General features: G+C 57.6%; 1 long non-coding RNA gene across 2 annotated transcripts; it reads right to left on the bottom strand.

The window, feature by feature from the left end:
- Positions 1 to 25358: 25358 nt before the first annotated feature.
- On the bottom strand, positions 25359 to 100911 carry LOC140392869 (uncharacterized). Of its 2 annotated transcripts, XR_011935442.1 has the most exons (5): positions 100264 to 100911; positions 96498 to 96683; positions 86445 to 86587; positions 85535 to 85641; positions 25359 to 27453 (listed from the first exon to the last, which is right to left on the bottom strand). It is a non-coding gene; the product is annotated as an uncharacterized lncRNA (long non-coding RNA). The 2 variants fall into 2 exon arrangements; XR_011935443.1 differs by lacking the exon at positions 96498 to 96683.
- Between the last annotated feature and the right edge of the window lie 40303 nt (positions 100912 to 141214).

Below are 141214 nucleotides of genomic sequence, written 5' to 3'. Positions count from 1 at the left end.
CTTTGAGTGCCTCTCTGTCTTTCTGTGCCTCTCTGTGTGTCTCTCTGTCCCTCTCTCTGTCCCTCTCTCTGTCTCTGTCTCTCTCTCTCTCTCTCTCTCTCTCTGTCTCTCTGTGTTTCTCTCTCTGTTTCTGTGTATCTCTGTCTGTCTCTGTCTGTCTCTGTCTCTCTCTCTCTCTGTCTCTCTCTCTCTCTGTCTCTCTCTCCTGTGTCTCTCTCTGTCTCTCTCCCTCTCTCTCTCTCTGTCTCTCTCTGTCTCTGTGTCTCTCTCTGTCTCTGTGTCTCTCTCTCTCTCTGTCTCTCTGTCTGTCCCTGTCTCTCTGTCGCTCTATGTGTGTGTCTCTCTCTAACTATCTCTCCCTCCCTGTCTCTCTGACTCTGTATCTCTTTGTCTCTCTCTTTCTATGTCTCTGTCTCTTGCTCTCCCTCTCACTGTCTCTCGCTCTCTGCCTCTCTTTCTCACTTTCTCTCTCTGTGTCTCTCTTTCCCTCTGTGTGGCTCTCACTTTCTGTCTCGCACTCTCTCTCTCTGTTTCTCCCGCACTCTCTTGCTGTCTCTCTCTCTCTGTCTCTGCCCTGCCCCTCCTTCTCAGGGACTGCTGAGCGAGTAAGGGCAAGGGTGGAGGCGGATCGAGCCATCACCCTCCGGCGGAACCAGAGCGTTCTCACGAAGGCCGAGAGCCTTTCCCTCTCCCGGCTGCTCAACCAACTGGGAAAGCACAGCCTGTTGAGGGTGAGGGCACGCTCGCTGAGGCCTGACACCAAAGAGCGCCAGCGATCGCGTTACTCCGGTGACGAGGGCATGCTGACTGGCTGGGATGTGGCACAGTCAGACACAGGGCACGACCAGGCGGAGGACAACCTACAAAACCGCACTGGACACCAGAATGTTGCCGTCAGAGGAACAGGTAAGAGACCGGCACCCGAGGAGGACATATGGATGCTCTGGCATGCTGGGGGCTTGAAGTAGGGGCCTGCACCCTGAGACATCATGGGACCCACATGGTACGTAGGGTCAGAGGACACCGTGCACTAGCAAGCAGAACTCTGCTATTCGATTGCAAAAGCATCACCAATTCTTTTCTGCTTTTTCCAAGGGCCTGAGGATGGAAGGGGAGGGTACGAACTACACAGAACACCGCTGGTTGATAACGCAGGGTTTCAGTAATGAGGGAGTGGCACACTGTCGGAGGGTCAATGCTGAGGGAGCGCGGCACTGTCAAAGGGTCAGCACCGAGGGGGTGGCACACTGTCAGGATCAAAACTGAGGGAGTGCTGTACTGTTGGAGGGTCAGTACCGAGGGAGTGCCACATTTTCAGAGGATCGACACTGAGGGAGTGCCATTCTGTCGAAGGGTCACCACTGAGGGAAGGCCGCCCTGTTAGAGGGTCAGCACGAAGAGGATGCTGCACTATCGGAGGGTCAGCACTGAGGAGCGCCACACTGTCGGAGGGTCAGTACTGAGGGAGTGCCGCCCTGTTAGAGGTTCAGTACTGAGGGAGTGCTGCACTATCGGAGGGTCAGCACTGAGGAGTGCCACACTGTCGGAGGGTCAGTACTGAGGGAGCATGGATGGCACTGTCAATACTGAGGAATGATGTGGAGATGCCGGCGTTGGACTGGGGTGAGCACAGTACGATGTCTTACAACACCAGGTTAAAGTCCAACAGGTTTGTTTCGATGTCACTAGCTTTCGGAGCGCTGCTCCTTCCTCAGGTGAATGAAGAGGTATGTTCCAGACTGTGCGCGGCCTCAACCGGGACCTGGGATTCATGTCGCATTACATTCATCCCCCACCATCTGGCCTGCAAGATCCTACCAACTGTCCTGGCTTGGTACAATTCACACCTCTTTAACCTGGGGTTACCCCATCTCTGGATCTGTAAAGATTTAATCACCTGCTAATGCTCGCATTCCAAGCATTGTTTGGCATCTTTGAATTTGTCTATATATGTGTTTCTGGAACATACCTCTTCATTCACCTGAGTGATCTCCGTGGGGCCTCGATGCTATTTTTGCGGCCAACAAAGACACCCCCGCCAATGCAGCCCGGCTCGCGCTGCCCTTTCTAAGGCCTGCGGGAAGAAGGGCCACTACGCAGCGGTGTGCCAGGCCCGCTCAATGGCAACGGTCGCCCCCCCCCGGTCACGGACAATGGGCGCCGCTATCCTCCCCAGGCCATGTGCGAGCAATGGGCGCCGCCATCTTCTCCCCCGCACAACACGTGCGTTTCATGGGTGCTGGCATTTTGCTCCACCCCCACAACATGCGTTCCATGGGTGCCGCCATTTTGTGACCCCTAGGACCTCCGGGCGCCGCCATCTTGTCCACCCCGCAGCACATGGAGACCAACGGCGTTTCAGGACCCCGACGCGGCGGCCGCCTCACTACCCGACGATGAACCACGACTCGCATCCATGGTAATCGACCAGTCCAGACCACACACTCTGATCAACGCATCCACCAGCGTGAAAGTCAATGGCCACGTGACCTCCTGCCTACTGGACTCCGGGAGTACCGAGAGCTTTGTACATCCAAATAAGGTAAGGCGCTGCTCCATTAAGGTACACCCTACCAGTTAAAGTATCTCCCTGGCCTCCGGATTCCATCACGTAGTGATCCGGCGGTACTGCACAGTCACATTCACAGTCACAGTCCAAGGCGTAGAGTTCTGCGGTTTTCACCTCTCCGTCCTCCCTAACCTCTGCGCTGCACTTATCCTTGGCCTGGATTTTCAGTGCAACCTCCGGAGCCTGACCCTTAAATTCGGTGGACCCTTACCACCCCTCACTGTGTGCGGCCTCGTGACCCTAAAGGTCGATCCTCCTTCCCTCTTTACCAATCTAACTCCAGACTGCAAACCCGTCGCCACCAGAAGCAGACGGTACAGCACCCAGGATAAGGCCTTCATCAGGTCCGAGGTCCAGCGGTTGCTTCAGGAGGGAGTCATCGAGGCCAGCAACAGCCCCTGGAGAGCTCAAGTGGTAGTGGTTAAGTCTGGGGAGAAAAATCGAATGGTCGTGGACGACAGCCAGACCATCAACAGGTACACACAGCTCAACGCGTACCCCCTCCCACGCATATCTGACATGGTTAACCAGATTGCACAGGACCGGGTCTTCTCAACGGTGGACCTGAAATCAGCTTACCACCAGCTCCCCATCCGTAAATCGGACCAGCCATACACCGCCTTCGAGGCAGACGGCCGGCTATATCACTTCCTTAGGGTCCCCTTCGGTGTCACCAATGGGGTTTCGGTCTTCCAAAGGGAGATGGACCGAATGGTCGACCGGTACGGGTTGCGGGCCACGTTTCTGTACCTAGACAATGTGACCATCTGCGGCCATGATCAGCAGGACGACGACGCCAACCTTGCTAAATTTCTCCGCACCGCCACTCTCCTCAACCTCACGTATAACAAGAAGTGTGTGTTCCGTACAAACCGCTTAGCCATCCTCGGCTACGTGGTCCAGAACGGAGTTTTGGGGCCTGATCCCGACTGCATGCGCCCCCTCATGGAGCTCCCCCTCCCCCACTGCCCCAAGGCCCTCAAACGCTGCCTGGGGTTCTTCTCGTATTACGCTCAGTGGGTCTCAAACTATGCGGACAAAGCCCGCCCACTCATACAGTCCACTCATTTCCACCTGACGGCAGAGGCCCAACAGGCCTTCGCCCGGATCAGAACTGATATTGCCAAGGCCACAATGCACGCTGTAGACGAAACACTTCCTTTCCAAGTAGAAAGCGACGCATCGGACGTCGCCTTTGCCGCCACCCTCAACCAGACAGGCAGGCCCGTGGCATTCTTTTCCCACACCCTCCATGCCTCCGAAATCCGGCACTCATCCGTCGAAAAGGAGGCCCAGGCTATCGTTGAGACTGTGCGACATTGGAGGCATTACCTGGCCGGCAGGAGATTCACTCTCCTCACTGACCAACGGTTCAACAACACGCAGCGGGGCAAGATCAAAAATGACAAAATCTTGTGGTGGAGAATCGAGCTCTCCACCTGTAATTACGAGATTAAGTATCGCCCTGGCAAACTCAACGAGTCCCCAGATGACCTATCCCGAGGTACATGTGTCAGCGCACAGGTAGACCGACTCCAGACCCTGCACAACAGCCTTTGTCACCCAGGGTCACTCGGTTGTACCACTTCATTAAGGCACAAAATTTGCCCTGCTCCGTCGAGGAAGGAAGGACGATCACCAAGGACTGCCAGGTCTGTGCGGAGTGCAAACCGCACTTCTACCGGCCGGACCGCGCGCACCTGGTGAAGACCTCCCGCCCCTTTGAACGCCTCAGCGTAGATTTCAAAGGCCCCCTCCCCATCTCTGACCGACACATGTATTTCCTCAGTGTGATCGATGAATACTCCCGTTTTCCCTTCGCCATCCTATGCCCCAACATGACGTCCGCCACCGTCATTAAAGCCCTTAATTCTATCTTCACTCTGTTCGGCTTCCCGCCTATATCCACAGTGACAGGGGATCCTCATTCATGAGTGATGAGCTACGCCAGTTCCTGCTCAGCAGGGGTATCGCCTCCAGCAGAACGACGAGCTACAACCCCCGGGGAAATGGACAGGTAGAAAGGGATAATGGGACGGTATGGAGGGCCGTCCAGCTGGCCCTATGGTCCAGAAATCTCCTGGCCTCCCGCTGGCAAGAGGTCCTCCCTGATGCACTACATTCCATTCGCTCATTACTTTGCACTGCTACTAACAGTACACCACATGAACGTCTTTTTGCCTTCCCCTGAAAGTCCACACCCGGGTTTTCACTCCCAACTTGGCTCACAGCTCCAGGAACCATGCTTCTCCGTAAACATGTGCGGCTCCACAAGGCGGACCCGTTGGGGGAAAGGGTGCACCTGCTCCATGCAAACCCACAGTACGCCTACGTGGCGTTCCCCGACGGCCGCCAGGATACCGTCTCCCTCAGGGACCTGGCACCAGCAGGTTCCTCCCCCGGCGCCACCCTCCCCTCCCCCATTAATCCCCCTAGGACTGTCCGTCCTCCCCCTGCCCACCCCCGTTGATGAAGAGGATTTCGACACGCTCCCGTAGTCAACTTCGACCACGACAGCACCAACATCGCCGGCTCCACTTCGTCGATCCCAGAGGAAGATCAAGGCGCCGGACCGGCTGAACCTCTGACCGGCCCACCGGATGACCAGAGATTTTTTTTTTCACTGTTCTGTAAATATTAAAGATTGCAAATTGTATATAGTTATCCACCACCCCCGCCGGACTCAATTTTAACAGGGGGTGAATGTGGTAAACCACTGTGTTCCTATATTAAGTGTTGTCCGGTAGAACCTGCACTACAGCTTCACCTGGGCCCCTGCGTGCTAGCTCCGCCCAGGAGCCGGGTTATAAATATGCGTGGCCATCACCTCGCAGCCATTTTGTCAGCTGCTGTAGGAGGCCACACTTCAGACACTAATACAGCCTCAGTTTGAATTCAACTTCGTCTCCAGCCAAATTGATCGTGCCTCACTGAGGGAGTGCTGCACTGTCAGAGGGTCAGTACTGAGGGAGTGCCGCACTGTCAGAGGGTCAGTGCTGAAGGAGGGCCGCACTGTCAGAGCTCAGTACTGAGGGAGGGTCGCACTGTCAGAGGGTCAGTACTGAGGGAGTGCTGCACGGTCAGAGGGTCAGTACTGAGGGAGTGCTGCACTGTCAGAGCTCAGTACTGAGGGAGTGCAGCACTGTCAGAGCTCAGTACCGAGGGAGTACTGCACTGTCAGAGCTCAGTACTGAAGGAGGGCTGGACTGTCAGAGGTCAGTACTGAGGGAGTGCTGCACTGTCAGAGGGTCAGTACTGAATGAGGCCGTCACTGTCAGAGGTCAGTACTGAGGGATGGTCGCACTGTGAGAGGATCAGTCCTGAGGGAGTGCAGCACTGTCAGAGGGCCAATAGTTCGGGAGTGCTGCACTGTCGCAGGGTCAGTACTGCGGGGGAGTGCTGCACTGTCAGAGGTGTTTCCAGGGCCTGAATATTGAGCCAGCTTTTACCTGGGGTTCCTCCCTCATTATCATGTCTTAAGCTTAATGATGAACAGTGCAGACATACAACTTGGTTAAGACAGCTTTATTAACCCAAGCTTGGTTTCATGTACACGAGAAATGGATCTGGATACTTGCCAAGTTCAATCTGCCAAACACTGATAAAAACACATCAGTTATACGATTTTCCAAAAATCAATAGCCCACCCCAGTTGGACTTGATCCAATCCTTGAAGCTGTCATTTCCAAACTATCCAGTAAAACTGTGATCAGCTCATGATTTAACCCCATCCTGTCAGGATCCTGTGCCCATTTGAACATTGTTTTTCGGACATTCCCATTCTGATATCGCAGTCAGTTCCTGTCCACTCATTGTCTATATCGAGGCAGGATACCAGAACTGGCTTCCTCTTTACTCCATGGATTGTTTCAGACAGGATTTTAGGAGCCACTGATAAAACTTGTTTGCTTTGTAGTCCACATAGTAAAGTCCACAAGTCCACGATGTAATCTGCTGACCACACAATCTCGTGTGTCTCAAAAACATGGGCAAGTTAGCTAGCCTAAATCCCATCATGCATTGTGGCCTCTGCTTGTAGCTGGAGTTTACATGATTATCACTGCTATGTCATAAAATACAGTTTTAATGGTCAATCATGATTACTGGGTATACTTTCTATGATTAATATTAATCTTTAATAAACTAACTTATGTAGAACTACTCCAGTGGCATCCTAGCCATTCAGTATTAAGAGGTCTCATTGCTGGACACTCCCTTCAAGAGGGTCAGTCTGAGGGAGTGCTGTACTGTCAGAGCTCAGTACACAGGGAGTGTTGCACTGTCAGAGCTCAGTACCCAGGGAGTGCTGCACTGTCAGAGGGTCAGTACTGATGGAGTGCTGCACTGTCAGAGGGTCAGTACTGATGGAGTGCCGCACTGTCAGAGGGTCAGTACTGAGGGAGTGCCGCACTGTCAGAGGGTCAGTACTGGGGCAGTGCTGCACTGTCAGAGAGTCAGTATTGGGGCAGTGCTGCACTGTCAGAGGGACAGTATGGGGGGAGCACCACACTGTCAGAGGGTCAGTACTGAGGAAGCGCCGCATTGTCAGAGGGTCAGTACTGAGGGAGTGCTGCACTGTCAGACGGACAGTATGAGGGGAGCACCACACAGTCGGAGGGTCAGTACTGAGGGAGTGCTGCACTGTCAGAGGGTCAGTACTGAGGGAGAGCCGCACTGTCAGAGGGTCAGTACTGAGGGAGTGCCGTACTGTCAGAGGGTCAGTACTGAGGGAGTGCTGCACTGTCAGAGGGTCAGTACTGAGGGAGTGCTACAGTGTCGGAGTGTTGATACTGAGGGAATTTTGAGGGTGGGTCAGAGTGGGAATTTTGCAACTGAATACTGTCTTCACATTGCTGTTTCCAGGTTCCCGAATTTTTGACGTTTTAAAGATCCTTGGCCTCAACCTGGTGATACTTTTGATGTTGGTTCTCATCGCGCTGTTCTACTGCCATCGAACTCAATTATTTCGCCGAAATATTTGATCAGGTCCTACCTCAATGACTCCTCCTGAGCCACACCCAGGCTTCCTTACTTCCTTCAGAAACTCAGTAACCCGTCTCAGTTTGTGCCATCGGATTGGGGGGGCTGCCCCCATACTATTTCCTCGGTGGAGGGAGATTCGGACATTTCAAAGGGAAGCATCATCAGAGTCACTCACGGACAATGCTCGTTGATCATTATTTTCGAACTGGCGCTTTCCCACAGAAAAAGACCAGTCGAGCGCCGGTTAATCAGTATCTCTGTGTAATATTACTTTTTGGAATATATTTTGATTTACGTTTAACCGGAGGCTGATTGATTCAGATGGTTTGCAGGAGACACAAGCAATTTATAAGGCTCCTCAAGCACTGTCCTGTGCATCATAATAATAATCTTTAATAGTGCCACAAGTAGGCTTACATTCATACTGCAATTAACATTACTGTGAAAAGCCTCTAGTCGCCACACTGCGGTGCCTGTTCGGTGACATGGAGGGAAAATTCAGAATGTCCAAATCACCTAACAGCATGTCTTTTGGGACTGTGGGAGGAAACCCACGCAGACACAGGGAGAATGTGCAGCCTCCACACAGCCAGTGACCCAAGCCGGGAATCGAACCTGGGACCCTGTGCTAATTATTGTCCCACCATGCCGTCCAATGATTGTGCCAGTCACATTTTCTCCAAACTGTTATTGGTTACATAATGGGCGCGACCCAATCATATAAGAGGCGTCTGGAATCTGAGGAACCAACACTTAACTGGCAAATTCAGTATGGGCTATGAAGGCTGATGTTGCCTAATCCGAGTTAGAAACCATTAACCAGGCAGCAAAATCCAAGACACAGGCAATGAGGCGACTATAATGAGATGGGCTGGAATGAACCTCCTCTTGTTCCTGTCTAACAGGCTGTAGAGGGGCTGAATGGGCCACATCCTGTTACCCTGTAACCGGCTCAACAGGGGCTTAATGGGCATCCTCATGTTCCCCTGTAACAGGCTCTAGAGGGGCTGAATTGGTCTCCACCTTTTCCTGTGTAACAGGCTCAAGAGGGGCCAAATTGGCATCCTCCTGTTCCCCTGTAACAAGCTCTAGAGAGGCTGAATTGGTCTCTACCTGTTCCTATGTAATAAGGTCAAGAATGGTTGAATTGGCCTCCTCCTGATCCACTGGAACAGGCTCAAGAGGGGCCAAATTTGCCTCCTGTTCCCCTGTAACAAACTCTAGAGGGGCTGAATTGGTCTCCACCTGTTCCTGTGTAATAAGGTCAAGAGGGGCTGAATTGGTCTCCTCCTGTTCCCCTGTAACAGGCTCTGGAGGGGCTGAATTGCCCTCCGCCTGTTCGTGCGTAACAGGCTCAAGATGGATCTGGATAGTTAAGCGAAAGGTCTAAAAATGGGGACGTCTTGCATAAGCTATACAAGGCACAAATTAGGCAACACGTGGAATAATTGGAATAGTTTTCATCCCCTTATCTAAGGAAAGATATATTGGCACTGGAGGCAGCCCAGAGAAGGTTCACTTGGTTGATCTCAGGTATGGAGAGATTTTCTTATGAAGAGAGTTTGAGTAGGTTGGGCTGTACTCATTGGAGTTTAGAAAAATGAGAGACAACCTTATTGAGACAGGAGGATTCTCAGGGGGCTTTAACAGGGTAGATGCTGAGAGGATGTTTCCCCTTGTGTGAGAGAGTCCAGGACCAGATGGCAAAATCTCAGGGTAAGTGATCACCCATATAAGTCAGAGAGGAGGAGGAATTTCTTCTGTCACAGAGAGGTGCAGAGCTAGGTCGTTAATTATGTTAAAGGCTAAGAGAGAAATTTTTAAGCAATGAGGGAATCAAAGCCAATGGGGATAAGGCAGGAAAGTGGTGTTGAGGGTTATCAATTCAGATCAGTCATGATCTCATTGAATGGGGGACAGACTCGATAGTCCGAATGGCCGACTTCCTGTATCTTATTGTTCAATGTTTCAATCCATCACTCATTGAAATTCCAGTGGGTACAAACCTAAATTCTCTGATGTGGTTTTTGATTGTGTTTTTCAATGTTGAGGATGTTGTTGAATTTGTTGGTGTTTTTCAACGCTGCGAGAAGTCCCGCTGCTAGAATGCCTGTCCTGCTGGCGTGGATTAAACCTCTCTTACCGGCGGGACAAGGCGGCGCGGGCAGGCTCCGGGGTCCTGGGGGGGGGGCGCGGGGCAATCTGGCCCCGGGGGGTGCCCCCGTGGTGGCCTGGCCCGCGATCGGGGCCCACCGATCCGCGGGCGGGTCTGTGCCGTGGGGGCACTCTTTTCCTTCCGCCTTGGCCACGGTCTCCACCATGGCGGAGGCGGAAGAGACTCCCTCCAATGCGCATGCGCGGGGATGCCGTGAGCGGCCGCTGATGCTCCCGCGCATGCGCCTCCCGGAGATGTCATTTCCGCGCCAGTTGGCGGGGCAGCAAAGGCCTTTTCCGCCAGCTGGCGGGGCGGAAATCAGTCCGGCGCGGGCCTAGCCCCTCAAGGTTAGGGCTCGGCCCCCCACGATGCGGAGGATTCCGCACCTTTGGGGCGGCGCGATGCCGGACTGATTAGCGCCGTTTTTGGCGCCGGTCGGCGGACATCGCGCCGATACTGGAGAATTTCGCCCCTGTTCTCTAAATCTAGTCTCTGTGATGGTGACTGTGAACACCCATCTGGTTCACTAATGCTCTTTAGGGAAGGAAATCTGCCATCCTTAGCCAGTCTGTCCAACATGTGACTCCAGATCCACAGCAATGTGCTTGGTTCCTAACTGCCAACCCAGTTCCAGAGTCCAAGGGCACTTTGGGATGGGCAACAAATTCTGTTCCAGATGTGCCAATGACAATCATACCCCAGAAAGGAATAAAAATAAACATCAAACCAAAACGTTACCCTCAAAATAACCCACAAGAGAGACTGTTCTAAAAGGCCAGAAATACCTGTTAGTGCAGCCATCTTGGAAGGTCAGTCCAATCACGTGTGTAAACAAATTATAATAAACTAGATTTTAAAGCATTACACTCAGTAATAAAGAAAAACACACAGTTCTTCTGCTGATTCACTAGAAGACCCTCCAAAGCAGAAAACATTACAATCCCACCCAGTAGCCAGAGAGTGATATCTTAAAGGACAGAAACACTGGGGTGCACATACACACAGGGACCTCACACACCCAACAGCCCTGGTTTATTCTGGTTTGCATATATACATACATGCAGAGACAAATGGGCTCCGCTGTCGGGAACAAGAGTGGGGTAAAGGTAGATTGGGGGGAGGACACAGGAGCGGTGGGAAATGGGACTGGGAGTGATGTTGTGGGATGAGGTGGAAAGGAGAGAGTTGGGGTTGGGAGCAGGGAAGGGGGAGAGGGGAGTACGTGGAGGATGGGAGAAGGGAAGGGGAACATAGGGGATCGTGTCAGGAATGGTGGAGCAGAGGCTGATGGCTCCTCTGTGACACTTAACTGTTGTAGTCTGTTTGAAGTGTCGCAACTTCCAGGAGGTGGGTTTGGGCTGACTTGTAGCTGGTGACCCCCCCCTCAGGCTCTGCATGTTACTGAAACCAATCACCCAGGACAGTAAATTCCCAGTTTGGGAGATCCCATAACAAATGGTGAACTGGACATGGACGAAAAGTTTGAAGAGTCAACCGGGTGGTTGAGGGGGGGGGAGAGAGATTTGACGGACAGAGACAGAGAGACCTCTCGAACAGCTACAGGAACTGTGCAAATGCAGACATTTATTCACAAAAAACACAAACTCACAAGGCCGAAAACTCAGGAGGCAGAGAGGGATTGGAACATTTACAAATTAAACATCTGGCTCTTCAACTGGGGAACTAAACAAGAAAATAAAACTGATAAAACTGTACAGAGAGAGAGATCACACTGTGGAACAGAGGGACATAGAGAGAGGACACACTGGGAACAGAGTGATATAGAGAGAGGACACTCTGGGGAACAGAGGGAGAGAGAGATGGCGGTGGGGAACAGAAGGATAGAGAGAGATAACACAAGGGAACAGAAGAATATAGAAAGAGGACACACTGGGGAACAGAGGACTATAGGGAGAGAACACACGGGAACAGAGGACTATAGAGAGAGGACACACTGGGAACAGAGTGATATAGAGAGAGGACACACTGGGGAACAGAGGGATATAGAGAGATGGCGGTGGGGAACAGAAGGATAGAGAGAGATAACACAAGGGAACAGAGGAATATAGAAAGAGGACGCACTGGGGAACAGAGGACTATAGGGAGAGAACACACGGGAACAGAGGACTATAGAGAGAAGACACACTGTGGAACAGAGCTATATAGAGAGACAACACAATGGGAAATAGGTATAGAGTAAGAACACACTAAGCAACAGAGGGATAGGGAGAGTGGACACAGTGGGGAACACAGGGATAGAGATGGAGGACACGGGGGAACAGAGGGATAGGGAGAGTGGACACAGTGGGGAACAGTGATACAGAGAGAGGACACAATGGGGAACAGCGGGATGTAGAGAGAGGACATACTGGCAAACAGGAGGATACAGAGAGAGGACACTGGGGAACAGAGGGAATAAGAGAGTGGTCAAATTGGGGAACAAAGTGATTCAGATAAAGATCTCACTGGGGTACAGAGGTAGATAGAGAGAGGACACACTGGGGACCAGAGGAATATAACAAGGAGACACACCGGGGACCAGAAGAATATAACAAGGAGACACACTGGGGATCAGAGGAATATAGAGAGAGGTTACATTGGAGAACAGGGGGATATAGTGAGAGGACATACTGGGAAACAAAGAGACATAGAGAGAGGACACACTGGAGGATAGAAGGATATAGGGAGAGGTTACAGTGGGGAACAGAGATTGTGAGAGAGGCCACACTAGGTTACAGAGGGATGTGGAGAGAGGACATAGACATAGAATTTACAGTGCAGAAGGAGGCCATTCGGCCCATCATGACTGCACCGGCTCTTGGAAAGAGCACCCTACCCAAGGTCAACACCTCCATCCGATCCCCATAACCCAGTAACCCCACCCAAAACTAAGGACAATTTTGGACACTAAGGACAATTTATCATGGCCAATCCACCTAACCTGCACATCTTTGGACTGTGGGAGGAAACCGGAGCACCCGGAGGAAACCCACGCACACACTGGGAGGATGTGCAGACTCCACACAGACAGTGACCCAAGCAGGAACCGAACTTTGGACCCTGGAGCTGTGAAGCAATTGTGCTATCCATAATGCTACCATGCTGCCCACAAACATTGGGGAACAGGGAGACAAGGGGGAGAGGACAGATCTGGGATAAGAGGGAAAGATGGAAAATATCCTGTAGAACAGAAGGTTAGAGAGAGAAGTTACACTGGGAACAGAAGGATAAAGAGAGCGGACACACTAGGGAACATAGGAGTACAGAGAGAAGACATGCCAGGGCTAAGAGGGATATACAGGGAGAACACACTGTAAAACAGAGGGATAAAGGGAGAGGTTACACTGGGGTACAGAGGGATACAGAGAGAGGACACACTGGGGACAGGAGGATATAGAGGGAGGGCACACAGGGAACTGAGGCATGTAATGAGAGTTGACTCGGGCAACAGAGGGATATATAGAGAGAGAACATACTAGGGTTCAATGGAATATAGAGAGATGACGCACTAGGGAACAGAGGGATAGAGTGAGAAGTTACACTGGGGAACAGAGGGATGTAGAGTGAGGACACACTGCGGAAGAGGGGTTTGTAGGGAGAGGATACACGGGGAACAATGGGATATAGAGAGAGGACAGAGAGATATCCAGAGAGAGATCACACTGAATGATAGAGAGAGAGGTCACAGTAGGTAACTAAGGGATAGAGAGAACATACTTGGTACAGAGGGATATAGAGAGAGTTCATACAGGAGAACAGAGGGATTCAGAGAGAGGACACACCGGGGAACAGAGGGATTCAGAGAGAGGACACACTGGGGAACAGAGGGATATAGAGAGAGGACACACCGTGGAACAGAGGGATAGAGAGAGAGGACACACCGGGGAACAAAGGGATATACAGGGAGGACACACTGTCGTACAGAGGATGCACTGGGGCACAGAGGGATTGTAAGGAACCCTTTTGTGAATCTTCATTGGATTCTTGTTACTGTTTTAATTCCTATTGTGTTATGTACTCTGGGATAACACAAGCTGCAACTGGATGCAGCTTGAACCAAAAGATACTCCAGACCTTGAAGTTAGTTCAATCTGATTTATTGAACCAGTAGCACAGTTCTCTATGGGTTCGACTCTCTGCTAACCTAAGTGTGGTTACTCTGTCTGACTGAACCAGACTAGCTCTTAGCCACGTGCTGGAGGTGTGATTCTGTACATACACCCCGACTCACTCTGCAGATGTTCATCAGTGGAAAGAGGCGGAGTGTGAGTGCCTCATGCCTTTTCTCGTGAGATGCCACCCCTGAGTGTCCTGCCTGCTCATTGGTCATGTCCTGTTCTCGGTGTTCATTAGCTGCCTGTCTGTGCACATTATCTGCATGTCTGCATATCATGACATCTATTCTTGTAGCTGTTATTATATTCCTGCTCCAGGGCATTGCTGGGGCCTACACCTTTCAGTTAAAACAAGCAGTAGCAGGTTCCTGCCCTCTTCCACCTCATCTGGGAGCAGCAACATCTCCAGCGTACACTGCGGTCATTGGGGAACATCGGTAACTCCTTATGTGCAAAACCCGCACCTGCCAATACCTAAACTCACTACCCCTCGCTAACTCAAACCTTTCCCCAGCTCCTCCAATCCAGCAAATTTCCCCTCCAAGGACATATCCTGACCCGCTTCAACCCCTCCTCCTTCAACCGCCTGTACATCCCATTCCCTCCTCTACACCCCTGGCGTAAACCTGCAGTTCCCATACAGTGGTATCAGCACCACATGTGGGCCGGCTTAAAGTGCCTCCTCAACTGATTCCGGATCTTAATAGTCAACTCCACCACCGGACTCCCCAATGTACTTCCTCGGAGCCAGCGGCAACGGGACAGTCACCAGAGCCCTCAAACCCGAGCCACTATAGGACTCCTCCTCCAACCTGCTCCACTCCGCAATCCCACCGCCCCCTCCCCTACCCCCATCCCCAAATCTCACATTCTCGCATTCGCTGCCAATAATAATGCATCAGGAAAATCGCGAGGGACTGGAACACAAACGGGATCCTTGGCAGCAAAGACATCTTTACCACCTGACCCCTCCCTGCCAACGGGGGTACTCACAGACATCTTCAACCTCTCTTTACAACAATCTGAGGTCCCTATCTGCTTCAAGAAGACGACCATCATCCCTGTACCAAATAAAGTCAAGCAGCCTGCCTTAATGACTATCGTCCAGTGGCTCTGACATCCATCATCATGAAGTGCTTCGAAAGGTTAGTCATGGCACGAATCAACTCCAGCCTCCCAGATTGCCTTGAACCACTACAGTTCGCCTACCGCTGCAACAGGTCCACAGCAGACGCTATCTCCATGGCACTCCACTCTCCCCTGGAACACCTAGATAACAAAGACAACTATGTCAGACTCCTATTTATTGACTACTGTCACGTGAGAGTGTCTTTAAGAAATGGTTGCTTAAGCAATGTACCTTTAAGAAATGCAGTGATGTCAGAGTGTGGGTGGAGCTTGGTTTTAGTTCAGCCATTTTGCAGTTTTTAGTTTGAGGAGAGCAGCTGAAAAGTGCCTGGCTGGTTTGCTGAGAGCGGTTTGAAAAGGAGAAAGCCAGTTTTGAGGAGAAAGCTGGGAGGTGTTTTGCACAAAGCTGCAAAAATTAAGAAAACACAGAACTGGTCTGTTGAGACTAGAAGTATATTGAATGTAACCTCATGTCTGTTGTTAAAGGTGAAGTCTTTTGGAAGTTTGAAGGAACATTTTAATGGATTATTTACTGTTGTATTATTTTCGGGGTTATCTTTGAAGTAAGGGGTGTTAAGAGATCCAATGTTTGTTTAAAAGGTTAAGTTGAGTTCAGGGAATACACATTGTTTTGTGTTTAAAAACCCACGTGTCCATAATTACAATACCACACCGTGTGCTTCAAAAGCAACAATGCATTAAAGGGGGAGGTTGGTTGAACTCCAGGATACATTTTGGGGTTCTGAAAACGCCTCTCCCATAACAATTGGGGGCTCGAGGGGGATAAAAGTCTGTCTATCGGATTGGCTTTTATGAACTTAAAGACAGTGAAGGATTGTTGCTTTTCCGGTGTGGTATTTTAGTTTAAGTGTGTTGTGGACAATGGCTCTTTCAGAGGCTCAGAAGTTTTGGGGGTGGAGAATGTTACACGTAGTACTTTACAGACAGAGACAAAAAGCAGACTTCTGTTTGGCAAAAACATTGCAGTTAACATTACCTGACAAAATGCGAAAAGGTGAGGTAATTGTGGCGGTGGTTAAGCATTTGAAGTTGCCTGAGGTAGAGTCTGACTCATTGGAAATGGCAAAAAGTCAGTTGCAAATTAAACAAATGGAACATGAGAAAGAATTAAAGCGGCTTGAATATGAAAGAGAGAGAGGAAAAAGAGAGAGAGAGGGAGAAAAGAAAAGGAGAGAGAAGAAAGGAGAAAAGAAACAATAGCCCTAGCAGAAAAAAAAGAAAAAGAAAAGGAAATACAGATCAGGGAAAAAGATAAAGAGAGGGAGTTTGAACTTCAGAAAATGGCCATGAAACATGACAGTCAATTAAAATTGGCAGGCGTAAAGGGAAACGTACAGTTGGATGATAGTGATGAGGATAGTGAGAAAGAGCGTCATAGTCGAAGGCTTGGTGGGAATCTATTTAAATATGTCCAAGCATTGCCAGGGTTTGACGGAGAAGGAAGTGGAAGCCTTTTTCATTTCATTTGAGAAGGTAGCTAAACAAATGAAATGGCCACAGGACATGTGGGTATGACTGATTCAAACAAAGCTGGTAAGTCGAGCTAGTGAAGTGTTTGCATCACTACCGGAGGAGGTATCTGAAACGTAAGAGGTGTAGAAATCCATCTTACGTGCATATGAGATAGTGCCTGAAGCTTACAGACAAAGGTTTAGAAATTTAAGGAAAGAATTTGGTCAAACATACATGGAGTTTGAAAGGCTCAAATAGAGTAATTTTGATAGGTGGATAAGGGCTTTGAAAATAGACCAAACGTATGAAGCTCTCAGAGAAATTATACTTTTGGAGGAGTTTAAAATTCAATTCCTGATGTAGTGAGAACTCATGTGGAAGAACAGAGGGTTAAAACTGCGAGATTAACAGCGGAAATGGCAGATGATTATGAATTAGTTCATAAATCAAAGATTGGTTTCCGACATCAGTTTCAGCTGGTGAGGGATAGAAACTGGGGACATGAGAAATATTCAAGTGGTAAAGGTAAAGGTGATCTGATGGGAGACAATAAAGAGAGTGTACCTCAGATTAAAAAAGAAATCCAGGAGGGTGGAAAAGAGATGAAAAGTTTCAGATGTTTTCACTGTAATAAACTAGGCCATGTAAAGTCACAGTGTTGGTGGTTGAAGAAAAGCACTGGGAAGACTGATGTTGTAAAACAGGATAAGACAGTGGGGTTTGCTGGAATGGTAAATGAAAGCCCAAGGGAAACAAAGGAGGTGCAAACGATTGTACAGCCTGTTCAAGAAGTGATTGTTAAGAAGGTGCCAGATGTCTTTAAAGAATTTACTTGTGTGGGTAAAGTTTACTCATGTGTATCAGGAGGAGCAGGTAAAGAAGTCACAATTTGAAGAGATACAGGGGCTAGTCAATCTTTAATGGTAAGAGATGAGGAATTATGTAGTTTGGGAAGAATGATGGCAGAAAAGGTGGTGATATGTGGAATTCAGGGTGAGAGGAGTAGCATTCCATTATATAAGGTAAGGTTGGAAAGTCCAGTGAAGAGTGGTGAAGTGGAAGTTGGAGTAATAGAGAAACTATCTTGTCCAGGAATGCAGTTTATCTTGGGTAATGATATAGCTGGATCGCAGACGGGAGTGATGCTTACTGTGGTTGATAAGCCAGTGGAAAATCAGACAACTGAAGGGTTGAAGGACGAATATCCTATGATTTTTCCAGATTGTGTAGTAACTCGGTCGCAAAGTCACAGGTTAAGACAAAAGGAGAAATCAAAGAGTGAAGATGAAGTTGAAGTGCAATTATCAGAAATGATTTTTGATCAGATGGTTGAAAAAGAACAAGAACAGGTGGAGGATCAGAAGGATAATTTTAGTTCAGGAAAATTGGCGGAGTTACAACAGAAAGATGTAGAAATAAAGCAAATATATCAGAAAGCATATACGGAAGAGGAATCTGAGAGTATACCAGAGTGTAATTACCATAAAAGCGATGTCTTGATGAGAAAATGGAGACCTGTACATATGCAGGCGGATGAAAAGTGGGCAGAAGTTCATCAAGTAGTATTGCCGGTCGGGTATAGAAAGGGGGTGTTGCGAGTAGCACATGAGGTACCAGTGGGAGGTCATTTGGGAATAAGGAAAACTCAAGCTAAAATCCAGAAACATTTTTATTGGCCTGGACTACATAAAGATGTAGTTAAATTTTGTCAATCATGTCAAGTGATAGGGAAACCTCAAGCAGTGATAAAACCAGCGCCCTTCATACCCATTCCAGCATTTGAGGAACCTTTTACAAGGGTCCTAATCGATTGTGTAGGACCGCTTCCTAAAACAAAAAGTGGGAATCAATATCTTTTGACTATAATGGATTGTCTACTAGGTTTCCAGAGGCTATTCCAGTACGTAATATTACAGCTAAAAGGATTGTGGTGGAGTTACTTCAATTCTTTACTAGATATGGACTACCAACAGAAATTCATTTGGATCAAGGATCGAATTTTACTACAAAGTTATTCAAAGAAATCATGGATAGCTTCGGAATAAAACAATTTAAATCAACTGCGCACCATCCAGAATCGCAGGGAGCATTAGCATTAAAGACAATGTTGAGGGCATATTGTCAAGATTATCCAGAGGATTGGGATAAAGGAATTCCATTCATATTGTTTGCAATTAGGGATGCACCTAATGAGTCTACCAAATTTAGTCCTATTTAACTAATTTTTGGTCATGAGGTAAGAGGACCACTTAAATTGATTAAGGAAAAATTGGTGAGTGAGAAATCGGAAATGACACTATTGGATTACGTGTCAAATTTTAGGTAACGATTAAATAGAGCAGGTGAATTGGTGAGACAACATTTGAAAGTTGCACAAAATGTGATGAAACGGGTAGCGTACAAGAAATCCAAAGTTTGTAGTTTTGTCAGTGGGGATATAGTTTTAGTGTTGATACCAGTGGTAGGTGAGCCTTTAAAAGCTAGGTTTTGTGGACCGTATCAGATTGAAAGGAAATTAAGTGAGATGAATTATGTGGTAAAAACACCAGATAGAAGGAAGACTCACCGAGCATGTCATGTGAATATGCTTAAAAGGTACTTTGAAAGGGAAGGAGAGAAAAAGGAGGTTTTAATGTTTCTAACTCAGTGACTGTCACGGAAAAAACTAGCCAAAACTTTGAGGTTGTGCAAAGGTCTTTTATTATAACGCGAAGTTCATGGAGGAAGTTAGAGTAACCACCATCCTTCTAATTGTCCCCACCTTACAAGAGTATAGCAGTACTTTATATGGTTTAATAAGCAATATTATGGAAAAACGCGGCATTCCTTTGTTAAGCCCAGACACAGACAAGCGAGCAGCGTTAGACAACAGGCCTTGAATTCCCAGCCTAAGGACAATAATAATCGTCTACTCTCAGCAAAATGTGCAGCTGTGCACTTGTTTACATAGTCTGACCTTCTGCCTATTACATGCAGAACTTCTTGACTGAAATAAAGCTAATATATCCATAATGCTTTGCCAAATGCCTATTGCCATGAAATATAGTCAAGCAGCCAGGTTAGAAGGAATACATGGTATTAAGGCAACTAATCCGCCAACTAAAGTTCCTTCTACAATTCCCTCCTTGTTGATCATATGATCAACACATTGTTAGTACATCACAGTGTCCTCAGCAGCAAAGGGTGGGCTATAATGTAAGGGGAATGGATGTATGATAGACACCTGTTTGTTAAGTGGCTGGGACCATGGAGGCAAAGCTGACATCCGCGCCCCCATGCCCTGAGAACATCCCGAGCAACATTTAAACAGTAACCATATGAAGGAATCTTTAATTTATAGGAATAACTTGTAATCAGAAGATTCTAGGTTCGACTCCTGGCTGGCTCGCCAATTAAAGGAATCTTTAATTTATGGGAATCTTAACCTGTCGAACCACGCCAAGTTTGGGGGAAGCTTAGTTGATGAATCAAGTCCTGGTGCAATACGACAAGTTATAAGATTTGTAATATTTGTAGACTGTGTTAAGTAGTTCGATTCCTTGTATTATTCGACTGTGTATAGTTGAAGGAATTTATATCATCTCTGCTATTCGGTTATCAGTAGCACTTTGCGAATACTGGAACTCAGCAGAAATTTGCAGTATAAACTCCTCAGGTGCCAAAAAGAATTGTTTTATTTGTAGTCGCTTGATTACAATTTGAAAGTCATTTAAAAGGCAATTCGTAGACAATTCGAAGCTTTCAGAGAATTACAGACATTATCTTTCTTTGCTTAGGCAGACAGCTCGAAAGTAACTTTTAAAAGGTCAAAGTCTGGCAATGAAACATGAAGAGAGAGAGAAAGCTAATCTTCAGCTAAACTCAAACTCAAAGTCAAAAGTGGACTAACATCACTGACACAGACTGTTAGACTGACATAACCCCCAAAAGACATAAACTAAAATGGAGACTAGAATCAAAGGCAAAAAACACTAAACTAACAGAAAGACAACACAGCACAACACACCCCCAAAGACAATACACCACAGACAACACACTAAAAACTAAACACTAAAACCAAACCCACAAAGACAATACTCACACAGACAACAAAACCCCAACCTAACCTAACCTAACCTAACCCAACCTAACCTAACCTAAAATGGCCGGGAGAAACTTTTTAGTTATACACTTTCATATCTGTCTTAAGTCGTCTAATTACACCCCAATATAATCCTAATTGGTTTGGATTAGACTCAAACACATTTGATTTGATGGCAAGCCGTCCATCTTCAATGTGCAACATCAGCTTTTCTGACCCAGCTGTTATCTGCATTGTGAACAATGTTGCTGTGTATTCAGTCCCTGTCCTTGACAATTAGCACAAGCAGTGTCAAATTATCTTGCTGTTTTAATGTCACACTGTCTTTGAAAATATGCATTTGCCAGAACAACGGACTTCAGTAAAAGTGAATTATGCTGTATAAATGGGTATTAAAAACTGGGGCTCAACATTTATGCTTAAACAGTATTCTTTTACCTCTACAAGTTGTATTTGAAATACTTGGCTTCTACAGTCGGCCCTTTGATAAATCGAAAAATTGAGATATATCAGAAAAGATTAAAATACATCATTAATGCGATAGGATAGGTAAAAGCGCAAAGAATCATTGCAGTTTTAAACAATAAAATGGAATTAACATTGCAACAGGCATTTCAAAATAATTATTAAAATTATTATCCAATAAAAGTTGAACATATGATCTAGTAATAAATGGTAAAATGATTATCAAAATTGATGTCAAGTCTTTGACATCTTCTGGATAATACACAAAAGCTTGTTGAAAGGGTTACAATTCTTACAGAGACAAAAAGAGGCGTATAGCTTGGAATGATGCCATTCGCATCTTTAAACTTTTTTTTGTCACTCAAATGGACTGGGAGTAAAAGTTGGATTGCTGCCAAATTCCCGTTATCAAATTTCTTTGAACGATATGTTCTTTTGACTTTTAATCAAAGATTGTTGGTTTTTTTTTAAACCAGCTTCCACATTGTTTGAAGTTTTAATTTCCAGGCTAATTCCAAACATTTATTTTAAAATATCAAATACAATAACTTATTAAATATATAACTGAACCAATCTTGTGCTGTATCTTGATTTTCTGTAGATGAATTTGCCGATTCTGTTAAAGGAAACACAGCTAACAAGATATGTTAATTTCTTTAAATTAATAAAGTAACGTTCAGAATAATGACAGTTTTCTTAAGTTGACAGTTCTTGGCAACTTTTTAGCGATACATTGAGGGTTCTTTAGCTGCTTTGATGGCAGCCGTTCTCTTCTGAGTAAGTTCCCTTTTTCGTTTGGAAATTTTCTGTCCCAAGTAAACATCTTTCTGGGCAATTTGTGCTTTGTGAAAGCTAGCTTTACGACTGTTAGTTCTGAGGTGGTTCAACACCATCCGTAAATCTTTGTCATGATCATCTTTATTGATAGAGGTTATCAGAACATCATCTTCATATTGGATAATGGTGGAAGGCCAAACAGGCAGTTGCCTGAGATGATTCTGTAAAGCCATGTGGTAAACAGTTGGGCTATTATGATACTGTTGTTGATTAACTGTAAAAGCAAACCATGGTTGTAGTTGCTTAGCCAGTGTTGCTGACCAGAAGCCATACTGGGTGTGTCTTGTTGGTACGTGTTACATGGTTGACCACGAGGTGGAGATGTATTGTAGTGAACATTGTCTACTTCATTATCATCTCTTGAATCCATCCGTTGTTTTTGATAGCATTTTGCCATCCAGTGTCCTACTCTACCACAGGAAAGACATTGTGGTATTTTCTTACGTGATTTTAATGGAGCAAGGGTACATGTTTGCCCTGGCGCCGGTGGTGAAATTGTAGTTACTGCTGATATTCCTGCAGGTGCTGCAACAGCCGCCGCTGGAGCAGCAGGTAACATGGGCTGGATTTGAGCAATAGGCTGCATTTGAGCAGCTGCAGTGTTAAAAGTTGCCTGATTGTGCAAACCACGATCTATCTGAATGCATCGGTCAACTATGTCTCGGTATGTGCCAGCTGTGGCCCAAGCTGGTAAAACCAAATTCAAGGCAGCAGAAACTCCAGGTTTAACACCGGCTATAAAAGCCGTTTTTAATGGACTTAAAGTGCTTGCATCCCATGTGTCATTTTCCTGGTCGAGTGTCATCCCTGAATATTCCATCCAAGTACGTAAAAATCTTTCCTCAAAATCCTGAATATCTTCATTCTTTTTTTGAAAGCAAGCTGTGATCTTAGACCAATTGGTCCTCGGGGGGCGAAATTGTAATAGCCAATTCTTGATTGTTAGCCAACCAGCTTCTAAATTTTGCAAATCGTCTCCAAGGGCAACTTCTACTTCATTTCTAAGGGTTGAACTTATACGAGTACCTAGCATGATAGTCAGAATTTGTACTCCATCAAATGGGTGGAGACTGTAAATGCTTGTAATCTGTGAATTCCATCCCATGTGGTCATACCACCCTTTTTAGGGTGTGGAAGACCCTTGGACCATTCGTCAATTTTAGAAGGATCAATTTGTTCATGAACCCATTGGTGGTCAAATATGTTTCTAGTGATCGTTTCACCATCTTCTTCTATTTTTTTGCTTCCAACTCTAACCCGTTTGTGTTTTAAAGGGGCTAGTCGAATTGCTTTAGTATTTTGTATTGTAGGAACACTATCTTCGTCTGATTCATCCGACAGAGAAAATGATTTATGTTTAACAACTGATCTTGGCTGTGCAATTGCCGATTGTGCCACTAGGTGGGTGGCTTGGACTGCTTTCTGAGTTTGTTCAATCTTTTGTACAGAAAGCATGTTTGTCAAAGATTTACAATGTTCAGTCACGCTGGTTATATTTCTTTCTAAAACACATCTTTCTTTCACTAACTTGCAATTTTCAAGTTCAATTCGCTCAGTTTTTAATTGCAATTGTCGGTATTTTGACTCCACTTCAAAGACTTGATTTTGGAATTCTGTTATTTGAAAAGATAACTGCTGGAGTTCAGAGGTTTTGTTTTGCAAATCTGTTTTAATTTCATCATGATGCTCAAGTTTGGATTTTGCAACTCGTAAATCTGTTTTAATTTCATCATAATGCTCAAGTTTGGATTTTGCAACTTGCAAACCTGTTTTAATTTCATCAGAATGCTCAAGTTTGGATTTTGCATCTTGCAGTTCTGTTTCAAGTTTGGATTTTGCATCTTGCAATTCTGTTTTAATTTCATCATAATGCTCAAGTTTGGATTTTGCAACTTGCAAATCTGTTTCAAGTTTGGATTTTGCATCTTGCAAATCTGTTTTAATTTCATCATAATGCTCAAGTTTGGATTTTGCAACTTGCAATTCTGTTTCAAGTTTGGATTTTGCATCTTGCAATTCTGTTTTAATTTCATCATAATGCTCAAGTTTGGATTTTGCAACTTGCAAATCTGTTTTAATTTCATCATAATGCTCAAGTTTGGATTTTGCATCTTGCAATTCTGTTTTAATTTCATCAGAATGCTCAAGTTTGGATTTTGCATCTTGCAAATCTGTTTCAAGTTTGGATTTTGCATCTTGCAATTCTGTTTCAAGTTTGGATTTTGCATCTTGCAATTCTGTTTTAATTTCATCAGAATGCTCAAGTTTGGATTTTGCATCTTGCAAATCTGTTTCAAGTTTGGATTTTGCATCTTGCAATTCTGTTTTAATTTCATCAGAATGCTCAAGTTTGGATTTTGCATCTTGCAAATCTGTTTCAAGTTTGGATTTTGCATCTTGCAATTCTTCAACAACTGTAATTAATTGTTTTTTAGTGGACCTATACTCATCATCGCTTCGCTCAGTAGTTAATTGCAACTGTTGGTATTTTGACTCCACTTTAAAAACTTGGATTTGAAATTGCTGGAGTTCAGAGGTTTTGTTTTGCAAATCTGTTCTAATTTCATCATAATGCTCAAGTTTGGATTTTGCAACTTGCAAATCTGTTTTAATTTCATCATAATGCTCAAGTTTGGATTTTGCATCTTGCAAATCTTCAAGAACTGCACTTAGTTGGTCTTTAGTGGACTGAAGCTGATGATCACTTTTATTTTTAACAATGACCTCTTGCTGACTGTGTATCTGTCCCGTAATTACCAGGGACCATTTTACACGTTCTGCACCGTGTAATCGTGTGCATTTTCCCCATGCTCTCTTGATATTATTGAAGGACCACTGTCCTCTGGGGATATCATACTTTGATTCAATTTTTTTTGAGGTTTCACATAGGTTAAATTGTCTACGAGTGAAAGATCAACAATCCCCCAACATTTCTTCAACAGAAACATCTGGTATTCCAGCACCCCCCTTGGATGTAGTGGGGAGTAATTTTCTGTCTGCTAAAGGCTCTGAATCTACACTTTGATTAGGATCAGCCATAACTTTTCTTGATCGCTGACTGACGTTTTATTTTAGTTACTGCAGTGACTCATCTTCCAGTCACGTCTGATAGTCTGACCGACCGACTGGCACTTGATTTATTTAACACAGTCTATAAAAAATGTTCTTTTCAAGGGTCGAAGTACTGATTGATGCGGCTTTAAGACTTTTAATGGGTGAAAAAGATATTTCTTACCCCAGTCTAGCCGTGGGTTCCGGCTGTCTTCTGGGCCTCCTCCGATTATCTCCGAAGCTTCCCGAAGGTTCCCGACCTCCTCCGATTATCTTCAAAGCTTTCCGTCGTCACCTGGGCCTCCGAAGGTCGTCCTCAGTACTCCCCCCCCGACTGCCTGACTACGCCAATAAAAGGAAACTATAATTTATAAGGAATCTTAACCTGTCGAACCACGCCAAGTTTGGGGGAAGCTCAGTTGATGAATCAAGTCCTGGCGCAATACGACAAGTTGTAAGATTTGTAATATTTTGTAGACTGTGTTAAGTTGTTAATCGATTCCTTGTATTATTCGACTGTGTATAGTTGAAGGAATTTATATCATCTCTGCTATTCGGTTATCAGTAGCACTTTGCGAATACTGGAACTCAGCAGAAATTTGCAGTATAAACTCCTCAGGTGCCAAAAAGAATTGTTTTATTTGTAGTCGCTTGATTACAATTTGAAAGTCATTTAAAAGGCAATTCGTAGACAATTCGAAGCTTTCAGAGAATTACAGACATTATCTTTCTTTGCTTAGGCAGACAGCTCGAAAGTAACTTTTAAAAGGTCAAAGTCTGGCAATGAAACATGAAGAGAGAGAGAAAGCTAATCTTCAGCTAAACTCAAACTCAAAGTCAAAAGTGGACTAACATCACTGACACAGACTGTTAGACTGACATAACCCCCAAAAGACATAAACTAAAATGGAGACTAGAATCAAAGGCAAAAAACACTAAACTAACAGAAAGACAACACAGCACAACACACCCCCAAAGACAATACACCACAGACAACACACTAAAAACTAAACACTAAAACCAAACCCACAAAGACAATACTCACAAAGACAACAAAACCCCAACCTAACCTAACCTAACCTAACCTAACCTAACCCAACCTAACCTAACCTAAAATGGCCGGGAGAAACTTTTTAGTTATACACTTTCATATCTGTCTTAAGTCGTCTAATTACACCCCAATATAATCCTAATTGGTTTGGATTAGACTCAAACACATTTGATTTGATGGCAAGCCGTCCATCTTCAATGTGCAACATCAGCTTTTCTGACCCAGCTGTTATCTGCATTGTGAACAATGTTGCTGTGTATTCAGTCCCTGTCCTTGACAATTAGCACAAGCAGTGTCAAATTATCTTGCTGTTTTAATGTCACACTGTCTTTGAAAATATGCATTTGCCAGAACAACGGACTTCAGTAAAAGTGAATTATGCTGTATAAATGGGTATTAAAAACTGGGGCTCAACATTTATGCTTAAACAGCTATCTTTTACCTATACTAGTTGTATTTGAAATACTTGGCTTCTACACCATACAACAATCAGGATTACAATAATGATTATAATCCAAATCACAATCCTCTGTCCTAATGTTCCCAACCATCTAAAGCCAAAGTCCCATCCCTCATCCTCATGCAACTGTGCAACCTCTCGACGAATGTGATCCACCAGGTTATCAATTTTCTCTGAGTTATGATTCCCAGCATTTGTGCCCATGTCATAACACTGCGTGTTGTCCTGTGATGTAGATGGTCCTTTAGTTGTTGGACGTGATGTACATAAGGGACTATGTATCCCAAATAGCAGGAGCCCTCCCAATTTTCTGGTAACCACAGATAAAGTATGTGCCGTTATATGCGGTCAGGTTTCCTTTACTATCAGTCATCGTTAGTCTAATCGGATCCCGTCCCCAGGGGCCTCCATTAGTCCGATTTTCAACCGCTGACCATTCAAAGATGAATAGCCCTTTAACTGTAAGGCGGGACATAGGGGGTTGCCAATTCAAGGTCTGGTCACACTGACTTGTGCCGACTGGGTAGGTCCCATATGTTTTATGTTTCCTAAAGCATGTGCTACCTTTTGGGACTCCAGCATAATTGGGAAGGATCAAACAGGGCGGCTGGCGTGTCACATTAAATCTAGGCCCATACCATTCCTCAAACTTATTTATATCATATCCAGCTAATCTCCAATCGAACATATTCTGTGTATCTTCTCCACGTCCTGTGCTATTTTGTCTTAGAGCCCATTCTGCTATCTCTTTACTGGCGAATGGGATAGGTCGCACAGGGAAGCCCTCCTCCAAGCATCTGGGAATTTGTGTACAAACCCAACAACTGAATTTATTTACCCTCTCTGCGTATGAGTGAGACATGTATATTAAGGTGTCAGTATTCAATTTACGCTCTACATGATGTTGGATTAATATGATAATATAAAAACATCAACGCCATCATTCTCTTCGGGTTAGCGTTTCCCTAGTACTCTCAATGTTCCGTGTGATGTAGTTTACACGAGTTGCGTGGATCCCATCTGGCTTTTCTTTTACTTTAACGGCTGTTCGGGCTGTTAGCAGCACTTGGTAGGGTCCATTCCACCTAGGAAAAAAGAATCTTTGTTTAATGCTTTCACATATACTTGATCTCCAGGTTTAAAGGGTGTGTATTTCCCTCTTTTGGATGCATCTGGGCCTTTTGCACCTTTTCGTGTTTTTGTTTTTTTTCATTTTTTTTTTTTCCAGCGGTTTCACACATGGCCTGGGCATATTTTAGTGATGCCTCATCTGCCCATATTATGGCTACTGCCGCTGGAGTCATTGGGGGTTTAGTTCCAGTTGTCATGGGACAACTATTTCCAGGAATTTCCATTGGGGGTTTAGTTCCAATTATTTTCTCATACGGGGTTAAACCCGTATTACGATTTCTCTGATTTCTCAGGGCATACATTACTATGGGTATGGCATCTGGCCATAGCAGCCCATTTTGTTGACACACTTTTGTAACTGCAGTTTTAATTATTCCATCCGCCCTTTCCACCATTCCTGAGGATTCTGGCTGATATGGGATATGCAATTTCCAATCAAATCCCATGGCTTCTGTTAGGGCTTTGGTCAATTTGCTAGTGAAATGAGTTCCCCTGTCACTGTTAATACCCATCGGTATTCCAAACCTAGGTATTATTTCTTTCAATAGAATATTTACAACTGTTCTAGCATCATCTCTTTTGGTTGGAAAAGCCTCTACCCACCGTGAAAACATGTCCAGTATCACCAGCATGTATTTGAATCCTTTAGCCATTGGCATGTGTACAAAATCTACTTGCAAATTTTCAAAAGGCATTTCGGGTTGTGGGAGGTGATCAAAGACAGCGGGTGTTTTGCCCCGATTATTCCTCTGACAAATCATACATGTGCGGGCTACTTTTTCAATTGTTACCGTAATACCTGGGGCATACCATTGTTGACATATTGCATGTGTCATCCCTTCTTTGCCGTCATGAGCCTGTCCATGGGAAAGGCGGCATAGTGGCAAAAACAAACTTCTGGGGCATACTGCGAGGGTATCGGGGTGGACCCAGATCTGATGGCTGTTTCGGTAGCAACCGGCTTTGAGCCAAGAGCGATGCTCCTGTGGGAGGCTTGCTCCTGTACCTGCTTTAACTTTGGTTCTGTTATAATGGACGGAAGTTCCACTGCAGCAGCTTGCAGTCGGGGCTGTTTTTTTTGAGCTTCTTCCTTAGCTATTTTATCAGCAAATCTGTTTCCCCTTGAGATTTCATCGTCTGCGGTAGTGTGCGCTTCACACTTTAATACAGCTATTTTGCTGGGCAGCTGAACAGCATCTAATAAACTTAAAACCAATTTAGCATGTTTAATAGGTTGGCCTGAGGATGTTATGAACCCCCTGTTTTTCCACAGTTGGCCCAAATCGTGTACTACCCCAAAAGCGTATCGAGAATCAGTGTAAATGTTGACTGTCTTACTCTTTGCTAGAATACATGCCTGAGTAAGCGCGAATAATTCAGCCGCTTGGGCAGACGTTCCCAAAGGCAGAGCAAAAGTTTCCACTCTCTCGAATGGAGTTACTATTGCATAGCCAGCCAGGAGGGTTGTATCATTTGGTCGATTCGCGGACCCATCACTAAAAAAAATGAACAAAGTCATTTGTTGTGGGAAAAAAACTAGCCAACACTTCGAGGTTTCGCAAAGGTCTTTTATTATAACACGAAGTTCGTGGAGGGAGTTAGAGTGACCACCGTTCTTCTAATTGTCCCCACCTTACAAGAGTATAGCAGTACTTTATATAGCAATATTATGGAAAAACTAGGCATTCCTTTGATAAGCCCAGACACAGAAAAGCGAGCAGCGTTAGACAACAGGCCTTGAATTCCCAGCCTAAGGACAATAATAATCGTCTACTCTCAGCAAAATGTGCAGCTGTGCACTTGTTTACATAGTCTGGCCTTCTGCCTATTACATGCAGAACTTCTTGACTGAAATAAAGGTAATATATCCATAATGCTTTGCCAAATGCCTATTGCCATGAAATATAGTCAAGCAGCCAGGTTAGAAGGAATACATGGTATTAAGGCAACTAATCCGCCAACTAAAGTTCCTTCTACAATTCCCTCCTTGTTGATCATATGATCAACACATTGTTAGTACATCACAGTGTCCTCAGCAGCAAAGGGTGGGCTATAATGTAAGGGGAATGGATGTATGATAGACACCTGTTTGTTAAGTGGCTGGGACCATGGAGGCAAAGCTGACATCTGCGCCCCCATGCCCTGAGAACATCCCGAGCAACATTTAAACAGTAACCATACAACAATCAGGATTACAATAATGATTATAATCCAAATCACAATTCTCTGTCCTAATGTTCCCAACCATCTAAAGCCAAAGTCCCATCCCTCATCCTCATGCAACTGTGCCACCTCTCGACGAACGTGATCCACCAGGTTATCAATTTTCTCTGAGTTATCAGGGATGTATGTGCAGCAGTCACTGCCAATCAGGTCACAAATACCTCCCTTCTCTGCTAACAAGAAATCAAGAGCCATCCTATTCTGTAGGGCAACTGCTCTTATAGCAACCATCTCAGTCTCTATTTGGTGAACAGCTTCCGCAGAGTCATTAGCTACCTGCTCAAGGATGTCTCTTAATTCGCGTAGTTCGTATGCATTAGCGGCTATTCCTAATGGTGGCATCATGATTCCCAGCATTTGTGCCCATGTCACAACACTGCGTGTCGAATGGAGTTACTATTGCATAGCCGGCTAGGAGGGTTGAATCATTTGGTCGGTTCGCCGACCCATCAGTAAAAAAAATGAGGGACAGTAGGGAAGGTAGGAGGGGGTGGGGACAGTGGGGACGGGAGGAGGGGGTGGGGACAGTGGGGAAGGGAGGACGGGGTGGGGACAGTGGGGAAGGGAGGAGGGGGTGGGGACAGTGGGGAAGGGAGGAGGGGGTGGGGACAGTGAGGAAGGGAGGAGGGGGTGGGGACTGTGGGGATGGGAGGAGGGGGTGGGGACAGTGGGGAAGGGAGGAGGGGTTGGGGACAGTGGGGAAGGTAGGAGGGGGTGGGGACAGTGGGGACGGGAGGAGGGGGTGGGGGCAGTGGGTAAGGGAGGAGGGGGTGGGGACAGTGGGGACGGGAGGGGGTGTGGACAGTGGGGAAGGGAGGAGGAGGTGGGGACAGTGGGGAAGGGAGGAGGGGGTGGAGACAGTGGGGAAGGGAGGAGGGGGTGGGGACAGTGGGGAAGGGAGGAGGGGGTGGGGACAGTGTGGAAGGGAGGAGGGGGTGGTGACAGTGGGGAAGGGAGGAGCGGGTGGGGACTGTGGGGATGGGAGGAGGGGGTGGGGACAGTGGGGAAGGAAGGAGGGGGTGGGGACAGTGGGGAAGGTAGGAGGGGGTGGGGACAGTGGGGACGGGAGGAGGGGGTGGGGACAGTGGGGAAGGGAGGAGGGGGTGGGGACAGTGGGGAAGGGAGGAGGGGGTGGGGACAGTGGGGAAGGGAGGAGGGGGTGGGGACAGTGAGGAAGGGAGGAGGGGGTGGGGACTGTGGGGATGGGAGGAGGGGGTGGGGACAGTGGGGAAGGGAGGAGGGGTTGGGGACAGTGGGGAAGGTAGGAGGGGGTGGGGACAGTGGGGAAGGTAGGAGGGGGTGGGGACAGTGGGGACGGGAGGAGGGGGTGGGGACAGTGGGGAAGGGAGGAGGGGGTGGGGACAGTGGGGAAGGGAGGAGGGGGTGGGGACAGTGGGGAAGGGAGGAGGGGGTGGGGACAGTGAGGAAGGGAGGAGGGGGTGGGGACTGTGGGGATGGGAGGAGGGGGTGGGGACAGTGGGGAAGGGAGGAGGGGTTGGGGACAGTGGGGAAGGTAGGAGGGGGTGGGGACAGTGGGGACGGGAGGAGGGGGTGGGGGCAGTGGGTAAGGGAGGAGGGGGTGGGGACAGTGGGGACGGGTGGGGGTGTGGACAGTGGGGAAGGGAGGAGGAGGTGGGGACAGTGGGGAAGGGAGGAGGGGGTGGAGACAGTGGGGAAGGGAGGAGGGGGTGGGGACAGTGGGGAAGGGAGGAGGGGGTGGGGACAGTGTGGAAGGGAGGAGGGGGTGGTGACAGTGGGGAAGGGAGGAGCGGGTGGGGACTGTGGGGATGGGAGGAGGGGGTGGGGACAGTGGGGAAGGGAGGAGGGGGTGGGGACAGTGGGGAAGGAAGGAGGGGGTGGGGACAGTGGGGAAGGTAGGAGGGGGTGGGGTCAGTGGGGACGGGAGGAGGGGGTGGGGGCAGTGGGTAAGGGAGGAGGGGGTGGGGACAGTGGGTTAGGGAGGAGGAGGTGGGGACAGTGGGGAAGGGAGGAGGGGGTGGAGACAGTGGGGGAGGAGGGGGTGGGGGCAGTGGGGAAGGGAGGAGGGGGTGGGGATAGTGGGGAAGGGAGGAGGGTGTGGGGACTGTGGGGAAGGGAGGAGGGGGTGGGGACAGTGGGGAAGCGAGGAGGGGGTGAGGACAATGGGGAAGGGAGAAGGTGGTGGGGACAGTGGGGAAGGGAGGAGGGGGTGGGGACAGTGGGGAAGCGAGGAGGGGGTGGGGACAGTGGGGAAGGGAGGAGGGGGTGGGGACAGTGGGGAAGCGAGGAGGGGGTGGGGACAGTGGGGAAGCGAGGAGGGGGTGGGGACAGTGGGGAAGGGAGGAGTGGGTGGTGACAGTGGGGAATGGGAGGAGGGGGTGGGGACAGTGGGGAATGAGAGGAGGGGGTGGGGACAGTGGGGAAGGGAGGAGGGGGTGGGGACAGTGGGGAAGGGAGGAGGGTGTGGGGACAGTGGGAGAGGGGGTGGGGATAATGGGGAAGGGAGGAGGGGGTGGGGACTGTGGGGATGGGAGGAGGGGGTGCGGACAGTGGGGAAGGGAGGAGGGGGTGGGGACAGTGGGGAAGGGAGGAGGGGGTGGGGACAGTGGGGAAGGGAGGAGGGGGTGGGGACAGTGGGGAAGGGAGGAGGGGGTGGGGACAGTGGGGACGGGAGGGGGTGTGGACAATGGGGAAGGGAGGAGGGGGTGTGGATAGTGGGGAAGGGAGGAGGGGGTGGGGACAGTGGGGAAGGGAGGAGAGGGTGGGGACTGTGGGGAAGCGAGGAGGGGGTGGGGACAGTGGGAAAGCGAGGAGGGGTTGGGGACAGTGGGGAAGGGAGCAGTGGGTGGGGACAGTGGGGATGGGAGGAGGGGGTGGAGTCAGTGGGGATGGGAGGAGGGGGTGGGGACAGTGGGGAAGGGAGGAGGGGTTGGGGACAGTGGGGACGGGAGGAGGGGGTGGGGGCAGTGGGTTAGGGAGGAGGGGGTGGGGACAGTGGGGAAGGGATGAGGGGGTGGGGACAGTGGGGAAGGGATGAGGGGGTGGGGACAGTGGGGAAGGGATGAGGGGGTGGGGACAGTGGGGAAGGGAGGAGGGGGTGGGGAGAGTGGGGAAGGGAGGAGGGGGTGGGGACAGTGGGAAAGGGAGAAGGGGGTGGAGACTGTGGGGAAGGGAGGAGGGGTTGGGGACAGTGGGGAAGGGAGGAGGGGGTGGGGACAGTGGGGAAGGGAGGAGGGGGTGGGGACAGTGGGGAAGCGAGGAGGGGGTGGGGACAGGGGGGAAGCGAGGAGGGGGTGGGGACAGGGGGGAAGGGAGGAGTGGGTGTGGACAGTGGGGATGGGAGGAGGGGGTGGGGACAGTGGGGACGGGAGGAGGGGGTGGGGACAGTGGGGAAGGGAGGAGGGGGTGGGGCCAATGGGGACGGGAGGATGGGGTGGGGGCAGTGGGTTAGGGAGGAGAGGGTGGGGACAGTGGGGAAGGGAGGAGGGGGTGGGGACAGTGGGGAAGGGAAGAGGGGGTGGGGACAGTGGGGAAGGGAGGAGGGGGTGGGGACAGTGGGGAAGGGAGGAGGGGGTGGGGACTGTGGGGAAGGGAGGAGGGGGTGAGGACAGTGGGGAAGGGAGGAGAGGGTGGGGACTGTGGGGAAGGGAGGAGGGGGTGGGGACAGTGGGGAAGCGAGGAGGGGGTGGGGACAGTGGGGAAGGGAGGAGGGGGTGGGGCCAGTGGGGAAGGGAGAGGGGGTGGGGACAGTGGGGAAGAGAGGAGGGGGTGGGGACAGTGGGGAAGGGAGGAGGGGGTGGGGACAGTGGGGAAGGGAGGAGGGGGTGGGGACAGTGGGGAATGGTGGAGGGGTGGGGACAGTGTGCAAGGGAGGAGGGGGTGGGGACAATGGGGAAGGGAGGAGGGGGTGGGGACAGTGGGGAAGGGAGGAGGGGCTGGCGACAGTGGGGAAGGGAGGAGGGGGTGGGGACAGTGTGGAAGCGAGGAGGGTGTGGGGACAGTGTGGAAGCGAGGAGGGTGTGGGGACAGGGGAAGCGAGGAGGGGGTAGGGACAGTGGGGAAGGGAGGAGGGGGTGGGGACAGTGGAGAACGGAGGAGGGGTGGGTCAGTGGGGAAGCGAGGAGGGGGTGGGGACAATGGGGAAGGGAGGAGCTGGTGGGGTCAGTGGGGAAGGGAGGAGGGGGTGGGGACAGTGGGGAAGGGAGGAGGGGGTGGGGACAGTGGGGAAGGGAGGAGGGGGTGGGGACAGTGGGGAAGGGAGGAGGGGGTGGGGACAATGGGGAAGGGAGGAGGGGATGGGGACAGTGGGGAAGGGAGGAGAGGGTGGGGACTGTGGGGAAGCGAGGAGGGGGTGGGGACAGTGGGGAAGCGAGGAGGGGGTGGGGACAGGGGGGAAGTGAGGAGTGGGTGTGGACAGTGGGGATGGGAGGAGGGGGTGGGGACAGTGGGGATGGGAGGAGGGGGTGGGGACAGTGGGGAAGGGAGGAGGGGGTGGGGACTGTGGGGACGGGAGGATGGGGTGGGGACAGTGGGGAAGGGAGGAGGGGGTGGGGACAGTGGGGAAGGGAGGAGGGGGTGGGGACAGTGTGGACGGGAGGGGGTGTGGACAGTGGGGAAGGGAGGAGGGGGTGGGGACAGTGGGGAAGGGAGGAGGGGGTGGGGACAGTGGGGAAGGGAGGAGGGGGTGGGGACAGTGAGGAAGGGAGGAGGGGTGGTGACAGTGGGGAACGGAGGAGGGGGTGGGGACAGTGGGTTAGGGAGGAGGGGGTGGGGACAGTGGGGAAGGGAGGAGGGGGTGGGGACAGTGGGGAAGGGAGGAGGGGGTGAGGGCAATGGGGAAGGGAGGAGGTGGTGGGGACAGTGGGGAAGGGAGGAGGGGGTGGGGACAGTGGGGAAGCGAGGAGGGGGTGGGGACAGTGGGGAAGGGAGGAGGGGGTGGGGACAGTGGGGAAGGGAGGAGGGGGTGGGACAGTGGGGAAGCGAGGAGGGGGTGAGGGCAATGTGGAAGGGAGGAGGTGGTGGGGACAGTGGGGAAGGGAGGAGGGGGTGGGGACAGTGGGGAAGCGAGGAGGGGGTGGGGACAGTGGGGAAGGGAGGAGGGGGTGGGGACAGTGGGGAAGGGAGGAGGGGGTGGGGACAGTGGGGAAGCGAGGAGGTGGTGGGGACAGTGGGGAAGCGAGGAGGGGGTGGGGACAGTGGGGAAGCGAGGAGGGGGTGGGGACAGTGGGGAAGGGAGGAGTGGGTGGGGACAGTGGGGAATGGGAGGAGGGGGTGAGGACAGTGGGGAATGAGAGGAGGGGGTGGTGACAGTGGGGAAGGGAGGAGGGGGTGGGGACAGTGGGGAAGGGAGGAGGGTGTGGGGACAGCGGGAGGGGGTGGGGATAATGGGGAAGGGAGGAGGGTGTGGGGACTGTGGGGATCGAGGAGGGGGTGCGGACAGTGGGGAAGGGAGGAGGGGGTGGGGACAGTGGGGAAGGGAGGAGGGGGTGGGGACAGTGGGGAAGGGAGGAGGGGGTGGGGACAGTGGGGAAGGGAGGAGGGGGTGGGGACAGTGGGGAAGGGAGGAGGGGGTGGGGACAGTGGGGAAGGGAGGAGGGGGTGGGGACAGTGGGGAAGGGAGGAGGGGGTGGGGACAGTGGGGAAGGGAGGAGGGGGTGGGGACAGTGGGGACGGGAGGGGGTGTGGACAATGGGGAAGGGAGGAGGGGGTGGGGATAGTGGGGAAGGGAGGAGGGGGTGGGGACAGTGGGGAAGGGAGGAGAGGGTGGGGACTGTGGGGAAGCGGGGAGGGGTGGGGACAGTGGGGATGGGAGGAGGGGGTGGAGTCAGTGGGGATGGGAGGAGGGGGTGGGGACAGTGGGGAAGGGAGGAGGGGGTGGGGACAGTGGGGACGGGAGGAGGGGGTGGGGGCAGTGGGTTAGGGAGGAGGGGGTGGGGGCAGTGGGTTAGGGAGGAGGGGGTGGGGAAAGTGGGGAAGGGAGGAGGGGTTGGGGACAGTGGTTAAGGGAGGAGGGGGTGGGGACAGTGGGGAAGGGAAGAGGGGGTGGGGACAGTGGGGAAGGGAGAAGGGGTTGGGGACTGTGGGGAAGGGAGGAAGGGTTGGGGACAGTGGGGAAGGGAGGAGGGGGTGGGGACAGTGGGGAAGGGAGGAGGGGGTGGGGATAGTCGGGAAGGGAGGAAGCGGTGGGGACAGTGGGGAAGGGAGGAGAGGGTGGGGACTGTGGTGAAGTTAGGAGGGGGTGGGGACAGTGGGGAAGCGAGGAGTGGGTGGGGACAGGGGGGAAGGGAGGAGTGGGTGTGGACAGTGGGGATGGAAGGAGGGGGTGGGGACAGTGGGGACGGGAGGAGGGGGTGGGGACAGTGGGGAAGGGAGGAGGGGGTGGGGACTGTGGGGACGGGAGGAGGGGGTGGGGACAGTTAGGAAGGGAGGAGGGGGTGGGGCCAGTGGGGACGGGAGGATGGGGTGGGGGCAGTGGGTTAGGGAGCAGGGGGTGGGGACAGTGGGGAAGGGTAGAGGGGTTGGGGACAGTGGGGAAGGGTAGAGGGGTTGGGGACAGTGGGGAAGGGAGTAGGGGGTGGTGACAGTGGGGAAGGGAGGAGGGGGTTGGGACTGTGGGGCAGGGAGGAGGGGGTGGAGACAGTGGGGAAGGGAGGAGGGGGTGGGGACAGTGGGGAAGGGAGGAGGGGGTGGGGACAGTGGAGAAGGGAGGAGGGGGTGGGGACTGTGTGGAAGGATGGAGGGGGTGGGGACAGTGGGGAAGCGAGGAAGGGGTGGGGACAGTGGGGAAGGGAGGACGGGGTGGGGACAGTGGGGAAGGGAGACGGGGTGGGGACAGTGGGGAAGGCAGGAGGGGATGGGGACAGTGGGGAAAGGAGGAGGGGGTGGGGACAGTGGGGAAGGGAGGAGGGGGTGGGGACAGTGGGGAAGGGTGGAGGGGGTGGGGACAGTGGGGAAGGGAGGAGGGGGTGGGGACTGTGGGGACGGGAGGAGGGGGTGGGGACAGTGGGGAAGGGAGGAGGGGGTGGGGCCAGTGGGGACGGGAGGATGGGGTGGGGGCAGTGGGTTAGGGAGCAGGGGGTGGGGACAGTGGGGAAGGGAGGAGGGGGTGGGGACGGTGGGGAAGGGAAGAGGGGGTGGGGACAGTGGGGAAGGGAGGAGGGGGTGGGGACAGTGGGGGAGAGAGGAGGGGGTGGTGACTGTGGGGAAGGGAGGAGGGGGTGGGGACAGTGGGGAAGGGAGGAGGGGTTGGAGACAGTGGGGAAGGGAGGAGGGGGTGGGGACAGTGGGGAAGGGAGGAGGGGGTGGGGACAGTGGAGAAGGGAGGAGGGGGTGGGGACTGTGGGGAAGGGAGGAGGGGGTGGGGACAGTGGGGAAGCGAGGAGGGGGTGGGGACAGTGGGGAAGGGAGGTGGGGGTGGGGACAGTGGGGAAGGGAGACGGGGTGGGGACAGTGGGGAAGGGAGGAGGGGGTGGGGACAGTGGGGAAGGGAGGAGGGGGTGGGGACAGTGGGGAAGGTAGGAGGGGCTGGGGACAGTGGGGAAGGGAGGAGGGGCTGGGGACAGTGGGGAAGGGAGGAGGGGCTGGGGACAGTGGGGAAGCGAGGAGGGGGTGGGGACAGTGGGGAAGGGAGGAGGGGTGGGTCAGTGGGGAAGCGAGGAGGGGGTGGGGACAATGGGGAAGGGAGGAGGTGGTGGGGTCAGTGGGGAAGGGAGGAGGGGGTGGGGACAGTGGGGAAGCGAGGAGGGGGTGGGGACAGTGGGGAAGGGAGGAGGGGGTGGGGACAATGGGGAAGGGAGGAGGGGGTGGGGATAGTGGGGAAGGGAGGAGGGGGTGGGGATAGTGGGGAAGGGATTAAGGGGTGGGGACAGTGGGGAAGGGAGGAGAGGGTGGGGACTGTGGGGAAGCGAGGAGGTGGTGGGGACAGTGGGGAAGCAAGGAGGGGGTGGGGACAGGGGGGAAGGGAGGAGGGGGTGGGGACAGTGGGGATGGGAGGAGGGGGTGGGGACAGTGGGGATGGGAGGAGGGGGTGGGGACAGTGGGGAAGGGAAGAGGGGTTGGGGACTGTGGGGACGGGAGGAGGGGGTGGGGACAGTGGGGAAGGGAGGAGGGGGTGGGGCCAGTGTGGACGGGAGGAGGGGGTGGGGGCAGTGGGTTAGGGAGGAGGGGGTGGGGACAGTGGGGAAGGGAGGAGGGGGTGGGGACAGTGGGGAAGGGAGGAGGGGGTTGGGACAGTGGGGAAGGGAGGAGGGGGTGGGGACAGTGGGGAAGGGAGGAGGGGGTGGGGACAATGGGGAAGGGAGGAGGGGGTGGGGATATTGGGGAAGGGAGGAGGGGGTGGGGATAGTGGGGAAGGGATTAAGGGGTGGGGACAGTGGGGAAGGGAGGAGAGGGTGGGGACTGTGGGGAAGCGAGGAGGTGGTGGGGACAGTGGGGAAGCAAGGAGGGGGTGGGGACAGGGGGGAAGGGAGGAGGGGGTGGGGATAGTGGGGATGGGAGGAGGGGGTGGGGACAGGGGGGAAGTGAGGAGTGGGTGTGGACAGTGGGGATGGGAGGAGGGGGTGGGGACAGTGGGGATGGGAGGAGGGGGTGGGGACAGTGGGGAAGGGAGGAGGGGGTGGGGACTGTGGGGACGGGAGGATGGGGTGGGGACAGTGGGGAAGGGAGGAGGGGGTGGGGACAGTGGGGAAGAGAGGAGGGGGTGGGGACAGTGTGGACGGGAGGGGGTGTGGACAGTGGGGAAGGGAGGAGGGGGTGGGGACAGTGGGGAAGGGAGGAGGGGGTGGGGACAGTGGGGAAGGGAGGAGGGGGTGGGGACAGTGAGGAAGGGAGGAGGGGTGGTGACAGTGGGGAACGGAGGAGGGGGTGGGGACAGTGGGTTAGGGAGGAGGGGGTGGGGACAGTGGGGAAGGGAGGAGGGGGTGGGGACAGTGGGGAAGGGAGGAGGGGGTGAGGGCAATGGGGAAGGGAGGAGGTGGTGGGGACAGTGGGGAAGGGAGGAGGGGGTGGGGACAGTGGGGAAGCGAGGAGGGGGTGGGGACAGTGGGGAAGGGAGGAGGGGGTGGGGACAGTGGGGAAGGGAGGAGGGGGTGGGACAGTGGGGAAGCGAGGAGGGGGTGAGGGCAATGGGGAAGGGAGGAGGTGGTGGGGACAGTGGGGAAGGGAGGAGGGGGTGGGGACAGTGGGGAAGCGAGGAGGGGGTGGGGACAGTGGGGAAGGGAGGAGGGGGTGGGGACAGTGGGGAAGGGAGGAGGGGGTGGGGACAGTGGGGAAGGGAGACGGGGTGGGGACAGTGGGGAAGGCAGGAGGGGATGGGGACAGTGGGGAAAGGAGGAGGGGGTGGGGACAGTGGGGAAGGGAGGAGGGGGTGGGGACAGTGGGGAAGGGTGGAGGGGGTGGGGACAGTGGGGAAGGGAGGAGGGGGTGGGGACTGTGGGGACGGGAGGAGGGGGTGGGGACAGTGGGGAAGGGAGGAGGGGGTGGGGCCAGTGGGGACGGGAGGATGGGGTGGGGGCAGTGGGTTAGGGAGCAGGGGGTGGGGACAGTGGGGAAGGGAGGAGGGGGTGGGGACGGTGGGGAAGGGAAGAGGGGGTGGGGACAGTGGGGAAGGGAGGAGGGGGTGGGGACAGTGGGGGAGAGAGGAGGGGGTGGGGACTGTGGGGAAGGGAGGAGGGGGTGGGGACAGTGGGGAAGGGAGGAGGGGTTGGAGACAGTGGGGAAGGGAGGAGGGGGTGGGGACAGTGGGGAAGGGAGGAGGGGGTGGGGACAGTGGAGAAGGGAGGAGGGGGTGGGGACTGTGGGGAAGGGAGGAGGGGGTGGGGACAGTGGGGAAGCGAGGAGGGGGTGGGGACAGTGGGGAAGGGAGGTGGGGGTGGGGACAGTGGGGAAGGGAGACGGGGTGGGGACAGTGGGGAAGGGAGGAGGGGGTGGGGACAGTGGGGAAGGGAGGAGGGGGTGGGGACAGTGGGGAAGGGAGGAGGGGCTGGGGACAGTGGGGAAGGGAGGAGGGGCTGGGGACAGTGGGGAAGGGAGGAGGGGCTGGGGACAGTGGGGAAGCGAGGAGGGGGTGGGGACAGTGGGGAAGGGAGGAGGGGTGGGTCAGTGGGGAAGCGAGGAGGGGGTGGGGACAATGGGGAAGGGAGGAGGTGGTGGGGTCAGTGGGGAAGGGAGGAGGGGGTGGGGACAGTGGGGAAGCGAGGAGGGGGTGGGGACAGTGGGGAAGCGAGGAGGGGGTGGGGACAGTGGGGAAGGGAGGAGGGGGTGGGGACAATGGGGAAGGGAGGAGGGGGTGGGGATAGTGGGGAAGGGAGGAGGGGGTGGGGATAGTGGGGAAGGGATTAAGGGGTGGGGACAGTGGGGAAGGGAGGAGAGGGTGGGGACTGTGGGGAAGCGAGGAGGTGGTGGGGACAGTGGGGAAGCAAGGAGGGGGTGGGGACAGGGGGGAAGGGAGGAGGGGGTGGGGACAGGGGGGAAGGGAGGAGGGGGTGGGGACAGTGGGGATGGGAGGAGGGGGTGGGGACAGTGGGGATGGGAGGAGGGGGTGGGGACAGTGGGGAAGGGAAGAGGGGTTGGGGACTGTGGGGACGGGAGGAGGGGGTGGGGACAGTGGGGAAGGGAGGAGGGGGTGGGGCCAGTGTGGACGGGAGGAGGGGGTGGGGGCAGTGGGTTAGGGAGGAGGGGGTGGGGACAGTGGGGAAGGGAGGAGGGGGTGGGGACAGTGGGGAAGGGAGGAGGGGGTTGGGACAGTGGGGAAGGGAGGAGGGGGTGGGGACAGTGGGGAAGGGAGGAGGGGGTGGGGACAATGGGGAAGGGAGGAGGGGGTGGGGCTATTGGGGAAGGGAGGAGGGGGTGGGGATAGTGGGGAAGGGATTAAGGGGTGGGGACAGTGGGGAAGGGAGGAGAGGGTGGGGACTCTGGGGAAGCGAGGAGGTGGTGGGGACAGTGGGGAAGCAAGGAGGGGGTGGGGACAGGGGGGAAGGGAGGAGGGGGTGGGGACAGTGGGGATGGGAGGAGGGGGTGGGGTCAGGGGGGAAGTGAGGAGTGGGTGTGGACAGTGGGGATGGGAGGAGGGGGTGGGGACAGTGGGGATGGGAGGAGGGGGTGGGGACAGTGGGGAAGGGAGGAGGGGGTGGGGACTGTGGGGACGGGAGGATGGGGTGGGGACAGTGGGGAAGGGAGGAGGGGGTGGGGACAGTGGGGAAGGGAGGAGGGGGTGGGGACAGTGTGGACGGGAGGGGGTGTGGACAGTGGGGAAGGGAGGAGTGGGTGGGGACAGTGGGGAAGGGAGGAGGGGGTGGGGACAGTGGGGAAGGGAGGAGGGGGTGGGGACAGTGGGGAAGGGAGGAGGGGGTGGGGACAGTGAGGAAGGGAGGAGGGGTGGTGACAGTGGGGAACGGAGGAGGGGGTGGGGACAGTGGGTTAGGGAGGAGGGGGTGGGGACAGTGGGGAAGGGAGGAGGGGGTGGGGACAGTGGGGAAGGGAGGAGGGGGTGAGGGCAATGGGGAAGGGAGGAGGTGGTGGGGACAGTGGGGAAGGGAGGAGGGGGTGGGGACAGTGGGGAAGCGAGGAGGGGGTGGGGACAGTGGGGAAGGGAGGAGGGGGTGGGGACAGTGGGGAAGGGAGGAGGGGGTGGGACAGTGGGGAAGCGAGGAGGGGGTGAGGGCAATGGGGAAGGGAGGAGGTGGTGGGGACAGTGGGGAAGGGAGGAGGGGGTGGGGACAGTGGGGAAGCGAGGAGGGGGTGGGGACAGTGGGGAAGGGAGGAGGGGGTGGGGACAGTGGGGAAGGGAGGAGGGGGTGGGGACAGTGGGGAAGCGAGGAGGTGGTGGGGACAGTGGGGAAGCGAGGAGGGGGTGGGGACAGTGGGGAAGCGAGGAGGGGGTGGGGACAGTGGGGAAGGGAGGAGTGGGTGGGGACAGTGGGGAATGGGAGGAGGGGGTGAGGACAGTGGGGAATGAGAGGAGGGCCTGGTGACAGTGGGGAAGGGAGGAGGGGGTGGGGACAGTGGGGAAGGGAGGAGGGTGTGGGGACAGTGGGAGGGGGTGGGGATAATGGGGAAGGGAGGAGGGTGTGGGGACTGTGGGGATCGAGGAGGGGGTGCGGACAGTGGGGAAGGGAGGAGGGGGTGGGGACAGTGGGGAAGGGAGGAGGGGGTGGGGACAGTGGGGAAGGGAGGAGGGGGTGGGGACAGTGGGGAAGGGAGGAGGGGGTGGGGACAGTGGGGAAGGGAGGAGGGGGTGGGGACAGTGGGGAAGGGAGGAGGGGGTGGGGACAGTGGGGAAGGGAGGAGGGGGTGGGGACAGTGGGGACGGGAGGGGGTGTGGACAATGGGGAAGGGAGGAGGGGGTGGGGATAGTGGGGAAGGGAGGAGGGGGTGGGGACAGTGGGGAAGGGAGGAGAGGGTGGGGACTGTGGGGAAGCGGGGAGGGGTGGGGACAGTGTGGATGGGAGGAGGGGGTGGAGTCAGTGGGGATGGGAGGAGGGGGTGGGGACAGTGGGGAAGGGAGGAGGGGGTGGGGACAGTGGGGACGGGAGGAGGGGGTGGGGGCAGTGGGTTAGGGAGGAGGGGGTGGGGGCAGTGGGTTAGGGAGGAGGGGGTGGGGAAAGTGGGGAAGGGAGGAGGGGTTGGGGACAGTGGTTAAGGGAGGAGGGGGTGGGGACAGTGGGGAAGGGAAGAGGGGGTGGGGACAGTGGGGAAGGGAGAAGGGGTTGGGGACTGTGGGGAAGGGAGGAAGGGTTGGGGACAGTGGGGAAGGGAGGAGGGGGTGGGGACAGTGGGGAAGGGAGGAGGGGGTGGGGATAGTCGGGAAGGGAGGAAGCGGTGGGGACAATGGGGAAGGGAGGAGAGGGTGGGGACTGTGGTGAAGTTAGGAGGGGGTGGGGACAGTGGGGAAGCGAGGAGTGGGTGGGGACAGGGGGGAAGGGAGGAGTGGGTGTGGACAGTGGGGATGGGAGGAGGGGGTGGGGACAGTGGGGACGGGAGGAGGGGGTGGGGACAGTGGGGAAGGGAGGAGGGGGTGGGGACTGTGGGGACGGGAGGAGGGGGTGGGGTCAGTGGGGAAGGGAGGAGGGGGTGGGGCCAGTGGGGACGGGAGGATGGGGTGGGGGCAGTGGGTTAGGGAGCAGGGGGTGGGGACAGTGGGGAAGGGAAGAGGGGGTGGGGACAGTGGGGAAGGGAGTAGGGGGTGGTGACAGTGGGGAAGGGAGGAGGGGGTTGGGACTGTGGGGAAGGGAGGAGGGGGTGGAGACAGTGGGGAAGGGAGGAGGGGGTGGGGACAGTGGGGAAGGGAGGAGGGGGTGGGGACAGTGGAGAAGGGAGGAGGGGGTGGGGACTGTGGGGAAGGGAGGAGGGGGTGGGGACAGTGGGGAAGCGAGGAAGGGGTGGGGACAGTGGGGAAGGGAGGAGGGGTTGGGGACAGTGGGGAAGTGAGACGGGGTGGGGACAGTGGGGAAGGGAGGAGGGGGTGGGGACAGTAGGGAAAGGAGGAGGGGGTGGGGACAGTGGGGAAGGGAGGAGGGGGTGGGGACAGTGGGGAAGGGTGGAGGGGGTGGGGACAGTGGTGAAGGGAGGAGGGGGTGGGGACTGTGGGGACGGGAGGAGGGGGTGGGGACAGTGGGGAAGGGAGGAGGGGGTGGGGCCAGTGGGGACGGGAGGATGGGGTGGGGGCAGTGGGTTAGGGAGCAGGGGGTGGGGACAGTGGGGAAGGGAGGAGGGGGTGGGGACAGTGGGGAAGGGAAGAGGGGGTGGGGACAGTGGGGAAGGGAGGAGGGGGTGGGGACAGTGGGGGAGAGAGGAGGGGGTGGGGACTGTGGGGAAGGGAGGAGGGGGTGGGGACAGTGGGGAAGGGAGGAGGGGGTGGAGACAGTGCGGAAGGGAGGAGGGGGTGGGGACAGTGGGGAAGGGAGGAGGGGGTGGGGACAGTGGAGAAGGGAGGAGGGGGTGGGGACTGTGGGGAAGGGAGGAGGGGGTGGGGACAGTGGGGAAGCGAGGAGGGGGTGGGGACAGTGGGGAAGGGAGGTGGGGGTGGGGACAGTGGGGAAGGGAGACGGGGTGGGGACAGTGGGGAAGGGAGGAGGGGGTGGGGACAGTGGGGAGGGGAGGAGGGGGTGGGGACAGTGGGGAAGGGAGGAGGGGCTGGGGACAGTGGGGAAGGGAGGAGGGGCTGGGGACAGTGGGGAAGGGAGGAGGGGCTGGGGACAGTGGGGAAGCGAGGAGGGGGTGGGGACAGTGGGGAAGGGAGGAGGGGTGGGTCAGTGGGGAAGCGAGGAGGGGGTGGGGACAATGGGGAAGGGAGGAGGTGGTGGGGTCAGTGGGGAAGGGAGGAGGGGGTGGGGACAGTGGGGAAGCGAGGAGGGGGTGGGGACAGTGGGGAAGAGAGGAGGGGGTGGGGACAATGGGGAAGGGAGGAGGGGGTGGGGATAGTGGGGAAGGGAGGAGGGGGTGGGGATAGTGGGGAAGGGATTAAGGGGTGGGGACAGTGGGGAAGGGAGGAGAGGGTGGGGACTGTGGGGAAGCGAGGAGGTGGTGGGGACAGTGGGGAAGCAAGGAGGGGGTGGGGACAGGGGGGAAGGGAGGAGGGGGTGGGGACAGTGGGGATGGAAGGAGGGGGTGGGGACAGTGGGGATGGGAGGAGGGGGTGGGGACAGTGGGGAAGGGAAGAGGGGGTGGGGACTGTGGGGACGGGAGGAGGGGGTGGGGACAGTGGGGAAGGGAGGAGGGGGTGGGGCCAGTGTGGACGGGAGGAGGGGGTGGGGGCAGTGGGTTAGGGAGGAGGGGGTGGGGACAGTGGGGAAGGGAGGAGGGGGTGGGGACAGTGGGGAAGGGAGGAGGGGGTGGGGACAGTGGGGAAGGGAGGAGGGGGTGGGGACAGTGGGGAAGGGAGGAGGGGGTGGGGACAATGGGGAAGGGAGGAGGGGGTGGGGATAGTGGGGAAGGGAGGAGGGGGTGGGGATAGTGGGGAAGGGATTAAGGGGTGGGGACAGTGGGGAAGGGAGGAGAGGGTGGGGACTGTGGGGAAGCGAGGAGGTGGTGGGGACAGTGGGGAAGCAAGGAGGGGGTGGGGACAGGGGGGAAGGGAGGAGGGGGTGGGGAAAGTGGGGATGGGAGGAGGGGGTGGGGACAGTGGGGAAGGGAGGAGGGGGTGGGGACAGTGGGGAAGGGAGGAGGGGGTGGGGACAATGGGGAAGGGAGGAGGGGGTGGGGATAGTGGGGAAGGGAGGAGGGGGTGGGGACAGTGGGGAAGGGAAGAGGGGGTGGGGACAGTGGGGAAGGGAGTAGGGGGTGGTGACAGTGGGGAAGGGAGGAGGGGGTTGGGACTGTGGGGAAGGGAGGAGGGGGTGGGGACAGTGGGGAAGGGAGGAGGGGGTGGAGACAGTGGGGAAGGGAGGAGGGGGTGGGGACAGTGGGGAAGGGAGGAGGGGGTGGGGACAGTGGAGAAGGGAGGAGGGGGTGGGGACTGTGGGGAAGGGAGGAGGGGGTGGGGACAGCGGGGAAGCGAGGAAGGGGTGGGGACAGTGGGGAAGGGAGGAGGGGGTGGGGACAGTGGGGAAGGGAGACGGGGTGGGGACAGTGGGGAAGGGAGGAGGGGGTGGGGACAGTGGGGAAAGGAGGAGGGGGTGGGGACAGTGGGGAAGGGAGGAGGGGATGGGGACAGTGGGGAAGGGTGGATGGGGTGGGGACAGTGGGGAAGGGAGGAGGGGGTGGGGACTGTGGGGACGGGAGGAGGGGGTGGGGACAGTGGGGAAGGGAGGAGGGGGTGGAGACAGTGGGGAAGGGAGGAGGGGGTGGGGACAGTGGGGAAGGGAGGAGGGGGTGGGGACAGTGGAGTAGGGAGGAGGGGGTGGGGACTGTGGGGAAGGGAGGAGGGGGTGGGGACAGTGGGGAAGCGAGGAGGGGGTGGGGACAGTGGGGAAGGGAGGTGGGGGTGGGGACAGTGGGGAAGGGAGACGGGGTGGGGACAGTGGGGAAGGGAGGAGGGGGTGGGGACAGTGGGGAAGGGAGGAGGGGGTGGGGACAGTGGGGAAGGGAGGAGGGGCTGGGGACAGTGGGGAAGGGAGGAGGGGGTGGGGACAGTGGGGAAGCGAGGAGGGGGTGGGGACAGTGGGGAAGCGAGGAGGGGGTGGGGACAGTGGGGAAGGGAGGTGGGGGTGGGGACAGTGGGGAAGGGAGACGGGGTGGGGACAGTGGGGAAGGGAGGAGGGGGTGGGGACAGTGGGGAAGGGAGGAGGGGGTGGGGACAGTGGGGAAGGGAGGAGGGGCTGGGGACAGTGGGGAAGGGAGGAGGGGCTGGGGACAGTGGGGAAGGGAGGAGGGGCTGGGGACAGTGGGGAAGCGAGGAGGGGGTGGGGACAGTGGGGAATCGAGGAGGGGATGGGGACAGTGGGGAAGGGAGGAGGGGGTGGGGACTTTGGAGAAGGGAGGAGGGGTGGGTCAGTGGGGAAGCGAGGAGGGGGTGGGGACAATGGGGAAGGGAGGAGGTGGTGGGGTCAGTGGGGAAGGGAGGAGGGGGTGGGGACAGTGGGGAAGCGAGGAGGGGCTGGGGACAGTGGGGAAGGGAGGAGGGGGTGGGGACAATGGGGAAGGGAGGAGGGGGTGGGGATAGTGGGGAAGGGAGGAGGGGGTGGGGATAGTGGGGAAGGGATTAAGGGGTGGGGACAGTGGGGAAGGGAGGAGAGGGTGGGGACTGTGGGGAAGCGAGGAGGTGGTGGGGACAGTGGGGAAGCAAGGAGGGGGTGGGGACAGGGGGGAAGGGAGGAGGGGGTGGGGACAGTGGGGATGGGAGGAGGGGGTGGGGACAGTGGGGATGGGAGGAGGGGGTGGGGACAGTGGGGAAGGGAGGAGGGGGTGGGGACTGTGGGGACGGGAGGAGGGGGTGGGGACAGTGGGGAAGGGAGGAGGGGGTGGGGCCAGTGTGGACGGGAGGAGGGGGTGGGGGCAGTGGGTTAGGGAGGAGGGGGTGGGGACAGTGGGGAAGGGAGGAGGGGGTGGGGACAGTGGGGAAGGGAGGAGGGGGTGCGGACAGTGGGGAAGGGAGGAGGGGGTGGGGACAGTGGGGAAGCAAGGAGGGGGTGGGGACAGGGGGGAAGGGAGGAGGGGGTGGGGACAGTGGGGATGGGAGGAGGGGGTGGGGACAGTGGGGAAGGGAGACGGGGTGGGGACAGTGGGGAAGGGAGGAGGGGGTGGGGACAGTGGGGAAAGGAGGAGGGGGTGGGGACAGTGGGGAAGGGAGGAGGGGGTGGGGACAGTGGGGAAGGGTGGAGGGGGTGGGGACAGTGGGGAAGGGAGGAGGGGGTGGGGACTGTGGGGACGGGAGGAGGGGGTGGGGACAGTGGGGAAGGGAGGAGGGGGTGGAGACAGTGGGGAAGGGAGGAGGGGGTGGGGACAGTGGGGAAGGGAGGAGGGGGTGGGGACAGTGGAGAAGGGAGGAGGGGGTGGGGACTGTGGGGAAGGGAGGAGGGGGTGGGGACAGTGGGGAAGCGAGGAGGGGGTGGGGACAGTGGGGAAGGGTGGTGGGGGTGGGGACAGTGGGGAAGGGAGACGGGGTGGGGACAGTGGGGAAGGGAGGAGGGGGTGGGGACAGTGGGGAAGGGAGGAGGGGGTGGGGACAGTGGGGAAGGGAGGAGGGGCTGGGGACAGTGGGGAAGGGAGGAGGGGCTGGGGACAGTGGGGAAGGGAGGAGGGGCTGGGGACAGTGGGGAAGCGAGGAGGGGGTGGGGACAGTGGGGAATCGAGGAGGGGGTGGGGACAGTGGGGAAGGGAGGAGGGGGTGGGGACTTTGGAGAAGGGAGGAGGGGTGGGTCAGTGGGGAAGCGAGGAGGGGGTGGGGACAATGGGGAAGGGAGGAGGTGGTGGGGTCAGTGGGGAAGGGAGGAGGGGGTGGGGACAGTGGGGAAGCGAGGAGGGGGTGGGGACAGTGGGGAAGGGAGGAGGGGGTGGGGACAATGGGGAAGGGAGGAGGGGGTGGGGATAGTGGGGAAGGGAGGAGGGGGTGGGGATAGTGGGGAAGGGATTAAGGGGTGGGGACAGTGGGGAAGGGAGGAGAGGGTGGGGACTGTGGGGACTGTGGGGAAGCGAGGAGGTGGTGGGGACAGTGGGGAAGCAAGGAGGGGGTGGGGACAGGGGGGAAGGGAGGAGGGGGTGGGGACAGTGGGGATGGGAGGAGGGGGTGGGGACAGTGGGGACGGGAGGAGGGGGTGGGGACAGTGGGGAAGGGAGGAGGGGGTGGGGACTGTGGGGACGGGAGGAGGGGGTGGGGACAGTGGGGAAGGGAGGAGGGGGTGGGGCCAGTGTGGACGGGAGGAGGGGGTGGGGGCAGTGGGTTAGGGAGGAGGGGGTGGGGACAGCGGGGAAGGGAGGAGGGGGTGGGGACAGTGGGGAAGGGAGGAGGGGGTGGGGACAGTGGGGAAGGGAGGAGGGGGTGGGGACAGTGGGGAAGGGAGGAGGGGGTGGGGACAATGGGGAAGCAAGGAGGGGGTGGGGACAGGGGGGAAGGGAGGAGGGGGTGGGGACAGTGGGGATGGGAGGAGGGGGTGGGGACAGTGGGGATGGGAGGAGGGGGTGGGGACAGTGGGGAAGGGAGGAGGGGGTGGGGACTGTGGGGACGGGAGGAGGGGCTGGGGACAGTGGGGAAGGGAGGAGGGGGTGGGGCCAGTGTGGACGGGAGGAGGGGGTGGGGGCAGTGGGTTAGGGAGGAGGGGGTGGGGACAGTGGGGAAGGGAGGAGGGGGTGGGGACAGTGGGGAAGGGAGGAGGGGGTGGGGACAGTGGGGAAGGGAGGAGGGGGTGGGGACAGTGGGGAAGGGAGGAGGGGGTGGGGACAGTGGGGAAGGGTGGAGGGGGTGGGGACAGTGGGTAAGGGAGGAGGGGGTGGGGACAGTGGGGAAGGGAGAGGGGGTGGGGACAGTGGGGAAGGGAGGATGGGCTGGGGACAGTGGGGAAGGGAGGAGGGTTGGGGACTGTGGGGAAGGGAGGAAGGGTTGGGGACAGTGGGGAAGGGAGGAGGGGGTGGGGACAGTGGGGAAGGGAGGAGGGGGTGGGGATCGTCGGGAAGGGAGGAAGCGGTGGGGACAGTGGGGAAGGGAGGAGAGGGTGGGGACTGTGGTGAAGCGAGGAGGGGGTGGGGACAGTGGGGAAGCGAGGAGGGGGTGGGGACAGGGGGGAAGTGAGGAGTGGGTGTGGACAGTGGGGATGGGAGGAGGGAGTGGGGACAGTGGGGACGGGAGGAGGGGGTGAGGACAGTGGGGAAGGGAGGAGGGGGTGGGGACTGTGGGGACGGGAGGAGGGGGTGGGGACAGTGGGGAAGGGAGGAGGGGGTGGGGACCGTGGGGAAGGGAGAAGGGGGTGGGGACTGTGGGGAAGGGAGGAGGGGGTGGGGACAGTGGGTAAGGGAGGAGGGGGTGGAGACAGTGGGGAAGGGAGGAGGGGGTGGGGACAGTGGGGAAGGGAGGAGGGGGTGGGGACAGTGGAGAAGGGAGGAGGGGGTGGGGACTGTGGGGAAGGGAGGAGGGGGTGGGGACAGTGGGGAAGCGAGGAGGGGGTGGGGACAGTGGGGAAGGGAGGAGGGGGTGGGGACAGTGGGGAAGGGAGACGGGGTGGGGACAGTGGGGAAGGGAGGAGGGGGTGGGGACAGTGGGGAAGGGAGGAGGGGGTGGGGACAGTGGGGAAGGGAGGAGGGGGTGGGGACAGTGGGGAAGGGAGACGGGGTGGGGACAGTGGGGAAGGGAGGAGGGGGTGGGGACAGTGGGGAAGGGAGGAGGGGGTGGGGACAGTGGGGAAGGGAGGAGGGGGTGGGGACAGTGGGGAAGGGTGGAGGGGGTGGGGACAGTGGGGAAGGGAGGAGGGGGTGGGGACTGTGGGGACGGGAGGAGGGGGTGGGGACAGTGGGGAAGGGAGGAGGGGGTGGGGCCAGTGGGGACGGGAGGATGGGGTGGGGGCAGTGGGTTAGGGAGCAGGGGGTGGGGACAGTGGGGAAGGGAGGAGGGGGTGGGGACAGTGGGGAAGGGAAGAGGGGGTGGGGACAGTGGGGAAGGGAGGAGGGGGTGGGGACAGTGGGGAAGGGAGGAGGGGGTGGGGACTGTGGGGAAGGGAGGAGGGGGTGGGGACAGTGGGGAAGGGAGGAGGGGGTGGAGACAGTGGGGAAGGGAGGAGGGGGTGGGGACAGTGGGGAAGGGAGGAGGGGGTGGGGACAGTGGAGAAGGGAGGAGGGGGTGGGGACTGTGGGGATGGGAGGAGGGGGTGGGGACAGTGGGGAAGCGAGGAGGGGGTGGGGACAGTGGGGAAGGGAGGAGGGGGTGGGGACAGTGGGGAAGGGAGACGGGGTGGGGACAGTGGGGAAGGGAGGAGGGGGTGGGGACAGTGGGGAAGGGAGGAGGGGGTGGGGACAGTGGGGAAGGGAGGAGGGGGTGGGGACAGTGGGGAAGGGTGGAGGGGGTGGGGACAGTGGGTAAGGGAAGAGGGGGTGGGGACAGTGGGAAAGGGAAGAGGGGGTGGGGACAGTGGGGAAGGGAGGAGGGGCTGGGGACAGTGGGGACGGGAGGAGGGGGTGAGGACAGTGGGGAAGGGAGGAGGGGGTGGGGACTGTGGGGACGGGAGGAGGGGGTGGGGACAGTGGGGAAGGGAGGAGGGGGTGGGGCCAGTGGGGACGGGAGGATGGGGTGGGGGCAGTGGGTTAGGGAGCAGGGGGTGGGGACAGTGGGGAAGGGAGGAGGGGGTGGGGACAGTGGGGAAGGGAAGAGGGGGTGGGGACAGTGGGGAAGGGAGGAGGGGGTGGGGACAGTGGGGAAGGGAGGAGGGGGTGGGGACTGTGGGGAAGGGAGGAGGGGGTGGGGACAGTGGGTAAGGGAGGAGGGGTTTGAGACAGTGGGGAAGGGAGGAGGGGGTGGGGACAGTGGGGAAGGGAGGAGGGGGTGGGGACAGTGGAGAAGGGAGGAGGGGGTGGGGACTGTGGGGAAGGGAGGAGGGGGTGGGGACAGTGGGGAAGCGAGGAGGGGGTGGGGACAGTGGGGAAGGGAGGAGGGGGTGGGGACAGTGGGGAAGGGAGACGGGGTGGGGACAGTGGGGAAGGGAGGAGGGGGTGGGGACAGTGGGGAAGGGAGGAGGGGGTGGGGACAGTGGGGAAGGGAGGAGGGGGTGGGGACAGTGGGGAAGGGAGGAGGGGGTGGGGACAGTGGGGAAGGGTGGAGGGGGTGGGGACAGTGGGGAAGGGAGGAGGGGGTGGGGACTGTGGGGACGGGAGGAGGGGGTGGGGACAGTGGGGAAGGGAAGACGGGGTGGGGACAGTGGGGAAGGGAGGAGGGGGTGGGGACTGTGGGGAAGGGAGGAGGGGGTGGGGACAGTGGGTAAGGGAGGAGGGGTTTGAGACAGTGGGGAAGGGAGGAGGGGGTGGGGACAGTGGGGAAGGGAGGAGGGGGTGGGGACAGTGGAGAAGGGAGGAGGGGGTGGGGACTGTGGGGAAGGGAGGAGGGGGTGGGGACAGTGGGGAAGCGAGGAGGGGGTGGGGACAGTGAGGAAGGGAGGAGGGGGTGGGGACAGTGGGGAAGGGAGACGGGGTGGGGACAGTGGGGAAGGGAGGAGGGGGTGGGGACAGTGGGGAAGGGAGGAGGGGGTGGGGACAGTGGGGAAGGGAGGAGGGGGTGGGGACAGTGGGGAAGGGAGGAGGGGGTGGGGACAGTGGGGAAGGGTGGAGGGGGTGGGGACAGTGGGGAAGGGAGGAGGGGGTGGGGACTGTGGGGACGGGAGGAGGGGGTGGGGACAGTGGGGAAGGGAGGAGGGGGTGGGGCCAGTGGGGACGGGAGGATGGGGTGGGGGCAGTGGGTTAGGGAGCAGGGGGTGGGGACAGTGGGGAAGGGAGGAGGGGGTGGGGACAGTGGGGAAGGGAAGAGGGGGTGGGGACAGTGGGGAAGGGAGGAGGGGGTGGGGACAGTGGGGAAGGGAGGAGGGGGTGGGGACTGTGGGGAAGGGAGGAGGGGGTGGGGACAGTGGGGAAGGGAGGAGGGGGTGGAGACAGTGGGGAAGGGAGGAGGGGGTGGGGACAGTGGGGAAGGGAGGAGGGGGTGGGGACAGTGGAGAAGGGAGGAGGGGGTGGGGACTGTGGGGATGGGAGGAGGGGGTGGGGACAGTGGGGAAGCGAGGAGGGGGTGGGGACAGTGGGGAAGGGTGGAGGGGGTGGGGACAGTGGGTAAGGGAAGAGGGGGTGGGGACAGTGGGAAAGGGAAGAGGGGGTGGGGACAGTGGGGAAGGGAGGAGGGGCTGGGGACAGTGGGGACGGGAGGAGGGGGTGAGGACAGTGGGGAAGGGAGGAGGGGGTGGGGACTGTGGGGACGGGAGGAGGGGGTGGGGACAGTGGGGAAGGGAGGAGGGGGTGGGGCCAGTGGGGACGGGAGGATGGGGTGGGGGCAGTGGGTTAGGGAGCAGGGGGTGGGGACAGTGGGGAAGGGAGGAGGGGGTGGGGACAGTGGGGAAGGGAAGAGGGGGTGGGGACAGTGGGGAAGGGAGGAGGGGGTGGGGACAGTGGGGAAGGGAGGAGGGGGTGGGGACTGTGGGGAAGGGAGGAGGGGGTGGGGACAGTGGGTAAGGGAGGAGGGGTTTGAGACAGTGGGGAAGGGAGGAGGGGGTGGGGACAGTGGGGAAGGGAGGAGGGGGTGGGGACAGTGGAGAAGGGAGGAGGGGGTGGGGACTGTGGGGAAGGGAGGAGGGGGTGGGGACAGTGGGGAAGCGAGGAGGGGGTGGGGACAGTGGGGAAGGGAGGAGGGGGTGGGGACAGTGGGGAAGGGAGACGGGGTGGGGACAGTGGGGAAGGGAGGAGGGGGTGGGGACAGTGGGGAAGGGAGGAGGGGGTGGGGACAGTGGGGAAGGGAGGAGGGGGTGGGGACAGTGGGGAAGGGAGGAGGGGGTGGGGACAGTGGGGAAGGGTGGAGGGGGTGGGGACAGTGGGGAAGGGAGGAGGGGGTGGGGACTGTGGGGACGGGAGGAGGGGGTGGGGACAGTGGGGAAGGGAAGACGGGGTGGGGACAGTGGGGAAGGGAGGAGGGGGTGGGGACTGTGGGGAAGGGAGGAGGGGGTGGGGACAGTGGGTAAGGGAGGAGGGGTTTGAGACAGTGGGGAAGGGAGGAGGGGGTGGGGACAGTGGGGAAGGGAGGAGGGGGTGGGGACAGTGGAGAAGGGAGGAGGGGGTGGGGACTGTGGGGAAGGGAGGAGGGGGTGGGGACAGTGGGGAAGCGAGGAGGGGGTGGGGACAGTGAGGAAGGGAGGAGGGGGTGGGGACAGTGGGGAAGGGAGACGGGGTGGGGACAGTGGGGAAGGGAGGAGGGGGTGGGGACAGTGGGGAAGGGAGGAGGGGGTGGGGACAGTGGGGAAGGGAGGAGGGGGTGGGGACAGTGGGGAAGGGAGGAGGGGGTGGGGACAGTGGGGAAGGGTGGAGGGGGTGGGGACAGTGGGGAAGGGAGGAGGGGGTGGGGACTGTGGGGACGGGAGGAGGGGGTGGGGACAGTGGGGAAGGGAGGAGGGGGTGGGGCCAGTGGGGACGGGAGGATGGGGTGGGGGCAGTGGTTTAGGGAGCAGGGGGTGGGGACAGTGGGGAAGGGAGGAGGGGGTGGGGACAGTGGGGAAGGGAAGAGGGGGTGGGGACAGTGGGGAAGGGAGGAGGGGGTGGGGACAGTGGGGAAGGGAGGAGGGGGTGGGGACTGTGGGGAAGGGAGGAGGGGGTGGGGACAGTGGGGAAGGGAGGAGGGGGTGGAGACAGTGGGGAAGGGAGGAGGGGGTGGGGACAGTGGGGAAGGGAGGAGGGGGTGGGGACAGTGGAGAAGGGAGGAGGGGGTGGGGACTGTGGGGATGGGAGGAGGGGGTGGGGACAGTGGGGAAGCGAGGAGGGGGTGGGGACAGTGGGGAAGGGAGGAGGGGGTGGGGACAGTGGGGAAGGGAGACGGGGTGGGGACAGTGGGGAAGGGAGGAGGGGGTGGGGACAGTGGGGAAGGGAGGAGGGGGTGGGGACAGTGGGGAAGGGAGGAGGGGGTGGGGACAGTGGGGAAGGGAGACGGGGTGGGGACAGTGGGGAAGGGAGGAGGGGGTGGGGACAGTGGGGAAGGGTGGAGGGGGTGGGGACAGTGGGTAAGGGAAGAGGGGGTGGGGACAGTGGGAAAGGGAAGAGGGGGTGGGGACAGTAGGGAAGGGAGGAGGGGCTGGGGACAGTGGGGAAGGGAGGAGGGGCTGGGGACAGTGGGGAAGCGAGGAGGGGGTGGGGACAGTGGGGAAGCGAGGAGGGGGTGGCGACAGTGGGGAAGGGAGGAGGGGGTGGGGACATTGGAGAAGGGAGGAGGGGTGGGTCAGTGGGGAAGCGAGGAGGGGGTGGGGACAATGGGGAAGGGAGGACGTGGTGTGGTCAGTGGGGAAGGGAGGAGGGGGTGGGGACAGTGGGGAAGCGAGGAGGGGGTGGGGACAGTGGGGAAGGGAGGAGGGGGTGGGGACAGTGGGGAAGGGAGGAGGGGGTGGGGACAGTGGGGAAGGGAGGAGGCGGTGGGGACAGTGGGGAAGGGTGGAGGGGGTGGGGACAGTGGGGAAGGGAGGAGGGGGTGGGGACTGTGGGGACGGGAGGAGGGGGTGGGGACAGTGGGGAAGGGAGGAGGGGGTGGGGCCAGTGGGGACGGGAGGATGGGGTGGGGGCAGTGGGTTAGGGAGCAGGGGGTGGGGACAGTGGGGAAGGGAGGAGGGGGTGGGGACAGTGGGGAAGGGAAGAGGGGGTGGGGACAGTGGGGAAGGGAGGAGGGGGTGGGGACAGTGGGGAAGGGAGGGGGGGGTGGGGACTCTGGGGAATGGAGGAGGGGGTGGGGACAGTGGGGAAGGGAGGAGGGGGTGGAGACAGTGGGGAAGGGAGGAGGGGGTGGGGACAGTGGGGAAGGGAGGAGGGGGTGGGGACAGTGGAGAAGGGAGGAGGGGGTGGGGACTGTGGGGATGGGAGGAGGGGGTGGGGACAGTGGGGAAGCGAGGAGGGGGTGGGGACAGTGGGGAAGGGAGGAGGGGGTGGGGACAGTGGGGAAGGGAGACGGGGTGGGGACAGTGGGGAAGGGAGGAGGGGGTGGGGACAGTGGGGAAGGGTGGAGGGGGTGGGGACAGTAGGTAAGGGAAGAGGGGGTGGGGACAGTGGGAAAGGGAAGAGGGGGTGGGGACAGTGGGGAAGGGAGGAGGGGCTGGGGACAGTGGGGACGGGAGGAGGGGGTGAGGACAGTGGGGAAGGGAGGAGGGGGTGGGGACTGTGGGGACGGGAGGAGGGGGTGGGGACAGTGGGGAAGGGAGGAGGGGGTGGGGCCAGTGGGGACGGGAGGATGGGGTGGGGGCAGTGGGTTAGGGAGCAGGGGGTGGGGACAGTGGGGAAGGGAGGAGGGGGTGGGGACAGTGGGGAAGGGAAGAGGGGGTGGGGACAGTGGGGAAGGGAGGAGGGGGTGGGGACAGTGGGGAAGGGAGGAGGGGGTGGGGACTGTGGGGAAGGGAGGAGGGGGTGGGGACAGTGGGTAAGGGAGGAGGGGTTTGAGACAGTGGGGAAGGGAGGAGGGGGTGGGGACAGTGGGGAAGGGAGGAGGGGGTGGGGACAGTGGAGAAGGGAGGAGGGGGTGGGGACTGTGGGGAAGGGAGGAGGGGGTGGGGACAGTGGGGAAGCGAGGAGGGGGTGGGGACAGTGGGGAAGGGAGGAGGGGGTGGGGACAGTGGGGAAGGGAGACGGGGTGGGGACAGTGGGGAAGGGAGGAGGGGGTGGGGACAGTGGGGAAGGGAGGAGGGGGTGGGGACAGTGGGGAAGGGAGGAGGGGGTGGGGACAGTGGGGAAGGGAGGAGGGGGTGGGGACAGTGGGGAAGGGTGGAGGGGGTGGGGACAGTGGGGAAGGGAGGAGGGGGTGGGGACTGTGGGGACGGGAGGAGGGGGTGGGGACAGTGGGGAAGGGAAGACGGGGTGGGGACAGTGGGGAAGGGAGGAGGGGGTGGGGACTGTGGGGAAGGGAGGAGGGGGTGGGGACAGTGGGTAAGGGAGGAGGGGTTTGAGACAGTGGGGAAGGGAGGAGGGGGTGGGGACAGTGGGGAAGGGAGGAGGGGGTGGGGACAGTGGAGAAGGGAGGAGGGGGTGGGGACTGTGGGGAAGGGAGGAGGGGGTGGGGACAGTGGGGAAGCGAGGAGGGGGTGGGGACAGTGGGGAAGGGAGGAGGGGGTGGGGACAGTGGGGAAGGGAGACGGGGTGGGGACAGTGGGGAAGGGAGGAGGGGGTGGGGACAGTGGGGAAGGGAGGAGGGGGTGGGGACAGTGGGGAAGGGAGGAGGGGGTGGGGACAGTGGGGAAGGGAGGAGGGGGTGGGGACAGTGGGGAAGGGTGGAGGGGGTGGGGACAGTGGGGAAGGGAGGAGGGGGTGGGGACTGTGGGGACGGGAGGAGGGGGTGGGGACAGTGGGGAAGGGAGGAGGGGGTGGGGCCAGTGGGGACGGGAGGATGGGGTGGGGGCAGTGGGTTAGGGAGCAGGGGGTGGGGACAGTGGGGAAGGGAGGAGGGGGTGGGGACAGTGGGGAAGGGAAGAGGGGGTGGGGACAGTGGGGAAGGGAGGAGGGGGTGGGGACAGTGGGGAAGGGAGGAGGGGGTGGGGACTGTGGGGAAGGGAGGAGGGGGTGGGGACAGTGGGGAAGGGAGGAGGGGGTGGAGACAGTGGGGAAGGGAGGAGGGGGTGGGGACAGTGGGGAAGGGAGGAGGGGGTGGGGACAGTGGAGAAGGGAGGAGGGGGTGGGGACTGTGGGGATGGGAGGAGGGGGTGGGGACAGTGGGGAAGCGAGGAGGGGGTGGGGACAGTGGGGAAGGGAGGAGGGGGTGGGGACAGTGGGGAAGGGAGACGGGGTGGGGACAGTGGGGAAGGGAGGAGGGGGTGGGGACAGTGGGGAAGGGAGGAGGGGGTGGGGACAGTGGGGAAGGGAGGAGGGGGTGGGGACAGTGGGGAAGGGAGACGGGGTGGGGACAGTGGGGAAGGGAGGAGGGGGTGGGGACAGTGGGGAAGGGTGGAGGGGGTGGGGACAGTGGGTAAGGGAAGAGGGGGTGGGGACAGTGGGAAAGGGAAGAGGGGGTGGGGACAGTAGGGAAGGGAGGAGGGGCTGGGGACAGTGGGGAAGGGAGGAGGGGCTGGGGACAGTGGGGAAGCGAGGAGGGGGTGGGGACAGTGCGGAAGCGAGGAGGGGGTGGCGACAGTGGGGACGGGAGGAGGGGGTGGGGACATTGGAGAAGGGAGGAGGGGTGGGTCAGTGGGGAAGCGAGGAGGGGGTGGGGACAATGGGGAAGGGAGGAGGTGGTGGGGTCAGTGGGGAAGGGAGGAGGGGGTGGGGACAGTGGGGAAGCGAGGAGGGGGTGGGGACAGTGGGGAAGGGAGGAGGGGGTGGGGACAATGGGGAAGGGAGGAGGGGGTGGGGACAGTGGGGAAGGGAGGAGGCGGTGGGGACAGTGGGGAAGGGTGGAGGGGGTGGGGACAGTGGGGAAGGGAGGAGGGGGTGGGGACTGTGGGGACGGGAGGAGGGGGTGGGGACAGTGGGGAAGGGAGGAGGGGGTGGGGCCAGTGGGGACGGGAGGATGGGGTGGGGGCAGTGGGTTAGGGAGCAGGGGGTGGGGACAGTGGGGAAGGGAGGAGGGGGTGGGGACAGTGGGGAAGGGAAGAGGGGGTGGGGACAGTGGGGAAGGGAGGAGGGGGTGGGGACAGTGGGGAAGGGAGGAGGGGGTGGGGACTGTGGGGAATGGAGGAGGGGGTGGGGACAGTGGGGAAGGGAGGAGGGGGTGGAGACAGTGGGGAAGGGAGGAGGGGGTGGGGACAGTGGGGAAGGGAGGAGGGGGTGGGGACAGTGGAGAAGGGAGGAGGGGGTGGGGACTGTGGGGATGGGAGGAGGGGGTGGGGACAGTGGGGAAGCGAGGAGGGGGTGGGGACAGTGGGGAAGGGAGGAGGGGGTGGGGACAGTGGGGAAGGGAGACGGGGTGGGGACAGTGGGGAAGGGAGGAGGGGGTGGGGACAGTGGGGAAGGGAGGAGGGGGTGGGGACAGTGGGGAAGGGAGGAGGGGGTGGGGACAGTGGGGAAGGGTGGAGGGGGTGGGGACAGTGGGTAAGGGAAGAGGGGGTGGGGACAGTGGGAAAGGGAAGAGGGGGTGGGGACAGTGGGGAAGGGAGGAGGGGCTGGGGACAGTGGGGACGGGAGGAGGGGGTGAGGACAGTGGGGAAGGGAGGAGGGGGTGGGGACTGTGGGGACGGGAGGAGGGGGTGGGGACAGTGGGGAAGGGAGGAGGGGGTGGGGCCAGTGGGGACGGGAGGATGGGGTGGGGGCAGTGGGTTAGGGAGCAGGGGGTGGGGACAGTGGGGAAGGGAGGAGGGGGTGGGGACAGTGGGGAAGGGAAGAGGGGGTGGGGACAGTGGGGAAGGGAGGAGGGGGTGGGGACAGTGGGGAAGGGAGGAGGGGGTGGGGACTGTGGGGAAGGGAGGAGGGGGTGGGGACAGTGGGTAAGGGAGGAGGGGGTGGAGACAGTGGGGAAGGGAGGAGGGGGTGGGGACAGTGGGGAAGGCAGGAGGGGGTGGGGACAGTGGAGAAGGGAGGAGGGGGTGGGGACTGTGGGGAAGGGAGGAGGGGGTGGGGACAGTGGGGAAGCGAGGAGGGGGTGGGGACAGTGGGGAAGGGAGGAGGGGGTGGGGACAGTGGGGAAGGGAGACGGGGTGGGGACAGTGGGGAAGGGAGGAGGGGGTGGGGACAGTGGGGAAGGGAGGAGGGGGTGGGGACAGTGGGGAAGGGAGGAGGGGGTGGGGACAGTGGGGAAGGGTGGAGGGGGTGGGGACAGTGGGGAAGGGAGGAGGGGGTGGGGACTGTGGGGACGGGAGGAGGGGGTGGGGACAGTGGGGAAGGGAGGAGGGGGTGGGGCCAGTGGGGACGGGAGGATGGGGTGGGGGCAGTGGGTTAGGGAGCAGGGGGTGGGGACAGTGGGGAAGGGAGGAGGGGGTGGGGACAGTGGGGAAGGGAAGAGGGGGTGGGGACAGTGGGGAAGGGAAGAGGGGGTGGGGACAGTGGGGAAGGGAGGAGGGGGTGGGGACAGTGGGGAAGCTAGGAGGGGGTGGGGACTGTGGGGAAGGGAGGAGGGGGTGGGGACAGTGGGGAAGGGAGGAGGGGGTGGAGACAGTGGGGAAGGGAGGAGGGGGTGGGGACAGTGGGGAAGGGAGGAGGGGGTGGGGACAGTGGAGAAGGGAGGAGGGGGTGGGGACTGTGGGGATGGGAGGAGGGGGTGGGGACAGTGGGGAAGCGAGGAGGGGGTGGGGACAGTGGGGAAGGGAGGAGGGGGTGGGGACAGTGGGGAAGGGAGACGGGGTGGGGACAGTGGGGAAGGGAGGAGGGGGTGGGGACAGTGGGGAAGGGAGGAGGGGGTGGGGACAGTGGGGAAGGGAGGAGGGGGTGGGGACAGTGGGGAAGGGAGACGGGGTGGGGACAGTGGGGAAGGCAGGAGGGGGTGGGGACAGTGGGGAAGGGTGGAGGGGGGTGGGGACAGTGGGTAAGGGAAGAGGGGGTGGGGACAGTGGGAAAGGGAAGAGGGGGTGGGGACAGTAGGGAAGGGAGGAGGGGCTGGGGACAGTAGGGAAGGGAGGAGGGGCTGGGGACAGTGGGGAAGCGAGGAGGGGGTGGGGACAGTGGGGAAGCGAGGAGGGGGTGGCGACAGTGGGGAAGGGAGGAGGGGGTGGGGACATTGGAGAAGGGAGGATGGGTGGGTCAGTGGGGAAGCGAGGAGGGGGTGGGGACAATGGGGAAGGGAGGAGGTGGTGGGGTCAGTGGGGAAGGGAGGAGGGGGTGGGGACAGTGGGGAAGCGAGGAGGGGCTGGGGACAGTGGGGAAGGGAGGAGGGGCTGGGGACAGTGGGGAAGCGAGGAGGGGGTGGGGATAGTGGGGAAGGGAGGAGGGGGTGGGGATAGTGGGGAAGGGATTAAGGGGTGGGGACAGTGGGGAAGGGAGGAGAGGGTGGGGACTGTGGGGAAGCGAGGAGGGGGTGGGGACAGTGGGGAAGCAAGGAGGGGGTGGGGACAGGGGGGAAGGGAGGAGGGGGTGGGGACAGTGGGGATGGGAGGAGGGGGTGGGGACAGTGGGGAAGGGAGGAGGGGGTGGGGCCAGTGTGGACGGGAGGAGGGGGTGGGGGCAGTGGGTTAGGGAGGAGGGGGTGGGGACAGGGGGGAAGGGAGGAGGGGGTGGGGACAGTGGGGATGGGAGGAGGGGGTGGGGACAGTGGAGAAGGGAGGAGGGGGTGGGGCCAGTGTGGACGGGAGGAGGGGGTGGGGGCAGTGGGTTAGGGAGGAGGGGGTGGGGACAGTGGGGAAGGGAGGAGGGCGTGGGGACAGTGGGGAAGGGAGGAGGGGGTGGGGACAGTGGGGAAGGGAGGAGGGGGTGGGGACAGTGGGGAAGGGAGGAGGGGGTGGGGACAGTGGGGAAGGGTGGAGGGGGTGGGGACAGTGGGTAAGGGAGGAGGGGGTGGGGACAGTGGGGAAGGGAGGAGGGGGTGGGGACAGTGGGGAAGGGAGGAGGGGTTGGGGACAGTGGGAAGCGAGGAGGGGGAGGGGACAGTGGGGAAGCAAGGAGGGGGTGGGGACAGTGGGGAAGGGAGGAGGGGGTGGGGACAGTGGGGAAGGGAGGAGGGGGTGGGTCAGTGGGGAAGCGAGGAGTGGGTGGGGACAATGGGGAAGGGAGGAGGTGGTGGGGACAGTGGGGAAGGGAGGAGGGGGTGGGGACAGTGGGGAAGCGAGGAGGGGGTGAGGACAGTGAGGAAGAGTGTAGGGGGTGGGGACAGTGGGGAAGGGAGGAGGGGGTGGGGACAGTGGGGAAGGGAGGAGGGGGTGGGGACAGTGGAGAAGGGAGGAGGGGGTGGGGACTGTGGGGAAGGGAGGAGGGGGTGGGGACAGTGGGGAAGGGAGGAGGGGGTGGGGACAGTGGGGAAGGGAGGAGGGGGTGGGGACAGTGGGGAAGGGAGACGGGGTGGGGACAGTGGGGAAGGGAGGAGGGGGTGGGGACAGTGGGGAAGGGAGGAGGGGGTGGGGACAGTGGGGAAGGGAGGAGGGGGTGGGGACAGTGGGGAAGGGAGACGGGGTGGGGACAGTGGGGAAGGGAGGAGGGGGTGGGGACAGTGGGGAAGGGAGGAGGGGGTGGGGACAGTGGGGAAGGGAGGAGGGGGTGGGGACAGTGGGGAAGGGTGGAGGGGGTGGGGACAGTGGGGAAGGGAGGAGGGGGTGGGGACTGTGGGGACGGGAGGAGGGGGTGGGGACATTGGGGAAGGGAGGAGGGGGTGGGGCCAGTGGGGACGGGAGGATGGGGTGGGGGCAGTGGGTTAGGGAGCAGGGGGTGGGGACAGTGGGGAAGGGAGGAGGGGGTGGGGACAGTGGGGAAGGGAAGAGGGGGTGGGGACAGTGGGGAAGGGAGGAGGGGGTGGGGACAGTGGGGAAGGGAGGAGGGGGTGGGGACTGTGGGGAAGGGAGGAGGGGGTGGGGACAGTGGGGAAGGGAGGAGGGGGTGGAGACAGTGGGGAAGGGAGGAGGGGGTGGGGACAGTGGGGAAGGGAGGAGGGGGTGGGGACAGTGGAGAAGGGAGGAGGGGGTGGGGACTGTGGGGATGGGAGGAGGGGGTGGGGACAGTGGGGAAGCGAGGAGGGGGTGGGGACAGTGGGGAAGGGAGGAGGGGGTGGGGACAGTGGGGAAGGGAGACGGGGTGGGGACAGTGGGGAAGGGAGGAGGGGGTGGGGACAGTGGGGAAGGGAGGAGGGGGTGGGGACAGTGGGGAAGGGAGGAGGGGGTGGGGACAGTGGGGAAGGGTGGAGGGGGTGGGGACAGTGGGTAAGGGAAGAGGGAGTGGGGACAGTGGGAAAGGGAAGAGGGGGTGGGGACAGTGGGGAAGGGAGGAGGGGGTGGGGACAGTGGGGAAGGGAGGAGGGGGTGGGGACAGTGGGGAAGGGTGGAGGGAGTGGGGACAGTGGGTAAGGGAAGAGGGAGTGGGGACAGTGGGAAAGGGAAGAGGGGGTGGGGACAGTGGGGAAGGGAGGAGGGGGTGAGGACAGTGGGGAAGGGAGGAGGGGGTGGGGACTGTGGGGACGGGAGGAGGGGGTGGGGACAGTGGGGAAGGGAGGAGGGGGTGGGGCCAGTGGGGACGGGAGGATGGGGTGGGGGCAGTGGGTTAGGGAGCAGGGGGTGGGGACAGTGGGGAAGGGAGGAGGGGGTGGGGACAGTGGGGAAGGGAAGAGGGGGTGGGGACAGTGGGGAAGGGAGGAGGGGGTGGGGACAGTGGGGAAGGGAGGAGGGGGTGGGAACTGTGGGGAAGGGAGGAGGGGGTGGGGACAGTGGGTAAGGGAGGAGGGGTTTGAGACAGTGGGGAAGGGAGGAGGGGGTGGGGACAGTGGGGAAGGGAGGAGGGGGTGGGGACAGTGGAGAAGGGAGGAGGGGGTGGGGACTGTGGGGAAGGGAGGAGGGGGTGGGGACAGTGGGGAAGCGAGGAGGGGGTGGGGACAGTGGGGAAGGGAGGAGGGGGTGGGGACAGTGGGGAAGGGAGACGGGGTGGGGACAGTGGGGAAGGGAGGAGGGGGTGGGGACAGTGGGGAAGGGAGGAGGGGGTGGGGACAGTGGGGAAGGGAGGAGGGGGTGGGGACAGTGGGGAAGGGAGGAGGGGGTGGGGACAGTGGGGAAGGGTGGAGGGGGTGGGGACAGTGGGGAAGGGAGGAGGGGGTGGGGACTGTGGGGACGGGAGGAGGGGGTGGGGACAGTGGGGAAGGGAAGACGGGGTGGGGACAGTGGGGAAGGGAGGAGGGGGTGGGGACTGTGGGGAAGGGAGGAGGGGGTGGGGACAGTGGGTAAGGGAGGAGGGGTTTGAGACAGTGGGGAAGGGAGGAGGGGGTGGGGACAGTGGGGAAGGGAGGAGGGGGTGGGGACAGTGGAGAAGGGAGGAGGGGGTGGGGACTGTGGGGAAGGGAGGAGGGGGTGGGGACAGTGGGGAAGCGAGGAGGGGGTGGGGACAGTGGGGAAGGGAGGAGGGGGTGGGGACAGTGGGGAAGGGAGACGGGGTGGGGACAGTGGGGAAGGGAGGAGGGGGTGGGGACAGTGGGGAAGGGAGGAGGGGGTGGGGACAGTGGGGAAGGGAGGAGGGGGTGGGGACAGTGGGGAAGGGTGGAGGGGGTGGGGACAGTGGGGAAGGGAGGAGGGGGTGGGGACTGTGGGGACGGGAGGAGGGGGTGGGGACAGTGGGGAAGGGAGGAGGGGGTGGGGCCAGTGGGGACGGGAGGATGGGGTGGGGGCAGTGGGTTAGGGAGCAGGGGGTGGGGACAGTGGGGAAGGGAGGAGGGGGTGGGGACAGTGGGGAAGGGAAGAGGGGGTGGGGACAGTGGGGAAGGGAGGAGGGGGTGGGGACAGTGGGGAAGGGAGGAGGGGGTGGGGACTGTGGGGAAGGGAGGAGGGGGTGGGGACAGTGGGGAAGGGAGGAGGGGGTGGAGACAGTGGGGAAGGGAGGAGGGGGTGGGGACAGTGGGGAAGGGAGGAGGGGGTGGGGACAGTGGAGAAGGGAGGAGGGGGTGGGGACTGTGGGGATGGGAGGAGGGGGTGGGGACAGTGGGGAAGCGAGGAGGGGGTGGGGACAGTGGGGAAGGGAGGAGGGGGTGGGGACAGTGGGGAAGGGAGACGGGGTGGGGACAGTGGGGAAGGGAGGAGGGGGTGGGGACAGTGGGGAAGGGAGGAGGGGGTGGGGACAGTGGGGAAGGGAGGAGGGGGTGGGGACAGTGGGGAAGGGAGACGGGGTGGGGACAGTGGGGAAGGGAGGAGGGGGTGGGGACAGTGGGGAAGGGTGGAGGGGGTGGGGACAGTGGGTAAGGGAAGAGGGGGTGGGGACAGTGGGAAAGGAAAGAGGGGGTGGGGACAGTAGGGAAGGGAGGAGGGGCTGGGGACAGTGGGGAAGGGAGGAGGGGCTGGGGACAGTGGGGAAGCGAGGAGGGGGTGGGGACAGTGGGGAAGCGAGGAGGGGGTGGCGACAGTGGGGAAGGGAGGAGGGGGTGGGGACATTGGAGAAGGGAGGAAGGGTGGGTCAGTGGGGAAGCGAGGTGGGGGTGGGGACAATGGGGAAGGGAGGAGGTGGTGGGGTCAGTGGGGAAGGGAGGAGGGGGTGGGGACAGTGGGGAAGCGAGGAGGGGGTGGGGACAGTGGGGAAGGGAGGAGGGGGTGGGGACAATGGGGAAGGGAGGAGGGGGTGGGGACAGTGGGGAAGGGAGGAGGCGGTGGGGACAGTGGGGAAGGGTGGAGGGGGTGGGGACAGTGGGGAAGGGAGGAGGGGGTGGGGACTGTGGGGACGGGAGGAGGGGGTGGGGACAGTGGGGAAGGGAGGAGGGGGTGGGGCCAGTGGGGACGGGAGGATGGGGTGGGGGCAGTGGGTTAGGGAGCAGGGGGTGGGGACAGTGGGGAAGGGAGGAGGGGGTGGGGACAGTGGGGAAGGGAAGAGGGGGTGGGGACAGTGGGGAAGGGAGGAGGGGTTGGGGACAGTGGGGAAGGGAGGAGGGGGTGGGGACTGTGGGGAATGGAGGAGGGGGTGGGGACAGTGGGGAAGGGAGGAGGGGGTGGAGACAGTGGGGAAGGGAGGAGGGGGTGGGGACAGTGGGGAAGGGAGGAGGGGGTGGGGACAGTGGAGAAGGGAGGAGGGGGTGGGGACTGTGGGGATGGGAGGAGGGGGTGGGGACAGTGGGGAAGCGAGGAGGGGGTGGGGACAGTGGGGAAGGGAGGAGGGGGTGGGGACAGTGGGGAAGGGAGACGGGGTGGGGACAGTGGGGAAGGGAGGAGGGGGTGGGGACAGTGGGGAAGGGAGGAGGGGGTGGGGACAGTGGGGAAGGGAGGAGGGGGTGGGGACAGTGGGGAAGGGTGGAGGGGGTGGGGACAGTGGGTAAGGGAAGAGGGGGTGGGGACAGTGGGAAAGGGAAGAGGGGGTGGGGACAGTGGGGAAGGGAGGAGGGGCTGGGGACAGTGGGGACGGGAGGAGGGGGTGAGGACAGTGGGGAAGGGAGGAGGGGGTGGGGACTGTGGGGACGGGAGGAGGGGGTGGGGACAGTGGGGAAGGGAGGAGGGGGTGGGGCCAGTGGGGACGGGAGGATGGGGTGGGGGCAGTGGGTTAGGGAGCAGGGGGTGGGGACAGTGGGGAAGGGAGGAGGGGGTGGGGACAGTGGGGAAGGGAAGAGGGGGTGGGGACAGTGGGGAAGGGAGGAGGGGGTGGGGACAGTGGGGAAGGGAGGAGGGGGTGGGGACTGTGGGGAAGGGAGGAGGGGGTGGGGACTGTGGGGAAGGGAGGAGGGGGTGGGGACAGTGGGTAAGGGAGGAGGGGGTGGAGACAGTGGGGAAGGGAGGAGGGGGTGGGGACAGTGGGGAAGGGAGGAGGGGGTGGGGACAGTGGAGAAGGGAGGAGGGGGTGGGGACTGTGGGGAAGGGAGGAGGGGGTGGGGACAGTGGGGAAGCGAGGAGGGGGTGGGGACAGTGGGGAAGGGAGGAGGGGGTGGGGACAGTGGGGAAGGGAGACGGGGTGGGGACAGTGGGGAAGGGAGGAGGGGGTGGGGACAGTGGGGAAGGGAGGAGGGGGTGGGGACAGTGGGGAAGGGAGGAGGGGGTGGGGACAGTGGGGAAGGGTGGAGGGGGTGGGGACAGTGGGGAAGGGAGGAGGGGGTGGGGACTGTGGGGACGGGAGGAGGGGGTGGGGACAGTGGGGAAGGGAGGAGGGGGCGGGGCCAGTGGGGACGGGAGGATGGGGTGGGGGCAGTGGGTTAGGGAGCAGGGGGTGGGGACAGTGGGGAAGGGAGGAGGGGGTGGGGACAGTGGGGAAGGGAAGAGGGGGTGGGGACAGTGGGGAAGGGAGGAGGGGGTGGGGACAGTGGGGAAGCTAGGAGGGGGTGGGGACTGTGGGGAAGGGAGGAGGGGGTGGGGACAGTGGGGAAGGGAGGAGGGGGTGGAGACAGTGGGGAAGGGAGGAGGGGGTGGGGACAGTGGGGAAGGGAGGAGGGGGTGGGGACAGTGGAGAAGGGAGGAGGGGGTGGGGACTGTGGGGATGGGAGGAGGGGGTGGGGACAGTGGGGAAGCGAGGAGGGGGTGGGGACAGTGGGGAAGGGAGGAGGGGGTGGGGACAGTGGGGAAGGGAGACGGGGTGGGGACAGTGGGGAAGGGAGGAGGGGGTGGGGACAGTGGGGAAGGGAGGAGGGGGTGGGGACAGTGGGGAAGGGAGGAGGGGGTGGGGACAGTGGGGAAGGGAGACGGGGTGGGGACAGTGGGGAAGGCAGGAGGGGGTGGGGACAGTGGGGAAGGGTGGAGGGGGTGGGGACAGTGGGTAAGGGAAGAGGGAGTGTGGACAGTGGGAAAGGGAAGAGGGGGTGGGGACAGTAGGGAAGGGAGGAGGGGCTGGGGACAGTGGGGAAGGGAGGAGGGGCTGGGGACAGTGGGGAAGCGAGGAGGGGGTGGGGACAGTGGGGAAGCGAGGAGGGGGTGGCGACAGTGGGGAAGGGAGGAGGGGGTGGGGACATTGGAGAAGGGAGGAGGGGTGGGTCAGTGGGGAAGCGAGGAGGGGGTGGGGACAATCGGGAAGGGAGGAGGTGGTGGGGTCAGTGGGGAAGGGAGGAGGGGGTGGGGACAGTGGGGAAGCGAGGAGGGGCTGGGGACAGTGGGGAAGGGAGGAGGGGCTGGGGACAGTGGGGAAGCGAGGAGGGGGTGGGGATAGTGGGGAAGGGAGGAGGGGGTGGGGATAGTGGGGAAGGGATTAAGGGGTGGGGACAGTGGGGAAGGGAGGAGAGGGTGGGGACTGTGGGGAAGCGAGGAGGGGGTGGGGACAGTGGGGAAGCGAGGAGGGGGTGGGGACAGGGGGGAAGGGAGGAGGGGGTGGGGACAGTGGGGATGGGAGGAGGGGGTGGGGACAGTGGGGAAGGGAGGAGGGGGTGGGGCCAGTGTGGACGGGAGGAGGGGGTGGGGGCAGTGGGTTAGGGAGGAGGGGGTGGGGACAGGGGGGAAGGGAGGAGGGGGTGGGGACAGTGGGGATGGGAGGAGGGGGTGGGGACAGTGGAGAAGGGAGGAGGGGGTGGGGCCAGTGTGGACGGGAGGAGGGGGTGCGGGCAGTGGGTTAGGGAGGAGGGGGTGGGGACAGTGGGGAAGGGAGGAGGGCGTGGGGACAGTGGGGAAGGGAGGAGGGGGTGGGGACAGTGGGGAAGGGAGGAGGGGGTGGGGACAGTGGGGAAGGGAGGAGGGGGTGGGGACAGTGGGGAAGGGTGGAGGGGGTGGGGACAGTGGGTAAGGGAGGAGGGGGTGGGGACAGTGGGGAAGCGAGGAGGGGGTGGGGACAGTGGGGAAGGGAGGAGGGGTTGGGGACAGTGGGGAAGCGAGGAGGGGGAGGGGACAGTGGGGAAGCAAGGAGGGGGTGGGGACAGTGGGGAAGGGAGGAGGGGGTGGGGACAGTGGGGAAGGGAGGAGGGGGTGGGTCAGTGGGGAAGCGAGGAGTGGGTGGGGACAATGGGGAAGGGAGGAGGTGGTGGGGACAGTGGGGAAGGGAGGAGGGGGTGGGGACAGTGGGGAAGCGAGGAGGGGGTGAGGACAGTGAGGAAGAGTGTAGGGGGTGGGGACAGTGGGGAAGGGAGGAGGGGGTGGGGACAGTGGGGAAGGGAGGAGGGGGTGGGGACAGTGGGGAAGCGAGGAGGGGGTGGGGACAATGGGGAAGGGAGGAGGTGGTGGGGACAGTGGGGAAGGGAGGAGGGGGTGGGGACAGTGGGGAAGCGAGGAGGGGCTGGGGACAGTAGGGAAGGGAGGAGGGGGTGGGGACAGTGGGGAAGGGAGGAGAGGGTGGGGACAGTGGGGAAGGGAGGAGAGGGTGGGGACAGTGGGGAAGCGAGGAGGGGGTGGGGACAGTGGGGAAGCGAGGAGAGGGTGGGGACTGTGGGGAAGCGAGGAGGTGGTGGGGGCAGTGGGGAAGCAAGGAGGGGGTGGGGACAGGGGGGAATGTAGGAGGGGGTGGGGACAGTGGGGATGGGAGGAGGGGGTGGGGACAGTGGGGATGGGAGGAGGGGGTGGGGACAGTGGGGAAGGGAGGAGGGGGTGGGGACTGTGGGGACGGGAGGAGGGGGTGGGGACAGTGGGGAAGGGAGGAGGGGGTGGGGCCAGTGTGGACGGGAGGAGGGGGTGGGGGCAGTGGGTTAGGGAGGAGGGGGTGGGGACAGTGGGGAAGGGAGGAGGGGGTGGGGACAGTGGGGAAGGGAGGAGGGGGTGGGGACAGTGGGGAAGGGAGGAGGGGGTGGGGACAGTGGGGAAGGGAGGAGGGGGTGGGGACAGTGGGGAAGGGTGGAGGGGGTGGGGACAGTGGGTAAGGGAGGAGGGGGTGGGGACAGTGGGGAAGGGAGAGGGGGTGGGGACAGTGGGGAAGGGAGGAGGGGCTGGGGACAGTGGGGAAGGGAGGAGGGGTTGGGGACTGTGGGGAAGGGAGGAAGGGTTGGGGACAGTGGGGAAGGGAGGAGGGGGTGGGGACAGTGGGGAAGGGAGGAGGGGGTGGGGATAGTCGGGAAGGGAGGAAGCGGTGGGGACAGTGGTGAAGGGAGGAGAGGGTGGGGACTGTGGTGAAGCGAGGAGGGGGTGGGGACAGTGGGGAAGCGAGGAGGGGGTGGGGACAGGGGGGAAGGGAGGAGTGGGTGTGGACAGTGGGGATGGGAGGAGGGAGTGGGGACAGTGGGGACGGGAGGAGGGGGTGGGGACAGTGGGGAAGGGAGGAGGGGGTGGGGACTGTGGGGACGGGAGGAGGGGGTGGGGACAGTGGGGAAGGGAGGAGGGGGTGGGGCCAGTGGGGATGGGAGGATGGGGTGGGGGCAGTGGGTTAGGGAGCAGGGGGTGGGGACAGTGGGGAAGGGAGGAGGGGGTGGGGACAGTGGGGAAGGGAAGAGGGGGTGGGGACAGTGGGGAAGGGAGGAGGGGGTGGGGACAGTGGGGAAGGGAGGAGGGGGTGGGGACTGTGGGGAAGGGAGGAGGGGGTGGGGACAGTGGGTAAGGGAGGAGGGGGTGGAGACAGTGGGGAAGGGAGGAGGGGGTGGGGACAGTGGGGAAGGGAGGAGGGGGTGGGGACAGGGGAGAAGGGAGGAGGGGGTGAGGACTGTGGGGAAGGGAGGAGGGGGTGGGGACAGTGGGGAAGCGAGGAGGGGGTGGGGACAGTGGGGAAGGGAGGAGGGGGTGGGGACAGTGGGGAAGGGAGACGGGGTGGGGACAGTGGGGAAGGGAGGAGGGGGTGGGGACAGTGGGGAAGGGAGGAGGGGGTGGGGACAGTGGGGAAGGGAGGAGGGGGTGGGGACAGTGGGGAAGGGTGGAGGGGGTGGGGACAGTGGGGAAGGGAGGAGGGGGTGGGGACTGTGGGGACGGAAGGAGGGGGCGGGGACAGTGGGGAAGGGAGGAGGGGGTGGGGCCAGTGGGGACGGGAGGATGGGGTGGGGGCAGTGGGTTAGGGAGCAGGGGGTGGGGACAGTGGGGAAGGGAGGAGGGGGTGGGGACAGTGGGGAAGGGAAGAGGGGGTGGGGACAGTGGGGAAGGGAGGAGGGGGTGGGGACAGTGGCGAAGGGAGGAGGGGGTGGGGACTGTGGGGAAGGGAGGAGGGGGTGGGGACAGTGGGGAAGGGAGGAGGGGGTGGAGACAGTGGGGAAGGGAGGAGGGGGTGGGGACAGTGGGGAAGGGAGGAGGGGGTGGGGACAGTGGAGAAGGGAGGAGGGGGTGGGGACTGTGGGGATGGGAGGAGGGGGTGGGGACAGTGGGGAAGCGAGGAGGGGGTGGGGACAGTGGGGAAGGGAGGAGGGGGTGGGGACAGTGGGGAAGGGAGACGGGGTGGGGACAGTTGGGAAGGGAGGAGGGGGTGGGGACAGTGGGGAAGGGAGGAGGGGGTGGGGACAGTGGGGAAGGGAGGAGGGGGTGGGGACAGTGGGGAAGGGTGGAGGGGTGGGGACAGTGGGTAAGGAAAGAGGGGGTGGGGACAGTGGGAAAGGGAAGAGGGGGTGGGGACAGTGGGGAAGGGAGGAGGGGCTGGGGACAGTGGGGAAGGGAGGAGGGGCTGGGGACAGTGGGGAAGCGAGGAGGGGGTGGGGACAGTGGGGAAGCGAGGAGGGGGTGGCGACAGTGGGGAAGGGAGGAGGGGGTGGGGACATTGGAGAAGGGAGGAGGGGTGGGTCAGTGGGAAAGCGAGGAGGGGGTGGGGACAATGGGGAAGGGAGGAGGTGGTGGGGTCAGTGGGGAAGGGAGGAGGGGGTGGGGACAGTGGGGAAGCGAGGAGGGGGTGGGGATAGTGGGGAAGGGAGGAGGGGGTGGGGACAATGGGGAAGGGAGGAGGGGGTGGGGATAGTGGGGAAGGGAGGAGGGGGTGGGGATAGTGGGGAAGGGATTAAGGGGTGGGGACAGTGGGGAAGGGAGGAGAGGGTGGGGACTGTGGGGAAGCGAGGAGGGGGTGGGGACAGTGGGGAAGCAAGGAGGGGGTGGGGACAGGGGGGAAGGGAGGAGGGGGTGGGGACAGTGGGGATGGGAGGAGGGGGTGGGGACAGTGGGGAAGGGAGGAGGGGGTGGGGCCAGTGTGGACGGGAGGAGGGGGTGGGGGCAGTGGGTTAGGGAGGAGGGGGTGGGGACAGTGGGGAAGGGAGGAGGGCGTGGGGACAGTGGGGAAGGGAGGAGGGGGTGGGGACAGTGGGGAAGGGAGGAGGGGGTGGGGACAGTGGGGAAGGGAGGAGGGGGTGGGGACAATGGGGAAGGGTGGAGGGGGTGGGGACAGTGGGTAAGGGAGGAGGGGGTGGGGACAGTGGAGAAGGGAGGAGGGGGTGGGGACAGTGGGGAAGGGAGGAGGGGCTGGGGACAGTGGGGAAGCGAGGAGGGGGAGGGGACAGTGGGGAAGCAAGGAGGGGGTGGGGACAGTGGGGAAGGGAGGAGGGGGTGGGGACAGTGGGGAAGGGAGGAGGGGGTGGGTCAGTGGGGAAGCGAGGAGTGGGTGGGGACAATGGGGAAGGGAGGAGGTGGTGGGGACAGTGGGGAAGGGAGGAGGGGGTGGGGACAGTGGGGAAGCGAGGAGGGGGTGAGGACAGTGAGGAAGAGTGTAGGGGGTGGGGACAGTGGGGAAGGGAGGAGGGGGTGGGGACAGTGGGGAAGGGAGGAGGGGGTGGGGACAGTGGGGAAGCGAGGAGGGGGTGGGGACAATGGGGAAGGGAGGAGGTGGTGGGGACAGTGGGGAAGGGAGGAGGGGGTGGGGACAGTGGGGAAGCGAGGAGGGGCTGGGGACAGTAGGGAAGGGAGGAGGGGGTGGGGACAGTGGGGAAGGGAGGAGAGGGTGGGGACAGTGGGGAAGCAAGGAGGGGGTGGGGACAGTGGGGAAGGGAGGAGGGGGTGGGGACAGTGGGGAAGGGAGGAGGGGGTGGGTCAGTGGGGAAGCGAGGAGTGGGTGGGGACAATGGGGAAGGGAGGAGGTGGTGGGGACAGTGGGGAAGGGAGGAGGGGGTGGGGACAGTGGGGAAGCGAGGAGGGGGTGAGGACAGTGAGGAAGAGTGTAGGGGGTGGGGACAGTGGGGAAGGGAGGAGGGGGTGGGGACAGTGGGGAAGGGAGGAGGGGGTGGGGACAGTGGGGAAGCGAGGAGGGGGTGGGGACAATGGGGAAGGGAGGAGGTGGTGGGGACAGTGGGGAAGGGAGGAGGGGGTGGGGACAGTGGGGAAGCGAGGAGGGGCTGGGGACAGTAGGGAAGGGAGGAGGGGGTGGGGACAGTGGGGAAGGGAGGAGAGGGTGGGGACAGTGGGGAAGGGAGGAGAGGGTGGGGACAGTGGGGAAGCGAGGAGGGGGTGGGGACAGTGGGGAAGCGAGGAGAGGGTGGGGACTGTGGGGAAGCGAGGAGGTGGTGGGGGCAGTGGGGAAGCAAGGAGGGGGTGGGGACAGGGGGGAATGTAGGAGGGGGTGGGGACAGTGGGGATGGGAGGAGGGGGTGGGGACAGTGGGGATGGGAGGAGGGGGTGGGGACAGTGGGGAAGGGAGGAGGGGGTGGGGACTGTGGGGACGGGAGGAGGGGGTGGGGACAGTGGGGAAGGGAGGAGGGGGTGGGGCCAGTGTGGACGGGAGGAGGGGGTGGGGGCAGTGGGTTAGGGAGGAGGGGGTGGGGACAGTGGGGAAGGGAGGAGGGGGTGGGGACAGTGGGGAAGGGAGGAGGGGGTGGGGACAGTGGGGAAGGGAGGAGGGGGTGGGGACAGTGGGGAAGGGAGGAGGGGGTGGGGACAGTGGGGAAGGGTGGAGGGGGTGGGGACAGTGGGTAAGGGAGGAGGGGGTGGGGACAGTGGGGAAGGGAGAGGGGGTGGGGACAGTGGGGAAGGGAGGAGGGGCTGGGGACAGTGGGGAAGGGAGGAGGGGTTGGGGACTGTGGGGAAGGGAGGAAGGGTTGGGGACAGTGGGGAAGGGAGGAGGGGGTGGGGACAGTGGGGAAGGGAGGAGGGGGTGGGGATAGTCGGGAAGGGAGGAAGCGGTGGGGACAGTGGTGAAGGGAGGAGAGGGTGGGGACTGTGGTGAAGCGAGGAGGGGGTGGGGACAGTGGGGAAGCGAGGAGGGGGTGGGGACAGGGGGGAAGGGAGGAGTGGGTGTGGACAGTGGGGATGGGAGGAGGGAGTGGGGACAGTGGGGACGGGAGGAGGGGGTGGGGACAGTGGGGAAGGGAGGAGGGGGTGGGGACTGTGGGGACGGGAGGAGGGGGTGGGGACAGTGGGGAAGGGAGGAGGGGGTGGGGCCAGTGGGGATGGGAGGATGGGGTGGGGGCAGTGGGTTAGGGAGCAGGGGGTGGGGACAGTGGGGAAGGGAGGAGGGGGTGGGGACAGTGGGGAAGGGAAGAGGGGGTGGGGACAGTGGGGAAGGGAGGAGGGGGTGGGGACAGTGGGGAAGGGAGGAGGGGGTGGGGACTGTGGGGAAGGGAGGAGGGGGTGGGGACAGTGGGTAAGGGAGGAGGGGGTGGAGACAGTGGGGAAGGGAGGAGGGGGTGGGGACAGTGGGGAAGGGAGGAGGGGGTGGGGACAGGGGAGAAGGGAGGAGGGGGTGAGGACTGTGGGGAAGGGAGGAGGGGGTGGGGACAGTGGGGAAGCGAGGAGGGGGTGGGGACAGTGGGGAAGGGAGGAGGGGGTGGGGACAGTGGGGAAGGGAGACGGGGTGGGGACAGTGGGGAAGGGAGGAGGGGGTGGGGACAGTGGGGAAGGGAGGAGGGGGTGGGGACAGTGGGGAAGGGAGGAGGGGGTGGGGACAGTGGGGAAGGGTGGAGGGGGTGGGGACAGTGGGGAAGGGAGGAGGGGGTGGGGACTGTGGGGACGGAAGGAGGGGGCGGGGACAGTGGGGAAGGGAGGAGGGGGTGGGGCCAGTGGGGACGGGAGGATGGGGTGGGGGCAGTGGGTTAGGGAGCAGGGGGTGGGGACAGTGGGGAAGGGAGGAGGGGGTGGGGACAGTGGGGAAGGGAAGAGGGGGTGGGGACAGTGGGGAAGGGAGGAGGGGGTGGGGACAGTGGCGAAGGGAGGAGGGGGTGGGGACTGTGGGGAAGGGAGGAGGGGGTGGGGACAGTGGGGAAGGGAGGAGGGGGTGGAGACAGTGGGGAAGGGAGGAGGGGGTGGGGACAGTGGGGAAGGGAGGAGGGGGTGGGGACAGTGGAGAAGGGAGGAGGGGGTGGGGACTGTGGGGATGGGAGGAGGGGGTGGGGACAGTGGGGAAGCGAGGAGGGGGTGGGGACAGTGGGGAAGGGAGGAGGGGGTGGGGACAGTGGGGAAGGGAGACGGGGTGGGGACAGTTGGGAAGGGAGGAGGGGGTGGGGACAGTGGGGAAGGGAGGAGGGGGTGGGGACAGTGGGGAAGGGAGGAGGGGGTGGGGACAGTGGGGAAGGGTGGAGGGGTGGGGACAGTGGGTAAGGAAAGAGGGGGTGGGGACAGTGGGAAAGGGAAGAGGGGGTGGGGACAGTGGGGAAGGGAGGAGGGGCTGGGGACAGTGGGGAAGGGAGGAGGGGCTGGGGACAGTGGGGAAGCGAGGAGGGGGTGGGGACAGTGGGGAAGCGAGGAGGGGGTGGCGACAGTGGGGAAGGGAGGAGGGGGTGGGGACATTGGAGAAGGGAGGAGGGGTGGGTCAGTGGGAAAGCGAGGAGGGGGTGGGGACAATGGGGAAGGGAGGAGGTGGTGGGGTCAGTGGGGAAGGGAGGAGGGGGTGGGGACAGTGGGGAAGCGAGGAGGGGGTGGGGATAGTGGGGAAGGGAGGAGGGGGTGGGGACAATGGGGAAGGGAGGAGGGGGTGGGGATAGTGGGGAAGGGAGGAGGGGGTGGGGATAGTGGGGAAGGGATTAAGGGGTGGGGACAGTGGGGAAGGGAGGAGAGGGTGGGGACTGTGGGGAAGCGAGGAGGGGGTGGGGACAGTGGGGAAGCAAGGAGGGGGTGGGGACAGGGGGGAAGGGAGGAGGGGGTGGGGACAGTGGGGATGGGAGGAGGGGGTGGGGACAGTGGGGAAGGGAGGAGGGGGTGGGGCCAGTGTGGACGGGAGGAGGGGGTGGGGGCAGTGGGTTAGGGAGGAGGGGGTGGGGACAGTGGGGAAGGGAGGAGGGCGTGGGGACAGTGGGGAAGGGAGGAGGGGGTGGGGACAGTGGGGAAGGGAGGAGGGGGTGGGGACAGTGGGGAAGGGAGGAGGGGGTGGGGACAATGGGGAAGGGTGGAGGGGGTGGGGACAGTGGGTAAGGGAGGAGGGGGTGGGGACAGTGGAGAAGGGAGGAGGGGGTGGGGACAGTGGGGAAGGGAGGAGGGGCTGGGGACAGTGGGGAAGCGAGGAGGGGGAGGGGACAGTGGGGAAGCAAGGAGGGGGTGGGGACAGTGGGGAAGGGAGGAGGGGGTGGGGACAGTGGGGAAGGGAGGAGGGGGTGGGTCAGTGGGGAAGCGAGGAGTGGGTGGGGACAATGGGGAAGGGAGGAGGTGGTGGGGACAGTGGGGAAGGGAGGAGGGGGTGGGGACAGTGGGGAAGCGAGGAGGGGGTGAGGACAGTGAGGAAGAGTGTAGGGGGTGGGGACAGTGGGGAAGGGAGGAGGGGGTGGGGACAGTGGGGAAGGGAGGAGGGGGTGGGGACAGTGGGGAAGCGAGGAGGGGGTGGGGACAATGGGGAAGGGAGGAGGTGGTGGGGACAGTGGGGAAGGGAGGAGGGGGTGGGGACAGTGGGGAAGCGAGGAGGGGCTGGGGACAGTAGGGAAGGGAGGAGGGGGTGGGGACAGTGGGGAAGGGAGGAGAGGGTGGGGACAGTGGGGAAGCGAGGAGGGGGTGGGGACAGTGGGGAAGCGAGGAGGGGGTGGGGACAGTGGGGAAGGGAGGAGTGGGTGGGGACAGTGGGGAATGGGAGGAGGGGGTGGGGACAGTGGGGAATGAGAGGAGGGGGTTGGGACAGTGGGGAAGGGAGGAGGGGGTGGGGACAGTGGGGAAGGGAGGAGGGGGTGGGGACAGTGGGAGAGGGGGTGGGGATAATGGGGAAGGGAGGAGGGGGTGGGGACTGTGGGGATGGGAGGAGGGGCTGCGGACAGTGGGGATGGGAGGAGGGGGTGGGGACAGTGTGGAAGGGTGGAGGGGGTGGGGACAGTGGGGAAGGGAGGAGGGGGTGGGGACAGTGGGGAAGGGAGGAGGGGGTGGGGACAGTGGGGAAGGGAGGAGGGGATGGGGACAGTGGGGACGGGAGGGGGTGTGGACAATGGGGAAGGGAGGAGGGGGTGGGGATCGTGGGGGAGGGGGTGGGGACAGTGGGGAAGGAAGGAGAGGGTGGGGACTGTGAGGAAGCGAGGAGGGGGTGGGGACAGTGGGAAAGCGAGGAGGGGTTGGGGACAGTGGGGAAGGGAGCAGTGGGTGGGGACAGTGGGGATGGGAGGAAGGGGTGGAGTCAGTGTGGATGGGAGGAGGGGGTGGGGACAGTGGGGAAGGGAGGAGGGGGTGGGGACAGTGGGGAAGCGAGGAGGGGGTGGGGACAGTGGGGAAGCGAGGAGGGGGTGGGGACAGTGGGGAAGGGAGGAGGGGGTGGGGACAGTGGGGAAGGGAGGAGGGGGTGGGTCAGTGGGGAAGCGAGGAGGGGGTGGGGACAATGGGGAATGGAGGAGGTGGTGGGGACAGTGGGGAAGGGAGGAGGGGGTGGGGACAGTGGGGAAGCGAGGAGGGGGTGAGGACAGTGAGGAAGAGTGGAGGGGGTGGGGACAGTGGGGAAGGGAGGAGGGGGTGGGGACAGTGGGGAAGGGAGGAGGGGGTGGGGACAGTGGGGAAGCGAGGAGGGGGTGGGGACAATGGGGAAGGGAGGAGATGGTGGGGACAGTGGGGAAGGGAGGAGGGGGTGGGGACAGTGGGGAAGGGAGGAGGGGGTGGGGACAGTGGGGAAGGGAGTAGGGGGTGGGGACAGTGGGGAAGGGAGGAGGGGGTGGAGACAGTGGGGACGGGAGGGGGTGTGGACAATGGGGAAGGGAGGAGGGGGTGGGGATAGTGGGGAAGGGAGGAGGGGGTGGGGACAGTGGGGAAGGGAGGAGAGGGTGGGGACTGTGGGGAAGCGGGGAGGGGGTGGGGACAGTGGGAAAGCGAGGAGGGGTTGGGGACAGTGGGGAAGGGAGCAGTGGGTGGGGACAGTGGGGATGGGAGGAGGGGGTGGAGTCAGTGGGGAAGGGAGGAGGGGGTGGGGACTGTGGGGATGGGAGGAGGGGCTGCGGACAGTGGGGATGGGAGGAGGGGGTGGGGACAGTGTGGAAGGGTGGAGGGGGTGGGGACAGTGGGGAAGGGAGGAGGGGGTGGGGACAGTGGGGAAGGGAGGAGGGGGTGGGGACAGTGGGGAAGGGAGGAGGGGGTGGGGACAGTGGGGAAGGGAGGAGGGGATGGGGACAGTGGGGACGGGAGGGGGTGTGGACAATGGGGAAGGGAGGAGGGGGTGGGGATCGTGGGGGAGGGGGTGGGGACAGTGGGGAAGGAAGCAGAGGGTGGGGACTGTGAGGAAGCGAGGAGGGGGTGGGGACAGTGGGAAAGCGAGGAGGGGTTGGGGACAGTGGGGAAGGGAGCAGTGGGTGGGGACAGTGGGGATGGGAGGAAGGGGTGGAGTCAGTGGGGATGGGAGGAGGGGGTGGGGACAGTGGGGAAGGGAGGAGGGGGTGGGGACAGTGGGGAAGCGAGGAGGGGGTGGGGACAGTGGGGAAGCGAGGAGGGGGTGGGGACAGTGGGGAAGGGAGGAGGGGGTGGGGACAGTGGGGAAGGGAGGAGGGGGTGGGTCAGTGGGGAAGCGAGGAGGGGGTGGGGACAATGGGGAATGGAGGAGGTGGTGGGGACAGTGGGGAAGGGAGGAGGGGGTGGGGACAGTGGGGAAGCGAGGAGGGGGTGAGGACAGTGAGGAAGAGTGGAGGGGGTGGGGACAGTGGGGAAGGGAGGAGGGGGTGGGGACAGTGGGGAAGGGAGGAGGGGGTGGGGACAGTGGGGAAGCGAGGAGGGGGTGGGGACAATGGGGAAGGGAGGAGATGGTGGGGACAGTGGGGAAGGGAGGAGGGGGTGGGGACAGTGGGGAAGGGAGGAGGGGGTGGGGACAGTGGGGAAGGGAGGAGGGGGTGGGGACAGTGGGGAAGGGAGGAGGGGGTGGGGACAGTGGGGACGGGAGGGGGTGTGGACAATGGGGAAGGGAGGAGGGGGTGGGGATAGTGGGGAAGGGAGGAGGGGGTGGGGACAGTGGGGAAGGGAGGAGAGGGTGGGGACTGTGGGGAAGCGGGGAGGGGGTGGGGACAGTGGGAAAGCGAGGAGGGGTTGGGTCAGTGGGGAAGGGAGCAGTGGGTGGGGACAGTGGGGATGGGAGCAGGGGGTGGAGTCAGTGGGGATGGGAGGAGGGGGTGGGGACAGTGGGGAAGGGAGGAGGGGGTGGGGACAGTGGGGACGGGAGGAGGGGGTGGGGGCAGTGGGTTAGGGAGGAGGGGGTGGGGACAGTGGGGAAGGGAGGAGGGGGTGGGGACAGTGGGGAAGGGAGGAGGGGGTGGGGACAGTGGGGAAGGGAAGAGGGGGTGGGGACAGTGGGGAAGGGAGAAGGGGTTGGGGACTGTGGGGAAGGGAGGAGGGGTTGGGGACAGTGGGGAAGGGAGGAGGGGGTGGGGACAGTGGGGAAGGGAGGAGGGGGTGGGGATAGTCGGGAAGGGAGGAAGCGGTGGGGACAGTGGGGAAGGGAGGAGAGGGTGGGGACTGTCGTGAAGCGAGGAGGGGGTGGGGACAGTGGGGAAGCGAGGAGGGGGTGGGGACAGGGGGGAAGGGAGGAGTGGGTGTGGACAGTGGGGATGGGAGGAGGGGGTGGGGACAGTGGGGACGGGAGGAGGGGGTGGGGACAGTGGGGAAGGGAGGAGGGGGTGGGGACTGTGGGGACGGGAGGAGGGGGTGGGGACAGTGGGGAAGGGAGGAGGGGGTGGGGCCAGTGGGGACGGGAGGATGGGGTGGGGGCAGTGGGTTAGGGAGGAGGGGGTGGGGACAGTGGGGAAGGGAGGAGGGGGTGGGGACAGTGGGGAAGGGAATAGGGGGTGGGGACAGTGGGGAAGGGAGGAGGGGGTGGGGACAGTGGGGAAGGGAGGAGGGGGTGGGGACTGTGGGGAAGGGAGGAGGGGGTGGGGACAGTGGGGAAGGGAGGAGGGGGTGGAGACAGTGGGGTAGGGAGGAGGGGGTGGGGACAGTGGGGAAGGGAGGAGGGGGTGGGGACAGTGGGGAAGGGAGGAGGGGGTGGGGACTGTGGGGAAGGGAGGAAGGGGTGGGGACAGTGGGGAAGCGAGGAGGGGGTGGGGACAGTGGGGAAGGGAGAGGGGGTGGGGACAGTGGGGAAGGGAGGAGGGGGTGGGGACAGTGGGGAAGGGAGGAGGGGGTGGGGACAGTGGGGAAGGGAGGAGGGGGTGGGGACAGTGGGTAAGGGTGGAGGGGGTGGGGACAGTGGGTAAGGGAGGAGGGGGTGGGGACAGTGGGGAAGGGAGGAGGGGGTGGGGACAGTGGGGAAGGGAGGAGGGGCTGGGGACAGTGGGGAAGGGAGGAGGGGCTGGGGACAGTGGGGAAGCGAGGAGGGGGTGTGGACAGTGGGGAAGCGAGGAGGGGGTGGGGACAGTGGGGAAGGGAGGAGGGGATGGGGACAGTGGAGAAGGGAGGAGGGGTGGGTCAGTGGGGAAGCGAGGAGGGGGTGGGGACAATGGGGAAGGGAGGAGGTGGTGGGGTCAGTGGGGAAGGGAGGAGGGGGTGGGGACAGTGGGGAAGGGAGGAGGTGGTGGGGACAGTGGGGAAGGGTGGAGGGGGTGGGGACAATCGGGAAGGGAGGAGGGGGTGGGGATAGTGGGGAAGGGAGGATGGGGTGGGGATAGTGGGGAAGGGATTAAGGGGTGGGGACAGTGGGGAAGGGAGGAGGGGGTGGGGACAGTGGGGAAGGGAGGAGGGGGTGGGGACAGTGGGGTAGGGAGAAGGGGGTGGGGACTGTGGGGAAGGGAGGAGGGGTTGGGGACAGTGGGGAAGGGAGGAGGGGGTGGGGATAGTCGGGAAGGGAGGAAGGGGTGGGGACAGTGGGGAAGGGAGGAGAGGGTGGGGACTGTGGTGAAGCGAGGATGGGGTGGGGACAGTGGGGAAGCGAGGAGGGGGTGGGGACAGGGGGGAAGGGAGGAGTGGGTGTGGACAGTGGGGATGGGAGGAGGGGGTGGGGACAGTGGGGACGGGAGGAGGGGGTGGGGACAGTGGGGAAGGGAGGAGGGGGTGGGGACTGTGGGGACGGGAGGAGTGGGTGGGGACAGTGGGGAAGGGAGGAAGGGGTGGGGACAGTGGGGAAGGGAGGAGGGGGTGGGGACAGTGGGGAAGGGAGGAGGGGGTGGGGACAGTGGGGAAGGGAGGAGGGGGTGGGGATAGTGGGGAAGGAAGGAGGGGGTGGGGACAGTGGGGAAGGGAGGAGGGGGTGGGGACAGTGGGGAAGCGAGGAGGGGGTGGGGACAGTGGGGAAGGGAGGAGGGGGTGGGGACAGTGGGGAAGGGAGGAGGGGGTGGGGACAGTGGGGAAGGGAGGAGGGGGTGGGGACAGTGGGGAAGGGAGGAGGGGGTGGGGACAGTGGGGAAGGGTGGAGGGGGTGGGGATAGTGCGGAAGGGAGGAAGGGGTGGGGACAGTTGGGAAGGGAGGGGAGGGTGGGGACTGTGGGGAAGCGAGGAGGGGGTGGGGACAGTGGGGAAGCGAGGAAGGGTTGGGGACAGGGGGGATGGGAGGAGTGGGTGTGGACAGTGGGGATGGGAGGAGGGGGTGGGGACAGTGGGGATGGGAGGAGGGGGTGGGGACAGTGGGGAAGGGAGGAGGGGGTGGGGACTGTGGGGACTGGAGGAGGGGGTGGGGACAGTGGGGAAGGGAGGAGGGGGTGGGGCCAGTGGGGACGGGAGGAGGGGGTGGGGGCAGTGGGTTAGGGAGGAGGGGGTGGGGACAGTGCGGAAGGGAGGAGGGGGTGGGGACAGTGGGGCAGGGAGGAGGGGGTGGGGACAGTGGGGAAGGGAGGAGGGGGTGGGGACAGTGGGGAAGGGAGGAGGGGGTGGGGACAGTGGGGAAGGGTGGAGGGGGTGGGGACAGTGGGGAAGGGTGGAGGGGGTGGGGACAATCGGGAAGGGAGGAGGGGGTGGGGATAGTGGGGAAGGGAGGATGGGGTGGGGATAGTGGGGAAGGGATTAAGGGGTGGGGACAGTGGGGAAGGGAGGAGGGGGTGGGGACAGTGGGGAAGGGAGGAGGGGGTGGGGACAGTGGGGTAGGGAGAAGGGGGTGGGGACTGTGGGGAAGGGAGGAGGGGTTGGGGACAGTGGGGAAGGGAGGAGGGGGTGGGGATAGTCGGGAAGGGAGGAAGGGGTGGGGACAGTGGGGAAGGGAGGAGAGGGTGGGGACTGTGGTGAAGCGAGGATGGGGTGGGGACAGTGGGGAAGCGAGGAGGGGGTGGGGACAGGGGGGAAGGGAGGAGTGGGTGTGGACAGTGGGGATGGGAGGAGGGGGTGGGGACAGTGGGGACGGGAGGAGGGGGTGGGGACAGTGGGGAAGGGAGGAGGGGGTGGGGACTGTGGGGACGGGAGGAGTGGGTGGGGACAGTGGGGAAGGGAGGAAGGGGTGGGGACAGTGGGGAAGGGAGGAGGGGGTGGGGACAGTGGGGAAGGGAGGAGGGGGTGGGGACAGTGGGGAAGGGAGGAGGGGGTGGGGATAGTGGGGAAGGAAGGAGGGGGTGGGGACAGTGGGGAAGGGAGGAGGGGGTGGGGACAGTGGGGAAGCGAGGAGGGGGTGGGGACAGTGGGGAAGGGAGGAGGGGGTGGGGACAGTGGGGAAGGGAGGAGGGGGTGGGGACAGTGGGGAAGGGAGGAGGGGGTGGGGACAGTGGGGAAGGGAGGAGGGGGTGGGGACAGTGGGGAAGGGTGGAGGGGGTGGGGATAGTGCGGAAGGGAGGAAGGGGTGGGGACAGTTGGGAAGGGAGGGGAGGGTGGGGACTGTGGGGAAGCGAGGAGGGGGTGGGGACAGTGGGGAAGCGAGGAAGGGTTGGGGACAGGGGGGATGGGAGGAGTGGGTGTGGACAGTGGGGATGGGAGGAGGGGGTGGGGACAGTGGGGATGGGAGGAGGGGGTGGGGACAGTGGGGAAGGGAGGAGGGGGTGGGGACTGTGGGGACTGGAGGAGGGGGTGGGGACAGTGGGGAAGGGAGGAGGGGGTGGGGCCAGTGGGGACGGGAGGAGGGGGTGGGGGCAGTGGGTTAGGGAGGAGGGGGTGGGGACAGTGCGGAAGGGAGGAGGGGGTGGGGACAGTGGGGCAGGGAGGAGGGGGTGGGGACAGTGGGGAAGGGAGGAGGGGGTGGGGACAGTGGGGAAGGGAGGAGGGGGTGGGGACAGTGGGAAAGGGAGGAGGGGGTGGGGACAGTGGGGAAGGGAGGAGGGGGTGGGGACAGTGGGGAAGGGTGGAGGGGGTGGGGACAGTGGGGAAGGGAGGAGGGGCTGGGGACAGTGGGGAAGCGAGGAGGGGGTGGGGACAGTGGGGAAGCGAGGAGGGGGTGGGGACAGTGGGGCAGGGAGGAGGGGGTGGGGACAGTGGGGAAGGGAGGAGGGGGTGGGTCAGTGGGGAAGCGAGGAGGGGGTGGGGACAGTGGGGAAGCGAGGAGGGGGTGGGGACAGTGGGGAAGGGAGGAGGGGGTGGGGACAGTGGGGAAGGGAGGTGGGGGTGGGGATAGTGTGGAAGGGAGGAAGGGGTGGGGACAGTTGGGAAGGGAGGGGAGGGTGGGGACTGTGGGGAAGCGAGGAGGGGGTGGGGACAGTGGGGAAGCGAGGAGGGGGTGGGGACAGGGGGGAAGGGAGGAGTGGGTGTGGACAGTGGGGATGGGAGGAGGGGGTGGGGACAGTGGGGATGGGAGGAGGGGGTGGGGACAGTGGGGAAGGGAGGAGGGGGTGGGGACTGTGGGGACTGGAGGAGGGGGTGGGGACAGTGGGGAAGGGAGGAGGGGGTGGGGCCAGTGGGGACGGGAGGAGGGGGTGGGGGCAGTGGGTTAGGGAGGAGGGGGTGGGGACAGTGCGGAAGGGAGGAGGGGGTGGGGACAGTGGGGAAGGGAGGAGGGGGTGGGGACAGTGGGGAAGGGAGGAGGGGGTGGGGACAGTGGGGAAGGGAGGAGGGGGTGGGGACAGTGGGGAAGGGAGGAGGGGGTGGGGACAGTGGGGAAGGGTGGAGGGGGTGGGGACAGTGGGGAAGGGAGGAGGGGCTGGGGACAGTGGGGAAGCGAGGAGGGGGTGGGGACAGTGGGGAAGCGAGGAGGGGGTGGGGACAGTGGGGAAGGGAGGAGGGGGTGGGGACAGTGGGGAAGGGAGGAGGGGGTGGGTCAGCGGGGAAGCGAGGAGGGGGTGGGGACAATGGGGAAGGGAGGAGGGGGTGGGGACAGTGGGGAAGCGAGGAGGGGGTGAGGACAGTGAGGAAGAGTGGAGGGGGTGGGGACAGTGGGGAAGGGAGGAGGGGGTGGGGACAGTGGGGAAGGGAGGAGGGGGTGGGGACAGTGGGGAAGGGAGGAGGGGGTGGGGACAGTGGGGAAGGGAGGAGGGGGTGGGGACATTGGGGAAGGGAGGAGGGGGGTGGGGGATCTTTTCACATCCTGAGTCTCTCGTTCTGTGTCCCAGTCTCTCTTCAGGAACAGAATTTCTCAAAGTCAGCAGCGGCGATGTGGGGCAGAGCCGATTTCTCACAGATAAAAAGATGACCTGTTCCACAATTGTCGTCATTCCAGCCAAATGTACCGTCCATGATAACTTTACGGAATGTGACACAGTCTTCACTATTGTGAAAATTATCTGGTTGGCTGAACTCCCAAAAAGAAGAACTGGGGAGTATGGAAAAAATAATATCCATTAACATCACACACAAATCTTGCATAAAATGGAAAACGTTCCAACAGCCTTACATCAATCTCAAACTAATCCCACTGCCCCACCCTCTGCTCATAGCCCTGTAACAATCCCAAATTAATCGCAATGTCCCACTCACTCCCATTGTCCGGTATCAATTCCAAACAAATGCGAATTGTAGGAGCGTTTCCAAGGATTCAGTATTGAGATAGCTTTTATGTGGGGTTCCTCCCTCGTAGCTACAACTCACAGCTCACCTGAACACAGAGATCTGCAGATACATCAACTCCGGTTACGATGGCTTTATTTTTCCAAGCTTTGTCCATGTATGTGGGAGAGTGATCTGGATCAATGCCAAAGTTACTCTGCCTGACACTGGTACAGTTACACCAATTATATAGTTCTCCAAAAATCAATAGCCCACCCCAGTTGAACTTTTCATATTTTTATGTTGGTCAGTAAAATTTACGTTAAGCAAAATTCTGACTGTGATCAGCTCTTGGTTTAACCCCATCCTACCACCTGTTGTTTACTAGGATACTGTATCCATTATAAAGTTGTTTTTCTGACATTCCCATCTTATTTATCGCAGCCAGTTCCTGCACACCTCATTGTTCATTTAGGGGCAGAGTGCTAAAGTTGATTCCTCTGAACACCATGGATTGTCTAAAATAGGATATTGGGGGCACTGATAAGAACTGTTTACTGAGCTGACTGTGTTATTGCTGACCACACTATTTCTGTCTAATCCTGTTTGTCTCATAAACATGGGCAAGTTAGCTATCTTAAGTCCCATCATGCATTGTGGCCACTGTTTGTAGCAAGAGTTTGAATGCTTATTACTGCTATGTCTTAAAAATACATCTTTAATGTTTAATAATGATTTCTGGGTATACTTTCTATGATTAATCTTAAACCTTAATAAATTAATTTGTGTAGAACTCTTCTAGTGTTATCCTAGCTATTCAGTTTTAAGGGGTCTCATCTCCGGACACCCCCCTTCACCAATGTCCCGCTTTCTTCCCATAGTCTGGTATCAATCCCCAAATTAATGCCACTGCCCCCACTCACTCCCCTTAGCCATGTACCAATCCCAATCTGATCCCAATATTCCACTCTCTCCATAAAGCCGAGTATCAATCCCAAACAAATCCCACTGCCCCACTCTCCACATTGCCCTCATTAATCCCAAACAAATCCCACTGCCCCACTCTCCCCATTGCCCTCATTAATCCCAAACAAATCCCACTGCCCCACTCTCCACATTGCCCTCATTAATCCCAAACAAATCCCACTGCCCCACTCTCCCCATTGCCCTCATTAATCCCAAACAAATCCCACTGCCCCACTCTCCACATTGCCCTCATTAATCCCAAACAAATCCCACTGCCCCACTCTCCACATTGCCCTCATTAATCCCAAACTAATCCCACTGCCCCACTCTCCACATTGCCCTATATAAATCCCAAATTAATCCCACTGCCCCACTCTCTCCCCATAGCCCTCATCAATCCCAAACTAATCCCATTGCCCGACTCTCGCTATTGCCCTGTATCAATCCCAAATTAATCCGACTGTCCCACTCTCTCCCCATAGACCTGCATCAATCCCAAACGATTCCCACTGCCCACTCTCCCCATTGCCCTGCATCAATCCCAAATTAATCCCACTGCTACACACTCTCCCCAAAGTCCTGTGTGAATCTCCTAACTAATCCCTCTGCCCAGCTCTCTCCCCGTAGACCTGTATCACTCCCAAACTAATCCCATTGTCCCGCTCTCTCCCCATAGCCCTGTATCAATCCCAAACTGATCCCACTGTCCCGCGCTCTCCCCATAGCCCTGTATCAATCCCACACTAATCCCTCTGCCCAACTCTCTCCCCATAGCCCTGTATCAATCCCAAACTAATCCCACTGTCCCGCTCTCTCCCCATAGCTCTGTATTAATCCCAAACTAATCCCTCTGCCCAGCTCTCTCCCCATAGCCCTGTATTAATCCCAAACTTATCTCACTGTGCCTCTCTCTCCCCAAAGCCCTGTATCAATCCCAAACTAATCCCACTGTCCCCCTCTCTCCCCATAGCCCTGTAGCAATCCCAAACTTATCCCACTGTCCCACTATCTCCCCATAGCCCTGTATCAATCCCAAACGAATCCCTCTGCCCAGCTCTCTCCCCATAGCCCTGTATCAATCCCAAATTTATCCCACTGTCCCGCTCTCTCCCCATAGCCCTGTATCAATCCCAAACTTATCCCACTGTCCCGCTATCTCCCCATAGCCCTGTATCAATCCCAAACTAATCCCTCTGCCCAGCTCTCTTCCCATAGCCCTGTATCAATCCCAAATTTATCCCACTGTCCCACTCTCTCCCCATAGCATTGTATCAATCCCAAACTTATCCCACTGTCCCGCTATCTCTCCATAGCCCAGTAACAATCCCACACTAACCCATCTCTCCTGTTTTCTCACCTCACTGTGCTTCCATCCACCCATTTCCATCTCCCTTGCTCAGCATGATCTGTTAGTCCAATCCAATAATCTCCGTTCTTCCCCTTGATGGATTCGATGATAAAATTCTGCAGCCAAAATAAAAATGGAATTTGAGCAGATTTTGTTACAGCCTCAATTCACACAGCTCTGTATCTCTGTATTCACACTGTACTTACCTGTGTCGTATGTCCTGGGAGTGTTTGATGGGGACAGTGGCGAGGGAGCTTTACTCTGTATCTAACCCCGTGCTGTACCTGTCCTGGGAGTGTTTGATGGGGACAGTGGAGAGGGAGCTTTACTCTGTATCTAACCCCGTGCTGTACCTGTCCTGGAAGTGTTTGATGGGGATAGTGTAGAGGGAGCTTTACTCTGTATCTAACCCTATGCTGTACCTGTCCTGGGAGTGTTTGATGGGGCACTGTGTAGAGGAAACTTTATTCTGTATCTAACCCTATGCTGTACCTGTCCTGGGAGTGTTTGATGGGGACAGTGCGGATGGAGCTTTACTCTGTATCTAACCCCGTGCTGTACCTGTCCTGGGAGTGTTTGATGGGGACAGTGCGGATGGAGCTTTACTCTGTATCTAACTCCGTGCTGTACCTGTCCTGGGAGTGTTTGATGGGGCACTGTGTAGAGAAAACTTTATTCTGTATCTAACCCTATGCTGTACCTGTCCTGCGAGTGTTTGATGGGGACAGTGCGGATGGAGCTTTACTCTGTATCTAACTCCGTGCTGTACCTGTCGTGAGACTGTTTGATTGGACAGTGCCGAGCTAGATTTACCCTGTATCTAACCCCGTGCTGTACCTGTGAGTGTTTGATGTGGACACTGTAGAGGCAACTTTACTCTTTGTCCAACCCTTCTGACAGGTGCTGGCGTCATTCTCACCTGTTCTTCTGGTGTATTTATGATGGCGAGGTGTGAGTTTAGGGATTCACATTCTTGTTCTGAGTTGTTCCAGTCTCTTTTATCCGTTGAGAATTTATAGCATTTTTGGCTTTGAACTTGTCAACCACTCGGACATTGATTCTCTGGGAATAATAAAGAATTCAATCAGTGAGCTACATTGGAACAGAGAAGGTCATTCAGCCCTTCTCGAGGCTATTACACAGGAACAGGAGGAGACCATTCAGCCCATCTCGAGGCTGTTACACAGGAACAGGAGGCCATTCAGCCTCTTTCGAGTCTGTTACAGAGGAACAAGAGACGCCCGATTGATTTTTTTGGGGGGGAGAGAGTTCCTGGCTTCTGCTCCCCTTCATGTGAAGAAGTAATTCCTGACATCACCCCTGAATGTCCCGCCAGATACAAGCTCTCCAGGTATGGACCGGAGGCCACCTAGCCAGATCTCGTTAATGACTACACATAAAAAATGACCCAAAGCAGGGCCAGGTGTGGTTGGTTGTCCCAGTGAGGACTGGATTGGGAAGAGAGTTACTCCCATGGGCAGAATATTGTAGACAGCTCAATCCATCCTTGTTCCACTCCCACTGGCTTCCTCCAGTTACTAAAATTGAGATGTTCAAAATAGCGAGGGTGCTGGACAGAGTCGACGGGGAGAAACTGTCCCCGCTCGTAAAAGGATCCGGAATAAGAGGGCACAGATTTAAAGTGATTTACAGAAGAAACAAATGTGATGTGAGAAAGCACTTTCAAGTGGGTCGAGTCTGGAATGCATGGCGTGGGAGCGTGGTGGAGGTAGGTTCAATCGAGACATTCGAGGGGGCGTTAGATGATTACTTGAGTTGAAACAATGTACAGGGTTACACTCCCACAAACTGCACGGTGATATCGCCCTGGGGAACTGAATTGGGGCAGTTAATATCTGACTTTTCAACTTGAGCAGATCCCCAGGCAATTGCGCTGTCGACCATCAAACTGGACGCGGCAGGATGACCTCCGACCCCTGTCAAGCCTGCCAACTGCCGGAACCTCAGAACCCGTGCCTCCTGACTGAATCATTGTCCACGCCTCCTCCTGTCATACCAGCCTCACTCTGAGAAAGACATTCAACAATCAGCCAACCTCCCCTCCCCCTCGGAACGAACATTTCCAGTTAACTCATGATTCTGGACTCTGGACACGTGTAAATCTGACATTCGTGTTTTATTGCTGTGGTGCCCAGAATCCTGTTCCTTTTCCCACAATTCCCATTTATTGTGTGTGTGTAAAATGGGATGGAATGTGTGAAAAAATAAACCAACTCTTTCATTTACAGCTTGCCTCGAGTGTGCGATGCAAGTTATGAACAGAGGATTGGAAACTTTCCAAATTAAGGGTTGGGGAAAATATGTGACCATTTATAAAGGGGGAATAAGAATTTTTTTAAACTTCTGTTTACAGATGGGTAGAGAGCAGAGAAATTAGGGGGGTTTAAATTGACCCCCACCTGTCCATGACAAATACTTCCGACTGTGAGACTGATTCATCTCTGCATGCCTTCCTCATTGTGAAAGTTATCTCTAATGGAAATGTCAATTATCCAGCATCTATCCTCAACCTGCTGACCTCTCCGAAGGAATACACTGTGGTATTATAGGTATTACGGTACCTGATAGGCTAAAGCACCATTGGTGGAAACTGTATGCTTTCTATTGGTTAGAATGTATGATAGCTCCGCCCTGCTAGGCGGGGTATAAGAACCTGTGCCATCACAGCAGCCTTCATTCTGTACCTGAGCTGCTGGGGTAAACATCTAGCTTATTAAAGCCTTCAGTTGGACTACAACCTCGCTTTAGTGGTCATTGATCGTGCATCAATTTAATAAGCTAGTTTTTTTAAGAAGAAAGGATGGAGCTTCGAATCAAGCCGGAGTGTCTGCAACTCAGCCCCCACGCGGCAAACTCAGCGGCAATCTTCAAGCACTGGCTGGCGTGCTTTAAAGGGTATCTCGGGACGGCCAAAAACGCACCCACGGGAGAGCAGAAACTGCACGTCCTGCACTCAAGGGTGAGCCCGGAGATTTACACCCTCATCGAGGAAGCGGAAGACTTTGATGCAGCAATAGAGCTGCTAAAAGGACAGTATATTCGCCCGGTAAACCAGGTCTACGCCCGGAACCTGCTTGCAACAAGGCGACAAACCGCTGGGGAATCACTGGAGGAATTCTACCATGCACTCCTGGTGTTGGGGAGAAACTGCAGCTGCCCGCAAGTTTCGGCGAGCGAACACACGGAACTCTTAGTCCGGGACGCTTTCGTGGCAGGTATGCTGTCCTCCCAAATCTGCTAGCGACTGTTAGAAAAAGACACCCTGGGTCTCAGGGAGGCACGGGCCCTTGCAGGCTCTCTGGACGTGGCCTCCAGGAACGCCCGCGCTTATGTTCGTGACTGCGATGCAGCCGCCTGGGCAGCGTGGAACACCTCCGCGGCCGACCCCAAGACTTCCCCCACAGGCCTGCAAGGCGGCCTGGCAACCCCGAGGGGCCCCGCTGCTACTTTTGCGGGCAGGCCAAGCACCCCCGCCAGCGCTGCCCAGCAAGGGATGCGGCAAAAAGGGCCATTTCGTGAGGGTATGCCAGGCCCGTGCGGTTGCCGCGGTCTCCGGCGGTGAATGCGGACCGCAACCACAAACTCTTCCACAACCCCGTGCGGCCAGTGGTCGCCGCCACCTTCATAATCTAGGGCCACGTGCGGACCCCGGGCGCGGCCATCTTGTTCTGCGGACGCCACATTGGAGGGATGGGCGCCGCCATTTTGTGCACCCCCAGCCATGTGTGACCAATGGGAGCCGCCATTTTGGGTGAACCCCCAGGACCCCAGCTCAGCTGACCACGCACTGCCCGAAGAGAACTCTCAACTGCTGCGATTAGCCTCGGTGACTCTGGATCAGTCTCGGCCTCGAACACTCTCAATTGCTACGACGACCGTATTCATCAGCGGGCACGAGACGTCCTGCCTAATCGACTCTGGGAGCACGGAGAGCTTCATACACCCTGACACGGTAAGGCGCTGTTCTCTCCTCATCCACCCCATTAATCAAAAAATCTCCCTGGCCTCCAGTTCACACTCTGGAGATAAAGGGGTTTTGTGTAGCAAACCACACAGTCCAGGGAAGGGAGTTCAAAAATTTCTGTCTCTACGTCCTTCCCCACCTCTGCGCGGCTACACTCCTGGGTTTAGACTTCCAGTGTAACCTTCAAAGTCTGACCTTCCAGTTCGGCGGCTTCGCGACCCTTAAGGTCAAACCGCCTTCCCTGTTTGCGAACCTCACCCCGGATTGCAAACCCGTCGCCACCAGGAGCAGACGCTACAGTGCCCAGGACCGGACCTTTATTAGGTCAGAGGTCCAAAGGCTTTTGAGGGAAGGGGTCATTGAAGACAGCAACAGTCCCTGGAGAGCTCAAGTAGTAAAGACCGGGGAGAAGCATAGGATGGTCATCGACTACAGTCAGACTCATCAACAGGTTTACGCAGTTGGACGCGTACCCTCTCCCCCGCATATCCGACCTGGTAAACAGGATCGCGCATTATAAGGTCTTCTCCACGGTGGATCTCAAGTCCGCCTACCATCAGCTACCCCTCCGTACTAGTGACCGCAAATACACTGCCTTCGAGGCAGATGGGCGGCTCTATCACTTCTTAAGGGTTCCCTTCGGTGTCACCAATAGGGTCTCGGTCTTCCAGCGCAAGATGGACCGAATGGTTGGCCGGTACGGTTTACGGGCTACATTCCCGTATCTCGATAATGTCACCATCTGCGGCCACGATCAGCAGGACCACGACTCCAATCTCCGAAAATTTCTCCAGACCGCTAAAATCCTTCACCTTACATACAACAAGGATAAATGCGTGTTTAGCACCGACCGTCTAGCCATTTTCGGCTACGTAGTGCGAAATGGAGTTATAGGCCCCGACCCTGAACGCATGCGCCGCCTTATGGCGTACCCCTCCCTCACTGCTCCAAGGCCCTGAAACGTTGCCTCGGGTTTTTTAGCTACTATGCCCAGTGAGTCCCCAACTACGCGGACAAGGCCCGTCCCCTGATCCAATCCACAGCTTTTCCCCTGTCGATAGAGGCCCGCCAGGCCTTCAGCCGCATCAAAGCAGACATTGCAAAGGCCACGATGCACGCCATCGACTAGTCCCTCCCCTTCCAGGTCGAGAGCGATGCGTCCGACGTAGCTCTGGCGTCCACCCTCAACGAAGCGGGCAGACCTGTGGCCTTCTTCTCCCGTACCCTCCATGCTTCCGAAATCCGCCACTCAGTCGAAAAGGGGGCCCAGGCCATAGTAGAAGCTGTGCGACATTAGAACATAGAACATTATAGCGCAATACAGGCCCTTCGGCCTTCGATGTTGCGCCGACCTGTGAACCACTCTAAAGCCCATCTACACTATTCCCTTATCATCCATATGTTTATCTAATGACCATTTGAATGCCCTTAGTGTTGGCGAGTCCACTACTGTTGCAGGCAGGGCATTCCACGCCCTTACTACTCTCTGAGTAAAGAAACTACCTCTGACATCTGTCCTATATCTATCTCCCCTCAATTTAAAGCTATGTTCCCTCGTGCTAGACATCACCATCCAAGGAAAAAGGCTCTCACTGTCCACCCTATCCAATCCTCTGATCATCTTGTATGCCTCAATTAAGTCACCTCTTAACCTTCTGCTCTCCAACGAAAACAGCCTCAAGTCCCTCAGCCTTTCCTCATAAGGGGCGTCATTCTCCGACCCCCCAGCGGGTTGGAGAATGGCCGTTGGCCGCCGTGAATCCCGCCCCGCAGGTTGCCGAAGTCTCCGGTACCGGAGATTAGGCGGGAGCGGGATTCGGGCCGCGCCGGCTGGCGGGCCCCCCCGCTCGATTCTCTGGCCCGGATGGGCCGAAGTCCCGCCAATAAATTGCCTGTCCCGCCGGCGTAAATTAGAGTAGCTATTTACCGGCGGGACAAGGCGCCGTGGGCGGGCTCCGGGGTCCTGGGGGGCGCGGGGCGATCTGACCCCTGGGGGTGCCCCCACGGTGGCCTGGCCCGCGATCGGGGCCCACCGATCCGCGGGCGGGCCTGTGCCGTGGGGGCACTGTTTCCCTTCTGCCTCCGCCACGGCCTCCACCATGGCGGAGGCGGAAGAGACTCCCTCCACTGCGCATGCGCGGGAAACTGTCAGCGGCCGCAAACACTCCCGCGCATGCACCGCCCGGAGATGTCATTTCCGCGCCAGCGGGCGGGGCAACAAACGCCGTTTCCGCCAGCTGGCGGGGCGGAAATCCCTCCGGCGCCGGCCTAGCCCCTCAATGTTGGGGCTCGGCCCCCAAAGATGTGGAGCATTCCGCACCTTTGGGGCGGCGCAATGCCCGTCTGATTGGCACCGTTTTGGGCGCCAGTCGGCGGACATCGCGCCGTTTGGGGAGAATTTCGCCCAAGATCTTCCCTCCATACCAGGCAACATTCTGGTAAATCTCCTCTGCACCCTTTCCAATGCTTCCACATCCTCCCTATAATGCCGCAACCAGAATTGCACGCAATACTCCAAATGCGGCCGCACCAGAGTTTTGTACAGCTGCAACATGACCTCATGGCTCCGAAACTCAATCCTTCTACCAATAAAAGCTAACACACCGTACGCCTTCTTAACAACCCTCTCAACCTGGGTGGCAACTTTCAGGGATCTATGTACATGGACACCGAGATCTCTCTGCTCATCCACACTGCCAAGAATCTTACCATAGCCCAGTACTCTGTCTTTCTGTTATTCCTTCCAAAATGAATCACCTCACACTTTTCTGCATTAAACTCCATTTGCCACCTCTTAGCCCAGCGCTGCAGCTTATATATGTCCCTCTGTAACTTGTAACATCCTTCCGCACTGTCCACAACTCCACCGACTTTAGTGTCATCTGCAACTTTACTCACCCATCCTTCTACGCCCTCCTCCAGGGCATTTATAAAAATGACAAACAGCCGTGGCCCCAAAACAGGTCCTTGTGGTACACCACTAGTAACTGACTCCAGTCTGAACATTTCCCATCAACCACCACCCTTTGTCTTCTTCCAGCTAGCCAATTTCTGATCCAAACTACTAAATCACCCTGAATCCCATGCCTCCGTATTTTCTGCAGTAGCCTACCATGGGGAACCTTATCAAACGCTTTACTGAAATCCATTTCAGTTACAAGTGGAGTACCACAAGGATCTGTTCTGGGGCCGTTGCTGTTTGTCATTTTTATCAATGACCTAGAGGAAGGCGCAGAAGGGTGGGTGAGTAAATTTGCAGACGATACTAAAGTCGGTGGTGTTGTCGATAGTGTGGAAGGATGTAGCAGGTTACAGAGGGATATAGATAAGCTGCAGAGCTGGGCTGAGAGGTGGCAAAAGGAGTTTAATGTAGAGAAGTGTGAGGTGATTCACTTTGGAAGGAATAACAGGAATGCAGAATATTTGGCTAATGGTAAAGTTCTTGGAAGTGTGGATGAGCAGAGGGATCTAGGTGTCCCATGTACATAGATCCCTGAAAGTTGTCACCCAGGTTGATAGGGTTGTGAAGAAGGCCTATGGAGTGTTGGCCTTTATTGGTAGAGGGATTGAGTTCCGGAGTCAGGAGGTCATGTTGCAGCTGTACAGAACTCTGGTACGGCCGCATTTGGAGTATTGCGTCCAGTTCTGGTCACCGCATTATAGGAAGGACGTGGAGGCTTTGGAGCGGGTGCAGAGGAGGTTTACCAGGATGTTGCCTGGTATGGAGGGAAAATCTTATGAGGAAAGGCTGATGGACTTGAGGTTGTTTTCGTTGGAGAGAAGAAGATTAAGATGAGACTTAATAGAGGCATACAAAATGATCAGGGGGTTAGATAGGGTGGACAGTGAGAGCCTTCTCCCGTGGATGGAAATGGCTGGCACGAGGGGACATAGCTTTAAACTGAGGGGTAATAGATATAGGACAGAGGTCAGAGGTAGGTTCTTTACGCAAAGAGTAGTGAGGCCGTGGAATGCCCTACCTGCTACAGTAGTGAACTCGCCAACATTGAGGGCATTTAAAAGTTTATTGGATAAACATATGGATGATAATGGCATAGTGTAGGTTAGATGGCTTTTGTTTCGGTGCAACATCGTGGGCCGAAGGGCCTGTACTGCGCTGTATCGTTCTATGTTCTATGTTCTATATACACCACATAAACTGCTTTACCCTCATCCACCTGTTTGGTCACCTTCTCAAAGAACTCAAGAAGGTTTGTGAGGCACGACCTACCCTTCACAAAACCGTGTTGACTATCTCAAATCAAATTATTCCTTTCCAGATGATTATACATCCTATCTCTTCTAAACCTTTCCAAGATTTTGCCAACAACAGAAGTAAGGCTCACTGGTCTATAGTTACCGGGGTTGTCTCTACTTCCCTTCTTGAACAAGGGGACAACATTTGCTATCCTCCAGTCTTCTGGCACTATTCCTGTAGACAAAGATGAACGAAAGATCAAAGCCAAAGGCTCAGCAATCTCCTCCCTAGATTCCCAGAGAATCCTCGGATAAATCCCATCCGGCCCACTTTCCAGAATTGCTAACACCTCCTCCTTGTGAACCTCAAGCCCTTCTAGTCTAGTAGCCTGAATCTCAGCATTCTCCTCGACAACATTATCTTTTTCCTGTGTGAATACTGACGAAAAATATTCATTTAGCACCTCTCCAATCTCCATGGACTCCACGCACAACTTCCCGCTACTGTCCTTGCCTGGCCCTACTCTTACCCTAGTCATTCTTTTATTCCTGACAATGGAGGCATTACCTGGCCAGCAGGAGATTCACTTTCCTCACGGACCAACGGTCGGTTGCTTTCATGTTTGATAATGCACAGCGGGGCAAGATAAAAAACGACAAGATCTTGCGGTGGAGGATCGAACTCTCCACCTACAACTACGAGATCTTGTATCACCCCGGGAAGCTAAACAAGCCTCGTGACGCCCTGTCCCGCGGCACATGTGCCACCGCACAAGTGGACCGCCTCCGAGCCCTCCATGAGGACCTCTGCCACCCGGGGGTCACTCGCTTTTTCCATTTTGTCAAGACCCGCAACCTGCCCTACTCCATCGAGGAGGTCAGGACAGTCACCAGGGACTGCCAAATCTGCGCACTTCTACCGACCTGATAATGGCTTCCCGTCCCTTTGAACGCATCAGCAAGGACTTCAAGGGCCCCCTCCCCTCCACCGACGGCAACACGTACTTCCTGAACGTGATTGACGAATACTCCCAGTTCCCATTTGCCATCCCCTGCCCCGACATGACCGCAACCACCGTCATCAAGGCCCTCCATAGCATCTTTGCACTATTTGGGTTCCCCGCTTACATACACAGTGATAGGGGGTCCTCCTTTATGAGCGACGAACTGCGTCAATTCCTGCTCAGCAAGGGGATCGCCTCGAGCAGGACAACCAGTTACAGCCCCCGGGGTAACGGACAGGTAGAGAGGGAGAACGGAACGGTCTGGAAGACCGTCCTACTGGTCCTACGGTCCAGGAACCTCCCAGTCTCCCGCTGGCAGGAAGTCCTCCCGGATGCCCTCCACTCCATCCGGTCACTGCTTTGTACAACCACCAATCAGACACCCCACGAACATCTCCTTGTCTTCCCTAGGAAGTCCTCCTCTGGGACCTCGCTCCCGACCTGGCTGGCAGCACCCGGACCATCCTGCTCCGAAAATACGTTCGGGCGCACAAGTCAGACCCGTTCGTCGAGAGGGTCCATCTGCTAACCCCCAGTACGCCTATGTGGCGTATCCCGACGGCCGACAAGATACGGTCTCCCTACGGGACCTGGCGCCTGTTGGAACCCCACGCACATCCCAGCCACCAGTCCCACCCTCCCCTCCACCGCAGCATCTTACAGGCGGATCGGTCCTTCCTCCGGCCCCGTCTAGGCCCCCCCCCACCCACCGGCGCCCCCCGCAGGCGCTCCCTTCCCAGGTCAACTGTTTTCCCCACCAGCGCCGTCGAGGGGTGCCGAAGCTGCCATGGAGATCGAAGCCACGCTCCCGGAGTCACAGACGCCCGAGCCTCTACCAGAGTCACCACCGAAGCTCCGACGATCGCAGAGGACGACCAGGGCCCCCGATCGACTGATTGCTTCATTTTAATTGTAAACTGTAAATATAAACCATCAAATGTACATAGCTATCAGAATTGTAAATAGTTATTAAACACTGTACGGAGGTATTACGGTACCTCCATAACTAATTATACCACGTTGCCATGATTTGTAGTTTCAGGCCACCACCCCCGCCGGACTCTTTTTTTAACAGGGGGTGAATGTGGTATTATAGGTATTACGGTACCTGATAGGCTAAAGCACCATTGGTGGAAACTGTATGCTTTCTATTGGTTAGAATGTATGATAGCTCCGCCCTGCTAGGCGGGGTATAAGAACCCAGCAGCCCTCATTCTGTACCTGAGCTGCTGGGGGAAACATCTAGCTTATTAAAGCCTTCAGTTGGACTACAACCTCGTTTTAGTGGTCATTGATCGTGCATCATACACCATTGGATTTTTGATACTGAACTTTGGACTGGCAAGAAACAGTAATTATTTTCACTGGGGTCTTTACCCTGTATCTCTTACATTCTCTATTCATCCCCTCCCCCATCCGCTGTCTTTTATTGTGTTAGCCGAGCAGCAGGCAAATTTGCAACCCTTCGCCAGTGTTGGAGTGTGCCCAAATAAACGAACCCTCTGAGTTCATCCTATTTCAGGATTCCGATGGGATGATTGCCAGGAAATTAGAACACCCCAAAAATGTTGAGGTTGCCCTTAGGAAGGAGGGAAGCGAAAACACATTTATCTCCATGGGTGGCTGCTCAGAGACGATATTAGGGCTATTATGAATTTTAGAAAAAAAGGTCTCTACGTAACAGCTTTGAGAGGCAGTTGGGGAGAAACAGGGTGTCCGGAATCCCAGAAAGGAACAAACTGTGGGAGGTGCATTGGGAAAAGGGGAACTGTTAGCTTGTACGCACCTGGTAAGATTCGGAAGGTATTGCAGAGCATGTTTACCCTCTCGCTGTTTTGGGCAAGAGTCGCGGACACATTCTGGAACTTTCCCTTCAGCATTGTCTGGTTCCACAGAGACTCAGCAAATGTCCTGTTCAACTGGCGTTCGATTGCATTTTGACACGCGTCTAACTTCTGGTTCGATAGCAGAACTGAGGGATGGAGAAAGAGGGAGAGAGAAGAATGTAGGATATATCAGAGTGTCACAATGAGGGGTGTGGGGTATATCAGAGTGTTACAGTGAGGTGTGTGGAGTATATCAGTGTGTCACAGAGAGGGGTGTGGGATATATCAGAGTGTTACAGTGAGGGGTGTGGGGTATATCAGAGTGTTACAGTGAGGGGTGTGGGGTATATCAGAATGTTACAGGGAAGGGTGTGAGATATATCAGAGAGTTACAGTGAGGGGTGTGGGTATATCAGTGTGTTACAGTGAGATGTGTGGGTGTATCAGAATGTTACAGGGAAGGGTGTGAGATATATCAGAGAGTTACAGTGAGGGGTGTGGGGTATATCAGAGTGTTACAGTGAGGGGTGTGGGGTATATCAGTGTGTTACAATGAAGTGTGTGGGTGTATCAGAGTGTTACAGGGAAGGGTGTGAGATATATCAGAGAGTTACAGTGAGGGGTGTGGGGTATATCAGAGTGTTACAGTGAGGGGTGTGAGATATATCAGAGAGTTACAGTGAGGGGTGTGGGGTATATCAGAGTGTTACAGTGAGGGGTGTGGGGTATATCAGTGTGTTACAGTGAGGGTTGTGGGTGTATCAGAGTGTTACAGGGAAGGGTGTGAGATATATCAGAGAGTTACAGTGAGGGGTGTGGGGTATATCAGAGTGTTACAGTGAGGGGTGTGGGATATATCAGTGTGTTACAGTGAGGTGTGTGGGTGTATCAGAGTGTTACAGGGAAGGGTGTGAGATATATCAGAGAGTTACAGTGAGGGGTGTGGGGTATATCAGAGTGTTACAGTGAGGGGTGTGGGGTATATCAGTGTGTTACAATGAAGTGTGTGGGTGTATCAGAGTGTTACAGGGAAGGGTGTGAGATATATCAGAGAGTTACAGTGAGGGGTGTGGGGTATATCAGAGTGTTACAGTGAGGGGTGTGAGATATATCAGAGAGTTACAGTGAGGGGTGTGGGGTATATCAGAGTGTTACAGTGAGGGGTGTGGGGTATATCAGTGTGTTACAGTGAGGTGTGTGGGTGTATCAGAGTGTTACAGGGAAGGGTGTGAGATATATCAGAGAGTTACAGTGAGGGGTGTGGGGTATATCAGAGTGTTACAGTGAGGGGTGTGAGATATATCAGAGAGTTACAGTGAGGGGTGTGGGGTATATCAGAGTGTTACAGTGAGGGGTGTGAGATATATCAGAGTGTTACAGGGAAGGGTGTGAGATATATCAGAGTGTTACAGGGAAGGGTGTGGGATATATCAGAGTGTTACAGTGAGGGGTGTGGGATATATCAGAGAGTTACAGTGAGGGGTGTGGGGTATATCAGAGAGTTACAGTGAGAGTGTGGGATATATCAGAGTGTTACAGGGAAGGGTGTGAGATATATCAGAGTGTTACAGGGAAGGGTGTGAGATATATCAGAGTGTTACAATGAGGGGTGTGGGGTATATCAGAGAGTTACAGTGAGGAGTGTGGGATATATCAGAGTGTTACAATGAGGGGTGTGGGGTATATCAGAGAGTTACAGTGAGGGGTGTGGGTATATCAATGTGTTACAGTGAGGTGTGTGGGTGTATCAGAATGTTACAGGGAAGGGTGTGAGATATATCAGAGAGTTACAGTGAGGGGTGTGGGGTATATCAGAGTGTTACAGTGAGGGGTGTGGGATATATCAGAGAGTTACAGTGAGAGTGTGGGATATATCAGAGTGTTACAGGGAAGGGTGTGAGATATATCAGAGTGTTACAGGGAAGGGTGTGAGATATATCAGAGTGTTACAATGAGGGGTGTGGGGTATATCAGAGAGTTACAGTGAGGAGTGTGGGATATATCAGAGTGTTACAATGAGGGGTGTGGGGTATATCAGAGAGTTACAGTGAGGGGTGTGCGATATATCAGAGTGTTATAGTGAGGGGTGTGGGATATATCAGTGTTACAGTGAGGGGTGTGGGATATATCAGAGTGTTATAGTGAGGGGTGTGGGATATATCAGAGTGTTACAGTGAGGGGTGTGGGATATATCAGTGTGTTACAGTGAGGGGTGTGGGATATATCAGAGTGTTACAGTGAGGGGTGTGGGATATATCAGAGTGTTTACAGTGAGGGGTGTGGGGTATATCAGAGTGTTACAGTGAGAGTGTGGGATATATCAGAGTGTTACAGTGAGGGGTGTGGGGTGTATCAGAGTGTCACAGTGAGGGGTGTGGGGTATATCAGAGTGTTACAGTGAGGGGTGTGGGATATATCAGAGTGTTACTGTCCTTAAGCCATGAAATAAATCATAAAATGTTGAAATCTAACTACTTTTTTGTATATTTATTCTTTGAATCCTGCCAACAAATGGCAGCTACATGTGATATGATTCAAACATTTTTGCGGTATCTTCTGTTAATTCCCAATATCTTTTACTCAACAAAATCAATTCCCTCACTCTTGTTGGTGTTGAGCAACCTCATCTCGCTGTGTCCCCATCAACTTTACACTAATTCTGTGAATCCTGTTTCAGCTGACTCATCCAACCTGAACAGTAACTCACCCGTGAAGGTGTCCTCACTGGGCTCTGAGATTCTGGCCTCTGTTACTCACGTCAGATATTACATAGAATTTACAGTGCAGAAGGAGGCCATTCAGCCCATCGAGTCTGCACCGGCTCTTGGAAAGAGCACCCCACCCAAGGTCAACACCTCCACCCTACCCCCATAACCCAGTAACCCCACCCAACACTAAGGGCAATTTTGGACACTAAGAGCAATTTATCACGGCCAATCCACCTAACCTGCACATCTTTGGACTGTGGGAGGAAGCGGAGCACCTGGAGGAAACCCACGCACACACGGGGAGGATGTGCAGACTCCGCACAGACAGTGACCCAAGCCGGAATCGAACCTGGGACCCTGGAGCTCTAAAGCAATTGTGCTATCCACAATGCTACCGTGCTGCCCCCAATATATCCATATCTGTGGTAACTTGTTAAAAAGGTGTCAAATCTCCTCTCTCCTACCTTGTTATCATCAGTCTGTGTGTGTGTATAACGCTCTGAGAATCTATCCCGGGTTTGAATGAGTAAACTATAGCTCTAATACTGCCCTAAAGAGAGTTTGCTGCAAATCACTTTAACATAAGGGCAGCATGATGGTGCAGTGGTTAGCACTGCTGCCTACCGCACTGAGCCACAGCTTCTGCAATGGTTTTTGCATGATCCTCATGCATTTCTTTCCCCTGTTTACGGAAGTCCTCCTTGATAAAAGTCATCAGTTCCTGTATCTGGGGCCTTACACCTTGCCCCTCCCCCGCCTGCATGCTGGAAGAGACTTTCTGTGAAGCACAAGTCTGTTTCAACTTTCCAGCCAAATCTCTCACTGTTTTCTGCCGGGTCCGGTGATCAGAAGACCTACCGTTCCAGGGGTAAACTACTCCTCTAACATTCACCTACGCCTTTTCATCAAAATTCCCCCCGGATGTGGGTAAAAAGAACCCTTTTCTGTGACTTTGAACAGGAACAGCCCTTTATGTGATCAATCACTCCATGGTCACAAGCGGAAGTCATGAAGTTACCTCCTTTAGTACTGTAGCACCATCGATCACACACGAGGCGAGACGTAAAGAACTTCAATCGAGGCTTTATTGAGCAGACTTGTTCAGACACGTTCCCCCAGCAGCTCAGTGACAGAATGCAGCTGCGGGGATTAAACCCAGGTTCTTATACCCCTCTATCTGGGTGGAGCCCAGTAGGTGGAGGATCCAATCGGGATCCAGCATCTGTCCTCCAATAGCTCCTCGGCATTCCTGGTGTACCGTATTACCCCTAATACATACCACCACATTCTCCCCTTGTTAAAAAGGAACCCGGCGGGGTGCTGGGTGGTATGGTGGTAGGGGTTTACAGGGTCGGTACCTTAACCATTGAACTATATACAACCATGCCGCTTTTACTGGGCCACCGAATTATTCACATTTTACCCGATTTGCAGTGTTAACTATTTACAACAATGCCGCTTTACTGGGCCACTGAATTATATACATCTTAAGTCGATTCGATGAGTCGAGATGGTGCTCTGATCGCCCTTTCCGATCGTCTCAGCCCGGGTGGTGGTGGTGGTGCTGGCTCGGGTCCGGTCGACTCTGGGAGCATCGCGCTGTCCCCTTCTGTTTCCTTACTCCTAGACGGGCCTGGGAGGAGCACCGACCCCCCCGGGAAGGGGGTGGCTGTGGGGTGCACCGGCGGGAGTGAGTGGGAGGTGATTTGTGTTGGGGGGGGGGGGGGTGGGGAGCTCCGGCGGGCGCCAGGTCCCGCAGAGAGACCGTGTCCTGTCGGCCGTCTGGGTACGCCACGTAGGCGTACTGCGGGTTTGCGTGGAGTAGATGTACCTTTTCCACCAGTGGGTCTGATTTGTGCGCCCGCACATGTTTCCGGAGTAGGATGGGTCCCGGGGCCGCCAGCCAGGTCGGAAGTGACGTTCCAGAAGCGGACCTCCTAGAGAAGACAAGGAGGCGCTCGTGAGGCGTTTGGTTAGTGGTGGTACACAGCAGGGACCGGATAGAATGAAGGGCATCCGGGAGGACTTCCTGCCAGCGGGAAGTTGGGAGACTCCTAGACCGTAGGGCCAGTAGGACGGTCTTCCAGACCGTTCCGTTCTCCCTCTCTACCTGCCCGTTCCCCCGGGGGTTGTAGCTGGTCGTCCTGCTCGAGGCTATGCCCTTGCTGAGCAGGAATTGACGCAGCTCGTCACTCATGAAGGAGGACCCCCTGTCGCTATGGATGTAGGCGGGGAAACCGAACAGGGTAAAGATGGTGCCGAGGGCTTTAATGACCGTGGCCGCGGTCATGTCGGGGCAGGGGATGGCGAAGGGGAAGCGGGAGTATTCATCAACGACGTGTTGCGATCGGTGGAGGGGAGGGGGCCTTTGAAATCCAAACTGAGGCCTTCAAAGGGACGGGAAGCCTTTATCAGGTGCGCTCTATCTGGCCTGAAAAAATGCGGTTTGCATTCTGCGCAGATTTGGCAGTTCCTGGTGACTGTTCGGACGTCCTCAATGGAGTAAGGGAGGTTGCGAGCCTTTATGAAGTGGTAGAAAAGAGTGACCCCAGGGTGGCAGAGGTCCTCGTGGAGGGCTTGGAGACGGTCCACTTGTGCGTTGGCACAAGTGCCGCGAGATAGGGCATCGGACGGCTCGTTCAGCTTTCCGGGACGGTACAAGATCTCATAGTTGTAGGTGGAGAGTTCGATCCTCCACTGCAGGATCTTGTCGTTTTTTATCTTGCCCCGCTGTGCATTATCGAACATGAAGGCTACCGACCGTTGGTCAGTGAGGAGAGTGAACCTCCTACCGGCTAGGTAATGCCTCCAATGTCGCACAGCTTCCACTATGGCTTGGGCCTCCTTTTCTACTGAGGAGTGGCGAATTTCCGAAGCGTGTAGGGTCCGGGAGAAAAAGGCCACGGGTCTGCCTGCTTGGTTGAGCGTGGCCGCCAAAGCTACGTCGGACGCGTCGCTCTCGACTTGGAAGGGGAGGGACTCGTCGATGGCGCGCATCGTGGCCTTTGCGATATCCGTTTTGATGCGGCTGAAGGCCTGGCGGGCCTCTGTCGACAGGGGAAAAGTAGTGTATGGATTAATGGGCGGGCCTTGTCTGCGTACTGGGGGACCCACTGGGCGTAATAAGAAAAGAAGCCCAGGCAGCGTTTCAGGGCTCTGGTACAGTGGGGGAGAGGGAACTCCATGAGGGGGCGCATGCGTTCGGGGTCGGGGCCTATCACTCCATTACACACTACGTAGCCAAGGATGGCTAGATGGTCGGTGCTAAACACGCATTTTTCCTCGTTGTAGGTGAGGTTGAGGGCGTTAGCGGTCTGGAGGAATTTGCGGAGGTTGGCGTCGTGGTCCTGCTGATTGTGGCCGCAGATGGTGACGTTGTCGAGGTACGGGAACGTGGCCCGTAAACTGTGCTGGTCGACCATTCGGTCCATCTCTCGTTGGAAGACCGAGACTCCGTTCGTGACGCCGAATGGAACCCTTAAGAAGTGGTATAGCCGCCCATCTGCTTCGAAGGCAGTGTACCTGCGGTCACTGGGGCGAATGGGGAGCTGGTGGTAGGCGGACTTAAGGTCCACGGTGTAAGGTTTTCGGGCAATTCGGCCCTTTTGGAGAAACTCAGAGACTGTAAACCGACTTTCCAGCCAAGGGAACAGAACCAGTTTTCCCAGCAGGCTTGGCCCGCTGAGCTGAGTAGGGACATAAATACATAAATATTTCCAAAACACCCCCCTAGGAGCTACAAGGAAGAAGGAGCCAGACAACAAGATAACATCAAAACACAGACAAAGGGGCACGGGAATACACAGGAGGCTTGCATGCAAGCAGGACAATGGGATGGTCATAGCCCCATGCAGATGTAAATGACCTGGCCTCCACCAGAGCAGAATCCAATCAACACCCCATCAACATAGCAGCGATCTCCAGAGCAGATGGAAGTCTTTGAAAATCTTCAAGGGAGCTCAACCTCGTTATCTCAAAAAACAGACTGGAGGCGGACCTAGGGGAGGTACTCCCATCTCGACAGGTCTGACCGGCTCAAAGGGGGCAGGACCAGCGGGAACTTTAAACCTTACCTTTTTCAATGCAAAGGGGGCTGGCCGACCACAGGACAAAGCCAGGTAAAACAATATAAAAGGGGCTGTGTTGTCGATTGGGGGTCTCTTCGTTCGTGACTCGACCTCTGCACCCCTGACTTGACCTCTGCAGCCTGTGACCGTAAGTACTCCGCAGCAGCTTACGAAACTCCCTTGACTTTAATAGTGGTTGAGGCTTTGGGGAAGGGAACTTGTTTTTGTGCCTTGTGATATTGCTAAAAGCTGTGTAAGCATAAGAATTTTCGTTGTGTCCGCTAGATTACTTTTGAATAGACATAGTGTATATTAGAGCATAAGATTGTATTGTGTTTCTTCTGTTTGATGATTTTGACCTGGGTTTTACAATAAACCTTGATTTGATGACAATTGGAGTCGTTTAAATTCTTCAATCTTTCACCAGCGACCTCTGACCAAGTCATTGTTAAAATACTCCTCACCTTAATTCCGGGTTCAGGAATCGAGGGTCATCTTGAGCGATTCACTCAGGACAGACTGCTGGTTAGGGAATAAACAGCAGTGTCCTATTCTCTCTCTTGGGAAAGCTACTCTAGTGGAGTAGGAACCGGGTGGCTGTTGCACCACCGGCAAGAGAGAGAATCACCTGGGTATTGGTAGGGGTCTGGAGATCTGTGTGATATAAGTCTCAGGCTGTCGGTTAGGAATAAACGGCAGGCTTGAATCAGTGCTCTCTTCAGTGGAAGTGTCCCAGTGCGACATCCCCTGGCCTCTGAAGTTTCAGTGCCAGCTGGAGAGAGACACACACAGATATTCAAACCCCAGATATCGGCCCAGTAGTGGAGTAGCGGAGATGGCACCCTCTACAACGGTGGAGAAGACCTTGTACTGTGCAATCCGATTGACCATGTCGGATATGCGGGGGAGAGGGTACGCATCTAGCTGCGTGTACCTGTTGATGGTCTGACTGTAGTCTACGACCATCTTTTGCTTCTCCCCTGTCTTCACTACTACCACCTGGGCTCTCCAGGGACTATTGCTGGCCTGGATTATGCCTTCCTTCAACAGCCGCTGGACTTCGGACCTGATAAACGTCCGGTCCTGGGTGCTGTACCGTCTGCTCCTAGTGGCGACGGGTTTGCAGTCCGGGGTGAGGTTCGCAAACAGGGAGGGCGGTTCGACCTTGAGTGTCACGAGGCCGTAGATAGTCAGTGGGGATATAGGGGCGCCAAATTTGAATGTTATGCTCTGGAGGTTGCATTGGAAGTCCAACCCCAGGAGGGTGGGAGCGCAGAGATGGGGGAGGACATACAGCCGGTAATTTTTGAACTCTCTCCCCTGCACCGTTAGGTTTGCGATGCAGAACCCTTTGATTTCAACGGAGTGGGACCCCGCCGCCAGGAAATTTTTTTGGGTGCTTGGCCGAATTACAAGGGAACAGCGTCTTACCGTGTCCGGATGAATAAAACTCTCCGTGCTCCCAGAGTCGATCAAACATGGCATCTCGTGGCCGTTCACCAGCACCTTTGTCGTTGTCGTCTGGAGCGTCCGGGGCCGCGACTGGTCGAGGGTCACCAATGCCAAACGTGGTTGGGGTATCAGATCGTTGTCTTCAGGCAGTGTGGAGCCGTCCATGCCGGGGTCCTTGCCTGTCAGCCAAGATGGGGCCGGGGGTGGACAAAATGGCTGCTCCCATGGATCGCACGCGGCCTGTGGGTAGGAAGATGGTGGCGCCCATCCCCCCCTCGTGGTGTCTGGGGTCCAAAATGGCGGCGTCCGTTAGCCGCCCGTGGGTCGCTGGGGGGGTTGAGCCCGTGGTCCCATTTGTTCCCCGGAGATAGCGGCGACCCCATGGGACTGGCACACCGCTGCGTAGTGCCCCTTTTTACCGTAGCTTTTGCAGGTGGCCAAGTGGGCCGGGCAGCGCTGGCGGGGGTGTTTTGACTGCCCGCAAAAGTAGCAGCGGGGGCCCCCCGGGTGGTCTGGGATTCTGGCTGCGCACGCTTGCGGAGGGGTTGGGGTTGCCGGGGGGGTCTGTCGTGGCGGGGGTCCACAGAGCCCAAGGGGCTGCAGCGCGGTCGGGGGCATAGGCGCGGGCGTTTTGGGAGGCCACGACGAGGGAGGCTGCGAGGGCCCGTACCTCTGTGAGACTCCGAGAGAGTCTTTCTCTAAAAGTCTCTGGCGAATTTGCGACGATGCCAAACCTGCTATGTAAGCGTCTCTGATCAGGAGGTCTGCATGTTCGTTCGCCGTAGCCGCTGGGCAGTTGCAGTTTCGTCCCAGGATCGTTAGAGCGTTGAAGAAATCGTCTAGCGATTCCTCGGGGATTTGTCGTCTCGTCGCGAGCTGGTAGCGTGCGTAGACCTGGTTGACGGGCTTAATGTAGATCTCCTTCAGCAAGTTGATCGCCTCTGGGAATTCTTCCGCGCCCTCGATGAGTGAGTAGATTGCAGGACCTGCATCTTCTGGTCTTCTGTTGGTCTGCCAGGGGCTGTTCGGAGGTCTCCCTCAAAACACACCAGCCAGTGTTTAAACGCGGATGTTGCGTTTGCTGCGTGGGGGCTGATTCGCAGGCACTCAGGGGTGATCCGGAGCTTCATATTCCTTTTTAAGTCTGCTCAATAAATTGTAGCACCATCGATCACACACGAGGCGAGACGTAAAGAACTTCAATCGAGGCTTTATTGAGCAGACTTGTTCAGACACGTTCCCCAGCAGCTCAGTGACAGAATGCAGCTGCGGGGATTAAACCCAGGTTCTTATACCCCTCCTATCTGGGTGGAGCCCAGTAGGTGGAGGATCCAATCGGGATCCAGCATCTGTCCTCCAATAGCTCCTCGGCATTCCTGGTGTACCGTATTACCCCTAATACATACCACCACAAGTACTAACTTCAACACAATTTTATCGATCCCCACTGACAACAGTTGCATTAATCTCCAATATGTTCGGCATCGCATTGCCTCTTCTGTCTAACTGCAACTAACACCAGCTAGGAAGTACTGTATAATTGTGTTATCGTTTGTATATGACACGTGTAATGTGTCTTTTGGACCCATTTTTGCCAACCTTCTGCACTGTATGTTCTATATATATGTTCTATATGTGCAGGTTAGGTGGATTTGCCGTGCTAAATTGACCCTTAGTTGGAAAGAAATAATTGGGTACTCTAAATTTAAAAAAAATAACAAACAGATGGTTTTGCAAATCACGTCACAGCTTATTTCAAAGATTAAGATGCCTCTGCTTACTGACAGAGGGAGGGTAAATAACTGAGTTCAGTTCTGCCTCTGCCTTCCCTCCTCTGTCTGTCACAGTTAAAGTGGGAGGCTCATTTTCCTACCATGGACCCTCAGTCCGATAGCAATTGCCAAAGTGAAGATTAAGACATTGAGGGCGACCAGGCCAAGATGTATCGAAGTTATTGAGCACCTTCCTCCAGCTGTTTCCTGTCCGGTTTTACCTGGAATAGAGAAATTGAGAATGTTCGGAATCTTGCGTAATTTCATGGAACAGTCATAGAATCCCTTCAATGCAGAAGGAGGCCATTCAGCCTATTGAGTCTGTACCAACCCTCCAAAAAGGTATCCTACCTATGCCCACACCCCCATCCTATCCCCATAACCCAGTAACGCTACCTAACCTTTTGGGCACTAAGGGACAATTTAGCAAGGCCAATCCACCTAACCTGCACAACTTTGGACTGTGGGAGGAAACCGGAGCACCCAGAAAAAACCCACGCAGACACTGGGAGAACGTGCAAACTCCACACAGACAGTGACCCAAGGCCAGAAATGAACCCGGGTCCCTAGCGCTGCGAGACAGCAGTGTGAACTACTGTGCCGTCAATGTTGACAGGTCCACATCTCTTATCGAGATTGATAAGCAGCATTTCGTTTTTTTTCTTTATTAGTTTATGGGATGTGGGTGTCGCTGGCTGAGCCAACATTTACTGTCCAACCCTGAGGGTGTTTTAAGAGTCAACCACATTGCTGGATCTGGAGTCACATGTCGGCCAGACCGGGTAAGGATGACCAGGGGCTGGTTTAGCACAAGGCTAAAGAGCTGGCTTTTAAGGCAGACCAAGGCAGGCCAGTAGCTGTTTTGTTATGCTCTTGTCGTAGCATAAGCTGCTTCCTTGATATGCACTCTGACAAAGGAAGGTTCAGACTTGGAGAAAGCTTTAACACATTTATTAAACTATTAATAATTCTCCTACTCAGATTCGACACTACTGTTAATCCTGATATAGCTACTTAGACTGACAAACCAGTCTGCTACAATCCATGTGGTGGGAGTGATGTTCAATCAACCCTGTGTCTGTTCTCACTGAGTGTCTCCACTGGAAAGAGACTGAGCATGTATGATGTGTCCTTTTATATGGGTTGGTGTAATGCCCTCCTGTGGTAGTGTCACCTCTGTGTGTATCGTGAATGCCCATTGGTCGTGTCCTATCTTACTGACCTATTGGTTGACTGTCTGTGTGTCATGTCTCTGGTGCTCCCTCTAGTGTCTAGCTAGGTGTAGTGTATGTACATTAACCCTTTGTGTACTTACAGTGATGTATATCACCACAGTAGCGAGGGTTCAATTCCTGTACCCGCCTCCCCGAACAGGCACCGGAATGTGGCGACTAGGGGCTTTTCACAGTCACTTCATTTGAAGCTTACTTGTGACAATAAGCGATTTTCATTTCATTTCATTTTCATTTCCTTCCCTAAAGGACATTATTGGGCTTTTAATTCGAGATTTACTTATTGAATTCAAATTCCACCATCTCGCCCTGGTTGAACTCAGAGCTTTACCCCAGGTCTCTGGATTACCATTCCAGTGACATTAGCAAAATACCACTGCATCCCTACCATATAACCCTCCCAGGAAAGGTACAGCACCGGCTTAGATACAGAGTAAAGCGCCCTCTACACTGTCCCCATCAAACACTCACAGGACAGGGGCAGCATGGGATTAGTGTGGTAAACCACTGTGTTCTTATATTAAGGGTTGTCCGGTATAACCTGCACGACAGGTTCACCTGGGCCCCTGCATGCTCGCTCCACCCAGGAGCCAGGTTATAAATATGCGTGGCCTTCAGCTCGCAGCCATTTCGCCAGCTGCTGTGGGAGGCCACACATCTGGGGCGGGATTCTCCCAACCCCCGCCGGGTCGGAGAATCGCTGGGGGCTGGCGTGAACCCCGCCCCCGCCGGTTGGGAACCGCGCCACGCCGTTTTGGCAGGCCCCGCCCCCCCCCGCGATTCTCCGGCCCAGATGGGCCGAAGTCCCGCTGCTGGAATGCCTGTCCCGCCGGCGTCGATTAAACCACCTCTCTTACCGGCGGAGGCGGAAGAGACCCCCTCCACTGCGCATGCGCGGGGATGCCGTGAGCGGCCGCTGACGCTCCCGCGCATGCGCCACCCGGCAATGTCATTTCCGCGCCAGCTGGCGGGGCACCAAAGGCCTTTCCCACCAGCTGGCGGGGCGGAAATCAGTCCGGCGTGGGCCTAGCCCCTCAAGGTAAGGGCTCGGCCCCTCAAGGTGCGGAGGATTCCGCACCGATTACGGAGAATTTCGCCCAAGATACTAATAAAGCCTCAGTTTGAATTCAACTTCGTCTCCAGCCAAATTGATCGTGCCTCAATTTATTAGTATCAGATTCAAAAGATGGACCTCCAGATTAAACCAGATCGACTGCAGCTGGATCCAAACTCAAGCGACGCCAGAAAGGACTTCCAGCACTGGCTAGCTTGTTTTGAAGCGTATATCAACGCGGCGCTGACCCCTGTTCCAGAGGCTCAGAAGATTCAAATATTGTATTCCAGACTCAGCTCTAAAGTCTTCCCCCTGATCCAGGATGCGCCCAATTACGCTGATGCCATGATACAAAAAGAAAATTATGAGCAGAAGACGAACACGCTCTTCGCCAGACACGCGCCCGCAACGCACAAAGACTCCGAGAGACGAATAGAGTGAAGTCGATGAGGCTTTATTAAGCGTGACTGTTTCCCCCGCAGTTCAGTAGTAGACTACCTGCGGGGGAGGGCTCCAGGTACTTATACTCCGCCTTCAGGGCGGAGCTAGAGGTCAACGTCCAACCAGGACCCGGGATCTGTCAGCCAATGACATCATGGCTTCACAGTCCCACATGACCCCTAATGCATACTACCACATTCACCCCTTGTTAAAATGAACCCGGCGGGGTGATGCTTCGCATGGTGGTAAGGGTTTACAAGGCTGGTCCTGGGAGGAAAACTTTCAATATAACAGTATGTACAAGGTTTTTTTTTTTGCTTCAACTATTTACAGCAATCGTCAGTAAAAGACAAAATGTTCTCGTTAAAAGTCCACATTGTACTGTTAGATCGACGCCACGAGTCGGTCGGGGGGTCTGGTCGTCCGTGTCGATCGCCTCGGCCCCGGTGGTGGTGGCACTTGTTCTGGTGTTGTCTTCTCCGGGAGCCTTACGGTTTCAGCTTGGGCTTTATTCCTGGTCGGGCCTGGGAGGAGGACTGATCCTCCTGGGAAGGGGGCGGTCGCGGGGTGCGGCGGTGGCAGGAAGGGGGGGGGTTGGGTGATTGGTGTCGGGGTGGTGTGTGTGTTGCCGGCGAGCGCCAGATCTCGCAGAGAGACCGTGTCCTGTCGGTCGTCGGGGTACTCCACGTAGGCGTACTGCGGGTTCGCGTGAAGGAGGTGAACCCTTTCGACCAACGGGTCCGACTTGTGCGCCCGCACGTGCTTTCGGAGCAAGATGGGTCCTGGGGCCGCCAGCCAGGTCGGCAGCAACGTTCCAGAGGAGGACTTCCTGGGGAAGACAAGGAGGCGCTCATGAGGCGTTTGATTAGTGCTAGTACACAGTAGTGACCGGATGGAGTGGAGGGCGTCTGGAAGGACCTCCTGCCACCGGGAAACTGGGAGGTCCCTGGACCGTAGGGCCAGTAGGACGGTCTTCCAGACCGTGCCGTTCTCCCTCTCTACTTGCCCGTTCCCCCGGGGGTTGTAGCTGGTCGTCCTGCTCGAGGCTATCCCGTTGCTGAGCAGGAACTGGCGCAGCTCGTCACTCATGAGAGAGGACCCCCTGTCGCTGTGGACGTATGCGGGGCAACCGAACAGTGTGAATATGGTGTTCAGGGCTTTAATGACTGTGGCTGCGGTCATGTCAGAACAGGGGATGGCGAATGGGAAGCGGGAGTACTCGTCCACCACATTAAGGAAGTATATGTTACGGTCGGTGGAGGGGAGGGGTCCTTTGAAGACCAGACTAAGGCGTTCAAAGGGGTGGGAAGCCTCAGGTGCGCACCATCCGGCCTGAAAAAATGCGGTTTGCACTCTGCGCAGATGTGGCATTCCCTTGTGACTGTACGGACCTCCTCTAAGGAGTATGGGAGGTTGCGGGACTTGATAAAGTGGAAAAACCGAGTGACCCCCGGGTGGCAGAGGTCCTCGTGGAGGGTTTGGAGGCGGTTAATTTGTGCGTTGGCACATGTGCCGCGGGATAGGGCATCGGACGGCTCGTTCAGCTTTCCGGGACGATACAAGATCTCGTAGTTGAAGGTGGAGAGCTCGATCCTCCACCTTAAGATCTTGTCGTTTTTGATTTTGCCCCGCTGTGCATTATCGAACATGAAGGCTACCGACTGTTGGTCGGTGAGGAGAGTGAATCTCCTGCCGGCCAGGTAATGCCTCCAATGTCGCACAGCTTCCACTATGGCTTGGGCTTCCTTTTCCACTGAGGAGTGGCGGATTTCTGAAGCGTGGAGGGTTCGGGAGAAAAAGGCCACGGGTCTGCCCGCTTGGTTAAGGGTGGCCGCTAGAGCTACGTCGGAGGTGTCGCTCTCGACCTGGAAGGGGAGGGACTCGTCGATGGCGCGCATCGTGGCCTTTGTGATATCCGCTTTGATGCGGCTGAAGGCCTGGCAAGCCTCTGTCGACAGAGGGAAGGTCGTGGTCTGTATTAGGGGGCGGGCCTTGTCTGCGTACTGGGGGACCCACTGGGCGTAGTATGAAAAGAACCCCAGCCAGCGTTTCAGGGCTTTTGGGCAGTGCGGGAGGGGAAATTCCATGAGGGCGCGCATACGTTCGGGATCGGGGCCTATTATCCCATTGCGCACTACGTAGCCCAGGATGGCTAGCCGGTTGGTGCTAAAAACGCACTTGTCCTCGTTGTACGTGAGGTTCAAGGCTTTAGCGGTCTGGAGGAATTTTTGGAGGTTGGCGTCGTGGTCCTGCTGGTCGTGGCCGCAGATGGTTACATTGTCGAGATACGGGAACGTGGCCCGCAACCCGTGTTGATCAACCATTCGGTCCATCTCTCGTTGGAAGACCGAGACCCCGTTTGTGACGCCAAATGGGACCCTTAGGAAATGGTATAATCGCCCGTCTGCCTCGAAGGCTGTGTACTTGCGGTCACTTGGGCGGATGGAGAGCTGATGGTAGGCGGACTTGAGGTCCACGGTGGAGAAGACTTTATATTGGGCAATCCGATTGACCATGTCGGATATGCGGGGGAGAGGATACGCGTCGAGTTGTGTGTACCTGTTGATGGTCTGGCTATAGTCTATGACCATCCTTTGCTTCTCCCCTGTCTTCACTACTACCACCTGTGCTCTCCAGGGACTATTGCTGGCCTGGATTATGCCTTCCTTTAGTAGCCGCTGGACTTCGGACCGAATGAAGGTCCGGTCCTGGGCGCTGTACCGTCTGCTCCTAGTGGCGACGGGTTTGCAATCCGGGGTGAGGTTCGCAAACAAGGACGGGGGTTGCACCTTGAGGGTTGCGAGGCCGCAGATAGTGAGTGGGGGTATTGGGCCGCCGAATTTGAAGGTAAGGCTCTGTAGATTGCACTGGAAGTCTAATCCCAGTAATGTGGGGGCGCAGAGTTTGGGAAGAACATGGAGCCTGTAGTTTTTGAACTCCCTCCCCTGCACCGTTAGGGTAACTATGCAGGAACCTTTGATCTGTACGGAGTGGGATCCTGCAGCTAGGGAAATCTTTTGTGCGCTGGGATAGGTGGTCAAGGAACAGCGTCTTACCGTGTCGGGGTGGATAAAGCTCTCCGTGCTCCCGGAGTCGACTAGGCATGGCGTCTCGTGCCCGTTTATCAGCACCGTTGTCGTCGTCGTCTGGAGTGTCCGGGCCGAGCTTGGTCCAGCGTTATTGAAGCGAGACGTGGTTGTGGTAGTGGAGTGTCTTCTTCGAACCCCGTGGAGCCGTCGACACTGGAGTCCGTTGTTGCCATCCAAGATGGCATCGGGGATGAACAAAATGGCTGCCCCCATGCATCGCACATGGCTGGGGGGTCACAAGATGGCGGCGGCCTTCCTCCCCTCGTGGTGGCCGGGACCCAAAATGGCTGCGTCTGCGGGTCGCACATGGGGCGCTGGGGGGGTTGGGGAGCGTTAGGAACGCGCGGGGCTCCCTCATCTCTGGGGACAGCGGTGGTCGGGACCCAAATTGGTAGCGCCGGCGGGTCATACGTGGGGCGCGGGGGGGGGGGGGGGTTGGGGGGCGTTAGAGACGCGCAGAACTCCCTCTTCTCCGGGGAGAGCGGTGGTCGGGACCCAAAGTGGTAGCGCCGGCGGGTCATACATGGGGCGCGGGGGGGGGGGGGGCGGGTTGGGGAGCGTAAGCGGCGTGCAGGGCTCCCTGTTCTCCCGGGACCGCGGTGGTCGGGACCCAGAGTGGCTGCGCCTGCGGGTCGTACATGGGGCGCTGGGGGGGTTGGGGAGCGTAAGCGGCGTGCAGGGCTCCCTGTTCTCCCGGGACAGCGGCGACCTCGCGGGACCGGCACACAACCGCAAAATGGCCCTTTTTCCCGCAGCTCTTGCAGATCGCTGCGCGGGCCGGGCAGCGTTGCCGGGGGTGTTTCGCCTGGCCGCAGAAATAGCAGCGGGCGCCCCCGGTGCGACTTGGTGTTTGGACCGCGCAAGCCTGTGGGGTGTCCGGGGGGGGGGGGGGTTTGTCGCGACGGGTACGTACGGAGCCCAATGGGCTGCCGCGCGGTCGGGGCCGTAGGCGTGGGTATTACGCGCGGCCACGTCTAGGGAGGCTGCTAGGGCCCGTGCCTCTGAGAGTCCTAGCGACTCTTTTTCTAGAAGTCTTTGGCGGATTTGGGAGGAGTTCATACCTGGCTCAAAAGCATCGCGCATTAACATGTCCGTGTGTTCATTTGCGTTCACCGACGGGCAGCTGCAGGCTCGTCTCAAAATTAGTAGCGCGGCGTAGAATTCATCTATCGATTCTCCGGGACTTTGCCGTCTCGTTGCGAGTTGATAGCGAGCATAGATCTGGTTTACTGGGCGGACATAGAGACTTTTCAGTGCTGCGAACACCGTCTGGAAATCCTCTGCGTCTTCGATGAAAGAGAAAATCTCCGTGGTTAACCTCGAGTGCAGACCTGTAGTTTTTGGTCTTCTGTGACCCGGCCGGTGGCCGTTCTGAGGTAGGCCTCGAAACAAGTCTGCCAATGCTTGAAAGCTGCTGCCGCGTTCACTGCGTGGGGGCTGATCCTCAGGCATTCCGGGATGATCCTGAGCTCCATAGTCCTTTTTAGGCACGCTTAATAAATTGTAGCGCACAAAGACTCCGAGAGACGAATAGAGTGAAGTCGATGAGGCTTTATTAAGCGTGACTGTTTCCCCCGCAGTTCAGTAGTAGACTACCTGCGGGGGAGGGCTCCAGGTACTTATACTCTGCCTTCAGGGCGGAGCTAGAGGTCAACGTCCAACCAGGACCCGGGATCTGTCAGCCAATGACATCATGGCTTCACAGTCCCACATGACCCCTAATGCATACTACCACACGTACTCAACTACCTGGTGAGTCAATCGAGGACTTCTGGAGGGCCCTGATCCCACTAGTTCGGGACTGTGACTGCCAGGACGTTACAGCTAAGGAGCACTCAGATCTCCTTATGAGGGACGCTTTTGTAACTGGGATTGGGTCTGATATTATCAGGCAGCGGCTCCTAGAAGGGGCCACGCGCGACCTCGCAGAGACTAAAACACTAGCACTTTCCATGATGGTCGCCCTGTGCAATGTACAGTCCTACGCCCCCAACCGCGCGACCAACCCCTCCAACACATCATGGGCCCCACAGGCAGCCGCCCCAGCGGGGGCGCTACCCACCCAATACGCCTGCGCTACGCACCAGCCAGTGATCTCCGGGGGGCCCCGATGCTATTTGTGCAGCCAGCAAAGACACCCCTGCCAATGCTGCCCGGCCCGCGCTGCCCTTTGTAAGCCCTGCGGGAAGAAGGGTCACTATGCAGCGGTGTGCCAGCCCTGCTCAGCGGCAGCGGTCGCCCCCACCCCCCCGGTCACGGACAATGGGCCCGGCTATCCTCCCCTCCTCTCCAGGTCATGTGCGAGCAATGGGCGCCGCCCTCTTCTCACCCGCACAACACGTGCGTTTCATGGGCGCCGCCATCTTGTTCCACCCCCGCAATGTGCGTTCCATGGGCGCCGCCATTTTGTGATCCCCAGGACCTCCGGGCGCCGCCATCTTGTCCACCCCGCAGCACATGGAGACCAATGGCATTTCAGGACCCCAACTCAACGGCCGCCTCGCTATCCAACGATCAACACCGACTCGTATCCATGGCAATCGACCAGTCCAGACCACATATTCTGATCAACGCATCCACTAGCGTGAAAGTCAATGGCCATGTGACCTCCTGCCTACTGGACTCCGGGAGCACCGAGAGCTTTGTACATCCAAATACTGTAAAGCGCTGCTCCCTTAAGGTACACCCTACCAATCAAAGTATCTCCCTGGCCTCTGGATCCCATCGCGTAGCGATCCGGGGTACTGCACGGTCACGCTCACAGTCCAAGGCGTAGAGTTCCACGGTTTTCGCCTCTACGTCCTCCCTAACCTCAGCGCTGCACTTATCCTCGGCCTGGATTTTCAGTGCAACCTCCAGAGCCTGACCCTTAAATTCGGCGGACCCTTACCACTTCTCACTGTGTGCGACCTCGCGACCCTAAAGGTCAATCCTCCTTCCCTCTTTGCCAATCTAACTCCAGATTGCAAACCCGTCACCATCAGGAGCAGACGGTACAGCACCCAGGATAAGGCCTTCATCAGGTCCGATGTCCAGCGGTTGCTTCAGGAGGGAGTCATCGAGGCCAGCAACAGCCCCTGGAGAGCTCAAGTGGTAGTGGTTAAGTCTGGGGAGAAACATCGAATGGTCGTGGACTACAGACAGACCATCAACAGGTACACGCAGCTCTACGCGTACCCCCTCCCACGCATATCTGACATGGTTAACCAGATTGCACAGTGCCGGGTCTTCTCAACGGTGGACCTGAAATCCGCTTACCACCAGCTCCCCATCCGTAAATCGGAGCGGCCATACACCGCCTTCGAGGCAGACGGCCGGCTATATCACTTCCTTGGGGTCCCCTTCAGCGTCACCAATGGGGTTTCGGTCTTCTAAAGGGAGATGGACCGAATGGTCGACTGGTACGGCTTGCGGGCCACGTTTCCGTCCCTAGACAATGTGACCATCTGCGGCCATGATCAGCAGGACCACGACGCCAACCTCGCTAAATTTCTCCGCACCGCCACTCTCCTCAACCTCAGGTATAACAAGGAGAAGTTTGTGTTCCATACAAACCACTTAGCCATCCTCGGCTATGTGTTCTGGGGCCCGATCCCGACCGCATGTGCCCCCTCATGGAGCTCCCCTTCCCCCACTGCCCCAAGGCCCTCAAACGCTGCCTGGGGTTCTTCTCGTATTACGCTCAGTGGGTCCCAAACTATGCGGACAAGGCCCGCCCACTCATACAGTCCACTCATTTTTCCCCTGACGACCAAGACCCAACAGGCTTTCCCCCGAATCAGAGCTGATATTGCCAAAGCTGGAATGCACGCTGTAGACGAAACACTTCCTTTCCAAGTAGAAAGCGACGCATCGGACGTCGCCCTTGCCGCCACCCTCAACCAGGCAGGCCCGTGGCATTCTTTCCCCGCACCCTCCATGCCTCCGAAATTCGGCACTCATCCGTCGAAAGGAGGCCCAGGCTATCGCTAGTCATAATGAAGTGCTTCGAGAGGTTGATCATGAAGCGCATCACCTCCATACTCCCAGAACGCCTTGCTCCACTGCAATTCGCATACCGCTGCAACCGGTCCACATCAGACACCATTTCCCTGGCCCTACACTCATTCCTAGAGCATCTCAAAAACAAGGACTCCTACATTAGACTCCTATTTATTGACTACAGCTCCGCCTTCAACACCATAATCCCAGCCAAGCTCATATCAAAGCTCCAAAACCTAGGACTTGGCTCCCCACTCTGCAACTGGAGCCTCGATTTTCTGACCAAAAGACCACAATCAGTAAGAATGAACAACAACACCTCCTCCACAATAGTCCTCAACACCGGCGCCCCGCAAGGCTGCGTACTTAGCCCCCTACTCTACTCCCTGTACACACACGACTGCGTGGCAAAACTTGGTTCCAACTCCATCTACAAGTTTGCTGACGATACGACCACAGTGGGCCGGATCTCGAATAACGATGAGTCCGAATACAGGAGGGAGATAGAGAATCTAGTGGAGTGGTGTAGCGACAACAATCTCTCCCTCAATGCCAGCAAAACTAAAGAGCTGGTCATTGACTTCAGGAAGCAAAGTACTGTACACACCCCTGTCAGCATCAACGGGGCCGAGGTGGAGATGGTTAGCAGTTTCAAATTCCTAGGGGTGCACATCTCCAAAAATCTGTCCTGGTCCACCCACGTCGGCGCTACCACCAAGAAAGCACAACAGTGCCTATACTTCCTCAGGAAACTAAGGAAATTCGGCATGTCCACATTAACCCTGACCAACCTTTACAGATGCACCATAGAAAGCATCCTATCAGGCTGCATCACAGCCTGGTATGGCAACTGCTCGGCCCAGGGCCGCAAGAAACTTCAGAGAGTCGTGAACACCGCCCAGTCCATCACACAAACCTGCCTTCCATCCATTGACTCCATCTACACCTCCCGCTGCCTGGGGAAAGCGGGCAGTATAATCAAAGATCCCTCCCACCCGGCTTACTCACTCTTCCAACTTCTTCCATCGGGCAGGAGATACAGAAGTCTGAGAACACGCACGAACAGACTCAAAAGCAGCTTCGTCCCTGCTGTTACCAGACTCCTAAATGACCCTCTTATGGACTGACCTCATTAACACTACACCCTGTATGCTTCATCCGATGCCAGTGCTTATGTAGTTACATTGTATATGTTGTGTTGCCCTATTATGTATTTTCTTTTATTCCCTTTTCTTCTCATGTACTTAATGATCTGTTGAGCTGCTCGCAGAAAAATACTTATCACTGTACCTCGGTACACGTGACAATAAACAAATCCAATCCAATCCAATTACCTGGCCGGCAGGAGATTCACTCTCCTCACAATGGTCGGTAGCCTTCATGTTCAACAACACACAGCGGGGCAAGATCAAAAATTAGAAAATTTTGCGGTGGAGAATCGAGCTCTCCACCTATAACTACGAGATTAAGTGTCGCCCTGGCAAACTCAACGAGCCCCCAGATGCCCTATCGCGAGGTACACGTGCCAGCGCACAGGTAGACCGACTCCGGACCCTGCACGACAGCCTTTGTCACCCAAGGGTCACTCGGTTGTACCACTTCGTGAAGGCACAAAATTTGCCCTACTCCGTCGAGGAAGTAAGGACGATCATCAGGGACTGCCAGGTCTGTGCGGAGTGCAAACCTCACTTCTACCGGCCGGACCGCGCGCACCTGGTGAAGGCCTCCCGCCCCTTTGAATGCCTCAGCGTGGATTTCAAAGGCCCCCTCCCCTCCTCCGATTGACACACACATTTCCTCAGTGTGATCGATGAATACTCCCGGTTCCCCTTCGCCATCCCATGACGTCTGCCACCGTCATTAAAACCCTTAATTCTTTCTTCACTCTGTTTGGCTTCCCTGCCTACAGTGACAGGGGATCCTAATTCATGAGTGGTGAGCTACGTCAGTTCCTGCTCAGCAGGGGTCTCGCCGCCAGCAGAATGACAAGCTACAATCCCCGGGGAAACGGACAGGTAGAAAGGGAGAATTAGACGGTTTGGAGGGCCATCCAGCTGGCCCTACGGTCCAGAAATCTCCCTGCCTCCCGCTGGCAAGCGGTCCTCCCTGATGCACTTCTTTCCATTCGCTCATTACTTTGCACTGCTACTAAAAGTACACCGCATGAACGCCTTTTTGCCTTCCCCAGGAAGTCCACATCCGGGGTATCACTCCCAACTTGGCTCACAGCTCCGGGAACCGTGCTTCTCCGTAAATATGTACGGCTCCAGAAGGCGGACCCGTTGGGGGAAAGGGTGCACCTGCTCCACGCAAACTCACAGTACGCCTACGTGGCGTTCCCCGACGGCCGCCAGGATACCGTCTCCCTCAGGGACCTGGCACCAGCAGGTTCCACCCCCACACCACCCCCGGTGCCACCCTCCCCTCCCCCGCCATCCCCATCACCCGCCCTAGGACTGTCCGTCCTCCCCCTGCCCAACCCCGTCGATGAAGAGGATTTTGGCACGCTCCCGGAGTCAACTTCGACCACGACAGCACCAACATCGCCGGCTCCACTTCGTCGATCTCAGAGGACGATCAAGGCGCCGGACCGGCTGAACCTCTGACCGGCCCACCGGATGACCAGAGACATTTTTGTGACTGTTCTGTAAATATTAAAGATTGCGAATTGTATATAGTTATCCACCACCCCCGCCGGACTCAATTTTAACAGGGGGTGAATGTGGTAAACCACTGTGTTCTGATATTAGAGGTTGTATGATAGAACCTGCACTGCAGGTTCACCTGGGCCCCTGTATGCTAGCTCCGCCCAGGAGCCGGGTTAGAAATATGCGTGACCTTCAGCTAGCAGCCATTTCGTCAGCTGCTGTAGGAGCCCACACTTCAGATACTAATAAAGCCTCAGTTTGAATTCAACTTCATCTCCAGCCAAATTGATCGTGCCTCAATTAGATAAAAAGTAAATCTCCCTCTACACAGTCCCCATCAAACACTCCCAGGACAGGTACAGCGTGGGGTTAGATACAGAGTAATGCTCCCTCTACACTGTCCCCATCAAACACTCCCAGGACAGGTACAGCACAGGGTTAGATACAGAGTAAAGCTCCCTCTACACTGTCCCCATCAAACACTACCAGGACAGGTACAGCACGGGGTTAGATACAGAGTAAAGCTCCCTCTACACTGACCCCATCAAAAACGTACAAAAAAGATACATCACAGAGTTAGACAAAGAGATACACTGTCCCCATTAAACACTCTCTCTTCCTCTCCCTGTTTCTCTCCCTCTCTCTCTCCCTGTCTGACTCTCTTTGTCTCTCTATCTCTGCCTCTCTGTGTCTGTCTTTCTATCTGTCTCTCTCTCTCTGACACACCTCTGTTCCTCTCCTATTTCCTTCGCTCTTACCTCAAACTAAGATCAGAATGAGAGGCTGAACTGAATCCTGGGGCAACAAGCCTCTCCGTGTGTCCCTCACCATCTCTCAAACTCTCTCTGTCTCTCACTCTCCGTCATCTCTCTCTTTCTATATCTCCCTCTCTCTCCCTCTCTGTCTCTCGGTCTCTCTCTCTCTCTACTTCTCTCACACCTTCTTTCAAACTTTATCTCTCTGACTCTCTCTGTCTCTGTTACTCTCACATCATCTTTCAAACTCTGTCTCTCTCTATCTCTGTCTCCCTTTCTCAGTCCCTCTCTCACCCTCTTTCTTTCTCTCAATCTCTTTCTCATTGCCTCTCATCGTCTCTCCCTCTCCCAGTCTGTGTCTCTCTCTATCTCTGCCTATTTCTCTACCTCTCCGTCTCTCCATCTCTCTCTCTCTGTCTCTCTGTAAAATTCCCTGCCCTCTCTCTTGATCCCTGTTTTTCTCCCCGTCTCTCTTGCTATACTCCTCTCGCGCTCTTTCTCGGTCTCTCTCTCTCTCTCCCACTCTCTGTCTCTATCTCTGCCTCTCTCTGTCTCCTCTCTCCCCTCTCTGTCTCTCCCTGTCTTTCTCTCCCTCGTTTTGTCTCTCTCTCTGTCTCCAGGTTTATCTTACCCGGACTGGGTGTTGTATCTTTGCTGATGTTTCTCATATTGATGTAGGTGCTGTCCTGCTCCATGATTTATGTCTGAGGGTCTCCCTCTCTCTGCTCCGTTCCTGTGTTGTCACTATCTCTCTCTCTCAGATGTGTCTCAATCTTTCCTCTGACTCGATGCCTGCGTGAGAACTTCCTCAAAGCTGTTTGTGCCTCTATGTACCTTTTCGCATTGACACTTCCTGTGATATAAACGTCTGTGGTTGTTCTGACTCCGTGTCCAGCAGTTTCCCAGCAACAATCTCTCACTCCATATTTCACACTCCATTGGGTGGGGGTGCGAAAGGAGCCATCCCCTGAGGACCCCCCGTCACCTGGCGCTGCCAGTTCTGGAGGCCCGCTCTTGTCTCAACCAGGGTCTGCATGCTCGCGGCAATGGATCACAGGGAGTGGACCATCTCTATCTGGGACTGCACCACATGACGGTGAGGGCCTGTGCCACATCAGCCAGTGACTGGGCCACCTCCCTCTGGGATTGGGCCACCTCCCTCTGGGATTGGGCCACCTCCCTCTGGAATTTGGCCACCTCCCTCTGGGAGTGGGCCACCTCCCTCAGCGACTGGGCCACCTTCCTCTGGGACTGGGCCACTTCCCTCTGGGACTGGGCCACATCCCTCTGGGACTGGGCCCCCTCCCTCTGGGACTGGGCCACTTCCCTCTGGGACTGGGCCACCTCCCCCTGGGATTGGGTCACCTCCCTCTGGGACTGGGCCACCTCCCTCTGGGACTGGGCCACCTCCCTCTGGGACTGGGCCACTTCCCTCTGGGACTGGGCCACCTCCCTCTGGGACTGGGCCACCTGCCTCTGGGACTGGGCCACCTCCCCCTGGGATTGGGTCACCTCCCTCTGGGACTGGGCCACCTCCCTCTGGGACTGGGCCACCTCCCTCTGGGACTGGGCCGCCTCCCTCTGGGATTGGGCCACCTCCCTCTGGGACTGGGCCACCCAGCCCACTGTCTGCGCCATGCTGGCGAGCGCCTGGGCAAAGCCGCCGAAGTTCCCAGCCATGGCCTGCTGGGACTGGGCCATGCTGAAGAGCGCCAGTGCAATGTCCAGGTGGCTCCGGCACATGGCTGTCTGTGAGAGGTCAGCCCTGTCCTGGGCCTTGGCCCCCGCCTACACAGAATGTCCCAGGTCTTGGACATGCTGATCCATAGCCAAAACCGTCGCCCCAATGCCTCCACCGCGGACGCCACCCGTGCGGTGTCGGCCTGGGTGGCACGCATGACTGGCACCACCCCCTGCTGCACGCGGATGGAGTCCTCCACCTGCAGGTGCAGGGTGCCCGCCGTCACCCCCTCCTGTGGTCCCTGCGTCTCTGACTGCATCTGCACTGTGGCTGGGACTGGAAGTTCCAGAAGCCCGGGACCCTTCTGGACATCACTGCTTCCTGGGGCTGGCCTGCCCTCTGACCGTCCAACCCCCTGGCTGCTCCTACCCCCACCTGCTGTACCGGGTGTTTTGTAAGGGCCACGAAGAATCCAGCACGAGTTTGAAGAATACAAAGTAATAACATTTATTTTCTATAACATATATACATAACAGTAGCAGTAACTTCCCTTGCTACATACTCCTTCCTGCTGGTTCCTGAACTGGCCAGCTTTATTTATACTAGGAGTTTACTAGTGGTTTCTCCGCCCCCCTCATTGGGGAAGCTCATACTCCCACAGGATTGTGCGATAGTCATTAGTCCCCAGCCAATGGTAAGTAGGCAGGTTATAACATCCCTCCCCCACAAAGTCCAAGGAATCCACCGAAGACACTGGCGAAGGAGGGCGTTGGACTCGTTAAGCCGCAGGCCGGACACCATTTGCACGCGGCGTTGGATCAGGCGGCGTGTAACGAGACGGAGACCGGCGCTTCCCTGATGAACGGCGCAACGGTTGTACATCCACGGCCCGTGGACCCGAGGATTCCCCCTCTGATGCATCCTGTGTCTCCATCTCGGAGTCAGAGTCTGCTGCCTCCGTCATGTCAGCGTCTCTATCTCCATTCGGTCCCGTAACGACCTACGCAGGCTTCGAGTGAGGCACAAGTGGAAGATTGTGAGGACTACCTTCCCTTGTCTCTGGTCTCTGCGGCTGTAGAAATGAGCTCCGGGGGCGGGGAATCTTTTGAGGGGATAGTCTTCTGGACCGAACGTGGTCTACATGTTTTCACTGGAGACGACCCTGGGCTTGCACTTGGTAAGATATAGGGCCCGTTTGGCGAAAGATTACACCAGGAACCCATTGGGCACCACCAGCAAAATTCCGAACGAACACTGGGTCACCGGGCGCAAACTGCCAAATCGGCCGATGCCGAGAAAATCCCTGTCCCTGCCGTTCTTGTGTGCGGTGTACTTTTGCGCCAATGTCCGGGAAAACCATACTAAAGCGGGTGCGAAGTCTCCGGCCCATTAGGAGTTCTGCGGGAGCTACCCCAGTCACTGCATGGGGGGTGGTCCTGTACGTAAACAAAAAGCGAGCCAGTCTCGTGTCCATTGATCCGGAGACTGGTTCTTTAGGCCTCTTTTGAATGTCTGCACTGCCAACCCATTTGAAGCTGGGTGGTATGGGGCAGTGGGGATATGGCGGATGCCGTTCATCTTCGTGAACCTCGCAAACTCCTCACTCGTGAATGGAGTGCTATTATCCGTGACCAGCACCTCGGGGAGGCCATGCGTACTAAACGATAAACGCATCTTTTCAATTGTTGCGCAGGACGTTGTCCCCTGCATCTTATGCACCTCTAGCCATTTGGACTGGGCGTCAATTAGTAGAAGGAACATGGATCCTTGAAAAGGGCCTGCGAAATCTGCATGCAAGCGTGCCCAAGGCCGCCCTGGCCATTCCCAGTGATGTAGGGGCGCGGCCGGCGGAAGCTTCTGATGCTCCTGGCAAATGGAGCAGTTTTGGGCCACCTTCTCAATGTCAGTGTCAAGGCCTGGCCACCAGACATAACTCCGGGCCAACATTTTCATTTTGGTCACGCCTGGATGCCCATTGTGCAAGTCTGTTAGTATCAGCTCCTGGCCTTTTTCCGGGACAATCACACGCGTCCCCCACAAGAGGATGCCGTCTTCCACGCTGAATTCTGACAGCTTGGAGGAAAATGCCCGCAACTCGCCTGGGAGCTGTCTATGCTGCCCACCATACAGGACTATGTGCCGAATCTTTGACAGGACTGGCTCCGTCTGGGTCCACTCACGGATCTGTGATGCCGTGACAGGCAAGGTGTCCATAAAATTTAGGGTTGCAACCACCTCACCGGTCGTGGGGGTCGACATGGGGCCGGTCGATAAAGGCAATCGGCTCAGTGCGTCGGCATTTGCTATCTGCGTACCTGGTTTGTGCTCCAGAGAATACTCGTATGCAGCAAGCAACAAAGCCCAGCGCTGGATCCGTGCAGAAGCAATGGGCGGTATTGGCTTATCCTCTCTGAAAAGTCCCAGCAGGGGCTTATGATCAGTCACGATGGTGAAATGGCGGCCGTACACGTACTGGTGGAAGCGTTTCACCGTAAAAACCACTGCCAGGCCCTCCTTCTCGATCTGCGCGTACTTTTTCTCCGCTGCAGTCAATGTGCGGGAGGCGAAAGCTATCGGTCTTTCGGCCCCGTTCTACATCTTGTGGGACAGGACGGCCCCAATACCATACGGGGATGCATCACGTGACGAGCAAAGGCTATCCCGGATCATAGTGGGTTAGTAATCCAGACAACGACAATTGTTGCTTTACCCGCCGGAAAGCGGTTTCTTGCGGCTGACCGCAAACCCAGGTGTGATTTTTCTTTAGCAGAAGGTGCAAAGGGGCCAGCGTAGTTGCCAGATTGGGGAGGAACTTCCCGTAATAGTTTATGAGACTGAGAAAAGAACAAAGTTGCGAAGTGTCAGTCGGGGTGGGGGCATGTTGAATTGCACGCACCTTCTCTGCGACGGGGTGCAGACCGTCGCGGCCCACCCGATAACCTAGGTAGACTACTTCCTTTGCCTGAAATACGCACTTTGTGCGACGTAACCGGACTCCAGCCTCCGAAAGGCGTCTAAGGACAGCCTCCAGATTTTCCAAATGTTCCTGCTCCGACCTCCCTGTAATCAAAACGTCATCTAGGTAGACAGCCACACGTGGCGAACCTCTCAAAATGCCCTCCATAACACGTTGAAAAATTGCGCAGGCAGAGGATACTCCAAAGGGCAACCGTGTATATTCATACAGGCCCCGGTGTGTATTAATCATTACATATGGTCGGGAGGCAGGGTCCAGCTCCAACTGCAGGTAGGCGTGACTCATATCTAATTTTGTGAACGAGAGTCCACCTGCACGTTTCACGTAGAGATCCTCTATGCGAGGCATTGGATATCGGTCGAGTCGGGAAACCGTATTCACTGTAAGTTTATAGTCGCCACACAAGCGAACTGTGGCATCTGGCTTCATTACAGGTACAATTAGTGCTGCCCAGTCAGCAAAATGGACGGGCCTGATAATACCCAAACTCTCCAAACGAGTGAGCTCCCCTTCTACCTTCTCGAGCAAGGCGTAAGGCACTGGGCGCGCCCGGAAATAGCGCGGCGTGGCTCCTAGTTCAACTTGGATACGGGCTACGGCCCCTTTTATTTTCCCCAAACCAGGCTGGAATACATCTGGGTATCATCCTAGCACCTCAGTCAACCCTTCAGAAACTGTTTGGAGGATGTGCTGCCATTGCAACCGCAAATGGCGCAACCAGTCCCGACCCAACAGGCTGGGCCCATGGCCGCGCACCACGATAAGTGGGAAACGCCCCTCCTGGCGTCCATAGACAACAGGGGTCATTGTAGTTCCTGCAATGTCCAGTGGTTCCCCCGTGTAGGTGGCCAACCTGGCCTGTGAGTCGGTTAATGTAAGGGTCTGTATACCCTGCTTGATGCGGTCGAATGTCCTCTGGGCGATCACGGAGACCGCTGCGCCAGTATCCAACTCCATCTCAAGCGGGTGGCCATTGACCCGTACTGTCACCTTAATGGGGGCCACACGGGGAGCTGCCACACAATGCAGCTACAGGCAGTCGTCCTCCGTTTCCACATCCTCAGGAGTAGTCGCCGCAGGTTCATCCACATGGAAGGTAGGGCCTCTGGGCTGGTCCCAGTTACGGCCCCTGGGCTGGTCCCAGTTTCGGTCGGAATGACGGCGCCTCTGGCGCCCTCAGGACCGCCGTCCGCGACGGGGTCGGCGCCTACAAGTCTGACACGGACATGGCTCCTCATCCATTGGCTCTGGAGAAGGCTCCCTTCGGGGAGGAATGTCCGACGGCCACTGGCGTCGGTCCGGACGTTGCCTCGCCCAAGGTACCGCAGGAGTGCGGGGGGACGTTTTCGGATGGAAGGGGTTGCGCCCCAAGGCATGCACTTCCATTCCCTGTAGCTCCTGTACTCCTCGCTCTGCGCTCTCTCGGGACAATGCTATTTGAATGGCCTGTTGAAAAGTCAATGTTGGCTCCGCTAACAACTTTCTCTGGGTGGCCGCATTGTTAATACCGCAAACCAAACGGTCGCGTAACATTTCTGACAAGGTCTCACCATAGTCACAGTACTCCGCAATCCTGCGTAGCCTGGATAGAAAATCGGCAAGGGATTCTCCAGGGGTCCTCTCAGCGGTATTAAACCGGTAACGCTGGACTATCGTGGACGGGGTTGGGTTAAAATGTTGCCCCACTATATTCACAAGTTCATCAAACGTTTTGGTGTCCGGCGCAGCTGGGTACGTAAGGCTCCTAATCACCCCAAACGTATGCGGGCCGCAGGCGGTGAGCAATATGACCACCTGGCGCTCGTTTTCGGTGATATTGTTTGCCCGGAAATAGTAACGCATCCGTTGTGTGTAGTGGTTCCAGCTTTCCAGCGCAGCATCAAAAACATCCAAACGTCCGTACAGAGGCATGGTATAATAGAAAACAACTTCCAACCTGTATCCAACAAAAATCCAGGGAGGTGGCTTCAGCAGTGTAGACAGCTATTCACTTTTACCTTCGTCGCCAGTTTTGTAAGGGCCACGAAGAATCCAGCACGAGTTTGAAGGATACAAAGTAATAACATTTATTTACTATAACATATATACATAACAGTAGCAGTAACTTCCCTTGCTGCACACTCCTTCCTGCTGGTTCCTGAACTGGCCAGCTTTATTTATACTAGGAGTTTACTCGTGGTTTCTCCGCCCCCCTCATTGGGGAAGCTCATACTCCCACAGGATTGTGGGATAGTCATTAGTCCCCAGCCAATGGTAAGTAGGCAGGTTATAACAGGGTACGATGTGTGGTGTGTGATTTCGGCGTCCCGCCGAATCCCGCCCGATCTTTCTACCTGTCCCTCTCACAAAATTATTTGAACTCTCGCGAAATGCGATTGGGCGGAGAATCGATCGTGAAGCCAAAATCGTGGCTTGTGTCGGGCACACGGCAGAATGCCATGCTCTGGTGCCTCAACAGTGACACCAATGCATTCTCCTCCGTACGTACAGTAAACGTCGTTCGCATATCAGTCGCGAGCCTGACCCGGAATCTCTGGGGCCTCTGCGATGTTCCGCCTCTTCCAAAGCGAATTACCAGCAGCGAGCTTCACATGTGTTTTGAAAATAAATAAATTTAGAGTACCCAATTCATTTTTTCCAATTAAGGGGCAATTTATCGAGGCCAATCCACCTAACCTGTACATCTTTGGGTTGTGGGGGCGAAACCCACGCAAACACGGGGAGAATGTGCAAACTCCACACGGACAGTGACCCAGAGCCGGGATTGAACCTGGGACCTCGGCGCCGTGAGACTGCAGTGCTAACCACTGAGCTGCCCTGACTTGTGGTTTTAATAATCGGGAGTGAGGCGCTGTGGCTGATGTGGGTAATGCGACCATCAATTCACACGAAACCAGGAGCAGAAGTAAACTGTGGCTTTAATCAACTAGAACAGTACCTGCCTGCGACTGATCTGTTAGTGGGAGCCGCTTACAGGGCGACGGCTCTTTCTACCTCCACTCAAGGGGTGGAGCCAGGGGCGGAGCCCACACAGGCCCCAACATGCTACATCATCGGTAATACCTACAATGGTCCACAGGTGGAGCTCACATGGGCAACAGCGTAATACAGATAAGCACATGGTGAATTGTTACAGCAATACATTCACCACAGTGGGAGAGAGAGAGGAGGTAGAACATGCAGAGGCGTGGCTGTGGGCTGCTTGCCCTGCCACTGGCAGTGCTGACTGGGGGGGGGTTGGAGACTTCTGTCAGACCTGGTGGGGGAGGCAGCAGAGGGTGACCAGGGAATGGGCTGTGAGTGGGGGGGGGGGGGGGGGGGTGACTCCTGTCATGATATCCACATCAGCATATCATGGTGCAATCACACACACACTGATGGTCAGGCAGTTGGACCAACCAGCGCACACATAACATCGCAGCCAATCACCAGTGAGAGCACACGCACTATAAAACAGGGAACACCACAGTTCCCGCTCGTTCTACCAGGAGATAGCTCAGAGCACAGAGCTCACAGCGTGCCACTCAGACATACACCATGTGCTGAGTGCCTCACTGAGATAGTGATAGGGCTGGGTCCACAGGTTAGCTGGTGAAGCACGGACCCAAGCCCGCAGTTAGTTGTTACCGTTGTTAAGACAATAAAACAGAGTTGTACCATCTGCAGCCATGTTGGATCATTTGTGCATCGGACACCCAGCACGACAACCCCCCTGAGTCGGGGGCATCCAGGCACAGACCGCCATTGCCACGAGGTGAGTGCCTCTGGATGGTGGAGGGGGTTGGAGACAGCTGTGCTGGGAAGTCAGTGTTGGCCTCGAATGGTGCTCCGGGATATCTTTGGCTGAGGGCCGAGGGGTCCCTCGCTGCCCGTATCCTCCTCCTTGCTGCTCTCCTCCTGGGGATGTGGTTGGGGTCGGAGGTGGGAAGCACCAGAAGTGCCCGCCTCATCGCCAGGAGATCCTGCAAGACACAAGACAAGACGCATGAGTGGATCACAAGTTGTTGTGGTAGAGGAGGGGTGAAGCGGTGATGGTGGAGGGGTGACGGTTTGAGGGGTGAGGTGTGGGGAGGAGGTGATGAAAGGGGTGGTGGAGAGGGGTCTTTTCCCTCTCCTGATGGTTGTAGGCCCTCCTCCCATGGAGAGGGGGGTTGAGGGGAGGCAGGAGACAGTAAATGGACAGTGTTAACGCAATCAAATGCAGGAAGCACAGTGGGTGGGTACCTGGCAGCCTTCATGGCCAGGGCACCCGGCCATGGCGGCCGGTATGGGAGCAGGGCAGGGGTTCGGTCGCCCACTGGGTGGGGGGAAGGGAGGGGTGGGGTTATGGGTGTGTGGGTCGGGGGGTAGTGGCAGGGGCACAGTGCTGCCTACTCACCCTGGCCGTCCTGAGGAGGTTGTGCAGTTTCTTCCTGCACTGCTGGCCGGTCCTGGCAATGTTGCCCACGGCGCTCACGGCCTCTCCCACCTGCGCCCAGGCCTGGTGCATGGCGATGGGTAGCAACCCCCTCCCCACCGCTTGGTACAGGTGGCCCGTCTCTCCTCCACTGTGTCCAGCAGTGTCTCCAGTTCTGCTTTGGTGAAACGGTGTACCACTCTTCGTGCTGCCATCTTGTTGTCTGGGATGAGTGTGTGTGGGGAGCAGAATGTTTACATGTGGTTGCAACTTGTCAGCCTCTTGACTGTCAATCCCGACTCAAGCCCTCGAACCGCAGCCCGGGACATCCCGGAACTCCAGTCCGGGGACGACACTGACCTCCCAGCTGTCTCCAACACCCCCCACCATTCAGAGGCACTCACCTCGGTGGGGCACCTTAGCGAAGAGGCTCCTAGGGCACAATCTGGTGTACACCACACTCGTGCTCCGGTGCAACAAGTGGATGTAGGACCCCCCCGAGGGCACGGACAGCCAGGGAGCAGCCCAACCCCAGGGACTAGCAGCCACCCGGACGGAGGGGCTAGGCCGACGCCAGAGGAATTTCCGCCCTGCCAGCTGGCGGAAAAGGCCTTTGGTGCCCCGCCAGCTGGCACGGAAATGACATCTCCGGGCGGCGCATGCGCGGGAGTGTCAGCGGCCGCTAACAGTTTCCCACGCATGCGCAGTGGAGGGAGTCTCTTCCGCCTCCGCCATGGTGGAGACCGTTGCGGAGGCGGAAGGGAAAGAGTGCCCCCATGGCACAGGCCCGCCCGCGGATCGGTGGGCCCCGATCGCGGGCCAGGCCACCGTGGGGGCACCCCCCGGGGCCAGATCACCCCGCGACCCCGGAGCCTGCCCGCGCCGCCTTGTCCCACCGGTAAGGTAGGTGGTTCAATTTACGCCGGCGGGACAGGCAATTTATCGGCGGGACTTCGGCCCATCTGGGCCGGAGAATCGAGCGGGGGGGCCTGCCAATCGGCGCGGCGCGATTCCCGCCCCCGCTGAATCTCCGGTGCCGGAGACTTCAGCAACCTGCGGGGGCGGGATTCACGCCAGCCTCCGGCAATTCTCCGACCCGGCGGGGGGTCGGAAAATGTCGCCCCATGTGTATGAAGACCTGTAAGGAACCAGACAGCACTGAAACCAGCAGCCATCTGCATAGTAATGTAGCAGCCATCTACATATTAATGAGCGATCCCCAGGAACAATCAAAACATTTTAAGGTAAACAAAGCCAAGCCAGAATCCTCGGCGCCAGCAGGAGCCAACACAAAAGAGGTTAACGGACACTTAAAGACCGCCCAACGATCAGGGAACTGCTCCAGCTTTGGAGAAATCGAACCAAGTGATTGGAACAAAGTCCAATCACTTGAAACCAGGTACGGGGTCCGCCCCGAAGGGCGGGAAGCCCCTGGGGACTATAAAGTAAAGCCCCCAAGTTCAAATCGTCCTTCTTGACAGGGTCACTCAGCAACGCAAAGCAACCCCTGAGAGTGAACTGTCCGGCGGCCTCCAAGAAAGTAAGTCTCAAGTCAACGCTCGCTACGAGACAGGCGCTCCTCGCTACCAATCCGTACTAGCTTTTGAATCCCGCAGACTCAGGACCTGAACGAAAGGCCATTTGTTCCCCTGACCTGGTGGGCCAGTCCGAAGCTAAGTATTGGCCTGTTAGTGATAGGAATAGCTTAGAAAGTAGAGTTTATGCATGAGTAGTGATTTACTGTGTATAATAAATGTGCTTTGATTTGAATCTTACTAATTGGTGTGTTGAGTTATTGATCATTACTTGAACTTGAACCTCGTGGCGGTATCATAAAGATACCTGGCGACTCATAGAATCATAGAATCATAGAATCATAGAAGTTTACAGCATGGAAACAGGCCCTTCGGCCCAACCAGTCCATGCCGCCCAGTTTTTACCATTAAGCTAGTCCCAGTTGCCCGCACTTGGCCCATAACCCGCTATACCCATCTTACCCATGTAACTATCTAAATGCTTTTTAAAAAACACAATTGTACCCGCCTCTACTACTACCTCTGGCAGCACATTCCAGACACTCACTACCCTCTGAGTGAAGAAATTGCCCCTCTGGGCCCTTCTGAATCTCTCCCCTCTCACCTTAAACCTATGCCCTCTAGTTTTAGACTCCCCTACCTTTGGGAAAAGATGTTGACTATCTACCTTATCTATGCCCCTCATTATTTTATAGACCTCTATAAGATCACCCCTAAGCTTCCTATGCTCCAGGGAAAAAAGTCCCAGCCTATCCAGCCTCTCCTTATAACTCAGACCATCAAGTCCTGGTAGCATCCTCATAAATCTCTTCTGCACTCTTTCTAATTTAACAATATCCTTCCTATAATAGGGTGACCAGAACTGAACGCAATAGTCCATGTGTGGTCTTACCAATATCTTGTACAACTTCAACAAGACGTCCCAACTCCTGGATTCAATATTCTGCCCAATATGCTGAATGCCTCCTTCACCACCCTGTCCACCTGCGACTCCACCTTCAAGGAGCTATGAACCTGTACTCCTAGATCTCTTTGTTCTATAACTCTCCCCAACTCCTATCATTAACTGATTTGATCTACCAAAATGCATCACCTCACATTTATCCAAATTAAACTCCATCTGCCATTCATCGGCCCACGGGCCCAATTGGTCAAGATCCTGTTGCAATCTTATATAACCTTCTTCACTATCCACTATGCCACCAATCTTGGTGTCACCTGAAAACTTACTAACCATGCCTCTCACATTCTCATCCAAATCATTGAGATATATCACAAATAACAGTGGACCCAGCACCAATCCCTGAGGCACACCATTGGTCACAGGCCTCCAGTTTGAAAAACAACCCTCTACAACCACCCTCTGTCTTCGGTCGCCAAGCCAATTTTGTATCCAATTGGCTACCTCACCCTGGATTCCGTGGGATTTTAACCTTTTGCAACAATCTACCATGAGGTACCTTGTCAAAGGCCTTGCTAAAGTCCATGTAGATAACATCGACTGCACTGCCTTCATCTACCTTCTTGGTTACCCCTTCAAAAATTTGTGAGACACGGCTTTCCCCTTACAAAGCCATGCTGACTTTGCCTAATTAGCCCTTGCCTGTCTAAATGCCTGTAGATCCTGTCCCTCAGAATACCTTCTCACAATTTACCCAACAGAAGTAAAGCTAACCGGTCTGTAGTTCCCAAGCTTATCCCTACAGCCCTTCTTAAACAAAGGCACAGCATTTGCTCCCCTCCAATCTTCAGGCACTTCTCCTGTGGCTGTCGATGATTCAAATTCTCCTGTGGCTGTCGATGATTCAAATATCTCAGCTGGGGGGGGGGCGGGGGGTGGGGGGGGGGGCGGGGGGCGACAATTTCCCCCCTTGCCTCCCGCAACATCCTGGGATACATTTCATCAGATCTCGGGGATTTATCTATCTCGATGGGCTTTAATACTGTTGTTGAAAACTCACCACTATTCTTAGAAGTCCCCCTATACCAAAAAGGGCCGACATTCTAAATGGTGAACAGGGATTCTCACTCACCAACTCCGATGCATGCTTCAGTGGGTGCTATTCAGGTCAAACTATGTTTTCAAGTTATCCCCTGGTATAACCCACACCTTCACCGAAGATTTCATCTACTTACCACTTAGTAGCACCGATCCTGGTTCCCGCATTGCTAAGTAAGTAAAGTAGATTTTGGAATAACCACTATTTCAGGTTAAATTAAGTTATTTTATTATTATATTTTTTCTTTTAAATGCTGCAATTACTGCCTTTACAGAAAAGTAAAAGATCTTGCTTCTGGATCCTTCTGGTTGGTTGAAGGGACCTTCAGGCCCAACTTGACAATCAATCTTCTTTTTAAAGTCTGGTCTTCTTTAGATGTATTCGCTGGTTATCTCGGTTGGTATGTCCTATCTTTCCCATGTACCGAGCTGTGAGAGCTGGCTCTGCTGATTGTCTCTGAGCTGACTGTGAGCTGACTCTGCCTATTCTTTAAATTGTAGTCTTCCTTAGATGTATTAGCTATTTTAGCTCGGCTGCTTTGCCCTGTCTCTTTCCCATGGCCGAGCTGACTGTAATCTGACTCTGAGCTGCTTGTTCCTTTTCTGCTTATCTCTCTCTCCCTCTGAGTTCTGGTTCTGGTAGTTCCTGCTCTGGTCTCCAGGTTTATATTCTCTTTCTAACAGTTATCTAGTTTTTATGACTTTATTGTAAAGTAACTTGACTTTCTTTGATTGTAAAAAATATCATTGATCTAAACATTCTAATCCAACTAAGTATTCATTTTGACATAACCTCATCTCATAGATCTGATTACATTGTGTCCTTTGTGATGTTCAAAGTTCCTTTGTGCTATTCAAAAATGATTTGACTTCAAGAGGTGTTACTTTTGGTTTGCTTCCTGTCATTTCTATAGTTTTATTTTCCAAGTGTGTCCTCGGCTCATAATTTTGACTTTGATTTTGGCTTTGAATTATGTTTCTCGTAGACTGATAGTCTCCAGTTTTCCTTAATTTACCTGGTATTAGCAAAATTTCACACCTAGAATTGTCACCAAATTCAACTGAACCTCATCCTTTCTTTTCCAGCTGCTTACTAAGATAGTTACTTTCAATGAAGGTATGAGCCACTGTTTCTGGCTTCATTCAAAATCCTGTTTGTCTTATTTGCTAAGCCTGCTTGACCAAGGATATCTGCATTTTACAATCCTGCTCTTTGCAGCTGCTGTTCAACCTTTGTGGGATCTTTCCCTGTATCCTCTCATGTTTCTCTCAGACCAGATATTGCCAGACTTCCATGTTTCAAATGACACATGTTTCCATATTTTCAATAACAATACCTCCAGCACCTCCTTCTCTGTAATATGTAAAAGACATCACTTCTTATTTCCCCAATTTCCCTAACATTCATGCCTTTCCCAACAGTAAACTTGGTCTCTAATTGCTCTTGGGCTTCCTGACAAGCTCCTGTGAGCCTTTCCAGGAATGTTAACACATGATCCACTTTTGAGGAATTGTCCTCTGGTTTTAGAAACCTCTCTTTCATTAATTTTGATGGACCCCATATTTTGTGGCCATAAATGAACTCAAATGGGCTAAACCCAATAGATTCGTTCGGAGAATCTCTGGTGACAAATAGTAAAAAAATTCAATCCCTTGTCCCAACCTTTTGGATATTCATATGGCAATGGGCTTAATCATAGTTTTGAGAGTCTGATGATAACTCTCTAAAGCTGTCTGAGTTTGTGGGTGATATTGTTATTAGTTGTTTGATACCCAAACTAAAAATTATGTCCTGGTGTTAAAGATACATGTCCATTAATTACCCATGGTTCAAAAATGATAACGGCAAAAAGGAGAAATAAGAGAATAAATAGGAAAGACCCTTTCCTACCCCCCCCCCCCCCCCCCCCACCCCGCAAAAGAATGAAACAGCAGTGCATGGACATTTCACCACGAGATGAGGTATGCCAGACATAAATCACAAACTAATATCCATCCAACCCTATTATACAAGTTTCCTTCCCACTTTCTACATTGGTGACGAGTCAGCTCTTAAACCTCAGGGTGAGGTCTGATTTATAGAAGTGGGATAACCTCCTTCTGTCCTTGACGGATAGGATCCAGACTCTAAAAATGACTATTCTCAAGAGGTTTTTAGTTCTTTACTAGTCTCTCCCTATATTTATTTCTGAATCTTTTTTTGCTGAGATTAATAAATTAGTCACCTCCTCCATTTGGGTGGGGAAGACCCCAAGAATCCATAGGGCATTCCTTCAGACGTACCGGCATTCGGGGAGTCTAGTGTTACTCAACTTGCACTTTTATTATTGGGCGGCCAACATGGAGAAGGTGCTGGAGTGGGTGGGGAGCCGAGCTCCATATGGGGAAAGACAGAGGCGGGTTCCTGCAGGGGGCCTGGTTTTAGGGCTTTGGCAATGGCCCCACATCCCTTCTCTCCGGTGAGGTACTCTTTGAGTCCGGTGGTGGTGTCCATTTAAGGAAATGGAGGCAATTTTAAGCAACGTTCTAAACTGAGCTCCATGTCATTGCTGCTGCCTATTTATCATAACCACCTATTTGTACTGTTGAGTCTGGACACAACATTTAGGGTGTGGGAGGGAAGGGGCCATGAGAGCTTTTGGGGACCTGTCTGTGGAGGGGCAGTTTGCTAGTTTGGAGCAGCCGTCGACGAAGTTTCAACTGACAGGGTGAGCTCATTCCATTACTTCCAAATACCTGATTTTATTCGGAAGACATTTCCTACATTTCCCTCAGCTCTGTAACCCTCTTTGTGGAAAAGAACCTATCACTAACAGGGTCTGTGGGGGGGGGGGGGGGCAATCTCAGGTATCTTGGGGCTGACCCTGTCTATGGAGGTAGCCCCACTGGATGAGGTGCATTCAAAATGGGAGTGTGATGAATGATTACTGTACCCTTATCATCATGTAAGGTGATGTCCCCTTTAAGACCGGGCTTGGAATCCTGGGGGACTCCGCCTCCTGCTCCGCCCACCTGGGAGCCGTATCGCCTTGTGGGCGGTATCCAGTAAGCACCCGTCTCGGCACCAGGCTAGTTCTTAGCTTATTAAAGCCTTCTTTACCGTTTACTCTCTAAGCGTTGTTATTGAGGGTACAACAATTTAATAAGCTAAACTACATCAGGATGGACGCAGGTCTAAAACCAGAGACGCTCAATCTGGAAGCACGGACACCGGAGGCAAAGGACATTTTTAAATGCTGGCTCCGATGCTTCGAGGCCAACCTGGTCTCCTCAGGGACTCCTATCCTGGGCCACGCAAGCTGCGCCTACTCCACGCCCGGGTGAGTCACAGAATCTCCGCCACGCTCGAAAAGGTGACTACCTACGAGAGGCGGTCGAGTTACTACGCAAGCGGTTTGTCAAACCCATCAACGAGGTACATGCCCGGCATCTGCTCTCTACCTGCCGGCAGCGCTCAGGGGAATCACGAGACGAATTTGTAGAAAAACTCACTGTGCTCGCCAGGAACTGTGACCATCAGGATGTGACAGGGGAAATCCATATGAACTTGCACATCAGAGACGCTTTTGTGTCCAGCATCCACTCGACCTACATCCGGCAGCGGCTACTTGAAAACAGGGCAAAGGACTTCCGGGACACGCTAACGCTCACCTCCTTGCGGGAAATGGCCCGACATAATTTGGGCACGTACCCTGCGGATCCTGCGAGCCCCCCTCGGACTTCCCCTGACTTGGCCACGTTACGGTCCTGCACTGCGCGGCGACCCGCCCAGACCGGGGGCATACCGTGCTACTTCTGCGGGCAGGGCCAGCATCCACGCCCACGCTGCCCAGCCTGCTCCACCATCTGTAGCGACTGCGAGAAAAAGGGGCATTTTGTGAGGGTCTGCCTGGCCAGGGCCAAGGGCCAGAAACACAATGAACAGCAGGCCCGAAAATCAGGCTCACAGGCCCGCAGGCCTCGCAATGTGGCTGCGCATCGATCCGACACGCCCCCTTCTGACGCGTCATCCGCCTCGTGCGAATCATGGGGGCGGCCATCTTGTCAGCGGCCATCTTCTCGACCCGACACGTGCAACCGACGGCGGCGGCCATTTTACGAATCCGACTCGGCTGAGGACTCGGACTACCCGCAATTGTGAGCGGTCACCCTCGACCAAACACGGGCAAAACAACTGCAGAACTCTATGATGAAGGTCCAGGTCAACGGGCGCGACACGCCATGCCTTTTCGACTCCGGGAGCACGGAGAGCTTTATTCATCCTGAGACGGTAAGGCGCTGCTCCTTGCGCACCCATCCTGTGTCCCAAACCACAGCCCTCGCATCCGGGTCCCACTCGGTCCAAATCAAGGGCTATTGTATTGCGGATCTCTCGACCCAGGTCGCCGAATACACCCGTTTCAAACTGTATATCCTCCCTCACCTCTGCGCTCCCCTGCTGCTCGGACTGGATTTCCAGTGCAGCCACCGAAGCCTGACACTGAAGTTCGGCGGACCCTTGCCCCCCCTCACGGTATGCAGCCTTGCGACACTAAAAGTCACCCCCCCCTCTCTATTCGCGAACCTCACTCCCGACTGTAAGCCCGTCGCCACCAGGAGCTGGCGGTACAGTGCCCAAGACATGACTTTTATCAAGTCAGAGGTCCAGCGTTTACTGGGAGAAGGGGTCATCGAGGCTCGCAACAGCCCTTGGAGAGCGCAAGTGGTGGTAGTCCGGTCCGGGGAAAAGAAACGGATGGTTGTGAATTATAAACCGCTTCACGCAGCTTGATGCGTACCCCCTTCCTCGCATAGCAGAAATGGTAAATCGGATCGCCCAAAACCGTGTATTTTCCACGGTCAATCTCAAATCCGCCTACCACCAGCTCCCCATCCGACCGAAAGACCGCCCCTAAACTGCCTTCGAAGCAGCCGGCCGGCTCTTCCACTTCCTCAGGGTCCCCTTCTGCGTCACAAATGGGGTCTGCATCTTCCAAAGGGCGATGGATCAAATGGTGGACCAGTACGGTTTGCGGGCTACATACCCGTACTTGGACAATGTCACCATCTGCGGCCATGACCAGCAGGACCATGACGCGAACCTTGGAAAGTTCCTCGAGACCGCCCGAGCCCTCAACCTGACCTACAACAAGGAAAAATACGTTTTCCACATAACCCGGCTGGCCATCCTCGGCTATGTCATGGAAAACGGGATCCTAGGCCCCGACCCCGACCGCATGCACCCCCTTAAGGAACTCCCTCTCCCCCGCAGCCTCAAGGCCCTCAAACAGTGCTTGTGGCTTTTCTCCTATTACGCCCAGTGGGTCCCCAAATATGCGGACAAAGCCCGCCCACTCATAAAGACCACGATATTTCCCCTGTCGGCTGAGGCCCGATCGGCCTTCAGCCGCATCAAGGCCGACATCATCAAGGCCGCAATGCACGCGGTGGACGAAACTATCCCCTTCCAGGTAGAGAGCGATGCGTCAGACATCGTCCTGGCTGCTTCCCTCAACCAGGCAGGCAGGCCAGTAGCATTCTTCTCCCGGACCCTCACCGTCTCCGAGATTCGGCAGTCTGCAGTCGAGAAGGAGGCACAAGCCATTGTGGAGGCTGTGCGGCACTGGAGGCACTACCTAGCCGGTAGGAGGTTCACCCTCGTCACCGAGCAACGGTCGGTAGACTTTATGTTCGATAACGTACAACGGGGCAAAATAAAAAACGATAAAATTTTGAGGTGGAGGATCGAACTCTCCACCTACACGTACAATATCAAGTATCGTCCAGGGGAGCTCAACGAGCCCCCAGATGCCCTGTCCCGCGGCACATGTGCCAACGCGCAGGAGGACCGCCTGCAAGCCATCCACAATGACCTCTGCCACCCTGGGGTTACCCGGCTCGTCCACTTTATCAAGTCCCGCAACCTACCTTACTTAACCAAGGAGGTCAAGGCCATGGTCAGGGCCTGCCAGGTCTGTGCGGAGTGCAAACCGCACTTCTACCAGCCAAAGAAGACTCGTCTCGTGAAGGCCTCCGGGCCCTTTGAGCGACTAAGTGTGGACTTCAAGGGGCCCCTCCCGTCCACCAATCGTTATGCCTATTTCCTCACCGTTATGAGTTCTCCCGTTTCTCATTCACCATTCCCTGCACCGACATGACCTCAGCCACTGTGATTAAGGCACTCCACAGCATCTTCACCCTGTTTGGTTTCCCCGCTTATATCCACAGCGACCGGCGTACATCGTTCATGAGCGATGAACTGCGTCAGTATCTGCTCAGCAAAGGCATCGCCTCAAGCAGAACGACCAGTTATAACCCGCGGGGAAACGGGCAGGTGGAGAGGGAGAACGCGACAGTGTGGAAGGCTGTCCTTCTGTCCCTACGGTCGAGAAATCTCCCAACCACCCGCTGGCAGGAGGTCCTACCCGATGCCCTACACTCCATTTGGTCACTCCTCTGCACGGCCACGAATGAGACCCCTCACAACCGATTGTTTGTCTTCCCCAGGAACTCCACCTCCAGGGTCTCGCTTCCACCTTGGCTGACGGCTCCCGGACCTGTTCTTCTCCGGAGACAGGCGAGGAGCCATAAAACGGATCCCCTGGTCGAGAGGGTCCGATTACTACATGCGAACCCCAGATACGCCTACGTCGAGTACCCCGACGGCAGGCAAGATACGGTTTCCCTCCGGGACCTGGCACCCGCTGGTTCCCCCACTACAGATGCCCCCTCCCTCACAGACCCCTGCGGGATCCGGCACCCACAACACCCCCCCCCACCCCGGTCCCACTTCCCGCTGGTGGACACCGACCGCGCGCACCCCCTAGCGCCCCCCCTCTACACACCATGCCAGCACCGCTACTCCCAGCCCCAGCTAGTTCCCCTGCGCCCCGATCTCCTACTCTGACCCGGACCAACGCACCGACCACCGTGCTCCCGGACGTACCCTCAACTAAGACGTCCGTGTCTGCCACACCACCGCCCGAGCTGAGGAGGTCGATGAGGACAATCAGGCCGCCGAAATGAATGGACTTATGATGGCACTTCACCCCTGCCGGACCTTTTTTAAAAAACAGGGGGTGAATGTGATGAACGGTTACTGTATTACTGTACCCTTATCATCATGTAAGGTGATGTCCCCTTTAAGACTAGGCTTGGAACCCTGGGGGACTCCGCCTCCATCTCCGCCCACCTGGAAGCTGTATATAAGGGGCCACCTTATGGGCGGTACCCAGTATGCACCCGTCTTGGCACCAGGCTAGTTCTTAGCTTATTAAAGCCTTCTTTACCGTTTACTCTCCAAGCGTCGTTATTGAGGGTACCACAGGGAGGGGGGCTAGGACCTACGTTGGATGAGACCTTGTGGTGTGAGGCCCTTCACAGGGTAAACTCCACCTCCTCCTGTGCACGACTCAGTCTAATTCAGCTCAAGGCGGTATATAGGGCTCACCGAACTAAGGCCAGGATGAGTGGTTTCTTTTCGGGAGTGGAGGACAGGTGTAAGTGGTGTTCTCTGGGGCCGGCTAATCGCAGCCATATGTTCTTTCTTAAAAAATATATTTTATTCAAGTTTTTTGGCCAAACATAACAATACGTAGTGTTTTTTTAACACAACAATAAAGCAATATAAATAACCGTGGCCAGTTTTAAACAAATAAATAATATGTAAACAAAAACAAAAAACAAAACTAAATGGCAACTGCCTTGTCCAAAATAAATACTCTCCAAAAATACAATCCAATAATCCAATATACGATTACATATACCAAATACCTATACATATACAATAACATCCCTGAGAGTCCGTCCGATTCCTCCCCCCCCCTCCCCCCTCCCCCCTGGGTTGCTGCTATTATCTACTTCTTTTCCATTCCTCTATCTTTCTGTGAGGTAGTCGACAAATGGTTGCCACCGCCTGGTGAACCCCTGAGCCGAACCCCTTAACACGAACTTAATCCGTTCTAACTTTATGAACCCTGCCATATCGTTTATCCAGGTCTCCACACCCAGGGGTTTGGCTTCCTTCCACATTAACAATATCCTGCGCCGGGCTACAAGGGACGCAAAGGCCAACACGTCAGCCTCTCTCGCCTCCTGCACTCCCGGCTCTTCTGCAACCCCAAATATAGCCAACCCCCAGCTTGGTTCGACCCGGACCCCCACCACCTTCGAAAGCACCTTTGCCACCCCCACCCAGAACCCCTGTAGTGCCGGGCATGACCAGAACATGTGGGTGTGATTCGCTGGGCCTCTCGAGCATCTCGCACACCTATCCTCTACCCCCCAAAATTTACTAAGCCGTGCTCCAGTCATATGCGCCCTGTGTAGCACCTTAAATTGTATCAGGCTTAGCCTGGCACACGAGGACGATGGGTTTACCCTGCGTAGGGCATCAGCCCACAGCCCCTCCTCAATCTCCTCCCCCAGTTCTTCTTCCCATTTCCCTTTCAGCTCATCTACCATGATCTCCCCCTCGTCCCTCATCTCCCTGTATATGTCCACCACCTTACCGTCCCCCACCCATGTCTCTGAGATCACTCTATCCTGCACTTCCTGCGTTGGGAGCTGCGGGAATTCCCTCACCTGTTGCCTCGCAAAAGCCCTCAATTGCATATACCGAAATGCATTCCCTTGGGGCAACCCATATTTCTCCGTCAGCGCTCCCAGACTCGCAAACGTCCCATCTACAAATAGATCTCTTAATTGTACTACCCCAGCTCTTTGCCATGCTCCAAATCCCCCATCCATTCTCCCCGGAACGAACCTATGATTGTTTCTTATCGGGGACCGCACCGAAGCTCCCGTCCCTCCCCTATGCCGTCTCCACTGCCCCCAAATTTTCAACGTAGCCACCACCACCGGGCTTGTGGTGTATTTCTTTGGTGAGAACGGCAACGGCGCCGTCACCATT

Source organism: Scyliorhinus torazame, chromosome 16 (genome assembly GCF_047496885.1).
Source record: "Scyliorhinus torazame isolate Kashiwa2021f chromosome 16, sScyTor2.1, whole genome shotgun sequence".
Taxonomy (NCBI): Eukaryota; Metazoa; Chordata; class Chondrichthyes; order Carcharhiniformes; family Scyliorhinidae; genus Scyliorhinus; species Scyliorhinus torazame.
This window is presented reverse-complemented; position numbering and strand designations above follow the sequence as displayed.